At 37.7% G+C, this 121896-nt stretch overlaps 2 protein-coding genes and 2 pseudogenes across 8 annotated transcripts; 1 reads left to right on the plus strand and 3 right to left on the minus strand.

The window, feature by feature from the left end:
• Positions 1-16880: 16880 nt before the first annotated feature.
• LOC116761344 lies at positions 16881-18006 on the minus strand (annotated as a pseudogene).
• Positions 18007-18588: 582 nt separating this feature from the next.
• Positions 18589-21451, minus strand: LOC116761202 (annotated as a pseudogene).
• Positions 21452-47589: 26138 nt separating this feature from the next.
• On the plus strand, positions 47590-62443 carry YARS2 (tyrosyl-tRNA synthetase 2). Its single transcript, XM_032647236.1, has 5 exons — positions 47590-49973; positions 50826-50993; positions 56283-56438; positions 56749-56919; positions 57560-62443. The coding sequence occupies exons 1-5, from the start codon at positions 49192-49194 to the stop codon at positions 57717-57719; spliced, it is 1437 nt and encodes a 478-aa protein (XP_032503127.1). The 5' UTR covers positions 47590-49191; the 3' UTR covers positions 57720-62443.
• DNM1L (dynamin 1 like) lies at positions 58997-121264 on the minus strand. 7 transcript variants are annotated; one of them, XM_032647230.1, is made up of 21 exons: positions 121043-121215; positions 92546-92693; positions 88732-88770; positions 87215-87261; positions 86730-86801; positions 85397-85483; positions 79250-79412; positions 76678-76798; positions 75178-75309; positions 73825-74031; positions 70198-70318; positions 69810-69965; positions 69473-69562; positions 68043-68135; positions 65302-65358; positions 64549-64626; positions 64216-64248; positions 61642-61818; positions 61374-61483; positions 61088-61247; positions 60081-60794 (listed from the first exon to the last, which is right to left on the minus strand). In XM_032647230.1, the coding sequence occupies exons 1-21, from the start codon at positions 121142-121144 to the stop codon at positions 60738-60740; spliced, it is 2250 nt and encodes a 749-aa protein (XP_032503121.1). In that variant the 5' UTR covers positions 121145-121215; the 3' UTR covers positions 60081-60737. The 7 variants fall into 7 exon arrangements, with proteins under 7 accessions (XP_032503123.1, XP_032503122.1, XP_032503125.1 ...); XM_032647232.1 differs by lacking the exon at positions 88732-88770 and having other exon boundaries at positions 58997-60794; positions 121043-121264; XM_032647231.1 differs by lacking the exon at positions 64216-64248 and having other exon boundaries at positions 58997-60794; positions 121043-121207.
• Between the last annotated feature and the right edge of the window lie 632 nt (positions 121265-121896).

Raw genomic sequence — 121896 nt, forward strand, 5'->3', positions numbered from 1 at the left:
AAACCCCAGAAGAAGAATGAAGTGAAATGGAGTTATCAATCTACACAATAAACAGTTCAGGGTAATGATTGTAAAGATGATCAAAGAACTTGGGATAAGAGTGGATGGACAGGGTAAGAAGTTAGAAGATTTTAACAAAGTTAGAAAATATAAAGAAGAACCAAAGAGATGAAGAAAATAATAACTGAAATGTAAAATACACTAGAATGAATCAACAGGAGGTTAGATGATACAAAGGAATGGATCAGTGAGCTGGAAGACAGAGGAGTGGAAATCACTGCACCTGAACAGAAAAAAAAAAAAAGAATAAAAAGAAATGTATGATTTCTTTAAGAGTTTAAGAGACATCTGAGACAACATCAAGAGTAATTAACATTCCCATTATAGGGGTTCCCGAGAAGAATAGAGAGAGAAAGTGTAAGAGAATATTTGAAGACATAGCTGAAAGCTTCCCTAACCTGGGAAAGGATACAGACGTGCAAGTGCACCAAGGAAAGCAAGTCCCAACTAAGTTCAATCCAAAGAGGACCACACCAAGACACATTGTAATTAAAATAAAAATTAAAGGTAAAGAGAAAATATTAAAAGCAGCAAGGGAAAAGCAACACGTTACTAACAAGGGAACTCCACAAAGCTATCAGCTGATGTTTTGGCCGACACTTTGCAGTCCAGAAGAGAGTGGCACAATATATTTAAAGTGATAAAAGGGAAAAACCTACAACAAAGAATACTCTACCTGGCAAGGATTTCATTCAGATTTATGGAAGAGAGAAAGAGTTTTACAGCAAGCAAAAGCTAAAAGAGCTCACTACCACCAAACTAGCTTTTAAAAAGTATTAAGGGATTTCTCTAAGTGAAAAAGAAAAGGCCACAACTAGAAACATGAAAATTACAAAAGAAAACATCTTATCGGTAAAGGCAAATACACAGTAAACATATTAAATAAACCACATATAAATCTAATAGGAAGGTTAAAAGACAAATACAGTGGGCTTCCCTGGTGGCGCAGTAGTTGAGTGTCTGCCTGCTGATGCAGGGGACACGGGTTCGTGCCCCAGTCCAGGAAGATCCCACATGCTGTGGAGCGGCTAGGCCCATGAACCATGGCCGCTGAGCCTGCATGTCTGGAGCCTGTGCTCCGCAACGGGAGAGGCCACAACAATGAGAGGCCTGCGTACTGCAAAAAAAAAAGACAAACAGAGTAAAATCACCTATATCTGCAATAAGTAGTTAAGGGATGCAAAAAACAACTAGATGTAAAATATTATGTTAAGAACAGTAAATGTTGGGGGAGGGGAGTAATACTGTTGTTAAAATGAATTTGAACTTAAGAGATCAGCAGTTTAAAATAATCACATCTGTATAGATTGCTATACATAAACCTCATGATAACTACAAATCAAAAATCTATAATACGTAGCCATGTAAAAAAGTAAAAGCTATTCAAACATAACACTAAAGATAGTCATTAAATAACAAGAGACGAGAACAAAAGAAGAACGAACAAAAATGAATTAAAAAACAATCCCAAACCAATTAACAAAATAGCAATAAGCACATACCTATCAATAATACTTTAAATGTAAATGGACTAATGTTCCAATCAAAAGATAAAGGGTGGCTGAATGGATACAAAAACAAGATCCATCTTTATGCTGCCTACAAGAGACTCACTTCAGATCTAAAGACACATAGACTGAAAGTGAGAGGATGGAAAAGGTATTTCATGCTAATGGAAATGGAAAGAGAGCCAGGTTAGCAATACTTATATCAGACAAAATAGACTTTAAAACAAAGACTGTACCAGGGACAGAGACAAAAGTTACACTACGTAATGATTAAAGGATCAATCCAACAAGAAGATACAACAATCATAAATATATATGCACCCAACATAAAGACACCTAAATACATAAAGCAAATATTAACATACATATAGGGAGAAATTGACAACAATACAGTAATAGTAGGGGACTTTAACACCCCATAAAATCTATGGAATGCAGCAAAACCAGTTTATAGGAATTTTCTACCTCAGGAAAAGGAGAAAATGCTAAAAACAAAACAAACGAACAAACAAAAAACTTACCTTATACCTAAAGGAAATAGAAGAATAACAAACAAACCCAAAAATAGTAGAAGGAAAGAAATCATAAATACTAAAGCAGAAATTAATGAAATGGAAATTTAAAAAACAGTAGGAAAGATCAATAAAACTAAAGCTGGATTTTTGAAAAGTTGATAAAATAAAAATGATAAACCTTTAACCAGACTCACTGAGAAAAAAAGAGTCCAAATAAATAAAATCAGGAATGAAAAAGAAGTTACAACTGACACCACAGAAATAAAAAGGCTCATGAGAGTTTACTACAAACAATTATATGCCTATAAAAGTGACATCCTAGAAGAAATGAACAAATTCCTAGAAATGTACACTCTTCCAAGAGTGAGTCAAGAAGAAATAGAACATATGAACGGACAAACTACCAGTAATATAATTGAATCGCAACTTAAAAAATTCCCAACATACAGAAGTCCAAGACCAGATGGTTTCACAGGTCATTTATACCAAACAGTTAAACAAGAGTTAACACCTATCCATTTCAAACTATCCCAAAAAATTTCAGAGGAAGGAACATGTCCAAACTCATTCTAAAAGGCCAGCATCACACTGACACCAAAACCAGGCAAAGATACCAAGAAAAAAAATTACAAGCCAGTGTCACTGAGGAACACAGATGCAAAGATCCTCAATAAAACATTAGAAAACCAAATTCAACAATTCATTGAAAGTATGATAATGATAATGATCAAGTGGATTTATCACAGTGATGCAAGAATGGTTCAGTATCAGCAAATCATTCAGTGTGATACACCACAGTCACAGATTGAAGAATAAAAATCATACACTCATCACAATAGATACAGAAAAAGCTTTTGACAAAATTCAACACCATTTATGAGAAAAAGCTCTCAACAAAGTGAATATAGAGGGAACATAACTCAATATAATAAAGACCATATATGGTAAGCCCACAGCTAATGTCATAATGATGAAAATCTTAAAGCATTCATCTAAGATCAGGAACAAGACAAGGATACCCTCACTCACTACTTTCATTCAACATAATGTTGGAAGTTCTAACCAGAGCAATCAGACAAGGGAAAGAAATAAAAGACATCCAAATTGGAAGGGAAGAAGTAAAACTGTCACTATTTTAGATGACATGACACTATATAGAAAATCCTAAAGATGCACTAAAAAACCACTACAGTTCATCAATGAATTTGGTAAAATTGCAGGATACAAAATTAATATAGTAATCTGTTGCATTTCTATACACTAACAACAAACTATCAGAAAGAGAAACTGAGAAATCAATCCCATTTATAAGCTGATAAAAAAGAATAAAATACCTAGGAATAAATCTAAGGCAGTAAAAGTCCTGTACTCAGAAAACTATAAGATGCTGAAGAAAGAAATTGAAAATGACACAAGAAATGGAAATATATACTGTGCTCATGGATTGGAATAATTAATATTGTTAAAATGACCATATTACCCAAGGCAATCTACAGACTCAATTCCATTCGCATCAAAATACCAATGGCATTTTCCACAGAACTAGAACAAATAATTCTGAAATTTGTATGAAAACACAAAAGACCCCCAACAGTCAAAACGATCTTGAGAATGAAGAACGAAGCTGGAGGTATCATGCTCCCTGGCTTCAGACTATACTGCAAAGCTACTGTAATCAAAATAGTATGATATTGGCACAAAAACAGACACATTGATCAATGGAACAAAATAGAGAGCCCAGAAAGAACCCACAATTAGATGGGCAATTAACCTACATCAAAGGAGGCAAGGAAATACAATGGAGAAAAGACAGTTTCTTCAATAAATGGGGTTGGGAAAACTGAACAGCTACATGAAAAAGAGTCAAATTGACTACTCTCTAACACCATGCAGAAAAATAAACTCAAAATGGATTAAAGACTTAATGTAAGACCTGAAACCATAATACAATACTCCTAGAAGAAAACATAGGCAGTATATTCTTTGACCTTGACCCTCAGCAATATTTTGGGGGTATGTCTCCTCAGGCAAGGGAAAAAAAATCAAAAATATACAAATGAGACTACATCAAACTAAAATGTCTTTGTACAGTGAAGGAAACTACAAACAAAATGAAAAGGCCACATGCTGAATGGAAGAAGATATTTGCAAACAATATATCCAGTAAGGAGTTATATCCAAAATATACATAGACTCAACATTTTATCTTCATGTTGTTTGTGGAGGGGAATATATTTAATGCTGTGGAGTATGTGAGTCATATGTAGAAGTACAGGTTAAGTAGTGCTGTGGTGGCTATAACGTAGGTAAGATAGTAGCATTGTTTTTTGTTATTTCTTGAATAATCATTCATTTAGGCATGAATCCTGATAGTGGCAGGAGTCCTCCTATTAAGAGTAGGGTGATTATGGTGAGGGTTGTGATGACATGTGTTTTGTTCCATGTGTGTCATAGTGATAGTGTGGTGGTGGCTGAGCTGTGAATAAATAGTATGAATATAGTGAGGTTATTATGATATAAATTACTAGGTTGAAGATGGTTATAGTTGGATTATACAGTAAGATGGTTGTCATTCATCCTATGAGGGCGATTGGTGAGTAGACCATGATTTTTTGGAGTTGTGTTTGAGTTAATCCTCCTCAACCACTGACTAGAATAGAAAGTATGGATAGAGATAGTATTAGACTTAAATTAATTGATGGTGAGATTTGATAGAGGATTGATAGGGGTGCCAAGTTTTCGTCATGTTAATAGGATTAGACCTGCTGTTTTTTTTAATTAGTTATCCATTTCATACATATTAGTGTGTATATATATATTTCTATATATATATCAATCGCAATCTCCCAAATCATCACACCACCATAACCCCCTACCACTTTACCCCCTTGGTGTCCCTACGTTGTTCTCTACATCTGTGTCTCAATTTCTGCCCTGCAAACTGGTTCATCTGTACCATTTTTCTAGGTTCCACATATATGCATTAATTTACGATATTTATTTTTCTCTTTCTGACTTATTTCACTCTATATGACAGACTCTAGATCCATCCACATTTCTAAAAATGGCCCAATTTCATTCCTATTTTATGGCTGAGTAATATTGCACTGTATATATGTGCACATCTTCTTTATCCATTCGTCTGTCGATGGGCATTTAGGTTGCTTCCATGACCTGGCTATTGTAAATAGTGCTGCAATGAACATTCGGGTGCATGTGTCCTTTTGAATTATGGTTTTCTCTGGGTATATGCCCGGTAGTAGATTGCTGGGGCATATGGTAGTTCTATTTTTAGTTTTTTAAGGAACCTCCATACTGTTCTCCATAGTGGCTGTATCAATTTACATTCCCACCAATGGTGCATGAGGGTTCCCTTTTCTCCACACCCTCCCCAGCATTTGTTGTTTGTAGATTTTCTGATGATGCCCATTCTAACTGGTGTGAGGTGATACCTCATTGTAGTTTTGATTTGCATTTCTCTAATAATTAGTGATGTTGAGCAGCTTTTCACGTGCTTCTGGGCCATCTGTATATCTTCTTTGGAGAAATGTCTATTTAGATCTTCTGCCCATTTTTGGATTGGGTTGTTTGTTTTTTTAATATTGAGCTGCATGAGTTGCTTGTTATTTTGGAGATTAATCCTTTGTCAGTTGCTTTGTTTGAAAATATTTTCTCCCATTCTGAGAGTTGTCTTTTCGTCTTGTTTATGGTTTCTTTTGTTGTGCAAAAGCTTTTAAGTTTCACTAGGTCCCATTTGTTTATTTTTGTTTTTAATTCCATCTCTCTAGGAGGTGGGTCAAAACTGATCTTGCTGTGATTTATGTCATAGAGTGTTCTGCTTATGTTTTCCTCTAAGAGTTTTATAGTGTCTGGTCTTAAATTTGGGTCTCTAATCCATTTTGAATTTATTTTTATGTATGGTGTTAGGGAGTGTTCTAATTTCATTCTTTTATATGTAGCTGTCCAGTTTTCCCAGCACCACTTATTTAAGAGACTGTCTTTTCTCCATTGTATATCCTTGCCTCCTTTGTCATAGATTAGTTGACCATAGGTGCGTGGGTTTATCTCTGGGCTGTCTATCCTTTTCCATTGATCTACATTTCTGTTTTTGTGCCAGTACCATATTGTCCTGATTACTGTAGCTTTGTAGTATAGTCTGAAGTCAGGGAGTCTGATTCCATCAGCTGCATTTTTTTCCCCTCAAGACTGCTTTGGCTCTTCGGGGTCTTTTGTGTCTCCATACACATTTTAAGATTTTTTTGTTCTAGTTCAGTAAAAAATGCCATTGATAACTTGATAGGGATTGCATTGAATCTGTAGATTGATTTGGGTAATATAGTCATTTTCACAATATTGATTCTCCCAATCCAAGAACATGGCTTATCTCTCCATCTGTTGGTATCATCTTTAATTTCTTTCATCAATGTCTTATAGTTTTCTGCATACAGGTCTTTTGTCTCTGTAGGTAGGTTTATTCCGAGGTATTTTATTCTTTTTGTTGCATTGGTAAATGTGATTGTTTCCTTAATTTCCCTTTCAGATTTTTCATCATTAGTGTATAGGAATGCAAGGGATTTCTGTGCATTAATTTTGTATCCTGCAACTTTACCAAATTCATTGATTAGCTCTAGTAGTTTTCTGGTGGCATATTTAGGATTCTCTATGTATAGTATCATGTCATCTGCAAACAGTGACAGTTTTACATCTTCTTTTCTGATTTGTATTCCTTTTATTTCTTTTTCTTCTCTCATTGCCATGGTTAGGACTTGCAAAACTATGTTGAATAATAGTGGTGAGACTGAACATCCTTGTCTTGTTTCTGATCTTGGAGGAAATACTTTCAGCTTTTCACCATTGAGAATGATGTTTGCTGTGGGTTTGTCATATATGGCCTTTATGATGTTGAGGTAAATTCCCTCTATGCCCACTTTCTGGAGAGCTTTTACCATAACTGGATGTTGAATTTTGGTTTTTCTTCTTCAATTTGTTAATATGGTGTATCACATTGATTGATTTGTGTATATTGAAGAATTCTTGCATCCCTGGGGTAAATCCCACTTGATCATGGGGTATGATCCTATTAATGTGTTGTTGGATTCTGTTTGCTAATATTTTATTGAGGATTTTTGCATCTATATTCATCAGTGATACTGGTCTGTAATTTTCTGTTTTTGTAGTATCTTTGTCTGGTTTTGGTATAAGGGTGATGGTGGCCTTGTAGAATGAGTTTGGGAGTATTCCTTCCTCTGCAATTTTTTGGAAGAGTTTGAGAAGGATGAGTGTTAGCTCTTCTCTAAATGTTTGCTAGAATTCACCTGTGATGCCATCTGGTCCTGGACTTTTGTTTGTTTGAAGTTTTTTTTTTTCTTTTTTTGTGGTACGTGGGCCTCTCACCATTGTGGCCCCTCCTGCTGTGGAGCACAGGCTCTGGACGCGCAGGCTCAGCGGCCATGGCTCACGGGCCCAGCTGCTCTGTGACATGTGGGATATTCCCGGACCGGGGCACGAACCCGTGTCCTCTGCATCGGCCGGCGGACTCTCAACCACTGCACCAACAGGGAAGCCCCTGTTTGAAGATTTTAAATCACAGTTTCAATTTCATTACTTATGATTGGTCTGTTCATATTTTCTATTTCTTCCTGGTTCAGTCTTGGAAGCTTATACCTTTCTAAGAATTTGTCCATTTCTTCCAGGTTGTCCATTTTATTGGCATAGAGTTGATTGTAGTAGTCTCTTAGGGTGATTTGTATTTCTGCAGTGTCTGTTGTAACTCTCCTTTTTCATTTCTAATTTTATTGATTTAAGTCCTCTCCCTCTGTTTCTTGATGAGTCTGGCTAATTTTTTATCAATTTTGTTTATCTTCTCAAAGAACCTGCTTTTAGTTTTATTGATCTTTACTATTGTTTTCTTTGTTTCTATTTCATTTATATCTGCTCTGATCTTTATGATTTCTTTCCTTCTGCTAACTTTGGGTTTTGTTTGTTCTTCTTTCTCTAGTTCCTTTAGGTATAAGCTTAGATTGTTTATTTGAGATTTTTCTTGTTTCTTGAGGTAGGTTTGTATAGCCATAAACTTCCCTCTTAGAACTACTTTTGCTGCATCCCATAGGTTATGGATCATCATGTTTTGTTGTCATTTGTCTCTAGGTATTTTTTGATTTCCTCTTTGATTTCTTCCGTGATCTCTTGGTTATTTAGTAACGTATTGTTTACCCTCCATGTGTTTGTGTTTTTTACGTTTTTTTCCCCATAATTCATTTCTAATCTCATAGTGTTTTGGTCAGAAAAGATACTTGATATGATTTCAATTTTCTTAAATTTACTGAGGCTTGATTTGTGACCCAAGATGTGATCTATCCTGGAGAAAGTTCTGTGCGCACTTGAGAAGAAAGTGTAATCTGCTGTTTTTGCATGGAATGTCCTACAAAAATCAATTAAAACTATCTGCTCTATTGTGTCATTTAAAGCTTGTGTTTCCTTATTAACTTTCTGTTTGGATGATCTGTCAATCGGTGTAAGTGAGGTGTTAAAGTCCCCCACTATTATTGTGTTGCTGTCGATTTCCTCTTTATAGCTGTTAGCAGTTGCCTTATGTATTGAGGTGCTTCTATGTTTGGTGCACATATATTTATAATTGTTATATCTTCTTCTTCGATTGATCCCTTGATTATTATTATTATGTAGTGTCCTTCCTTGTCTCTTGTAACATTATGTATTTTAAAGTCTATTTTATCTGATGTGAGTATTGCTACTCCAGCTTTCTTTTGATTTCCATTTGTATCGAATATCTTTTTCTATCCCCTCGCTTTCAGTCTGTATGTGTTCCTAGGTCTGAAGTGGGTCTCTTGTAGACAGCATATATATGGGTCTTGTTTTTGTATCCATTCAGCAAGCCTGTGTCTTTTGCTTGGAGCATTTCATCCATTCACGTTTAAGGTATTATCTATATGTATGTTCCTGTTACCATTTTCTTAATTGTTTTGGTTTGTTTTTGTAGGTCCTTTTCTTCTCTTGTGTTTCCCACTTAAGGAAGTTCCTTTAGCATTTGTTGTAGAGCTGGTTTGGTGGCACTGAATTCTCTTAGCTTTTGCTTGTCTGTAATCTTTTGATTTCTCCATCAAATCTGAATGAGATCCCTGTCGGGTAGAGTAATTCTGGTTGTAGGTTCTTCCCTTTCATCCCTTTAAATATGTCATGCCACTCCCTTGTGGCTGTGGAGCTTCTGCTGAGAAATCAGCTGTTAACCTTATGGGAGTTCCCTCATATGTTATTTGTCGTTTTTCCCTTGTTGCTTTCAATAATTTTTGTTTGTCTTTCATTTTTGCCAATTTGATTACTGTGTGTCTTGGCATGTTTCTCCTTGGGTTTATGCTGTATGGGACTCTCTGTGCTTCCTGGACTTGGGTTGCTATTTCTTTTCCCATGTTAGGGAAGTTTTTGACTATAATCTCTTCAAATGTTTTTTCAGGTCCTTTTTCTCTCTCTTCTCCTTCTGGGATCCTTATAATGTGAATGTTGTTGCGTTTAAGGTTGTCCCAGAGGTCTCTTAGGCTGTCTTCATTTCTTTTCATTCCTTTTTCTTTATTCTGTTCTGCAACATTGAATTCCACCATTCTGTCTTCCAGGTCACTTGTCTGTTCTTCTATCTCAGTTATTCTACTATTGATTCCTTCTAGTGTAGGTTTCATTTCAGTTATTGTACTGTTAATCTTTGTTTGTTTGTTGTTTAATTTTTCTAGGTCTTTGTTAAACATTTCTTGCATCTTCTTGATCTTTGCCTCCATTCTTTTTCCGAGGTCCTGGATCATCTTCACTATCATTATTCTGAATACTTCTTCTGGAAGGTTGCCTATCTCCACTTCATTTCATTGTTTTTCTGGGGTTTTATCTTGTTCCTTCATCTGGTACATAGCCCTTTGCCTTTTCATCTTGTCTATCTTCCTGTGAATATGTTTTTTGTTCCACAGGCTTCAGGATTGTAGTTCTTGCTTCTGCTGTCTGCCCTCTGGTGGATGAGACTATCTAAGAGGCTTGACTGGTGGTGGGTAGAGCTGGCTGTTGCTTTGGTGGGCAGAGCTCAGTAAAACTTTGATCCACTTGTCTGCTGATGGGTGGGGATGGGTTCCCTCCCTGTTGGTTGTTTGGCCTGAGGCAACCCAACACTGGAGCCGACCTGGGCTCTTTGGTAGAGCTAATAGCAGACTCTGGGAGGGCTTACGCCAAGGAGTACTTCCCAGAACTTCTGCTGCCAGTGTCCTTGTCCTCATGGTGAGACACAGCCACCACCACTCCTACCTCTGCAGGAGACCCTACAACACTAGCAGGTAGGTCTGGTTCAGTCTCCAATGGGGTCACTGTTCTTTCCCCTGTGTCCTGATGCACACACTACTCTGTGTGTGCCCTCCAAGAGTGGAGTCTCTATTTCCTCAGTCCTGTTGAAGTCCTGAAATCAAATCCTGCTAGCCTTCAAAGTCTGATTCTCTAGGAATTCCTCTTCCCGTTGCCAGACCCCCAGGTTGGGAGCCTGACATGGGGTTCAGAACCTTCACTCCAGTGGGTGGACTTCTCTTGTATAAGTGTTCTCTAGTTTGTGAGTCACCCACCCAGCAGTTATGGGATTTGATTTTACTGTGATTGTGCCCCTCCTACTGTCGCATTGTGGCTTCTCCTTTGTCTTTGGATGGGGGATATCTCTTTTGTTGAGTTCATGTCTTCCTGTTGATGATTGTTCAGCACTTAGTTGTGATTCTAGTGGTCTCACACGAGGGAGTGAGAGCATGCCCTTCTACTCTGCCATCTTGAACCAAAAACAGACCTGCTGTTAATGGTGCCCTGTGTTACTTCGGGCACTCAAAAGTGAAAAGGGGATAGTCCTAGTTTTATGGCTAGGGCTATCATTATTATGGTTGATGCTGTTGGGTTGAATAGTTTTGTGATAGTCCACTGGCCAGAGTGTAATAGGTAATGATGACTGCTATTATAAGTAGTATTATTGTGGTAGCTTGTGTTAGAAAATATTTAGTGGAGGCTTTTATGGCTCGTGGGTTAAAGTTTTTTATTATAATAGGGATGATGGCTATTATATTTATTTCAAATCCAATTCAGGCTAGTAGTCAGTGAGATCTGGTTGTTACGATTATAGTTCCTAAAATGACAGTTGTTAGGATAATGACGGAGATGATGGGGTTTATTAGTACAGGAAGGATGTAAACCAACATTTTCGGGCTATGGGCCCAATAGCCTGTTTAGCTGACCCTACTGCAGAATTTAGTGTACTATGGTAGCATGGAGAATATTGAATTCTTAAGGGTACATTCAATTCCTATAATTCTAGAAACAAGAGGGCTTGAACCTCTATTATTTACTCTATCAAAATAATTATTTTGTCAAACATATTTCTTATGTTTGTGAGGGGATGCTTGCCATTATGATGAGTAGTGATATGTGTCATATGCATAGGGTTAGTGTTAGAGGCAGGAAGCTTTTTCAGAGTAGGTGTATTAATTGCTCATATCAGAATCGAGGGTAGCATGCTCGAATCCATAGGAAAGATATTGTTAGTAATAATGTTTTAATGGTGAAGTTGATTGTGTATAGGTCTGCTGTATAGGGGTTGTGGAATGCTCCTAGAAATAAGATTGTTGTGAACATATTTATTATAATGATGTTGACGTATTCTGCTAGGAAGAACATGGCGAAGGGGCCTGCTGTGTATTCTACATTGAAGCCAGACATGAGTTCAGATTCTCCTTCTGTTAAATCAAAAGGGACTCGATTGTTTTCTGCTAGGGTGGAAATAAATCATATTATGACTAGTGGTCACGATGGGAAGATCAGTCATAGTTGTTCTTGTGTTGTGGTTAGTGTTGATAGGGTGAAGGACCCGTTTATTAAGAGCTCTGATAAGAGGATGATTGCTAGCGTTACTTCGTATGAGATTGTTTGTGCTACTGCTCATAGGGCCCGAATTAGTGCGTATTTTGAGTTGGAGGCCCATCTAGATCATAGGATAGAGTATACGGCTAGACTTGTTATTGCTAGTATGAATAACACTCCTAGGTTTATGTTGATGAGTGGGTATGTCATGGGTAGGGGGATTCATATTGTTAGGGCTAGGGTTAGGGCTAAGATGGGTGTAATGATAAATATGGAGGTGGAGGATGTAGCTGGTCGTAGGGGTTCTTTAGTGAATAGTTTGATTGCGTCAGCAATAGTTTGGAGTAGGCCGTGTGGTCCTACAATGTTTGGCCCTTTTTGGAGTTGTATGTAGACTAGGATTTTTCATTCTATTAATGTTAAGAATGCCATGGCTAGGAGAATAGGAATGATGAGCATTAGAATGTTAATTATAAACATTTGTTAGAAAGAGGATTTGAACTTCTGGGCATAAAGGTTCAAGTTTTACACAATTCCAAGCTCTGTCACCCTAACTAAACCCTGGTCTCGGGTGATTGTTTTGTGCTTGTTTATTAAGTTGAGGTTAGATCATTAATTGTTTTGAAGGTGCTTGTTTAAAGTGGGCCTTATTTCTCTTGTTCTTTCGTACTGGGAGAAATGCATAATAGATAGAAACCAACCTGGATTACTCAGGTCTGAGCTCAGATCACGTAGGACTTTAATCATTGAACAAACGAACTCTTAATAGCAGTTACACGATTGGGATGTCCTGATCCAACATGGAGGTCGTAAACCCTATTGTCGATATGGACTCTAGAGTAGGGTTGTGCTGTTATCCCTAGGGTTACTGTTCCGTTGATCAATTTTTTGGATCAATAAGTGATATTATGCTTTGGCTAGTGGGTCTAGGCTTTAATCACTCGGAGGGTTTTTTTGTGCTCTGAGGTCACCCCAACTGAAATTGTCAACTCATGTGAAATTTTGTTATTCCTTGGTGGTTTAAGATTATGATTTTGGGGGGTTAATTAATTGAAGCTCCATAGGGTCGTCTCGTCTAATTTTGTCATCCCCGCATCTTCATGGGGAGGTCAATTTCACTGATTAAAAGTAAGAGACAGAGCTTCCCTGGTGGCGCAGTGCCCCGGTCCGGGAAGATCCCACATGCCGCGAAGCAGCTGGGCCCGTGAGCCATGGCCGCTGGGCCTGCGCATCCGGAGCCTGTGCTCCGCAACGGGAGAGGCCACAACAGTGAGATGCCCACGTACAGCAAAAAAAAAAAAAAAAAGTAAGAGACAGTAAAACCCACGTGTAGCCATTCATACAAGTCCTTATTTAGAGAACAAATGATTATGCTACCTTTGCAAGGTCAGGATACCATGGCCGTTTAACGGTTGTCACTGGGCAGGCGGTGCCTTTAATACTGGTGATGCTAGAGGTGATGTTTTTGGTAAACAGGCGGGGTTTATATTTGCCGAGTTCCTTTTACTTTTTTTATCTTTCCTTGGGCGCACACCTGTGTTGGATTAACAATGTATTTAATTAATAGTTTAGTGTTGGATTGTATTTACTTGTTAATTATCAGTATATTATTAGTTGCTGATGTAAACTTGTGCAAGAAGAAATATTTCTTGTTACTCATATTAGCAGTATTGCTTCTATAATTTTATAGATTAGTCCAGTAGTATAACTAGGAGTTGATTTACTTAATATTGGAGTTGAGATGTGTTTTGTTGTTGGGCTGGAACACTTTCTTAACTGGTGGCTGCTTTTAGTCCAACTATGGTGTTGTTTTTACTCTCTAGTTAAGGTTGTATCCATTTCTAAAGAGCTGCACCTTTTTAGACTAACATTTAAATATAAGTTGAAGCTTATTATGGGTTTTAGTATTATTTAACGTTGAACTGAATTCTTTTCCTGGTCAACCAACTATCACCAGGGTCGTTAGGCTTGTCACCTCTACTTATAAATCTTCTCACTATTTTGCCACATAGATGAGTTTGTTCTAGTAACTGTTCATAAGTAGCTCATCTGGTTTTGGGTAGTTTAGCTTAAGTTCTCTTTGTTAAGTTGTTGCTAGTTAAGTCATTATGCAAAAGGTACAAGGGATAAGCTTTGCCTTTTAATACTTTTAATGTTTCTTTCATCATTCCCTTATGGTACTTTCTCTATAGCACCATCAATGTCTAAATTTCTATCTTCTATACTTTAGATGTCCAATGAATGTTTTATTTGACTAGCTTGTGTTAGTATGATGGGAAGAGTGTGGGCTAGGCTTAGTTCAAGACATACATAGGTTATGAAATCTTCTAGGTGTAAACCAGGTGCTTTATTTAAGCTATGCCTTGGTTTATCCAAGCACACTTTCCTGTATGCTTACCTTGTTATGACTTATCTCCTCTCATATAATTGTTTAGCTTATGTTAATGAACTGTGGCTTTGTCATAGCACTTGAGGAGGGTGACAGGAAGTGTGTGCATGCTTCATGGCCTTATTCAATTAAGCGCTCTATTCTTAATTTACTACTAAATCCTCCTTTAGTTTTTAGGTTTCATAAAAACTTTCATATAAAGGGTATTCTTGGTGTAGAAAATGTAGCCCATTTCTTCCCACCGCATAGGTTACACCTTGACCTAACATTTTTATGCGTTATAATTGTGCTTACTTTTGCTTCTTTTTAGGATTTGCTGAAGATGGCGGTATATAGACTGGATTAGCAAGGGTTGGTGAGGTTTATCGGGGTTTATCGATTATAGAACAGGCTCCTCTAGAGGGGTGTGAAGCACCGCCAAGTCCTTTGAGTTTTAAGCTGTTGCTAGTAGTACTCTGGCGAATAGTCTAGTTCTTATGATTATTTGGGTTTAGGGCTAAGCATAGTGGGGTATCTAATCCCATTTTGGGTCTTAGCTATCATGTGATCAGGATATGTTAAAGTCACTTTCGTAGTTTATTTTTACTTTAATTATGGCTTTTTACAGCTTAATTAAGGTTTAACTTTATCTTGTATAATTCTTTTTTTTTTTTTTTTTTTTTTTTTTTTTTGCGGTATGTGGGCCTCTCACTGTTGTGGCCTCTCCCGTCGCGGAGCACAGGCTCCGGATGTGCAGGCTCTGGACGCGCAGGCTCAGGGGCCATGACTCATGGGCTCAGCCGCTCTGCGGCATGTGGGATCTTCCCGGACCGGGGCACGAACCCGTGTCCCCTGCATCGGCAGGCGGACTCTCAACCACTGTGCCACCAGGGAAGCCCTATCTTGTATAATTCTTTAACATGCTTTATGCCATAATTCTATTAATTCGGGTCACTCGTATGGCCGCAGTGGCTGGCATGAAATTTACCAACCCTAATTAATATGACTTAGTCAAACTCATTTATGGCTTAATTCTTGTCACTGTTGTCTCCTGTGGGGGTGTGATTGAGCAAGATGCTGTGAGCTGCTGGTGCGGCATGTTTGTTACCTGCTCCTTTTAATCTCAGTGATTTAGAGGGCATTCTCACGGGAGTGCGTATACTTGCATGTGTAATTCTATTAAAAACTAATAGAGGGCTTCCCTGGTGGCACAGTGGTTGAGAGTCCGCCTGCCGATGCAGGGGACGCGGGTTCGTGCCCCGGTCCGGGAAGATCCCACATGCCACGGAGCGGCTGGACCCGTGAGCCATGGCCGCTGAGCCTGCGCGTCCGGATCCTGTGCTCTGCAGCGGGAGAGGCCACAGCAGTGAGAGGCCCACGTACCGAAACAAAAAAAAAAAAAAAAAAAAAAAAACTAATAGAAAGGTTGGGACGAAACCTTTATTTTCATGGGGACAGTGAGCCCATCTAGACATTTTCAGTGTCTTGCTTTAAGAAGTGTTTAAGCTACATTAACTTGTTATATATAGGTGGTATTTGTATGGTTGTGTTGTGTGGTTTATGTCAGATTTAGTATTAAATTTTTGATAAAATGGCTGGCGAATCTATTTGTCTGTCTATATGGGTGGTGAATATCTAAGTAGCTCATTGGTATGACGGGGGGGTTTAAAGGTTAATTTGTTCTGATAGGTAAATATTTTAAATCAGGGGGAGAATGGAGTGCTATGTCCTGCGACCATTGAATTGCACAATGAAGGTTGTTCATGCTAGTAAATAATTTTAATTAAGTCCAGCTACCGTTTGCTTGACTGTGTTAAGAACTTTTAAGGTCATAGCTGAGCCCAAGCATCCCCCCTCCCAAATTAAAAAATACCAAATGCCTGAAGCCATAGTTATGTGTGAGCATGGGCTGATTAGTCATTAGTCCACTGAGATGTCTTATTTAAGGGGAAAGAGTGGGAGATTTTAGGTGAGATGGCCCTGAAGTAAGAACCAGATGTTTGATAAAGTTCACCAATAGAAACCCCCACAAGTTATGGGTCCGGAGCGAGAAGAGGGACATCAACCCACTCGGCAGGGTTGATGGTTTCATGCAGCCTGGTGATCAAGCTTGTGGTCCAATGGACAGGATTATAGGTACATTGGTCGAGACTGATTTAACCTAATGTATTATGTATGACCAATAAATTATATGTACGACGCAATATCAATGATTTAATGTACATGCTTATTAGGCATGTGGTGAATAATGTAATGCACGGTTATACATACAACTTATATATGTACGTATGGAACGCATGTATTTATTGATGTGACAGTGCAGACATGCACAAAATATATGACATGTATGTGATAAAATGCGTTGTTTTAGTACTGACATTGTACTGTAGTTTTATGAATGTCTTATAATATATTTCAGGGAATAGTTTATATAGAATTTCAGCTTTGGGTGCTGGTGGTGAAGTTTAGGGCTTCTTCCTTGAGTCTTAGGGAGGTGTGTCATTCTCCTTTTCTGGTTTACAAGACCAGGATATTGTGTTATACTACAACTCTTCATTTTAGAAATTTGTTTTCAATGATAGTAGTTACCGGTATTAACACTAGGATTAAAAAAAAGTATAAAATAGATGCAAGTTGTCCGATAATGTATGGATGTTCTACCGGTTGTCCTCCGACTCATGTTAGTGTTAGTAAGTCTGCTACTAACATTCAAAATAAGAGTTGGCTGAAAGGTCAGAATATCATGCTTCACTGTTTGTATGTGTGGAGTATTGGAATAAATGACAGTGTTAGGACTGAGAGTAATAGGGCTAAGACTCCAACTAGTTTGTTGAGGATTGATCATAGGATTGTATACGTGAATAGAAAGTACCATTCTGGCTTGATATGAGGTGGTGTATTGAGTGGGTTTCCTGGGGTGTAGTTGTTGGGGTCTCCTAACAAGTCAGGTGAGAATAGGGCTAGTATTAGTGAGGCTAGAATTAGTAGTAGGGCACCTAGGATATCTGCTTGTGTAATAGAGGTGGAATGGGGTTTTGTCTGTGTTGAATGGGATTCCTGTGGGGTTGTTGGATCCTGTTTCATGAAGAAATAGTAGGTGGACGGCTGCTAGCACTGTGATGATGAAAGGGTGAATGAAGTGGAAGGCAAAGAACCGTGTGAGCATTGCTTTATCTACAGAAAAGCCACCTCAAATTCATTTGACAAGGGTGGTGCCAATATATGGGATTGCTGAGAGTAAGTTTGTGATAACTGTTGCGTCTCAGAATATTTGTCCTCAAGGTAGTATGTAACTTATGAATGCGGTAGATATGACTCTAAGTAGTAGGATGATTCTAATGTTTCATGTTTCTTGAAAGGTGTAGGACCCATAGTATAGGCCACGTCCTACGTGAGTGTAGAGGCAGGTAGAGAATATGGAAGCTCCGTTTGCATGTATATATCGAATATTTCAACCATAGTTGACGTCTCGGCAGATGTGTGTTACTGATGAGAAGGCAGTTGTGTCTGGTGTGTAGTGTAACGCTAGGAATAGGCCTGTTAGGATTTGTAGGATCAGGCAGATGCCTAGTAAAGAGCCAAAGTTTCATCATGACGAGATGTTTGACAGGGTTGGGAGGTCAATGAATGTGCTGTTGACGATCTTCATCAGCAGGTGGTTTTTTCGAATGTTGGTCATTGGTGTTCTTATAGTTGAATGACCATGATTATTTTTCATGTCATTGGTCATGGTTGGAGTCCATGTGAGAATAATAATGACATACATTGTATTTATTTTAAGTATTATTTTTGTGATTAGTTCTGTGGGGGTTTCTTCAAAACCTTTGCCTATTTATGGGGGTTTAGGGTTGATTGTGAGTGGTGGTGTTGGGTGTGGGATTGTGTTGAGTTTTGGTGGCTCACTTTTAGGTCTGATAGTGTTTTTGATTTATATAGGGGGAATGTTAGTCGTGTTTGCTTATACAACAGCTATAGCCACTGAGCAGTATCCTGAGGTTTGAGTTTCTAATAAGGTGGTCTTGGGGGCATTTCTTTTAGGGTTAATAGTAGAGTTTTTGACGGTATTTTATATTTTGAAGGATGAGGAGGTGGGAATTGTGTTTAAGTTCAATGGGTTGGGGGACTGAGTTATTTATGATACTGGTGATTCTGGTTTTCTAAGTAAGAAGGCTATAGGGATTGCAGCCTTATATTGTTATGGTACTTAGTGATTGTTACTGTGGTTGGTCATTGTTTATTGGTGTTGTGGTTATTATGGAGATTACTTGGGGTAATTAAATAAGGGTATGCTAAGGGTGAGGGTGATGAGAAATGATGGGAAGTATAGTTTAATAAGGTCTTTGTGGTTTGAGATCAGCGTGGAGGATTTTAGTTGAATGAGGGATGTGGTTTTTAGTAAGATAGTTTCTAATCCGATTAAATATAGAAGAGAGGATGCTAATTTTTGGCTCATTAATAAGTTTAGATAAGGGGGTAGGTGGTGTATAATGGTGGGGGAATATCCTAGGAGAGTCGAGAATTTAAAGGAGTTTGAGGGGTAGGTATATTTTAAGTTTTGTGTGTTGAGGTTAATTTCGCGTGCTAGCACGAAGCCCAGAGTTGTTACTATAAAGGCAGTTAGTTTTAAGTGCAGAGGTATGGTTATTAGGAGGATGGCTGTTGGGGGAATGTTGTTGGAGATGATGAATCCAGCAAAGATACCTCCGATTAGTAGGCGTTTGATAGAGTTAATTAGGAGGGGGTTGTTTTCATTGATAGGAGCTGAGGGGGAAAAGCGGGGTTGTCCCAGTAGTGCGAAGAAGATAATGTGAGTGCTATAAGATGGCTGTGAGGGAGGTGGCAGTTAGAGTTATTAATAGGGCTCAGGCCTTGGTATAAGACGTGTTGGCGGTTTCAACGATCAGGTCTTTAGAATAAAAACCGGTGAGGAAAAGCATTCCTGTCAGTGCTAGGCATCCAATGATAAGGGCTGTTGCAGTAAAAGGTAAGGTCTTGAATAGACCTCCTATTTTTCGAATATCTTGTTTGTTGTTTAAGCTGTGGATAATAGATCCAGAGCACATGAATAGTGTGGCTTTGAAGAAAGCATGTGTGCAAATATGCAAGAAGGTTAGATAGGGCTGGTTGATGCTGATTGTTACCATCATTAGGCCTAATTGGTTTGAGGCAGAGAAGGCAATAATTTTTTTAATATCATTTTGGGTGAGAGTGCATATAGCTGTGAATAGAGTGGTAAGGGCTCCTAAGCATAACGTTATTGTTTGAATAAGTTTATTATTTTCTGTTAGGGGGTAAAATCGGATAAGTAGGAAGACCACTGCTACGACCATTGTGCTTCAGTGGAGTAGGGCTGATACGGTCATGGGACCTTCTATTGCTGAGGGGACTCAGGGGTGAAGTCCAAATTGAGCTGATTTTCCGGCTGCGGCTAATACAAGTCCTGTAAGGGGGAGGTTTAAAGAGTAGGTCGAGTATAAAACTTTGCTGTAGGTCTCATGCGTTTGAGTTAGATAGAAATCATGCTATTGATAACCCGATAACCCGATAACCCAATAACCCTGATGCAGTTATATAAGATTGCTTGGAGGGCAGCTGCGTTTGCATCTGCTCGTCCATATCATCACCCGATGAGTAGGAAAGATATGATTCCGACTCCCTCTCACCCAGTGAAAAGCTGGAAGAGATTGTTGGCAGTAACAAAGATTAGTATGGTAATGAGGAAGAGGAGTAGGTACTTGAAGAATTGATTAATGTAAGGATCTAAATGTATGTATCATATTGAGAATTCAATGATAGATCATGTAATAAACAATGCTACTAGTATATATATTATTGAGAAGTAATCTATTTTGAAGCTGAGCATTAATTTAAGGGTTTGGATGGTGATCCAATGTCAGTTTGAAATGATTATTTCTTGGCCTGTGTGAAGAAATATTATCATTGGGATTAGGCTTGTAATAAAAGCACATGAAACAGTATTTTTTACATATGATGGGTATTTATCACTTTTGTAGAAACTTGTGTTAGTTATTAGAATCAGGATAATTAGTACTCAACATCAAAAAAACAAACAACCTGATTAAAAATGGGAAAAGGACATGAATAGACATTTGTCCAAAGAAAACATACAGATGGCCAATAAACACATGAAAAGATGCTTAACATTGGTAATCATCAGAGCAATGCAAATTAAAACCACAACAAGATATTATTCACACCTGTTAGAATGGCTATCATCAAAAAGAACACAAATAACAAATGTCAAGGATGTGGAGAAAAGGGAACAGCGTACGCTTGGTGGGAATGTAACTTGGTTCAGCCACTGTGGAAAACAGTATGGCAATTCCTAAATAAACTAAAACTAGAACTACCATATATACTGAGTATATGTCTGAAAAAAAAAGAAAACACTAATTCCAAAGGGTACTTGCACCCCAATGTTCATAGCAGCATTATTTACAGTTCCCAAGATATGGAAGCAAACTAAGTGTTCATCAACAGATGAATGGATAAAGAAGACGTGAAATATACATAGAATGGAATACTACTCAGCCACTAAAAAGAATGAAATTTGCAGCAACATGGTTGAACTTGGAGGGTATTATTTCACTGAAATAAGTCAGACAGAGAAAGCCAAATATTGTATGTTATCATTTATATTTGGAATCTAAAAAATAAAACTAACTAGTGAATATAACAACAAAGAAACAGATGTACAGATATAGACAACAATTTTGTGGTTATCAGTGGGGAAGGGTGGGGGGGAAGGGCAAAATGGGGGTAGGGGATTAAGAGGTACAAACTACTATGTATAAAATAAATAAACTACAAGGATATATTGTACAGCACAGGGTTTATAGTCAATATTTTATGATAACCATAAATAGAGTATACTCTTTCAAAATTGTGAATCACTATGTTGTACCCTTGGAATTTATATTATAAGTCAACTATACCTCAATAAAAGATAAGACAATGAACAAACATAACAAAAAAGAAATAGAGTCATAGATAACAGAGAAAACACGGGTGTTTGCCAGAGGGAATGTGGGTAGGGAGAATGAAAGAAATGAGCGAGTGAGATTAAGAGGTACAAACTTCCAGCTCCACAGGAAATGAGTCATGGGTATGAAATGTACAGTGTGGGGAATATTGGCAATAATTATATAATATCTTTGGTGACATTGTAACCAGACTTATTCTGGTGATCACTTTGAAATGTATAGAAATACCAAATCACTATGTTGTGTATCAGGAACTAACATAATGTTGTAGGTCAATTATGCTTCAAAAACAAACAGACAAACATAGAAAAAGAGATCAGATTTGTAGTTACCAGAGGCGGGGGGGGTGGGAGGAGGGGGAATTGGAGGAAGGTGGTCAAAAGGTACAAACTTCCAGATACAAGGCAAATAAGTACTAGGGATATCATTTATAACATGATAAATGTAATTAACATTTCTGTATGTAAAATTAAAAAGTTGTTAAGAGAGTAAATCCTCAGTTCTCATCACAAGAATAAAAAATTTTTTTTCTATTTCTTTAATTTTCTACCTATATGAGATGATGGATGTTCATTAAACTTATTATGATAATCACTTCATGATATATGTAAATCAAATTATTATTCTGTATACCTTAAACTTATACAGTGCTGTATGTCAATTATACTTCAATAAAACTGGAAGAAAAAGAAATCAGGGGACTTCCCTGGTGGCACAGTTGTTAAGAATCTTCCTGCCAGTGTAGGGAACACAGGTTCGAGCCCCGGTCCAGGAAGATCCCACATGCCGCAGAATAACCCCGTGTGCCACAACTACTGAACCTGCACTCTAAAGCCCAAGAGCCACAACTACTGAGCCTGCGTGCTATAACTACTGAAACCCTTGCACCCTAGAGCCTGCACACCTCAACTACTGAGCCCATGTGCCACAACCACTGTAATGTCCATGCACTCTAAGGCTAACGTGCCACAACTACTTAGTCCATGTGGTGCAACTACTAAAGCCCACGCACCTAGAGGCCATGCTCCACAACAAGAGAAGCCACTGCAATGAGAAACCTGTGCTCCACAATGAAGAGAAGCCCCCACTCGCCACAGCTAGAGAAAGCCCATGCACAGCAACGAAGACCCAAGGCAGCCAAAAAAAAAAAAAAAGAACTATCTTGAGGGGAGCTGGTTTTAAAAAAGAAAAAGAAATCAGTATGAGATGTCACCTCATGGCTGTTAGAATGACCATCATCAAAAGACAAGGGATAAGAATTTCTTGTGTGAATGTGGAGAAAAGGGAACATTTGTGCACTGTTGGTGGGAATGTAAATTGGTATAGCTCGTATGGAAAACAGTATGGAGGCTCCTCAAAAAATTAAAAACAGAACTACTGTATGATCCAGCAATTCTACTTCTGGGAATATATCCAAAGAAAATGAAAACATTAGCTCAAAAATATATCTGAACCCCATGTTCATAGCAGCATTATGTACAATAGCCAAGACAGGTAAACAATCTAATGTCTACCAATGGATCAATGGATAAAGAAGTCATGATATATAGATATATACTATATAGATAGATAGATAGATAGATAGATAGATAGATAGATAGATACTATATAGATATATAGTATGAAATATTATTCAGCCATGAAAATGAAGAAGTCCTACCATTTACAACAACATGGACAGATGGTGAAGGCACTATACTGAGTGAAATAAGTCAGACAGAGAAAGACAAATAGTGTATGATCTCACTTGTATGTGGAACCTTTTTATATTTTATATATTCATTATATATATATTTTATATATAAAAAAGAACAAACTCATAGAAAAAAGGAATCAGACTTGTGGTTACCATAGGCAGAGGTTCAAGGGAGAGAAACTGTAGGAAGGTGGTAGAAAGGTATAAACTTCCAGTTATAAGACAAATAGGTACTAGGATGTAATGTACAACATGATGCTTATAGTTAACACTGCTGTGTGATGTATAGGAAAGTTGTTAAGAGTATATCCTGTGAGTTCTCATTACAAAAAGAAAATATTCCCCTTTCTCTTTCTTTTTCTTTCTTTTCTTTTATTGTATCTTTATGAGAAGATGGATATTCACTAAACCTATTGTAGTAATCATATTACAATATATGTAAATCAAACTATCATGCTCTATGCCTAAAACTTATACAGTGATGTATGTCAATTATTTCTCAATAAAACTGGAGAAAATTACAATCATTTAGCTTTGTAAGAAATAGCAAAAAGTAGCCTTAATAATGGTCTTCAGACTTGAAATGTTTTTGCCAAAACAGTAACAATTTTGAATCTCTCTTGGGTACAGAACAAGAAATGTTTTTGAATGCTCAGTGTTAGCAAATACACCTGCTACTTTTCCTTATGACCCTTTGCACAAAATAGTCTGATGTTCTTATCTGTAGTTTTCTTGGTCTGTATATTAACTGATGCTTATTGGCCTTCTCAATGTAAGGATATTCATGAAGAAAAAGTGATTTATAATCTGCTTCCCCCTTATACTACTGTATTATGGAATACAAAAGATAATGATAAGGAATGTTGGTGTGTGAGCTCCATGCTGAAAGCCTGCATTTTGACAGCCAGGAAGAACTTTGTTAAAGGCTATTTCTAGCACTAAAAAGAAAACTCAGGCTGAGACCTCCCATAGAAGACCTTCTCTCTTGACTTATGAGAGGATTGACTGGGCCACACCCCAACAGGGGGCTTGAGAAAACTTTGGTCTTTTTACTCAGGATCATGAAGAGAAAGAGTCCACACAGCTGGCATATTGGAAGAGAAGAAAAAGGAATGCTTCCATTGATGACTTGTATGTCTCTTTACAGGCATACATGTCATCAAGACTGCCCACAGTCCTCATAGATTGGAGGGGAAAAGCAGTCTCTGGTCAAATGTGGCTGCATAAGATAATAAAGTGCATAAAATAATAGAGTCCATAAAATGTGCCAGTCTTTCACCAAAAGTGTAATGCACATTATTGCTTCCGGTCCTGTCAATAAAACCTCAGGAAGTAGAACCTACTCCCACTTTATTACGGGTGAGAAAGCTGAAACTCAAAATGGCTAAGTAACTTAAAGTCACAGCCAGAAAGAATTTAAGCTGAGATTTAAGAACATGATTGTCTTCTTAACCACACTATATGGCTCCCCTGATTCACAGGGACTCTAATCAGAACACTCCGCCAGGAAAGCTGCTAGAGCAGGACACAGGCTACAGGGTCAGCATGCACCAGCTCTCATGGAAAGGAAGCACAAGGTTACCTTGACTTCCAACAGCAAAGCAGAGATTAAAAAGTAAGTATTGAGCTTCCCCTGGCCTGAGGCCCCTGCAAAATTCAAACCCTGTGTAAGCAGGCCAGAGTGAAGAATTAAAGCCCCTAGGACTAGGATCATGGATAAGAAATCAGCATGCAGCAGCCTAAGTTAAGTATTGTGGAATGAAATGTCCAGGCTGACATAAGGCTTAAGCCAACTCTGAAAAAACAGGAATAGAATTGAGTTTAGATCTGTTTGGATCAGCATCACAGACTCTTTACAAATAGGGGGTATCCACAGAAGAGTAACATTGGTCAGGACTGACTCACTACCCCAAGAACAGGGCCTTTCTGTCCTATGCTCTCACTTTAAGTTGCTATATGTGGGTGAATACAGCCAAGTCAGTGTGTTTAGCTATCAAATCAAGGCAAGGTTCTGTGTATTCCCTTTAGAGAAGAAGATTTGGTCTTCTAGGTTCTGTGTATTCCCTTTAGAGAAGAAGATTTGGTCTTCTAGGTTCTGTGTATTCCCTTTAGAGAAGAAGATTTGGTCTTCTGCAGAGCCTTCTTAGTTCTAATGGAGCTGATGTAAACATAAAAGAGATGACATTTATAATAATCTGCACCATTTGGAGTAAAGGTACAAATATTGCAAATTAACATATATATATGCAAACCCAAATGCGAGAGCACCAGTTTTCTTACCCAATAGTTTTTTTTTAACATTTTTATTTGTTTACAATCTTGTGTTAGTTTCTGTTGTAGAACAAAGTGAATCAGCTATACATATACGTATATCCCCTTATCCCCTCCCTATTGCGTCTCCCTCCCACCCTCCCTATCCCACCCCTTTAGGTGGTCACAAAGCCTGAGCTGTTCTCCCTGTGCTATGCAGCTTCTTCCCAAGAGCTATCTTTTTTACATTTGGTAGTGTATATATTTCAATGCTACTCTCTCACTTCGTCCCAGCTTACACTTCCCCTTCCCCGTGTCCTTAAGTCCATTCCCTACGTCTGCACCTTTATTCCCATCATGCCTTAGGTTTGTCAGAACTTTTTTTTTTTTCTGGATTCCATATATATGTGTTAGCATATGGTACTTGTTTTTCTCTTTATGACTTACTTCACTCTGTATGACAGACTCTAGGTCCATCCACCTCACTACAAGTAACTCAATTTCGTTTCTTTTTTATTTTTAACATCTTTATTGGAGTATAATTGCTTTACAATGGTGTGTTATTTTCTGCTGTATAACAAAGTGAATCAATTATACATATACATATGTTCCCATATCTCTTCCTTCTTGCATCTCCCTCCCTCCCACACTCCCTATCCCACCCCTCTAGGTGTCACAAAGCACTGAGCTGATCTCCCTTTGTTATGCGGCTGCTTCCCACTAGCTATCTGTTTTACATTTGGTAGTGTATATATGTCCAGGCCACTATCTCACTTTGTGCCAGCTTACTCTTCCCCCTCCTCGTACCCTCAAGTCCATTCTCTAGTAGGTCTGCATCTTTATTCCCGTCTTGCCCCTAGGTTCTTCTGACCACTGTTTTTTCTTTTTCCTTTTTTTAGATTCCATATATATGTGTTAGCATATGGTATTTGTTTTTCTCTTTCAGACTTACTTCACTCTGTATGACAGTCTCTACGTCCATCCACCTCACTAAAAATAACTCAGTTTCGTTCCTTTTTATGGCTGAGTAATATTCCATTTCATATATGTGCCACATCTTCTTTCCCCATTCATCTGTCAGTGGACACTTAGGTTGCTTCCATGTCCTGACTATTGTAAATAGTGCTGCAATGAATATTGTGGTACATGTCTCTTTTTGAATTATGGTTTTCTCAGGGTATATGCCCAGTAGTGGGATTGCTGGGTCATATGGTAGTTCTATTTTTAGTTTTTTAAGGAACCTCTATACTGTTCTCCATAGTGGCTGTATCAATTTACATTCCCACCAACAGTGCAAGGGGCTTCCCTTTTTGCCACACCCTCTCCAGCATTTATTGTTGTAGAATTTTTGATGATGGCCATTCTGACCAGTGTGAGGTGACAACTCATTGTACTTTTGATTTTCATTTCTCTAATGATTAGTGAGGTTGAGCATCCTTTCACGTGTTTGTTGACAATCTGTATATCTTCTTAGAGAAATGTCTATTTAGGTCTTCTGCCCGTTTTTGGATTGGGGTGTGTGTTTTTTTGATATTGAGCTGCATGAGCTGCTTGTATATTTTGGAGATTAATCCTTTGTCAGTTGCTTTGTTTGCAAATATTTTCTCCCATTCTGAGAGTTGTCTTTTTGTCTTGTTTATGGTTTCCTTTGCTGTGCAAAAGCTTTTAAGTTTCATTAGGTCCCATTTGTTTATTTTTGTTTTTAATTCCATTTCTCTAGGAGGTGTCTCAAAAGGGATCTTGCTGTGATTTATGTCATAAAGCGTTCTGCCTATGTTTTCCTCTAAGAGTTTTATAGTGTTTGGGCTTACATTTACTTTTTTTTTTTTTTTTTTTTGTGGTACGCGGGCTTCTCACTGCTGTGGCCTCTCCTGCTGCGGAGCACAGGCTCCAGACACGCAGGCTCAGCAGCTACGGCTCACGGCCAGCCACTTCACGGCATGTGGGATCTCCCCAGACTGGGGCACAAAACCGCGTCCCCCGCATTGGCAGGCGGACTCTCAACCACTGCGCCACCAGGGATGCCCACATTTAGATCTTTTACCCATTTTGGCTTTATTTTTGTACACAGTGTTAGGGAGTGTTCTAATTTCATTCTTTCACATGTAGCTGTCCAGTTTTCGCAGCACCACTTATTGAAGAGGCTGTCTTTTCTCAATTGTATACTCTTGCTCCCTTTGTCAAAGATAAGGTGACCATATGTGCGTGGGTTTATCTCTGGGCTTTCTATCCTGTTCCATTGATCTATATTTCTGTTTTTGTGCCAGTACCATAGTGTCTTGATTACTGTAGCTTTGTAGTATAGTCTGAAGTCTGGGAGCCTGATTCCTGCAGCTCTGTTTTTCTTTCTCAAGATTGCTTTGGCTATTCGGTGTCTTTTGCGTTTCCATAGAAATTGTGAATTTTCGTTCTAGTTCTGTGGAAAATGCCATTAGTAGTTTGATAGGGATTGCATTGAACATACAGATTGCTTTGGGTAGTATAGTCATTTTCACAATGTTGATTCTTCCAATCCAAGAACATGGTATATCCCTCCATATATTTGTGTCATCTTTAATTTCTTTCATCAGTGTGTTACAGTTTTCTGCATACAGGTCTTTTGTCTCCTTATGTAGGATTATTCCTAAGTATTTTATTCTTTTAGTTTCAGTGGTAAATGGGAGTGTTTCCTTAATTTCTCTTTCAGAATTTTCATCATTAGTGTATAGGAATGCAAGAGATTTCTGTGCATTAATTTTGTATGCTGCTATTTTACCAAATTCATTGATTAGCTCTAGTAGTTTTCTGGTAGCATCTTTAGGATTCTCTATGTATGGTATCAAGTCTTCTGCAAACAATGGCAGTTTTACTTCTTCTTTTCTGATTTGTTCTCCTTTTATTTCTTTTACTTGCCTGATTGCTGTGGCTAAAACTTCCAAAACTATGTTGAATAATAGTGGTGAGAGTGGGCAACCCTGTCTTGTTCCTGATCTTAGAGGAAATAGTTTAAATTTTTCACCATTGAGAATGACATTGGCTGTGGGTTTCTCATATATGGCTTTTAATATGTTGATGTATGTTCCTTCTATGCCTACTTTCTGGAGAGTTTTTATCATAAATGGGTGTTGAATTTTGTCAAAAGCTTTTTCTCATCTATTGAGATTATCATATGGTTTTTGTCCTTCAAGTTGTTAATATGATGTATCACATTAACTAATTTGCATATACTGACGAATCTTTGCATCCCTGGAATAAACCCAACTTGATCATGGTGTATGATACTTTTAATGTGCTATTGGATTCTGTTTGCTAGTATTTTGTTGAGGATTTCTGCATCTATGTTCTTCAGTGTTATTGGCCTGTAGTTTTCTTTTCTTGTGACACCTTTGTCTGGTTTTGGTATCAGGGTGATGGTGGCCTTGTAGAATGAGTTTGGGAGTGTTCCTCCCTCTGCTATATTTTGGAAGAGCTTGAGAAGGATAGGTGTTAGCTCTTCTCTAAATGTTTGATACAATTCGTCTGTGAAGCCATCTGGTCCTGGACTATTGTTTGTTGGAATGTGATTTTTAATCACAGTTTCAGTTTCATTGCTTGTGATTGGTCTGTTTATATTTTCTATTTCTTCCTGGTTCAGTCTCAGAAGGTTGTGCTTTTCTAAGAATTTATCCATTTCTTCCAGGTTGTCTATTTTATTGGCATATAGTTGCTTGTAGTAATCTCTCATGATCCTTTGTATTTCTGCAGTGTCAGTTGTTACTTCTTTTTCATTTCTAATTCTGTTGCTTTGAGTCTTTTCCCATTTTTTCTTGATGAGTCTGGCTAATGGTTTATCAATTTTGTTTATCTTCTCAAAGAACCAGCTTTCAGTTTTATTGATCTTTGCTATTGTTTCCTTCATTTCTTTTTCATTTATTTCTGATCTGATCTTTATGATTTCTTTCCTTCTGCTAACTTTGGGGGGGTTTTTGTTGTTTTTTCTCTAATTGCTTTAGGTGTAAGGTTAGGTTGTTTATTTGAGATTCTTCTTGTTTCTTGAGGTAGGCTTGTATTCCTATAAACTTCCCTCTTAGAACTCCTTTTACTGCATCCCATAGGTTTTGAATCGTCGTGTTTTCATTGTCATTTGTCTCTAGGTATTTTTTGATTTCCTCTTTGAATTCTTCAGTGATCTCTTGGTTATTTAGTAGTGTATTGCTTAGCCTACATGTGTTTCTATTTTTTACAGTTTTTTCCTGTAATTGATATCTAGTCTCATAGAATTGTGGTCAGAAAAGATATTTGATAATGGTTTCAATTTTCTTAAATTAACCAACAGTTGATTTGTGACCCAAGATATGATCTATCTTGGAGAATGTTCCATGAGCACGTGATAAGAAAGTGTATTCTGTTGTTTTTTGATGGAATATTCTATAAATATCAATTAAGTTCATCTTGTCTAATGTGTCATTTAATGCTTGTGTTTCCTTATTTATTTTCATTTTGGATGATCTGTGCATTGGTGAAAGGGGTGTGTTAAAGTTCCCTAGTGTTATTGTGTTACTGTTGATTTCCCCTTTTATGGCTGTTAGCATTTGCCTTATGTATTGAGGTGCTCTTATGTTGGGTGCATAAATATTTACAATTGTCATATCTTTTTCTTGGATTGATCATTATGTAGTGTCCTTCTTTGTCTCTTGTAATAGTCTTTATTTTAAAGTCTATTTTGTCTGATATAAGAATTGCTACTCCAGCTTTCTTTTGATTTCCATTTGCATGGAATATCTTTTTCCATCCCCTCACTTTCAGTCTGTATGAGTCCTTAGGTGTGAAGTGGGTCTCTTGAAGATAGCATATATACGGGTCTTGTTTTTGTATCCATTCAGCCAGTCTATGTCTTTGGGTTGCAGCATTTAATCCATTTATATTTAAGGAAATTATCGATATGTATGCTCTTATTACCATTTTCTTAATTGTTTTGGGTTTGTTATTGTAGGTCTTTTCCTTCTCTTTGTTTCCTGCCTAGAGAAGTTCCTTTAGCATTTGTTTTAAAGCTGGTTTGGTGGTGCTGAATTCTCTTAACTTTTGCTTGTCTGTAAAAGTTTTATTTTCTCCTTCAAATCTGAATGAGATCCTTGCTGGGTGGAGTAATCTTGGTTGTAGGCTTTTCCCTTTCATCACTTTAAATATGTCCTGCCACTCCCTTCTGGGTTGCAGAGTTTCTGCTGAAAGATCTGCTGTTAACCTAATGGGGATTCCCTTGTATGTTATTTTTTGCTTTTCCCTTGCTGCTTTTAATATTTTTTCTTCATTTTTAATTTTTGATAGTTTGATTAATATGTGTCCAGGTGTGTTTCTCCTTGGCTTTATCTTGTATGGGACTCTGTGCTTCCTGGACTTGACTATTTCCTTTCCTATGTTAGGGATGTTTTCAACTATACTCTCTTCAAATATTTTCTCAGTCCCTTTCCTTTTCTCTTCTTCTTCTGGGACCCCTATAATTTGAATGTTGGTGTGTTTAATGTTGTCCCAGAGGTCTCTGAGACTGTCCTCAATTCTTTTTATTCTTTTTACTTTATTCTGCTCTGAGGTAGTTATTTCCACTATTTTATCTTCCAGGTCACTTATTCATTCTTGCCTCAGTTATTCTGCTATTGATTCCTTCTAGAGAATTTTCAGTTTCATTTATTTTGTTGTTCATCATTGTTTGCTCTTTAGTTCTTCAAGGTCCTTGTTAAACATTTCTTGTATTTTCTCCATTCTATTTCCAAGATTTTGGATCATCTTTATTATCATTACTCTGAATTCTTTCTCAGGTAGACTGCCTATTTCCTCTTCATTTGTTTGGTCTGGTGCGTTTTTACCTTGTTCCTTCAACTACTGCATATTTCTCTGTCTTCTCTTTTTGTTTAACTTACTGTGTTTGTGGTCTCCTTTTCGCAGGCTGTAGGTTTGTAGTTCCCATTGTTTTTGGTGTCTGTCCCCAGTGGGTGAGGTTGTTTCAGTGGCTTGTGTATGTTTCCTAGTGGAGGGGACTGTGCCTGTGTTCTGGTGGGTGGGGCTGGATCTTGTCTTTCTGGTGGGCAGGGCCGTGTCCAGTGGTGTGTTTTGGAGTATCTGTGAACTTAGTATGATTTTATGCAGCCTCTCTGCTAATGGAGGGGGGTTGTGTTCCTGTCTTGCTAGTCGTTTGGCATAGGGTGTCCAGCACTGGAGCTTGCTGACCACAGGTTGGAGCTGGGTGTTAGCATTGAGGCGGAGATATCTGGGAGAACTCTCATCATTTGATATTATGTGGGGCTGGGAGGTCTTTGGTGGTCCATTGTCCTGAACTTGGCTGTCCTACCTCAGAGGCTCAGGCTTGACACCAGGCCGGAGCACCAAGACCCTGTCAGCCACACAGCAACAACTACTTTGTCAATATGTCTTCATCCACCAAATGAGCAATGCCAATGTGGGACCCAGGACCATTCACTCAGTGCAAGAATCCCAGGTTCAGGCAGGGGACAGGCAGAGTGCAGGTAATATTTGGATATTGCTTGATATCACTCCTTCATTCACTCAGTCAGTATTTGTTGAGAACAAAGTGTTGGATGCTTTTCTAGGATGTTTACAGACTGTTCTCAGTGGATTTACCTTCTTTGCTGAGCTTCAAAGCTTCCACGATCTTGGCAGCTGGGAAGTGAAAGGCAGAGGGAGGGAATGCAGGGCAGGAGCAACTCCTGGCCCTGTGCCCACAGGGGTGGCTGCCTGAGGGATCCTCTTGCCCAATAGTTGCAACCACCGTCCACTCTTTAGCCTTTGTATATTTTCAGTTCAGAGCTCTGGACATACTGTTGCCATCTTCCCTGCCAATAGGACTTCATTTACACCCTAAATGTTTTCAACTGGAGAGAACACTGAACTATATCTTTGCTCAGTAGGTTGACTTCATTTGAGGCATTAACAGGAATATCTTTTTATCCAAAGAAGCACACCTGGAAGCTTTGCTCTTCATCTGAACAAACAAGTCCTATGAAAATGACTTATTCTTGCTTTTTGGTTTATAAAACCTAACATTACTCTTCTATCTTAAAGTGAATGTATTTTGAAGCCAAAGCCATTGCAGTTAGTATGATGCAAGTTTATAGGCTTAGGGTGAAGTTTAGATGGAAGGCTCACTTCTGTCATCTCACTGTGCCCAGGCCAGGACAAGGAAGCAATAAACCCATAAACTTATTTGTCTAATAGGAGCTGATTTTGAATTTATTATTGAGAAAAATCATAATGCTTTAGTCTTAAAAATTATATATTTCACATTTCCACCACATATACTGCATTATGTGATTTTACAAGGGTTAATTGGAGGTTAATTAAATCAACAAGTGAATATGTGAGTTCCTCCTAACTATAAAGCACAATACCCAGTATTATTAAGGACACATTATTCACTCTCATATTCCTGGCAAAAATTGCCAATACCTATAAAACTTAAAATTACATATCTTTTGATCAGCAATTGAATTCCTAGGAATACATACTACAGATGCATTAGTACATATATCAAATAGCATGTATAAGATGATTCATGCAGCAGGATTTGTACTAGCTAAAGATTAGTGCTATTGATCATCAGTAAGTATTGGTTAAACAAATTAAACAAAAGACAAGACATGGAAGCAACCTAAGTGTCCATCAATAGATGAATGGATAAAGAAAATGTGGTATATATACACAATAGGATATTATTCAGCCATAAGAAAAAGAATGAGGGACTTCCCTGGTGGTCCAGTGGTGAAAACTCCATGCTTCCACTGCAGGGAGCACAGGTTCGATCCCTGGTCAGGTAACTAAGATCCCACATGCCACACGGTGTGGCCAAATAAAATAATAATAATAAAATAAAATAAATAAGTCAAGGGAATGTAATGTTCAGCAAGTGACTATAGTTAATAATACTGTATTGTGGGGACTTCCCTGGTGGTCCAGTGGTAAAGAATCCGCCTTCCAATGCAGGGGATGCAGGTTCAATCCCTGGTCAGGGAACTAGATCCCACATGCCGCAGGGAAACTAAGCCTGAGCACCACAACTACTAAGCTCGTGCACCTCAACAAGAAAGCTCACGTGCCACTAACTGCAGAGCCCATGTGCCCTGGAGCCCATGCACCACAACTAGAGAGAAGCCCACGCACGGAAACAAAATAGATCCCGCATGCCTCAACGAAGATCCCACGTGCCTCAACTAAGACCTGGTGCAGACAAAAAAAAAGAAAATAAATAAATAACATTTAAAAAAGAAAAAAGAAAAACTATCACAAACAATTTTTTTAATAAAAAACAATACTGTATTGCATATTTGAAATATGCTAAGTAAGTAGATCTTTAGTTCTCATCACAAGAAAAAAACTATGGTGATGGATGCTAACTAAACTTATTGTGGTAATCATTTCACAATATACAAATATCAAAACATTATGTGTACACCTGAAACTAATATAAAGTTATATGTCACTTATATTTCAACTAAAACAGAAAATAAATAAAGTTACAGCTTTTCATGAGATTATAAAAAAGAATGAGGGTGCTCTTCCTGTACTGACTAGTAACTTTGCCAAGATATAATGTTGAATAAGAAAGAAAGATGCAGAACAGTCTATATAGCATGTCATTATTAGTGTTATATATGATGTATTTGAAAAGATACAAAAGAAACTTATAGCAATGGTTGTCTTCTGGAAGAAAACTGGACCTATCTAAATGCCTCAAATTTGATCCATAGGCTTTTGATGTTGATCCTAGGATATGACGGCCAAATGGCTGAGGTCATAGGTCTCATTATGTATTAAAGAGTTACCTTTCTCGTTCTCAGAGTTCCTGGTACGTGCCTCTTCCCTTGGGTGGATTCTTGGCTTTTCTCTCAGCATGGTCCCCAAACACCAGTCTTCACTTCCACCCCAAGCAAAGAAACCGAGACTGACTCCTGCCTCCAGGCGAGAGGAAACGTCTGCTTCTCTGAACTTGCTGAAGGAAGCAAAAGAACTGCAAGAAGCAGTTGAACGTATTGATGAAGTACAAAATGAAACAGACAGACTTAACGAACAAGCTAGTGAGGAGATTTTGAAAGTAGAACAGTAATATAACACACTGTACCAACCATTTTTTCAGAAGAGGCCAAAATTGATCGGCAAAATCCCAAACTTGGGGGTAATGACATTTGTTAACCATCCACAAGTGTCTGCACTGCTTGGGAAGGAGGATGAAGTTTAAAATGACACTTTCAAAATAAAATTCTCTCCTAGTGAAAAAATTAAAAATAATAGTTATGTTTCTAGTGAAAAGTAATAGATGTCTTATTTCTATTCATGCCTCTTTAATATTTTTTACATGTGGGAAATCCCAATTTACTTTCCAATGTTCCAGCCAATTGGCAATTTATCCAGTCTTTGAATGGCTTCCAGGTCCTTTCCATCTTGTGCTGAATCCCGGTGGTGTCTAAAAGAAATCATTCCCTTCTTGCTTGCATGTGCATCCTGTCAATTTTTCTGGGAACAATATTTTGTAAAACCAATGTAAGTGCAGGAATTCCTTGGTTGTCCAGTGGTTAGGGCTCCATGCTTTCACTGCCAAGGGCCCGGGTTCAATCCCTGGTCAGGGAACTAAGATTCTGCAAGCGATGGGGCGTGGCCAAAAAAAAAATCAATGTAAATACATGTCTTTAAATGTTAAAATGTGATGGAAAATAGACTGCCTGAGAGAAAATAAGACTGCAAATAAGAAGACATACAGATGGCCAACAAACATATGAAAGGATGCTCAACGTCACTAATCATTAGAGAAATGAAAAACAAAACTACAATGAGGTATCACCTCACACCAGTCAGAATGGCCATCGTCAAAAAAATCTACAAACAATAAATGCTGGAGAGGGTGTGGAGAAAAGCGAACCCTCTTGCACTGTTGGTGGGAATGTAAATTGATACAGCCACTATGGAGAACAGTATGGAAGTTCCTTAAAAAACTAAAAATAGAACTACCATACGACCCAGCAATCCCACTACTGGGCATATACCCTGAAAAAACCATAATTCAAAAAGAGTCATGTACCACAATGTTCACTGCAGTTCTATTCACAATAGCCAGGACATGGAAGCAACCTAAGTGTCCATCGACAGAGGAATGGATAAAGATGTGGCACATATATACAATGGAATATTACTCAGCCATAAAAGGAAATGAAATTGCGTTATTTGTAGTGAGGTGGATGGACCTAGAGTCAGTCATACAGAGTGAAGTAAGTCAAAAAGAGAAGAACAAATAACGTATGCTAATACATATATATGGAATCTAAAAATATATATAAATAAAAAAGGTTATGAAGAACCTAGGAGCAGGACAGGAATAAAGATGCAGGCATAAAGAATGGACTTGAGGACACGGGGAGGGGGAAGGGTAAACTGGGACGAAGTGAAAGAGTGGCATGGACTTATATATACTACCAAATGTAAAATAGATAGCTAGTGGGAAGCAGCCACATAGCACAGGGAGATCAGCTCGGTGCTTTGTGACCACCTAGAGGGGTGGGGTAGGGAGGGTGGGAGGGAAATGCAAGAGGGAGGAGATATGGGGTTATATGTATATGTATAGCTGATTCACTTTGTTATAAAGCAGACACTAACACACCATTGTAAAGCAATTATACTCCAATAAAGATGTTAAAAAAAAAAGTAGACTGCTAATAAGAAGAGTGAGCAAAAGAAAAGTCAAAAAAGAATGTGAAAAATCAAGGATTAAGTTAGTTAAGGCTTGAAGTAAGAAGGATTACATGTATGCCTTAAGAAACTAAAATGCCATTAAAAACTACTATGTGTGGTAAATTTAAAATTGTTTTTTATCCTAAGAAACTTAGTGTCATCCTGGTGGTGATTTGGGATCCAAGACCTGCAGGGAAAAGATCAAAGGGACAAAAATTATAATCTTGACATTTTAGACTCAAAGGAAGAGCCATCTTCAGTGCCTGAGGAGCCACAAAAGAAATTTGGTAGAAGAACAGAGATTATGTTCTAATAATTCCTCTCACATTTTATGATTCAATCAAAAATATTTATAGAAGCACTTCTACTTCCACCAAGATGAAGTAACTGGTAGCAGACTTGTCTTTCCACTGTAAACAACTAGAAAACTAAACAAAAATATGTGAAACAACTGGCTTTAGACCTGAGACAACAGACACTCCAGGACTTTGATCACTGAGAGAAGAGAATAAAATGAAGCGAGCCCTACAATCACCTCAGCTTTCTGCCTGGATACATTTTCCAGTCCACAGCATAGTGAGGGGTGTCCAACCAGAGAACAGCAGTTGTCACCAGGTAAAGAGAGAAAATTATTCAGGAAAGTTGAGAAAATATCATCATCAGTTGAGCAGTGAGAAAATGGAAATGTATAAAAGTTTGTGAATCATTTTGCTTTTATTTAACAAATTATAGCAGAAATTACAAATACATATATACATAGATGTATTGCAATAACAATGTCATTTTTGCTCATGTGAATTCTAACATGCTTTCTGGAATGAGAGGTAAAAGCAAAGGTTATGTGGTTTTCATGCATGTGAATGTCACCCATTATGTATGTTGTGGAAAATTGTTCTAAAAATTATTTTAACGACTACAAAATATATCATCTTACAGATATATAGTAACAGTGATGTCTAAGAACAGGGCTTTGATTAGGTCATGAGGGCCTGTCCTCTGCTTTGAGAGTCCAAAGAAAGTGTGTGAAAGTCAGACACATATTAGTAATATCAATAACAATAACAATAGGAATAACACAACTGTCATTTATCAACTTTTATTATGTACAAAGCACTTATACAAGGTGGCATTTAATCTCCGTGACAACCCTGTGAAGTACATTAGCACCACTATTAATATTTTACAGTAAGGAAACTGAGACTCCTAAAGGTTAAGTGACTTGCCTATGATCTTTGTAGAAGATCTGATCCCAAATCTGATTCCAGAGATTATACTTAGCCATTACACAGACTGCTTATCAAATCATGATAGGATGGCTGCTTAGGGAGCATGAAACTAGAACCAGGAGAGTGAAGTGAGTCAAATGAGAATTGAGATGTCAGTCAATATTCAGTGCAGGAAACAAACAACTCCAGGTATTTAAGACAAGGGATTTAATAAGGAATCATGACTGTTGGAAGGAACAAAGTGGTAGGAGTAAAGGGGCTGCCACTGAAGCTTCTGTGGTTCAGTAATAGGGGGATCAGAAAGCTGGAACCAGCAAACCATAGCTGCTTCTACTACTTCCATAACTGCCTCTCAGCACTAGACACCAGAACACTGAGTCTGGCCCCTACAGTCACCCTTTTCACCTCTTGACACATTTCCATGGCTTGTTTGCCAGCAGAAACAGCATCAGAAAGATGGCTTCAAAGACTAGACAATGCGGAAAGGATAATCTCTTTAATAAATGGTATTGGGAAAACTGGACAGCCACATGCACAAAAACTAAACTGGACCACTATCTTATACCATACACAAAAATCAACTTAAAATGGATTAAAGACTTTTTTATGAATTAAAGCTCTATAAGGACAAGAGTCATCTGTCTTCCCCTCTGTTAAGTTCTCATGAACCTAATACAGGTCTAATACATATCTCTTGAGTGAAAAACTACTTAAAAATCTTATATGTTCTTTGTTGTCAGAAAGATCTGGATTCAAGTACTGATGTCTCTTCATCTGTGAACTAAATACAAATAATGAAATTTCTCTCAAGAGTTTTTGGTGAGAATTAAAAAATGCATGTATAGCACTTACCACAAGGCCTAGTACATAGCATTCAATGTTTGTTGTTATTATTGGTATATCATTATTATTATTCCTGCCCCTTTTATCTAACTCTACATTATGGATCAACTTGCCAGTCATCACCATGGATATATTCCAAGTCAGAAGGCTATATCTCCCTGTCTTCCCTGGACAGTGGCTGAGTGAGCATTACCAAGGCTCTCCTTGTGGATCTTTTACTCTGTGCTTGCAGGGCTGCCCAATCTCTCATCTGAGTAGTACTGTAGACTTATTTATATAGAGATATGCTTTAAATCTTCTATATCTTTAGTTTTATAAGATCAGCTCCTGCTGCCTTATAAGTCAGTCAGTCACTTCAAACACTAAAACATTTTATATGAGGAAAATATGGCTTTAAACTACAGTTCTTTAATAATTGGTGAGCCTGAGCATTGTCTAAAATTATTTTATTGGCCACTGGGCTTTGTGTGTATGTGTGTTGTGATTTCCTTATTCATTTACCTATTAGAGTATCAGCCTTCTTCTCATTAATTACTAAGCACTCTTTACATATCTGAGATATGTTTAATAAGTTAGATGTTTCTTGTATGCATTTTATTTTTATCATTGTATTTTTTAACAAACATAAATTCTTAATCTCTTCATGTATGTTCCCACCATTATTTTTAACCTTAGAGAATTCTTTCCCACCTTAATATGAAATATGTATACTTTTTTTTTGTTCGCACCACGCATGGCATGCAGGATCTTATTTCCCCGACAAAGGATCAAACCCATGCCCCCTGCAGAGGAAGCGCAGAGTCTTAACCACTGGACCTCCAGGGAAGTCCCAAAATAGGTATACTTTTATTTCTGATTTTACTTAATATTTTATAACCATAATTTTAGTGGCTACAAAACATACCAGTAGGGTTTATGCTGTAATATAATTAATATAATTAATCAGTCCTCTATCTTTAGATATTTCATTTTCTCCCAACAGTTCACTATTAAAATAATAACCTGATTCAATCCTTGTGCCCATCCTCCTGTATTCCATATGATCAAGACCAAAATATATAAACATTCCATTATTCTTTAATATTTATTTATTTATTTTATTTATTTATTTGGCCGTGCCGGATCTTAGTTGTGGCACACAGGATCTTCATGGCCATGTGCAGGATCTTCTTTGCAGCATGTGGGACCCTTTTTTAGTTGTGGCATGCAAACTCTTAACTGCAGCCTGTGGGATATAGTTCCCTGACCAGGGATTGAACCCTGGCCCCCTGTTGGGAGCGCAGAGTCTTAGTCACTGGACTGCCAGGGAAGTCCCTCATTATTCTTTATACATGTTGCCATTTCAGTATTGTAGGACTAACCTACTAACCAACTCTGTATGCCCATTCACTCTACCATTTTTTTTTTTTTTGTGGTATGCGGGCCTCTCACTGTTGTGGCCTCTCCCATCGCAGAGCACAGGCTCCGGACGCGCAGGCTCAATGGCCATGGTTCACGGGCCCAGCAGCTCCGTGGCATGTGGGATCTTCCCGGACCCGGGCACGAACCTGTGCCCCCTGCATTGGCAGGCGGATTCTCAACCACTGCCCCACCAGGGAAGCCCCACCGTACTATTTTGACTATTAAAAACTCATATTAATATGGAGAATAAATTCATATCCTAGAATCCTCCAAAAAATATATTAAAAACTCCTAACTAATAAAAAAAATTTGGATTAACTGTTTTCCAGGGTTGAAACTTTAGATAGAAATACCATATAATTTATTGTCAAAACAGCACACTTTTGAGAGTAAAAGGGACATATTAAGAATTAGTCTGAGGTGGCCAAGATGGCAGAGTAGGAAGACCTCCTCCCATGGGCACCCCAAAATTACAACTATTTACAGAGCAAGTATCAATGAGAACAACCTAAAGACTAGCAGGAACAAAATTTCCACACCTAAACACATAAAGAAAGAACCACAACAAGACAGGTAGGAAGCGCAGACACATGGTATAGTTAAGACCCACACCCCCAGGGTAAGTGACTTACAAACGAGAGGATAATCACAAGTGCATACGTTCTCCCTAAGGTGCGAGGGGTTCAGACTCCATATCAGGCTCCCCAACCTGGGGGTTTTGCACCAGGAGGATGAGCCCTCGGGAAAGCTGGCTTTGAAGGCTGGAAGGTGGGGTGGGGGGCGCTACATACAGGAGAGCTGGAGGGCTATAGAAAACAGAGACTCCATTTTTTTTTTAATTTTTATTGGAGTATAGTTGATTTACAATGTTGTGTTTCAGGTGTACAGTAAAGTGAACCAGTTGCACATACACATATATCCACTCTCTCTCTTTTTCCTTTTTTTTAAGATTCTTTTCCCACATAGGCCATTACAGAGTATTGAGTAGAGTTCTCTGTGCTATCAGAGACTCCACTCTTAAAGGCACATGCAAAACCTCACATGAAATTCTCACACACTCAAGACCCAGCACAGAGGGAACAATTTGAAAAAAGATTAGATGATAGTTGATTAGATGATACAAAGGAACAGATCAGCAAACTGGGAGACAGACTTGTGGAACTCATCCAAGCTGATGAGAAAAACTAAAAAAGATTTTTTAAAAAATAAGGACATGGGGCTTCCCTGGTGGTGCAGTGGTTGGGAGTCTGCCTGCCGATGCAGGGGACACGGGTTTGTGCCCTGGTCTGGGAAGATCCCACATGCCATGGAGCGGCTGGGCCCGTGAGCCATGGCCACTAAGCCTGTGCGTCTGGAGCCTGTGCTCCGCAACGGGAGAGGCCACAGCAGTGAGAGGCCCGTGTAACACACACACACAAAAAAATAAGGACAGTTTAAGAGACCTCTGGGACAACATCAAGCATACTAATATTCACATTGTAAGGGTCAGAAGGAGAAGAGAAAAACGGGCAGATAACTTACTTTAAGAAATATTAGCTGAAAACTTACTTAACCTGGGAAAGGAAACAGACATCCAGGTCTAGGAAGTACAGAAAGACTCATTTGCAAAACAATCCCAGTTATAATTGCATTGAAAAGAATAAAATACTTAGGAATAAATCATATAAGACATTGAGAAAAGAAATTGAAGATGACACAAAGAAATGGAAAGAGAGACTGTGCTCATGGATTTGGAATAATTAATACAGTTAAAATGACCCTACTACTCAAGGCAATCTACAGATTCAATGACATCCCTATCAAAATACAAATGGCATTTTTCACAGAACTAGAACAAATAATCCTGAAATTTGTGTGGAAACACAAAAGACCCCCAATAGTCAAAACAATATAGAGAAAGAAGAACAAAGCTGGAGGTATCATGCTTCTTGACTTCAAACTATTCTACAAAGCTACAGTAATCAAAACAGTATGATCCTGGCAAAAAAACAGACACACAGATCAATGGAAAAGAATAGACAGCCCAGAAATGAACCCACACTTAGACTGGCAATTAACCTACATCAAAGGAGGCAAGAAAATACAATGCAGAAAAGACAGCTTCTTCAATAAATGGGGTTGGGAATACTGGACATCTACATGCAAAAGAATCAAATTGACTACTCTCTCCCACCATGCAGAAAAACACACTTAAAGTGGATTAAAGACTTAATGTAAAACCTGAAACCATAAAACTCCTGGAAGAAAACATAGGCTGTAAGCTCCCTGACATTGATCTTGGTGATGATTTTTTGGAAATGTCTCCTCAGGCAAGGGAAACAAAAGCACAAATAAACAAATGGGACTAAATCAAACTAAAAAGCTTTTGCACAGTAAAGGAAACTACCAACAAAATTAAAAGGCTGCCTACTAAATGGGAGAAGATATTTGCAAACCATATATCTGATAAGAGGTTAATATCCAAAATTATACAACTCAACATTAAAAAAAAACTTGATTAAAAAATGGGAAAAGGACATGAATAGACATTTTTTCAAAGAAAACATATAGATGGCCAGTAAACACATGAAAAGATGCTCAACATCACTAATCATCAGGGAAATGCAAAACAAAACCACAGTGAGGTATCACCTCACATCTGTCAGAATGGCTATTATCCAAAAGACAAGAAATAACAAGTGTTGGTGAGGATGTGGAGAAAAAGGAACACTTGTACACTGTTGGTGGGAATGTAAGTTGGTGCAACCACTATGGAAAACAGCATGGAAATTTCTGAAAAAATTGTACTATCACATTATCCAAGAATTCCACTCCTGGGTTTTTTTCCGAATAAAAGGAAAACAGTAATTCAAAAAGATATACCCACCCCTATGTTCATTGCAGCACTATTTACAATAGCCAACATTTGGAAGCAACCTAAGCACACATTGATAGATGAATGGATAAAGAAACTGTGGAATGTGTGTGTTTGTGTGTGTGATGGAATCTTAAAAAAGAATAAAATCTTGCCATTTGCAACAACATGGATGGACCTAGAAGGTATTATGCTAAGTGAAATAAATCAGACAAAGACAAATACCATATGATTTCACTTTTATGTGGAATCTAAAAAAACAAGGGAACAATTATAACAAACAGAAACAGACTCACATAGAAAACAAACAAGTAGTTGGCAGAGGAGAGGGGAGTGGGGGATGAGTGAAATAGGTGAGGGAAATTAAAACGTGCAAAATTCCATTTACAAAATAAATGAGTCACAGGGATGAAATGTACAGTGTGAGGAATATAGTCAATAATGTTGTAATAACTTTGTATGGTAACAGATGGTAATTAGACTTATTGTGGTGATAATTTTGAAATGTTTAGACATATCAAATCACTATGTTGTGCACCAGGAACTAACACAGTGTTGTAGGTCAATTGTACTTCAATAAGAAAGAGAGGGAAAGAGAAAGAATTAGGCTGAGACAAGAGGCCTCTAAACCAGGGCTTATGGTCACCTACTTACAGGATGCATTCTCAAGTGTGTAGTATAAAGTAATAATTAGGAGTTCATAGGGAAGGTGTCTCAATTAGTGTATGTATTTGGTCACAATCTGACACCAACAAAAGTGTCCCTGATTCCCGCTACCTTAAATCTTCCTTAAACTCCATGCTTGGAGAAAAGTTTCATAAAATGCATAATGAAGAGGGGCATGGGTACCTAAGATTTCCTCTGGTTTCAGAAAAAATAGCTCTGAGCATATAGAGGAGTCATTCTCATTTGCCTTCTCTGATAGTGAGACCCTTCCAGTTTGATTTCTCATCCATGGACAGCTCTGAATGAGATCACTGTGGACTAAAACTAAACATTTCTGCAAATATGATCCATGTTTCATTGGTTAATTGTCACTTTCTAAATCTTCATTTTTCAAATGTTATCATAAAACAATTTGACTCTAATTACAGCCATGTAGACATTGACGTAAACTTGCTTCTACTACTTCAGTAAATCAATAGGGGAGGAGATAGATGAACACACTTTTGACGTCCTCTCTTGTGTGGCAGCTTAAATAATGAAGATAAAGTTAAGAAACAATAAACTAGAACTTTGACTAATCTAATAGCAAACAGGCATCTCAGAATTTTAGAGCTGGATGGGATTTTAGAGATAACCTATTCTAGCCCTTTTATCTGTAAAATGAGGACACTAAGGCCTATAGTGTTAAGTGGCTTATCTAAGGAGTACAACTAGTGGAGGCTGAGCTGAGACAACTACCCAGTTCTATGACTCTTAGTCCTTTGTACCACAAATCAGAACCACGTTTTCTTGTTGTTCTGAGGATAAAGGAAGTGATGTTTGACTTTTCTGTTTGAGACAAGTAAATGTAAGGTATTTGTTCTCATTATAGAATAGTTAGAAGATGTTTCCTGACTTGCTTCTTATTCGATAATTGGCCATAGTGCTTACACAGAAGCACATAAAGCCTATACGGAAGACACTAAAAAGAAAAATACAAAAATAGATTGAATCAAAATGGAAATGCTCTACAAAACATAGACTGATTGCTTATTGTATTACTTCTTCTCTCATGGAGACATAAATTCAGTTGGCCATGATGGAAAGACAATGATGAGTTGATTGTCTCATTTGTACACTATGTCAAAGAGACCAGAAAATTACTAAGGTAAATTGAGAAATAGGAAAATTCAAAAATTATCTTGCCTGAAGACATTTTTTTTTGCACTAATCTTTTCAAAATACAATCAAAACTGGTGTCTCCAAGATTCCATCACATTGTCAAACAAATAAGTAGCTCCCGTGGCTTGCCAATAACCCCTGAAGCATGATCCTGTGAAACAAAATGTTGGTGTGGACTGCACCAGCTATCACCAAACTCAGAGCAGAAAAGAAGGTGTTGGGGAAAGAGTTATTTTAGGGAAAAAAATTCAATGCTGCAATACTGAAGGAAGACATAACTGCAGATCGAAAGGGGAAGAACAGTTTGAATTCTTTGGCCCAGGATCCCTTTAACTCTACATCACTCTTCCACAAGGGGTGTCCTTCTCTTGTCATATTCTCCACAATGCTTCTCTCCCATAGCCCCATCCTAACTTGCATGTTCCTGGAACAATAACCTTGGAGACATTCCCTCTCTCTGCTCCAAGGCCTAGGGGTGGAAAAGGACCCTGGGTCAAAAAAAGGAAGTTGGTGAAGAATAGGACCACTCAGCGAAACATAACTTCATAAGCAATTTCATCTCCACTAGGGCTGGGATCTTTCTTTGGTTGAATGTGTCTGAGACATTAGGACAGTGCCTGATTCACTGAATACTTTTAATAAAAATTTGTTAAGTGAATGAACAAACTTCTGAGTCCTTAACAACTAGAATGGTGGAAAATTGCTTCTCCATCATCATTGGGCTTCTTTCTCTCCCCTTCCAGGTTTTCATCAAAATTTGATCATCCTTCATGAGTCCCAGGAAATAATAATCTCCAACCTATTCTGATCACTCTAGCCATCTTTGTTGGTCAAGCCCACGGCAGTTCTCTGAGGCCTCCAGTTAGTGCTGAGGCACTACCCTGTCCCAAATGGAGCAGAGGCATCTTTGGTGAGGCCAGGAACCCCAGGCCTGAGGTACATCAGGACCATCTCCTTGAGGCCAGGCAGCACTGCATAGCTCCTCTTGCAAACAGGGCCAACAACCCAGGCTCTCCTGCCCAGGATGAGGGCCCTCCTTAACAAGGAGAATCCTGTCACTTTCTCCAAGCTTATTTCCTCAAACTTTAGCCTGTCTCTAGGTTTTTGACTTTTGGAAATAAAAGCCACAGAAATTCCAGACTTATTCTGCACTCCTCCCTGACTTCCCCCAGGCACTGACACACCGAACTCTCTGTCAGCTTAAATGGATAGAATAGAAAGGGGAAAATGAAGGATTAAAAAAAAAAAACATAAATATCTCAAAATATTATCCAGCCACATCGGTATGGGATCAGGTACATATACTTAAAGCAACTGTGAACCCTATAGGTTATTCCACAGACTACAAAAGTAGCATAACAAAGAATGAACACCTGTTTGTGTCCTTTAAACTCCAATACAGAAAGAAAATTCACATTTAGTAACAGGTTTTTTGGGGGTTTGTTTTTTGGTCTAATATGCTCCTGCAACCAACAGCTTCAAAGAACTAATCTCTTCTGAAAAACGTTTGGATGTTAAGATGACCACCAACTCAAAAAGCATCAGAGCCACTTCAATAAAAGGATGTAGACTAGGTTTCAAGGCACTTGATCTGCATAAATTTATACTTTTAATCAAATTTAATGGACTTTCTTGTGAGAAGGGTAAGCATTATTGATTTCACATTTTAATATATTTTAGGGACATGAAAACTTGGATAGTGAAAACATCCCATCTAATGCAAAGGAAACTTCCTAGAAGGAATTTGTTTGGAATGAAATGGGAAGGGTTGGCTTACAGGTAAGGGTGGACAGGGTGGGAGGATTCTTTAGGATTTATGGTGTTTCAAGAATATTTGCAACAGTGAAGCCATGAGAGAAGATGAAATTATGAGGCAGACTGATATTAATTATTATACAAAGGCTCAAAACCAGCCTTTAGAAATTATTTTTTTCTTTTCTCAAGTAGTAGGAAATAGAAATATCATGGAAATACTTTATCTGGAAGGAAGGCCATCACTAAATACAATTTCTATTCCTTATTCCTAACCACTTCTTTCTGCATCCTATGTCACCACTTATGTTCCAGAACAAACGTATACTTGCAGTCTCCAGGAGAAAAAAGGAAACACAAGTAAGAACAATATTTTATAGTAATTATAATGATCAGAATTCCTCATCCTCCTTTCTGCTGTCATTTTGCTGTGACCTTTAGATAAGCTCATATTTCAGCCCCAGGCAGATCTCTGCTATAGTCTGAATATGTACCATGTTACAGATAAACACTTCAGAATTAAGTAGGAGTGCCTAACTTTAAACTGTAGGGCATAACTTGTGAGAGGCCAGTTAAAACACTATTAATCTTTACTCTTTTTATACTTTTTAAATGCTATTATATTTATAATTGTTTACATTTTGAAAATCAAACCATATAAAATATAGATCCCTTCAAAATGAATATTTATATGGCATTTTGTTTCAGGAAAGAGTAATTATGAAATACATGTCCCCCTAATTCAAGGTTAGCTAACCTCAAGTTATCACAGTTGAGATAAACCATATTTTCTAAAATACTTTTTAACATTGTTCATTCACTTTTGAAGCCAAAAAACCCAGCAAGAAGCAACTTGTGCCCCTTTACTTACCCCAGGCTCAAATCAAGTTCCAGCGTCATAAAATTTCAGCCATGTATATAATTCCGAAGATTTTAAAGTCCCACCTTCTTCAGCTGCTTCCATTTTTTAGACAAAGCTGCACTCTTCCTATTACACCACGACAAATTATTAAAAGGAAATAACTTGCTGTTATTGAGCCACTGTCAAGTCTCACATAGCACCTGTTCTGATACTACCTGCTGTACCAGAGTTCATTACCGGTTCATGAAATACAACTAAATTTAAGAAGACACCAAGCAGAACTCAAATCTATAAAGACCTTATAATAAATTCTAATGTCAGATAAAATTTTTCTATTTTTCATTGTACACAAAAGTTCTTCTCCATTAAGCACAGGCAATCAAGGAATGGTGAAACAGGTCTATAAGAAGTATGATCTCCTGAAGTGACTAAGTAACTAAACCACAATATGAAGTCATAGTTTCTGGTATAAAATTACTAACATACCTGTAAAGTCACAGATAGTTACTTGTCATATCAACCGGAAACCTCAAGAATGAAAGATACTCCTTTGAAAATGTTCAAATCTTCCTGTGTGTTAGGTACTAAATAGGAAGCACCATCTGCTGTGTGCTCAGGAGAATTTCCTGCTACACATACTGAAATATGTCCCTGATCAAAGTGGTGTGAAACAAGACTGCAGCTAAACTGGTTATGATGGCAAATTTTAAGATATTTTGAATAGCAACATGAGAGTTAGAACATGCCCTGCTTAGTTCCTTCAGGACCAGAAGGAAATGTAAATAGTTTTTAATCTAGCATCTTTTAAACTGAGGCAGGAAGATAATGATAGACATTCAATGAATTACATTCAATGCAGTTTAAAATATCACTTTAATTGACAGAATGAAAATATAAATACAAAACCTTGTTGCAAGAGGCTGTCTTTTACAAATAAACTTTTTTTAAAGAAATGTTTCTTCCTTCAAATGTTCATTTTCTGGAGGAAAATATTGCTGTGTCTTCATTTTCATTATCAGGATTCAGTTTGGCTCTTGCTGATATTAAATTAAATCATTCAGTTTATGTGCTTTGGGGAAAAAAAATTATGGGATTTGGGATACAAATACATAGCCTGATGAATAAGTATCTAAAATTCCTACTGAAGTTACTGTTTGGCAATGAGAAACTCACTTCACTGATAATTACATATACAAAGAAACTAATTTTTTAAAATAATATTTCATTCTGTTAAGTCACTTTATAATGTTAAGAAATGGAAAAGATCCTTTAGGGAACAGTTTGGAGCATGGCCCAGATGCCTGCTTCAGGACCAATGCACTTAATCTCCCAGCCGCTGAGAGTACTGGTTGCCGATGACTCACAGCGGGGCATTCCACATTTAAGGACAGGTCAATAACAGGGTACAAAGGCATGCCCCCTTGCCTCTAATCAGGATGACTCTGAAAGGAAATCCCAGCTCCAGAGCCCCCTATGGGGTTGCCTGAAGCCTCTATTGCAAAAGTGTTCATAGAGCAACCCCTCCCTCTGCCCAACCCTGCTTCCATCACTTCAGTACAGATGTCGTTTCCAAGGACACATCCCAATAATTCTGCACACAAATCTCCCACTCGAGTCTCTTTCCCAGGAAACTCTATCTAAGACAGTTGGCATTGCAAGTGATTCCAGAAATGAGACTTTAAAACGGAGTTTTGGAGTTGGATCCCTGCCAGCCAGCTGCCAGACAGATCCCCATCCCTAGTGCTTGGAGAACTGTTAGCACCTGGCTATTGCTGTGCCAATGTGACTACTAATTTGAATCCACTTATGCCAAAGCTGTGTCCCACTTGGTTACCTGTAATTGAAATAAATTAATAAAACGGGGCTTTCTGCATTTATTGAATTTTATCTCGTTATAGCTTGGACAAGACTGCCACCTCCTGGAGAGGCTAATGAATACTGGGGGCTGAGGTGTTCTCATCCATTTGGAAATCAGTATTACGAAATTGCGTCTCGACGCCAACCCCGTATCTCTCCATGAGGTTAAACCAATTCCTGACCCCTCACAACTTCTGTGAACAATTTTTTGCATAGGACCGAGATTTCAAACAACTTGCGCAAGACAACTTATTTTTACGTGAAAGTTTAAACAAAAGCTAGTATTTTAGAATGCTCAATATGTGCCAGGTGCCTTCTAATTCTCACAACAGCCATCTGAGATAGGAACTATTATCATGAACATAGCCAAGTTACGGATGAGGAAATTAAGTTTTAGTGTACTTACGGTGACCAGACTTTAAGCGGTAACTACACTCAGGTAGTCAGAACTCCAAGGCTGCGGAGCTCCGTACCTAACCGCCCCGCCCTACGTGGGCATGCGCAGAAAAAAAGCACAAGTAAATTCTGTAGGAATTGTAGGCGGCGGGCACTGAGGGGTGTGGTGGGCCTCTAAGATCCCAGCATTCCCTTCGCGCCGCCGCTAACATGGCGGCGCCCATCTTGCGGTGCGTTTCTCGTGGCCAGGGGCTTGGTACCCCAGGCCTGTCAGGAGTCTTACCCCTGGGGCTGCGTGAGGCCCACTCGGGCGCTCAGGGGTTGCTGGCGATGCAGAAGGCTCGGGGTCTGTTCAAGGAGTTCTTCCCTGAGAGGGGTACGAAGACAGAGCTCCCAGAGCTCTTCGACCGTGGCACGGCGGGCAGTTTTCCCCAGACCATCTACTGCGGCTTCGACCCCACGGCCGACTCGCTTCACGTGGGGCATCTGCTGGCGCTGTTGGGCCTGTTTCACTTCCAGCGAGCGGGCCACAACGTGATCGCCCTGGTGGGCGGCGCCACGGCGCGCCTGGGAGACCCAAGCGGCCGTACCAAGGAGCGCGAGGCGCTGGAAGCAGAGCGCGTGCAAAGCAACGCGCGCGCCCTGCGCCAAGGGCTCAAAACCTTGGCGGCTAATCACCAGCAGCTCTTCGCTAATGGGCGGACCTGGGGCAGCTTCACCGTGCTGGACAACTCGGCGTGGTACCAGAAGCAGGACCTCGTGGACTTCCTAGCGGCAGTGGGCGGCCATTTCCGCATGGGCACGCTGCTAAGCCGGCTGAGCGTGCAGACTCGGCTCAAGAGCTCCGAAGGCATGAGTTTGGCCGAGTTTCTGTACCAGGTGCTCCAGGCCTATGATTTCTACTACCTGTTCCAGCATTATAGATGCCGGGTCCAGCTGGGTGGATCTGATCAGCTGGGCAATATCATGTCCGGATACGAGTTCATCCATAAGTAAGCGCCTTTAGACCTGGAGAAATCCTAGACCAAATAATTTACACACGAATAGCCTGTGTTGCATTGTTAGCATTGTGGAATGACGCCCTTCGTTCCTGCCCTTGTTGGTTCTATCTCCATTAAGGGTCCGTAATGGGATTAATTTAATATCACTGGCTAATGAGAACTAAAGGGCTGAAGTAATGGTATTAGGTATGGGACATATTATAGAGCTCTGCAGGAAGTAGACCCTCCTAGTCAGGATTCGGATTGTATGTGTTTGCTGCTTTTAAGAAGCTTTTTCTGTGTTTCTGATTTGAAAGACTGCTTGTCTTCATTTATAACCTGAACGTGACTGGGCCTCTTTGAGTAGTCTCTGCTTTGCTCTGCACCTTCCGTGAAGCTAAGTGTTAGTCATTGGTTGGCATCTCCAAAAAATTTTTTTCAGCACCAAATATTTGGCGAATAATGTAGATTTCAGTGGCACTTTCTTGAGGGAGATGAACTACAGGACTAGCTCATGTGCTACTGATTTTTAAAATCCCTTTAAGACACCTTTTTTAGTGTCTCTACCTGACTCCTTTTTACCCAGTTTTCTCTCCCCTTCCTACCCAACCTTTAAAAATGTCTAGGCCCCAGTTATGCAGCACTTCCCCTTGGCTTGCCCAGAGTCACTGGTTCAGTTGCAGCTCAGAATGACAAATGTCACAATAGAGTGCTGTGAAAGCAGTTAGATGGACAGGAATCCAGGTTTAGGAGGTCAAGGAGGTTTTCTTAGAGCAAGAAACCAGATTGAAATCTGAGAATGATTAGCAGAACCTACCACCACTTGAGCTTAAAGCACATAATAAAGTTCTTCTTTATGCATAGGTTGACTGGAGAAGATGTATTTGGAATCTCTGTTCCTCTAATTACAAGTACAACTGGAGCGAAACTGGGAAAGTCTGCTGGCAATGCTGTGTGGCTAAACAGAGATAAGACATCTCCTTTTGAATTGTACCAATTTTTTGTCAGGCAGCAAGATGATTTGGTAGAAAGGTGAGTTCTTAATTGTGTGCTGAGAAAAATTAAGTTCATTAAAGCTCATGATAAATTTTAGCCATTGAATCTCTCTGTACCCTTCATAGTTTTTTTGTTTTGTTTTAACGTAGATTCTGTTTAAGGCTAGTACATCACAGAACATTGTAGTTAAACACTTTTTGTTGGTTAAAGCAGAAAACCACTGTGGGTGCTAGAAAACTTAGAGCCAAGTTTGTGATCTACATCTAGCAGGTTCTTAGGACATTATTGCTTGCATATTCTAGTTTTTTACTCCTTTCATCTTAAATTTGACTTTTATTTCACCTTTGTCTCTAAAGTTCCTTTTCTTTAACATAAAAGAAGATCCTTTTGAAGGTCCTTTTTAAAAGTGATTTTCTTATTAATTCACAATATCTTAAACTCTTAGAAGAATATAAATTAATGAGAAATATACCACAACAAAGGAGTGAATTTTTCAAAAAAATATCATTTGACATAACTATCATCAAAATAACTTAGGAATAATTCTTAAAAATTTTTAAATGTATAATACTTGCCTGCAGAACATTGAAAACCACTATTGAGCAAAAATAAAGAACGCTACATGAATGGAGAGTTCTCTTGGAGGGTAAACGCTTGAGGATTGCCAGAGGTGACCAAAAGTGAGATTTGGATATGTGCATAACAGTTGGTATATAGGGTAAGAAGGCCCAGGAGGCAAGAATTAAACAAGATGAGGGCCTGGAGCGAGAGTTCAGTCCATTTGGGGGACCACTTGCCTGAAACTAATTTCAGGAGTGTCTCTTTAAGGAGGCCAGTGATGCTCAGTGAGGCCAGCTGCCTGGGGCTATAGCCTAGATAGAAATTCCAAAGAATATTATGTTGGAGAGCCCTTTGTTTAATCTCTGGAGAGGTAAAGTGGGTCAGAGTCAGTAATGTCCGGCGATCTAAAGGGAACGAGAATAAATTCAGTGAGGAAAGAGATTTGGGAGTTGCCCAAAGGAGTCCCGTGTAAGTATTAATGATTGTGAAGGCGTATCTGGAGGCCCCAGGAGAAGGGGGCAGTGGCCAGTGAAATCAGCCTGCCAGTGGGAGCATGGTTGGTCTCCCCAGGGAATATGTCCCCATCTGGATATCCTCCATTGTTTGGTTTGGGAGCAGAGAATAGTCGTCTATCACAACTTTGGCTGCTGCTGAGGAGATGGGAAGTCCCCTCAATTAAGCCCAAACTGTTAAGGCATTAATTCCTTGGTGACCCAAGGTTGTGTAGGCCCATTTTTCAAGCTGGTAGGAAGGGTCTGTGCTGGGCAGTGTGGTGGCTTAGTGAGGGAATCTGCAGTACTGTTGAAAATGGCTTCCAGCATAGAGCAGGTAGTCTGAGCAGAAACATAAGACTTAACAATGATAGGAATTGGGGACTCCTTCCATGTCTGGGCCAAATGGGCTTGTCTTATATGAGAAAATTGTCCCTTAGCCATTGGCCAGACGAAACCGCGAGGCCATTAGCAATAACCCAGGGGTCTGTGAAAATAGTAGTGAACAGCTACAAGTTCTGCCAGTGGGGCTGAGCCGGGACTGCCTTCTTCAATTAGAGAGGTGCCTGAGACCGGAGGAATGCTACAGCCCTCCAGCAAGCTGCAGTGCATACATGGTGGCGCTGCCATTGGTGAAGAATGTGGATTCCCTGTCTGTCTCAGACAGTTGGTCCCAACGGGCTCCCCAAGCAGCCAGAGGAAGAGGAAGGAGTTGATCATGAGGGAAGCTACACCCTCTTATAATTTTTTTTTTGATTTTTCAGATATATAATTATAACTGAATCATAATATAGTTTTCCCTACTTTTTATTTATTTATTTATTTTTGGCTGTGTTGGGTCTTTGTTGCTGTGCATGGGCTTTCTGTAGTTGTGGCGAGCGGGGGATACTCTTCGTTGCGGTGCATGGGCTTCTCATTGTGGTGGCTTCTCTTGTTGTGGAGCATGGGCTCTAGGCGCACGGGCTTCAGTAGTTGTGGCACGTGGGCTCAATAGTTGTGGCTCCCGGGCTCTAGAGCACAGTCTCAGTAGTTGTGGTGCACAGGCTTAGCTGCTCCCTGGCATGTGGGATCTTCCCGGACCAGGGCTCAAACCCGTGTCCCCTGCATTGGCAGGTGGATTCTTAACCACTGCGCCACCAGGGAAGCCCCCTCCTGTGATTTTTAAAGGCTTTAACATCAAGGTTAGCCCTCTCCTGAAGGTACCATTTTCATTTTACCAAAGAGGCATCAGTTGTGGTGTTAAGCTTCTGCCAGAGGCATCTCTAACCCAGGGCGTTAGGGAGTAGTATTGATTGGGGGCCAGTTAGGGCCTCAGTTTCTAAAAGAACCCTGTAGAATCCTTTGGGGTTAGGCACTTAATGCAAAACCCCATAGGAAATCAGGTAGACTTATGTTTGGTCCAGAGACTCCAAGGGGGCATAGTCAGATATGGTCAAGCACTGACTTGGAATGTGGAGCCAGGTGGGACTAAAGGTAGGGCTTGTTGGACTGCCTGCTGGGCAGCTTCCAAAACACATTGTTGTGCCTCGCCCCAGTGGAAGGTGGCAGACTTGCATGTGATTGTGATTGTGGCAAAGAATTAGTGAGCAGTGAGGGCGTTGCCTCCAGAACATGAAAAGGCCTGGTACCTGTTATATCTGAGTACAGTGGTGGTTTAATGAGTAATTTCCTCCATGTATAGGAACACTGTCAGTGCTCTCCAGTGCCTTTTGAATGGTTTTGACAGTCCCAGTAAGATGTAGGAGCACTACCCCGTGATTAGAGGGAGCACTTTGTAAAAAGAATTCTCTGGACTCAGGGTCAAATGGGACTTCTTCAGGGTTAGAATGAAGAGGGGGGTCACTTGAGTGAGTCTGGTCATAGAAGTGAGAAACCCACTGGACCATGCCAGTTTTGCACAGCAGGAGACAGGCCTAATCTCATGTTTTCCATTCATTGTGAGCCTTGGAATGTTGGTACTCAGTGACACTAAGCAACATCCAGGAAGCATCCATAGGAGTTCTGTGTTATCAAGGAGCTGGTGTACCTCCTCAGGGGTCTTACGAGGCATTGGCACAAGATGTTCAGGACATTTATATTTGTCCATTGTTTAGCAACATCATACCAGGTACTGGACCCACGATATCCCATCGAATTTGGGGGACAGAGAGTGACAGCAAGCCTCGACTGTATTTCCCCTTTTGCTCTGCCAATAGTTTCCTGTTACAAGGCTGTTCCATTCATCCAGGTTAGGAAGTGTAATCCCATTATGACCCACCAGTCCCAGGGGGAGGTCTCCCTCCTTCTTACCTGTGAGAATTATTCTTTCCTCTTGCCTTTAGCTCAGAGCCTCAGCTTGAGCAGTGATAATAGCCTTGGGGTCCATTCCACCCTCATTAGCTTTCCTTGGCCTTGAGATGTGGAGGACCTTCAAGTACATTAGTACTCAATCAACGTCCGTATAATTTGTGGTCTGATCATCTCATTAGACCATATGGCCTTGATCACTGATCACACTGCTCTACGGAGATCATTGAATTATGGCAGCAGTGACCTTTGGGGATGGATACCGCTGGCAGCACAGCAGAGGCAATATGATAGACCTCCAGCATGCATTGCTGTCCTCCCAAATGGTGTTGCCCACCTGGGTTAGCCAGTTAGTAAACTAGTCAAAGCTAAAGGGCAATCATGCAGTCCTGCCAACTATGCCATTGCCAGTTGTTGTGTGGGCCTCAGCCTGTTGGTAGTGATACCATGAGCTAGAAATGCCTGGGGGTGCTCACCTCGGTCCGTACTATGTAGGAGCCCTCACAGACATTTCCTGGGCCAGAGCCAACCTTGTGGCTGGACCAGTGCTGTGGTCCTTATGATTGTAAGAGACAGCTCAGCAATAATCATCAGGGAACTTTAAAAAAAGATTTGTTACTTACAGTTTCTGAAGGGCACATGGCACTATAGGGGCCACACAGTGAGCCAAGGATGGGGAAGGAGGGAGCATGGGCCCGGAGCTCTGTCCTTATTGGGGTGCCTAGGATTTCGCAGGTTCACTCTTCACTGGCTAATTTAAAACGTAGAGTGAGAATTAGGGAGTGGGAAAGGTGAAGAGGGGTCACTCAAGCAGTCAGTTATCTCGGCTACCCAGGGCTTTCTGAAAGGGGACTTTCATGAGTGGCGGCAGCCTGGTTCCTTATCTGGTTGGTTTGGTACTAGCTGTGTCATACATTTGGCAGTATGCTTATTCGAGATCGATGTCTTTGAAATGGATACCTTGGCATTAAGCAATCAAAAGCTTAATGTCAAGCACTTACATTACAGGTATAGAACCACTTGGAAAAATATGTGGCTCTGCCTACTCAGGTCAAATACTTATGACTTGTGATCAGCAGTCCCTCCCCCTGGGCACATCCCTAACGGATGAGTGCACATGTGCACACCATCAACCACTGTCCAATAGTAGGAACAACACAAATATCCACACTAGAATAAATACATTACAAAGCATTCATAACATGGAATGTGTACTCAGCAGCTGTACACACAGCAACATGGGTGAATCACCAACATAATGATGTGCCAGAGTAACCAAAAGATATATATTCGGTATGATTCTGTTTATATAAAGTCTAAAAAGAGGCAAAACTAAGTGATGCTGTTTAGGGAGGCATATTGAGATGGTAAAAATATAAAAACAAGGAAGTAATTACCATGAAAAGTCCAAAGAGTGGTTACCTTGGAGGGGTGAGGGGATTTGGGTAGGAGCAGTGTTGTATACCTAGACGGGTGATAGTTACACAGCTTTTTGCTTTATGATTCATTAAACTATGTCTGTTTGTGTATTTCTCTGTGCTTTTCACCAAAGATAAGATTTTAAAAGATGATACATATAAAATATTTGTCAGTTTTTAAATTACAGTTTTTATTTATGAGTACATACACAGAAAACAAAAATATAAAAACATGCTTGGGAAGGATGCCTACAAATTTAGATTAGTGGTTGTCTCTGGGGCAAGAAGGAGAATATATCTGAGGTGGATGGGGCCCTCATCTATATCTATACTATTTTATGACTTTTTTAAAAAGGAAGGATTTGAAACAAAGATGGCAAAATAGTAACATCTTCAGTCAGGGTGGTGTGTGTATTATTGTCATTTTCAGTACATTTCTGTATGTTATATTTCATAATTAAAAATAAGTTCTAAAGTAAGCAGAATGTTCTTTAAAGGGTAAGGGAGCTGGAGATAAAAATTAGGTATGTTATATAAATCTAACGGGGTTTTTTTTTTTTGTCCCAAAGGTACCTGAAGCTCTTCACTTTTCTGCCCCTTCCAGAGATTGACCACATAATGCAGCTGCATGTCAAAGAGCCAGAAAAGCGGGGTCCTCAGAAACGACTTGCTACAGAAGTAACAAAGCTTGTTCATGGACAAGAAGGGCTGGACTCTGCTAAAAGGTGGCCTCTTAGAATAATGAACACTTGATTAATTAGTTAAGAGACTGGAGGACATTTGGAGCCAATGTTTTAGTCATCTTTTACCACTAACAAGGACTGTCAGCGTTAACTGCTTTAAAGTACTAGCCTACATTTACTAGAAAGAAAGATTATCCTGAATTAAGCTTATAAATTATACAAGATCAATGTTGCTGTTTGAAAAACTTTCCATCTGGAACATAATGGGTACTTCATAACTGGTTTTTGGGTGTTAGAACACATGTCTAAGTAAGCACTCAACATGATGTGGCTCTCAAAATGTGTTTTTCAGGTGTACACAAGCCCTTTATCATAGCAGCATAGAGGCACTGGAGGTCATGTCTGATCAAGAGTTAAAAGAACTGTTTAAAGAAGCTTCATTTTCTGAATTAGTTCTTGACCCTGGAACAAGTGTCCTAGATACGTGCCGCAAAGCAAATGCCATTCCAGGTGGTCCCCGAGGGTAAGATTGTTTAACTTTTAGGTTCACAGTTATAATTCACAACCTGTGTTTCTAGAGGTGGTGTTTTTCCTGATAATGGCATCTCATTCCTTGTAGAAGTTAAGTCTGAGAATCAAGTGAAAACTGAGTACTTACTGCTGAAAATACGTTAAATTTTCTGAGTACTTACTGCTGAAAATACGTTAAATTTTCTTTAAAATCTAGTATTACTATACTCTCTCTAATTAGTCTAACCTGGTCAGTTTTTTCTCCAGCATTGGAAAAGGCTTACGTTTAAGTGACCACTATTGTATAAATACACTGGGATCAGTCAGCTTAGGGATGGTCACAGTTTGAGAAGATCACAGGAACAGAGGCCCTAAGTAAACAGATTCACACACCCCTCTCACATTCAGTCTGTATCCTCTTTATTCTGGGGAGTAGTGGGGTTGCCCAACCTATTTAAAATATTAGTTGAATTTCTCCTTTAGAACGTTAAAGGGGAGGCAGAATCTAATAAACATGAAGATAACAATTCAGTGTTAAATGGTTTCAATAGGAGAGCCTTTGAAATTTAAATGAAATAATGATGTATATGTATTATTGGGAGCGGTCAACAGTGATTAGATTTATCTAGTTACTGAACATTTTTATTTTTCAGGTATCGGATGATAACAGAAGGTGGAGTCAGTATAAATCACAGACAAGTAACAAATCCTGAGAGTGTTTTAGTTGTTGGACAACATATTCTTAAGAATGGGCTTTCGTTACTTAAAATAGGAAAAAGGAACTTCTACATTATAAAATGGCTTCAGCTATGATGAAAACTCCTTCCAGTGGTTCAAACTTATCCATCATTCATTCTCAAGATGTACGAATTTACACCTTCACTTATGCAACTCAAAGACAAAGAATGGAGTGTACTCTAGGCCTCACAGTGTGAGTAATTTCATTATTTATATAGGTTGGTTAAGTTTGTGTAATAGTGGGATATTTTATTTCCTGATCCTTAAACATTAAGGACTACCACAGAAAAGCATGATTTCTAGGGTTAATCTCTATTTTAATAATTATGCTTTATGAAAAACTAAATGCTGTCTTTCCTATCCTGTCCTTGCTGTTTTGGAGATGAGGAGGAACAATGAAAAAGAGGTAGTATAAGTAATTGTGGATACTTTTATATCAGGTGTGTATCTCATTAGAGGTTTTTTGTTGTTTAGGAAGCAAATACAGCTCTCCGTAAAAAGGGAGAAAAGTTAGAGGAAGCCATAGCTGGCATTAGAAATTACAGTAGAAATAGTTTCTTTTCAAGGAAAAGAAAAGTCAGTACTTGACTCTTCAGAAAGTTTCTAATTCAGTTTTCCAGTCCCTTGACTGTGTTTCCAAATTAAATTTACTCATAGCCTTGTTTTCTAAAATTCAGTAAAAAAAAGGTAGCAATGTCTTATAAATTTATCAACTTTTAAATTAGTTTTAAGTTTCAACTTATGTCCCCAAGCAGATTGCAGCTTGAGATGAACTGAAAAGTTAAGTAACCAACAAGATAAAATAGAGGCAAAATATATACACTAAATATCTAATCATTTGAGAATATCAAAAGACATTCCAGTAAGGGAAGTTTTCAGGTCAAATTTAAAGGATTTGGAATCAAGACTTAGTTAAATTAAGCTCTACATTCTTTAGGCAAGTTGATTCTCCAGAACTATTTCCAACGTCTGAAATATCGAAGGTAATAGCACCCCTATTTCCCCTGAGCATCAAGTGAAGCACAAACATAAACACAAAATGGTTTGCAATCAGATGTGTTCTAGAAAAATCTTACAGGCAGCAAAGCATGGCTTTAGAGTTCAAATTCTAGCTATTTACTACCTGGATTACTTGGAGCAAGTCATTGTCTTCATATGCAAAAAATGGAGATGTAATAATACCTCAGTCAATTATGAAAATCTAAAAAGAAAGTCATAAAACTTTCATACAGTATAAGCTGTATTCTATGTTCCAAAGTAGATTTATATGTTAAAAAAGCTATAGTTTATCTAAACCTTCTTCTGGGAGTAAAGTTAGGAAGAATTCATTTATTGACAAACTTTAATGTCACTTCATACCAGCAAGTTTATTTACATAGTAAGAACATACAGGTATCCATTATAAATGTCAGAGATCATCTCTGCATTTCAGAACTTTACTCAGTTTAAGTGTCAACAAAAGGTTTTCTCTTTGCATACCTCTTGTCTCTGTTTTTCTCTGTACACGGTGTATAGTACTAGCAAGTGCATTATCATAGCAGGTAATGTTTTCAATTTGAAATTTGCTGGAGAAAGGTGCATTGTAAGTTTTCTTCCCCCCTTACAAATTAAAAAAGCTAGACTAGAATGGAAGTCATCTGATCTATCTGAAATAAGTAAATCATGGATGGCTATAATTTCAAAACTGAGGTTTAATAATGGCAGAGTGATTTTAAAGTATGCTAAGAAACATTCTGGAAGCATGTATTCTATGAAGATGGTACTGCTAAGTATAAGTAGTACCATATCATATCAGACTGAATCTGTTTTTTTATGTTTGAGATCAGTTGCTGAGTCTCTTGTCTCTTAGTACAGTAAATGGGTGCCATTAGCCAAGAGTAACAGACATATTCATATGTTCCTGCCAATAGTCCTTCATAAATGTCGTAACTTAAAAATAGACTTTAATATCTGTAATATGTAATTTATCATTTTAAAACTTATAATGTAATTCATATCAAGAATCACCTGGGGAATTTTGGTAAAATGTGTATATGTTCTAAACCTTACTCCCAACCCCTGAAAGCCTTTAGGAGTATGTGTGTGTGTCAGGATGTTTTTCCTTAAATAATAAAGCCCCACCATTACTTCCTATTCTAATGTACTTTGTTGGTGTGAAGCAAAAGTAACTATTAACAACTAATAGGAAGAAGATACACTTAAAATCACCACAGTATTTGGTTTTAAGTCCCACCTCCAAGTGAATCTTGAAGCATGGTCTGAGGGCTCCAATTTAAAAATGTATCTGAATTATTACTATTATATTTGAAAACCAAGGGGAATTTATTAGAACTTCTGAAAACTAAAAGGAAAGATGGTCTTTACCAAGTCTTACTAGATAATCAAGGCTAGATGTTCTTAATGCAGGAAAACATAACTCATGCTTCCAGGTTTAAGTAAGATCAAAGATAGTGTAATTTTTAACGCACCAGGGGAATGTGGATCCAGAAGTGGAAGGACTGTAGCTACACATTATGCACATCACATCATTGTCAATGTTACAGATCCTCTCGTGTGTTCAGCTTTCTTACAAACACATCAAAGGTTTCAGAGAAGCTCAATAAAACTAAATCAAAGAACAGGTGGAATAGTGACTGACTACTGAGTAACTTGTCAACCCACCTCTTTCAAAGCCAGTTTGGTTTAAATAATAGTGCATGCATTATAGTCGTATGACATGGTGTCTTGGTGCATTCTTCTTGAAGGGCTATGGCAGCAGCTTTAAGACTACTAGCAGATTACACAGGTCATCTTATCCACAGACAAACTGCTTGTACAACTAGAACTATTAACAGTTCTTTTTAAGTTCAGATGAAACTGTCACAAGATAGACGATGTATTTTATATATACTAGGAAATTTTAGAAACAGCCATTTATTATTTGGATTAAATGTGTGATTCGTTCTGCAATACAGAGTATAATTTTCAGTTTATAGCCAGTCTTCACGTGAGCAGATTCACACCATTGCAATACACAGGAGTTCATAAATAAAATTCTACTCAAGTAGGCAGTAACTAGCAAGTCAGTGAAGTCTCAGTATTACATAGTTCTCTTCACCAAAGATGAGTCTCTCGGATTTCAGCAATAATTTGACTGGCTCCTTGTAATGCCTGCATTAAAGAAAATTGTAAAAATTATAAATGCTTAAGTTATAATAACAAGGAATATCAAAGAAAGAATCTGAATTAATGTGGGATAACCTCTCCACTTTATATGTGGTTGATTTATACTAACCAGTGTCTTCTCTGAAATTTGAATCTAATCAAGTACCAACAGAAAAAAAGATTAGCCATCATACAAAGACTATATATATGTATCTCCAAGGATCAGGATGCATTTTAAACAATAAATGTTTATACCTACAACCCAAGTTAAGAAAATTCAAAAAATTCACAGTAATTACCTTCAGCATATCAGCTGCTTCTTTCCTGCGCTGTGCCATGTCCTCGGATTCAGTCAGAAGATCATCCAATAAGGATGATTTATACAGCTGTCCTACTAACTCACTCTGAAGAGTATCTTTTACATGATTAACCAAAAAATGCATTACTGCCTTTGGCACACTGCAAAACAATCAGATAATCCATTTGATTTAGAATAACGTAAATTTTTAAAAATATTTGTATTTTCAAAACAGATTATGAAATCATCTCGCAGTATTCTAGTCTGATTTATATAACAGTACTAACCTGTCTTGAATATTCTTTCTGACAATAAGAAAATAAGATTTGATGAGTCGTTCAATAACTTCACAGTCTCGCTGTTCACGGGCAGATAGTTTTCGTGCAACAGGTACTGGCTAAGTGGGGTGAGGGGGAGAAAAAAGTTACTTTTGTGCCATTTTGAAATGACAACATTTAACATTCAATAAGTTTTTGAGACTTCAGTTCCTTTCGTCCTTTAAAGTGTTTTCCTGGTAATTTGGTTATTTGTCCTCAAGCAAATTCTGCAGCTTACCACATCCAGCAAATTCACAGCATGGCCTTTTTGTGGACTGGCTGGCATAATTGGAATTGGTTTTGATTTTTCCTCAGCTAGTAACTCCTCAGCTTTTGAAGTTTTCAGCATTCCTCTCCAGTTGCCTGTTGTTGGTTCTTGAACACTATCTCCAACCCCACCACCTCCAGATGCAACCTGAAAAAACATATTCCAAAACCTATACCAACCATATCAAACTGCTACTAACTAAACAAAGTTAATTTAATTTCCTTTGACAGCAGTCAAGGAGAATACACATCCAGTAACCACCTGGAGTTTAATCTATTCAGAGAGATGGCAGGGTCAGAAAGAGATGATGGGTAGCACGTATAACTGGAACCCTGAGCTGTCTAAATAAGAGGTTCGGACTTCCCTGGTGGTGCAATGGTTAAGAATCCACCTGCCAATGCAGGGGACACGGGTTCGAGCCCTGGTCCAGGAAGATCCCACATGCCGCGAAGCAACTAAGCCTGTGCGCCACAACTACTGAGCCTGAGCTCTAGAGCCCGCAAGCCACAACTACTGAGACCTCGTGCCACAACTACTGAAGCCCACGATGCCTAGAGCCTGTGCTCCACAACAAAGAGAAGCCACCGCCGTGAGAAGGCCGTGCACTGCAACGAAGAGTAGCCCCCACTCGCTGCAACTAGAGAAAGCCCACACGCAGCAATGAAGACACAACACAGCCCCAAAAAAGTATATTTGTAAAGAAAATAAAGAATGGCAGAAGTAACACTGTGGTTTATAAATAAATAAATAAGAGGTTCTGTTGTAAACTGTTTGCAAGGCCTCAGCCAGTATATTTTAAATTCCTTTTTTATTATTTGCTAACTTCTCAAAATTTTTCCTCTTCTCCAACTCCTCTAACACTAGAGATTGTGTAAAATGTAGAAGCTGCCCTTTAAAATAGGACTGTTCATTAAAAGCACAAGAAAAACCAGAACTGCTATTCACATTATTTCTTCAAAGTAACTTTAAACACTGTTGAACTACGATCTCTCTGAAAGGTCAATGAACTCATTCTCCAAAACTTAAGACTTTATATATTTCTCAAATCAGTTTATGTTCCTAATAGTCAATACCATAGGATAAAAGTAGAAATCCTTTACTTGAGAAAGGATCTACTGAAAAAAAATCTAGTGCTACCATTAATCACAAGTGCTCTTGCACCTTCTTTTTTTAGGATATCTGTTAGTCTTGATTTCTAAAAGAAAAATAACTGTTTAGGATAATGGGGAAAACAGTAATTCATGAACATTTAAGAGATGTTTTTAGATGTTCTTTAAGATTTTACAATCTAAAATGGAGATAAAATGGCATCCAGAGTTATAGATAGAAATAAAAATGGCTTATATAAATTTAACAGAGGAGTGTTACAGCAATTGTTAAAAAATGTTTTGGGTATCATTCTGAATCAAAACACTGGACAAAATTTGTCTCTAAAATGTAGTTAAGATAATGTATATCGGGCTTCCCTGGTGGCGCAGTGGTTGAGAGTCCGCCTGCCGATGCAGGGGACACGGGTTCGTGCCCCGGTCCGGGAAGATCCCACGTACTGCGGAGTGGCTGGGCCCACGAGCCATGGCCCGCTGAGCCTGCGCATCCTGAACCTGTGCTCCGCAACGGGAGAGGCCACAGCAGTGAGAAGGCCCGCGTACCGCAAATAAATAAATAAAAAAATAAAAAAAAAAAAAAAAAAAAAAAAAAAAAGATAATGTATATCAATATACAAGTAGTATATTTATACATTACTTTTAAAATGAGTGTATTTTTAAATGCGTGTTAACTATACGTGAATGATAGATCATATGAAATCTTAAGGAAAGTGAGCAAATTCAGAGTGATACCAGGAGTTAAATAAAAAGCAATGATTTAGATGGTTCTCTTAAGACCTTAGCACAGTGGGCTGAGAGAAGATAAGACATTTATAAGGTTTTATTTGAGGTTCAGAATCTTAAACCTGGACAATAAGTAAGGAAAGGAGCTAAATGGCAAAAAAAAAAAAAAGCTAAAAATAAGAACGGATCTGAATAACTTACAGATTAATTTTTTTAAAGGTTATCAAGAATTGGCAACAGTCTCAAACTCTCACAGTCCCCCTGTTTGTTCTGAATTTGCTTAAGCTGTTGAGGCACATGTTAAACTACTAAATATATTTAGGGTGAAAAGAGCAAACTGAATGAAAGCATAAGAAAGAAGCCCTAGAGGATTCTCCATTAGCACTGCACAGATCTCAGAACCTTTAAAGAGGAAAAGTCCAAAAGTACAGTTTCCATCTCCAGAATTTTAATTCCGTACCAAAATATTAAATTCAACACTATTCTTGAAGGTAAAAGAAAACAGTGGGAAAGGCTGTTGTTACTATTTAACACAATGTTGAAATTAGAATTAATACCATCTTAGAAGTTAGTTAGATAAAAGAAACATTAAAAACATAACACAGACAACAAGAGATAGATGCCATTGTTACAAACAAGTTCTTCAGTGGTTTTGAAGACAGTGTTTTGGTGAGAACCAAAGGTACCAACGTTTTCATTCTGAAGCAAGACTCACATTTTTAGTTTCTCTTCTGCTGTCCTGAATTAACTGTTAAAAGATACGTTAAAACATGCAGTTTAACAAGCAAAATTTAAATACTCATGGCTTGAAAATTTCCTCTTTAAATTCTTTTTCTGTGTGCATCGTCTATATTGCAAGCAAAAGCATGTCAACAATAATTTATTTTATGAAGTATACATTGTTAAATGATTTTAAATTTCTATTAGACTAAAATTTGATCTTAGCACAATATCCCATATTAATATTCTGCTGTTCCGTGTACTGTTTCCAGATGATTATGTTGCACCAAACTAGGCATGCAGGCTTAGATTAAGAATCAGAACAGACCTTGCCATCAGCCTCAGCAGAAGCAGCAGGGGAGGGCTCCTGGGAGGCAGGTGCCAAAGCACTTGGAACTTTAGAAGACTAAAGGCAAAAAATGCAGGGAAAAAAATCAAGGATGCCAAAAATGCATTCAGAAACATTCTATAAATATGAATTTTCCCCTCTGTATAATAACATGAAAAACAAAAGTAATGGGACATAAAATTAATGTTTATTTTGCCTTATTTCCTGTACTATTGTCACCTTTGTTTAAGGCTTTCTTCAGATGAATTCCTAAGAAAAATCCAAATCCAAAAACTTCATTTTGATTTTTGGAAGTTGATAAGATCTTTTCTGGTAAAGAATTCAAGGTAACAGATTTTTACACAAAAATTTTAATATCTGCAACTATTACAGGTAACTAAAACCTGGTATGTACATAATGTCATCTTCCCTCTCCAAAAAAACCTTCTTGTTATAATAAAGTCATTAGTCATTTCAACTAATTTTACAAAGTTGATAAAGTCATTGAATTTCTGTTAAAGCCTTGATACTTAAAATCCACCTTTAAGCATTTATTCCTATGTATTCAAAATATTTTATCTTTAAATTACTCAAAGCCTATTTTTAAACTTGCATACCTTTACTCAAACAATGAAATAGTGCCAATGGAATATTAAAGTGAGAAGAAAAAATTACTCCTAGAACTGAGTAATATTCTGAGGCTTACCAGTCCATCTTTGCATATTGGGAATATGCTTTAAAAACATTTTTTACCTTGTCTCGTGATACAGCTGAAGGTAATTCTCTTGCTAGCCTGTTTCTCCTTTGTTCCTATAAAACACAACCAAGCAGAAGATTCATGATTATCAGAACACAGAGATGTAAGCCTACTTTAAAAAAATGTTCAGCTTAATTGAAAAGTGTGAATAACTTAAAGTATATCCTCTCACTGTTGGGACTCATGCCATAATTATATTTTAAAACAAACAAATCATTTAACCCAATGCTTCTCAATCTTTTTTTCTGCCCCAACACACCTGAGGGATATAATACAACGTCAGTAACATTGGCTTCCTGTACCAGGGGTTCTCAAGCGGACCAACATCATCTCTGCCTTTCCCACCAAGTTAAGAATCACTGATTTAAACTGTTCCCACATCAAAGTGTACATAAGCCTTCAGCATACCATATAGAATTTGAAGTACACAGATCACAGAAAAATTAAGTAAGCAAAACCTTTAAAAATCATTCTAACCTGCACACATTTGTGTTAAATTCACACACAAAACCATAAGAAATATCTATAAGAGTGTTCTGTTTTCTTTATCCTTAACTATCTCCAGGAAATAAATGTAATGTTGAAAACTGACAGTCCTTTCTGTAACCTGGCTAATTTTACAGACTGATCACCTGCCTACTCTTCTAATCTGCTAATATTAGCAATGTAATTCTGATACTGAGCTAAAGCAACTGTAAATTCAAATTAATAGGTACTGAACACCTACTGTATGTCAAGCACCATGATAGGTGCAAGACTATGAAAATATAGAAAGATGTAGGTATTAATAGTGGCTCTCTCAAGAGCCAATAGTGGCTCTTCAGGCAGCATCAAATACAGTAGGAAAGTATTTACATTAAATGAAGTCAAAATGCTCCTGAGCAGAAAGCATTTCATGAACACTCAAACTTGCAAAAAGGTGTAAAATTAACAAAGCTTCACAATGATGTTTCTGGGTAAGAAAATTTTTTAACAGAAATTTTACCCACTTTTCATTTATCCAGTGATTAAAAAATATAGCAGATAATAAAAATATATGGATTTTAACAATCTTCAGAATAAAAAGTTAGCATTTAAATATACATTTTGAAGAAGGACACAAAGCAAAAGGCAGAGGAATCTAGAGACTAGAAATTCTCACCCTAGTCTGTTACCAACCATTTATGACCTTAGCTGGCCCTGGAGACCTGGCTTACTTGCTTTGTTAACTGTATGGGTTACCAACTCTTAACCCCCGGTTTCCTAGTCTATTAACATTACCCTCATAGGGTTGCTATAAAGATTAAATGAGAATATCCGCATAAAGTTCTTTGACACATAGTCTTAAAACCAGAGACATTCATTTGTAAGAAAAATACTGATCTGAAATCATATCATAAATGACCTTGTCAGTATTAGAAAAACTGTTCCAGACACAAATTTTCCATGAAGGCTTCAATGTTACAAGAACTAACTCCTATCTTAAGATAGTGTCTGCATGCTAATTTTTAACATAGTAACTATTACCTAGTCCACTTTCTGAGTGTTTTAAAGTGCCTTACTTATATGCATTTTGGAATTTTTTCTTCTTTTTTCTGGCCGTGCCACACAGCTTACAAGATCTTAGTTCCCCAGCCAGAGACTGAACCTGGGCCATGGCAATTCCCTGGAGTTTTTTCTGACAATAGGAGTCACCTCAACTATGTAGCTAAAAAACAGTTCCCTCTACCTGTTACAGAGAAGATGCCCAGCAAAATAAGCACTAAAGTAACAGCTGTTATCATCTGTGGATCTCAGGTTCCTCATCTGTTTAACCAAAGGGTCCCTTCCAGTTCCCAAATTCCACGTTTACAATATTCTCCCCACCCATATGCATAAGAGGAAATTTGATACAGAAGGGACTCAGGTCTTACTGGACTATGGAATTGCAGAAAATTTTACGATTTGGATCAAAGTGGCAGAGAAAAAACTGCATCCAGATAAATCACTCTATCCCCCAGCCTTTGCTCCAGCTGAGCTATTATGCAACCTACAACGTTAGCCTCAAATGGAAAAAAAAAAAAAAAAAAAGGATCCACGAAATGCAGGAACCACAGTAATGGTGAAACAGTACTGTCTTTCCAAATTTACTATAATTTAGGTAATTCTTGGAATGTTTCCTTCACAGCTTTCAGAGTCAAATGAAAACAATTTTAAACATCCACTTTGGGCTTCCCTGGTGGCGCAGCGGTTGAGAGTCCGCCTGCCGATGCAGGGGACACAGGTTCATGCCCCGGCCCGGGAAGATCCCACATGCCGCGGAGCGGCTGGGCCCGTGAGCCATGGCCGCTGAGCCTGCGCGTCCGGAGCCTGTGCTCCGCAGCGGGAGAGGCCACAGCGGTGAGAGGCCCACGTACCGCAGAAAAACAACAGCAACAACAAAAAAAACCATCCACTTTGTTTTACATACTTCAGTCTAATAAACTGCAACAATAGTTACTGAAATGGAGCCAGGCAGTCCTTCAACACTAAAACAATGAGTCCCAGATCATTTCCGAGTTACAGTTTCACAAGCAGAAAATGAGAACAATGCCACCAGGTGGTTTTGAGAATTAAATTTAAGAAAACAATGTAATGCCCTCAGCATACTTCTTAGCATATAACAGACAATAATATGGTGCATATATGTCTTATAGTTATTCCTTGCCCAGTAAACTTGATATAACTGAGCTAAAACAGATTTTCTCTCAAAAAAAAGACAAATTCGAATTGTATTTACCTCTATATTATTGTTCATTAACCCACAAGCATCAGCAAAGTCTGGATGTTTTGTGTTGATATAAGCCAATTCAATTGCCACTAAGTTATGGACCTAGAAAAAAATAAAATTAGGCTATATACAAAATATGCCAACCTAATTTTACTTAAGGAAACATATAAACTTATTAAACAGATAATTCTAAAAGACAGTACAGGAAACTGATGCCTAAATAAATACTTGATAATTATACTCCAACTGACAGAGTTTATACCAAATAACAACTTGCTCTATCTTCTGAATTATCTATATTTTAGCATTTAAGATTGCATTTCTGACACTGAAGTAGTTAGAAGTATTTGTTAGGGGAAAAAAAGTTATCTACCTGATGCATATCTAACTTCCAAGCAACTTTGTTATTAAAACCTTAGATCATCCACTATTCCATGCCAAAAGTTCAGGTTCAACAATAAGAAAACATTTCATAATCAGATGTAAGTTAAAGATTTTAACTTTATTTGGGTAAAGGATACATTTAACGACCTGAGATAATGACTGATTAGCCTTAATTATGAAGCACCTAGTTTAAATATATGTGGTTCAATTGGGACAATAATCAAAAAGGAAAGTTGAAATTAATTTCTCTAGCGTTGTAGAGAGATTAAACTAACTCCTTCATTTGCACTGTCCTTACAAATCTTAGGTATCAGAACAGCACTAAAAGATCAAGAACCAGTGAAAATTATTTATTTAAATGAAATTCCAATGATTCTGATATCAGTAGGTAGAGTCTGAGATCAGACTAACCATGTTCTTACTCATTTCAATCTGGTGGTTATGCTTGCTAGGGAAACAACTAAGCAGCAGCACTTACATTCTATACTTCCAAGGATGGTTTTGTACTCTTTAAGTAAATGTCCATTGGGGCTCACCATCCGGAGCCAAAGACCCAAATGCACTTTTAGAGACCAGAAAGGAAAAAAAGAAACCAGCCAACAATTAGAGGCATACGGACAATTTCAAATGCTTATTCCATATTTCTGCCAATTTCAGGATTTTTATTTTTAAGGATAGCAACCATGATATTATGGTATTAGGTCATCAAACAAGGAAACTGTACAAATGGCCAAATTACCCTGATGTACATCAGAGTTAAAAAAAAAAAAAAGAGCTTGCTATATGAAGGCTCAGTTTACTGAGGCTAAAGATAAAACTAACTTTCCATTAAATCAGTGCTGCTATATAATAAAGCAAAACTACTCAGGCTAACAATGATTAAAATATGAAGAAAAATGCATTTTATACCAGAATTACTGAAGTTTCCTTTGAAATAAGACAAACTTGCTTCTTTTTCTTTTCAATACACTGGGAATCATTATGCCTAAATTCATAAAGCTGTACAAAATAACTTATTAACAGTGATTACAATGATTTATGAAATAATAGCTCACCATTTCATTTGTAACAGGCAACCGTTTACGAAGAAGACAAGTCACTACTTCAACTATGGCATCATGAAGTTTAGGGAACCGCAACAACTCCTATATGTGGTGGAAGAAACAGTCTGTTTTGTTTAAAGGAAAATTAAATAATCTCTGAAGTACTGAATCAGATTTGGACTGAATCAGATTTGGAAGCTACCTTTAACTATACTATTTCAAATCACTTTTAGATAAGGGAACTACATTTTAACTTTTAGCCCATCTTCTATATTTCCTCCTTCCCCTTGAAACCACCACCTCATGTCTTTTACTACTTAATCTGAAACCTGTTACATTTCTCAATTACCTGTGTACTGTAATTGCTACAGTGCTGAATGATCCTTTGCATTTCTTCATGAACCAGTTCCACACAACGGAGGCTGGGCTCTTCCAGACGTTTGATTTGCCGTTTGACCAGTAACTCAAATGAAACTTCAGGCACAAACAAAGCAGGACGAGGACCCTAAAAAAATAAAACTATGAGCTCTTATTATAGCCACATATAATTTTGGTTCTTCCCTAAGTTTAAAATAAATCACGTTTTTGGTATTTTTCATAAAAAAGCACTTCGTAATTTCAAGAATGAGAGCAAAATAACAAAGTGTACAATTCATTAAAAAAAGATAAGAGTTATACGGATTAAAAAATAATCTTTAACCTCATTTCAAAAAATTCTAAAAGTTAAGCATACTCACAGTTGCATTTCTAATGGCTGTCAAAATGTCAATAGTATTAAGGCCACCTAGTGGGTCAACAGATTCTAAGGTTCGCCCAAAAGTCTCATGGAAAATATAACATATTCTAGCACCACCGCATCTGAAAGGCAATGAAGTATATGACTTCTAGTATTACTAAAAGGGAGGAAGCTACAAGTTAGAAGTCTCTCTGTAAGCTGTAAGACTGTCTCAGATGAACAATCACATTTAGACCATTTCCATGTGTTCTCAACTCCATTATGAACCAGTTTCTCTAATTTTTTTAATGGGGAAAGGAGTCATTTCACAAAAGACATATGCACATGCACACTGAGTAACTGTTCTTTCAGAAAACATCAGTTATCTAAGAACTACTAAACATTTTTCTCTGCCCTAGTTTTCTTCAACTAGACTATGAGCTTCTTAAAGATAAGAAACAATGTCTTATTTCTATTTATTCACAATCTGGAGATCAGCAAACTTTTTCTGTAAAAGGCCAGATAATAAATACTTTAGACTTTTCACAACTCTGTCACAACTCGCCAATTCTGCCATTGAGCACAAAAGCAACTACAGACAGTATGTAAACAAATAAGCACAGCTATGTTCCAATAAAACTTATGCCCACTAAAGTTTGAATTTTATATAATTTTCGCATTACAAAATATTCTTCTTTGAATTTTTTTCAACCATTTAAAAGTGCAAAAGTCATTCTTAGTCAATGGGCTATATATAGTTTGCCTATCCCTGCTTTAAACAAATTAAATCTCTGGGCCTACATACTGGACACCTTGTGTTTCCTATCTTAATGACTAGAAACCCTGGTTATTATCTTTTATTTTTTTCATTCAAGTCTAGTTGAAAATTTACAAATACATTTATATCTCCCCAAATCATCCCAACTTCTCTGTTTTCACCATCACTATTCACTACTTTCTTACAGTGGTCTAGGCAGAAGATACCAGCCTAACATTATGCTAAGTGAAATAAGCCAGACACAAACGGACAAATATTGTATGATTCTCCTTATATGAAATATCTAGAACAAGGAAATTAATAGACAGAAAGTAAGTCAGAGGTTACCATGGGCTGGGGGAAGAGGGGAACACAGAGATATTGTTTATTTGGATACAAAGTTTCTGTTGGGATAATAAAAAATTTTGTAAATAGATACTATTTGATGGTTATACAATACTGTGAATATACTTAGTGCTACGTATTATACTTTAAAATAGTTAAAATTACCAATAACTGGTCTCTCTGCCTCCAACTTTTCCCTTCTCCAAATAGTTTCCATAATGACCAGAATATCTTTCTAAAATGGGTTACTCCTGTGACCAAAAGTGTTTTATTTTTTTATAGTAGGAAGTTCTTCAAATTCTGAAGATACTAGACTTTCCACAGTCTTGTTCTTAGACACCTTTCCTGCCTTACCTCCTGTTACATCCCGTCATTGTATATGCCATTCTCCAAATTTGCCCTGCGTTAATCTTTGCTGTTCCAAAGCCTAAAATACCCTTCTGCTTACTGCCTTCCCATATTCTATTCAGAACCCAACCCAAATGCATTCCTAACTATGGAGCTCTCCCAATATTTGAAAGAAATGAAAGTGGTCTCTCTTCAATGTTCTAATAAGGCTTGATTAGGTAATTACAAAGATATTGCTTAATTAACTACTTATAAAACTGTCCATATATGTTATATGCACTTTTCTGGTTATGTATTATATTTAATAAGAAGTATTTAATTAAAAATTATACTCCTTTTGCCACCTAATCAACCCTTGTGTTACCCTGACCTACCTTACCCACTGAACTCTTTAAATGTTTATCTTAGTAATCTTTATTTCCCTTAATATGCATACATTTAAAACCATTCAGTAATTAGTTTGTTAAATATTCTACAGCATTAACTCACATAGAAGGCTACCTGGGTCACATGAAAGTACATAGAACTTTATATACATACATACAAACACACAGACATGAAGTATGTGTATAATTGGAGAAATCTGAATAAGCTGTGTGGATTGCACCAATGTCCATTTTCTTGCTTTTTATTGTACTACAGATATGCAAGATGTCAATGCTGGGGGAGATGGGGTGAAAGGTGAATGGGACCTCCCTTTACATTTAGTTGCAACTTCCTATAAGTCTATAATTATTTTTCAAAATTAAAAGATTTTTTTAAAGGTGAGAGTTTAGAGAAATGGATATTCTTTTATATTGCTAGTAGTAAAACAATACAATCGGGGCTTCCCTGGTGGTGCAGTGGTTGAGAGTCCGCCTGCCGATGCAGGGGACACGGGTTCATGCTCCAGTCTGGGAAGATCCCACATGCCGCAGAGCGGCTAGGCCCATGAGCCATGGCCGCTGGGCCTGCGCGTCTGGAGCCTGTGCTCCGCAACGGGAGAGGCCACAACAGAGAGAGGCCCGCGTACCGCAAAAAAACACAAAAACAAAACAAAACAACAAAAAACAACAAAAAAAATACAATCGGGCTTCCCCGGTAGTGCAGTCGTTAAGAATCCGCCTGCCAATGCAGGGGACACAGGTTCGAGCCCCAGTCCAGGAAGATCCCACATGCTGCGGAGCAACTAAGCCCATGCACCACAACTACTGAGCCTGCACTTTAGAGCTCGTGAGCCACAACTACTGAAGCCCACGCACCTAGAGCCTGTACTCTGCAACAAGAGAAGCCACAGCAATGAGAAGCCCACACACCGCAATGAAGAGAAGCCCCTGCTCGCCATAACTAGAGAAAGCCTGCACGCAGCAATGAAGACCCAACATAGCCAAAAATAAACAAATAAAATCAATAAATTTATTTTAAAAAATACAATCTACTAATAGTATAGCAATAATAAGAGACTTTGAGGATGTTATATACCCTTTCATCTAGTAATTCCACTTCTAGAAATTTAACCTAAGGGTTTACTTGGATACATGGCCCAAAGATAGTCCATCACATTGTTTATATTTGTGTATAACTGAAAGCAAACTATCAATAGTAGGGGACTGGTTGAACAAATAAGAGTGTATGTCTAAAAAGTAAAATACTATGTAAATCTTAAGACTGAGAGTACAAATATACAATTACTACTAGTTGTTTGTGATATGTTGATTTAAAGAAATGATTCCATAGCATCTGATTTCTAAAGATGTGTATTACAGGCAGTTATATGTTTTATAGAAGCATAGAAAAATGTCTAGATTAATGCCAAAGTAACAGGGACTATTTCTTAATGATGGAATTAAAAGCAATTTTGTCCTTATGTTTTACTCTTTTTACTTATATGCATTTTTGTATTTTTTCATGAACAATTGTGTGTATTAAAGAAACAACAAACATTTTTTTAATTATGAAAATTTTATAAATGCTTATCAATTAAAGTCTTGTTTTAAAGAAAGCCCTGAAACTTTTACCATGCTTTACATAATTTATAAAGCATTTTACATACATATGAGACATTATCATTTCTACAAAATGATATTCCTGTTTTACAGATAATAAATTACAATCAGATAATCTCAGAGTTAAGTTACTGTAACAAAAGATCTTTATCTTTTATCTTTATCTAACCTATCAATCCAGGTAACCAAATCCATAGAGAAATTTCTTACTTACAGCTCTGAAGTTTCAATATATTTCGCAGTTCCTTCAATAGTATTACAATATTCTGTGGCAAATTTGGTAATAAGCTGGAGTAAAGTAGCACTTTTATCATCCACAGGTTCACCATAGCTATTTAGAAGAGACTGATATTGAGCAGCTAAAACATTTATTCTTGTTTTTAACTCTGGCAAGCAATCTCTGATGTGATGCATCAGTAGCCTAACAAAGGTGAGAAAGGAAGAATTTTAAAGTAATTGTGTATTTTGAAGACCCAGGCAGGTCAAATTTTAAAATGCAAATAATAGGGAAACCTGTCAATTTGCCCTGGTAGGAAATAATGCAATCTTAGACTAGAAGGTAAATATGTAGCCTGAAAAAAATGACATGAAGGAAACCGTCTTAGTAAATGCTTTTTAAATGTGCCTTCAACCCATCAAATTGTAGCAACTGCTAGAGAATCAAATATAAATTAAAAAAAAATTTTTATATTATTGCAGTTACCTCAAAGAATGTAAGCTACTCAATCCAATTCTACCTACATTATTTTGGTTTCCGACTTATCTTTTACAATGGATACTCAGCATAGTGAAAATCAATCTTGTTAAGATACATATCCATCAACCTTTAATTTATTTAGGGAATAAGCCAAAAGTAAAAGAAAATAGCTTTTACTTCAGTCATTTATAAATTATTTAGAAAGGCCTTCTAATCCCTCTACCATCAGTGCATACTCAGAATTCAAGTTGTATAGTTTACATTCTTTTTATGAAGAGGAATAGAAGACATCCTAAATTAAGAATAGGTTATGTGAAAATTATAAATCTTAATTCAGTTCCTGAAATACAAAATGGAAATGAAGTCATCTGCCATCTAGTTCTATCATCAAAAGTAAAATGACTGTCAAGAATTTCATGATTAAGTTATTTTAAAATTCACTTGAGCATTCCTAGACTACATGATGATTTAATGCCAACCACCTCAATAAAAATAAATATCTACATTATAAGAACCTACTATACAAGAAACAAAAAGTGAAATTTTACAGACAAGGACACTATAAAAATGTAAGGAACGGGGGCTTCCCTGGTGGCACAGTGGTTGAGAGTCCACCTGCCGATGCAGGGGACACGGGTTCGTGCCCCGGTCTGGGAAGATCCCACATGCCACGGAGCGGCTGGGCTCGTGAGCCATGGCTGCTGAGCCTGCACATGCGGAGCCTGTGCTCTGCAACAGGAGAGGCCACAATAGTGAGAGACCCGCGTACCGCAAAAAAAAAAAAAAATGTAAGGAACGGATAATCAAAGGTCTCAGACACCTATTGGCAACCCAGAAACATCTCATTTTCCAAAAGGTAAAAAATGTTACCTGTTTAAAGTCCTGGCAAGATACTTTGTTCCATTTCTATTGGCCAGAGATGGGTATTTCTTTTGAAGGAAAGCATATTCATCACGGATTGAATCAGTTACACTCTTCTTATTATTAATATCTAGCTGGCTCCTAAGGTTGAAAAATAACAAAACTGTTCAACTAAAGTCAACTGTGGTACTAAGTACTCTGGATAATGAGGATGATGATAATGATGATGATGATGATGGCACCAGGCACTATAATGCCTGACATGAATTGTTAATTCTCACAATCAGTCTATGCAATAGGTATTATCCCATTTTATAGCAAAGTAACTAAGGCCCAGGGAGATTAACTAACTTACCCAAAGTCACATATTAAGTAGTTCAGCCAAGATTCAAACTGTGTGACTTTTAAGTAACCAATGCCTGAATAATTTAGGCCTCATTATTACCATTAACTACAGTCAAAAGCAGTACTCTTAAGTAACAGGGATAAACAGGTGAAAATATACGTGTGTCTTAATCAACTGTATATTTTATCCATGGACAGGCAACTAAATTGAAGAGTAGCCATCTACAAATACAACAAACAGTTTTATACCACCTGCTTGCATGAAAAGAGATAACAGGAATTGTTTTTAAAAAGAGTAAGGGTGAGGGAGAAGGACATGTGATTAGAAGCAGACAACTGTAAAGACATCACTTAGTAACATTTTCATTTTAAAAGGTCTGAGACCAAAGATGTTAGGAGCCATTTAAACCCACATTATATCTAGTTTGTAGATGAACTAGGAGTAGAACCCAGATCTCATGACAATTTCAGTGCTTCCTGTATTATAAAGGCTTTGGACTAAGATCTCCATTTGAATCTGGCTCTGCTTTCACCAGCCATGTGACTTTGGTAAATGTATAACAAGTTTTCTGATTATAAAACAGACCAAAATACGTATCTCACAGGGATGTTGTAAGGGTTCAAAGAGATACCCTTAAAAATTTCTCACAGTAGAGTGTCTAAAACTTAAGTAGACACTCAACTGTAGTTAGTTTCCTTTCCACAATTTTTAATTTCACCTATTTATAATTAGGATACGTTTAATAAAATTTCTGCAAGTCACTTCCTGGCAATTACATAGAATCACTAATGCTAGGGGTTAAATCGATCTATTAAAATACTACCACCTTAAGAACACTTGACTGGTGTAAACTAAATAATACGTTTTTTTATCCAGTGCCTTCCTCATACATAATGTAATAGACAGGGACTTTTTAAGCCTAGCCATTAAATTTTCTTCCATTTTGTGGCACTGCTTACTTTAGAAACACTTTCTATTTAAAAATATCTACAGGAGGCTTTAGTGAAACTCTTCCTTTACAGCAATGAATTCTTTAGCAATACCAAGATTATAGTAAAAGGGGAAAAAGTAGGGACACTATCACATTTCAGACTGATTCAAAAAATTCAGATTTGCTTTGAAATGAGAATGCTGCAATTCTTATCCCATTCTTGATTGCTAACCTGTTAACTATTCCAATTATTCCCAGTTTGACTGGTATAACCCTTCCCATCAATACATCCATGGCATCAGTACCCGCATCCATGAGATCAAGTTTAGTGATTACAGCTAGGGTTCTGCGACCTGGTAAATGCAAAAAAGAAAAGAAATGACCCGTTAAATTAAGCTATTAAGTATTAATAAAGGAAAATCCTAATCTATAATCCCACCTAACATTACCATTACCATCATTTTAGTAATGTTTTTCTAACCTTTGCTTACAAATACTTTTTAAAAACTACTTTTAATCATCATGTTTAATTAAAAAAATTTTTCACATATAATTTTTTATTAGCTCTTCGGGCTAACTTTTTTATTAGCATTTTAAAAATTTGTTTAAAATTCACTCATGCCTAGTGAGTGAATTTTTGCAGAGCACAAATTCACAAATTTTTTTTTTTTTTTTTTTTTTGCTCATTACAATTTATTCTTTCTTTCTGCCCACCCCTTGGCATCTCTTGCCACATAACCAGCCCACCCAACACTGTCTTGGGTTCAGGGCTGCTTCACAGAGGTACACAGTTCCACTGGTTCCAATCACAGGGCATGGGATATGATGCAGACTGTGACTAATTTTCTGTATGACTTTGTTGGCTCTGTATGGTTATATACGGGGAAGCCGAGTTTGTCCAGAGCCTGGGTGTGGACAAACAACATATGGGAAACGAGACCCTGGCCCCGGTACTCAGGCAGGGTGACCCCCAACTGCACTTCCCCTGTCTAGTCCATCAGGGACCAGGACACAGGGGAACCCTCTGGCCCCAGCAGGCAGAAGGTGGGGAAGGCCCGGATACAGCGCTCAATGAATCGCTGGCTCCTCTCATTGCCACCAAAATGCCAGAATTTATTCACCATGCCAGCGTGGACAGGATCCAGGGATGAGAGTTTAAACATCTCTTAGTTAATGGCTTTTTTTCAGTTCTATGAGTTTTGACAAATGCAATGTCACCACTACCTCAAAACAAAACAGTTCCATTGCCCCCCAACCCCCACCAAAATTTCCTTGTACTATCCCATTCCTAGTCTTGTCTTTTCCAGAATGCTATATAAATGGAATCATATATATAGCCTTTTGAGTTTGGCTTCTTTCACTTGGCATAATGCTTGTGAGAGTCATCTATTTTGTTGAACGTATCAATAGTTCATTCCTTGTTATTGCTGAGTAGTATTCCACAGTATGGACACACTATAGTCTAGTTAGTCATTCCCCATTTGAGAAACATCTGTGTTGTTCTCAGTTTTAGGAGATTAAGAATAAAGCTACTATAGATATTTGCATACAGGTTCTTTATATGAACATAGGTTTTCATTTAACATCGGTAAATAACCTAGGAGTGGAATTACAGATTTAACTGTTTAAGAAACTGAGAAACTTTTTCCCAAAGTGGCTATACCATTCCCACCAGCAATGTATGAGAGTTCCAGCTGCTCTGCATAATTTCCAATTTTACATATGGCATTTTTCAATTAAAAGCATTTTTGTATTTTGGTCCAAATCTATAAAATCATCCTTTTTAATGATTCCATATTCTATTATTATCTTATCATTCCTACTGTGGGCCATATATTGATTCTAATTTTTTATAAATAATACTGGATTGGATTATTTCCTTATACTATATTACTAGATTAAGATCACTAGATCAAAAGTACGATTATATTTATGGCTCAAGGGTCAGTTTAAAATAGAATTAATGTATATGAAATGCCTAACAGTTTACTTTATATAATAATAAAATTTAGATAAACATTTTGATATAGTTTATCTTTTAATCTAAAATGAACATTAATTACTCATATAATAAAAGTTTCTTAAAAACTTGAAATAAAAAATTTTGAGAAATGACGCCGTTTATAGGAATTTCAATTAGCAGTCTTAGCATTAACATTTCCTACCAAATTTTTATTTTAAATTTTTATTCAAAGTAGGAAATAAGAAACATGACACTGCCCACAGACCCTCAATACTCAGATGAAAAAAAAATGGCTCCTGTATACAGCAAAGCATACATTTATTAGCAGCAATAATAACTTACAGTCTGGCATCTTATATAAGATGCACACTGCAGCATTAGTCAGGTATCATATACTGACTCACAGCATGAACTATATTTCGAAGAATCCCCTCTGCCTTGAATCTCTGCAGAATGTAGATACCATAATTACCTACTATACTATAATAGTCTACAATGATTATCTACCATGACAGTTATTCTTAGAAATCAGCCATTCAAAAACCTAAATCATTTTATTTATACAAAACAAACTTTTTGCGAAGCCATCTTCTTATTTTAAAATCATTAGGTAATCATTACAAATATGGACATCATGTGAAGTATTTTTGCCTAGCCTGTACAGCAATTTATCCATTTCCACCAAAATTTCTAGTTGATAATATAAGTAAAATAGAAAAGCATTATTTTAAAAATGTGTATTAACAGCTAGAGATATTCTTTTTAAAAATAAAAACTCCTCTCGAGGGTAGATTTACCATGTTAACCAAGTATCTCATTAAAAATTAACATCTGTCCTTACCATCTGGATCTACCTCTCTTGAAATTTTAAGTGCCTCTGATGTTGCCATATCTGTATTAGCAGCAGTGACAGCGAGGATAATGGAATTTGGATTACTGATGAACCGAAGAATGAGCTCTCTGATTTGAAGCTCAATATCCTTAGGTTGATCACCTACAGGCACCTGGACCAAAAAGAGATGATCAAGGAACTAGTAATAAAAATCAACTCAGCTTTTTTTTCCCCTCCATTTAATCCAAAGAATATAGGTATTACTCTACTTACAGATAATTAAAATGAAATTATATACTACAGTATATATGAATTTGGTAATATGTAAAAGTCTCAAAATGTAATCTTGCAAATATCAAAAGTCTACCATGTTAACGATTGGTCAATATTAATTGCCTAGAGACAAATTCATTCATTCACTCAATTAGCAAGTATTTACTGGCAACCTTTATTTCAGGCACTGTTCTACATACCAGATTATATCACAGTAGTGAATAAGAGAAAGACCAAAATTCCTGCCTTCACTGAGCTTTAGTGATGAGAAGCAGATAATAAACGCATATATACATAGTATCTAGGTGGTGGTAGGGCTATGGAAAAAATAAAGGCAAACAGGAAGTTAAGGAATACTTAGTTATAGCTTATACTTTTAGGGACTTCCCTGGTGGTCCAGTGGCTAAGACTCTGCGCTCCCAATGCAGGAGACCCAGATTTGATCCCTGGTCAGGGAACGAGATCCCAAAGGCCGCAACTAGAAGATCCTGCATGCCACAACTAAGACCCGATGCAGCCAAATAAATAAAGAAAAACAAGCTTATACTTTTAAATCATTATTTTAAACGGGATTATGCTTTTAAATTGAGTAATCAGGGGAGACCTCACCCAGATAATGACATTTGAGAGAATGACCACAAACTGAAAGAGATAAGGGAGAGGTACAAGAAGATACCTGGGGGAAGAACATTCCAGTAAAGTGAACAAAATAGCAGAAGGCTGGAGCAGAAGGAGCTAGAAGAGTAATAGAGACAGATCAAGTAGATACTTTAGATCTCTTTAAGAACTTAAGCTTTTACTCTGAGTGAAGTGGGAAGCCAATCTAATTTTCACTTTAATAATATCACTCTGGCTGCTTATTTAATAAATTATGAGGAAGACCTCTTAGGAGACTATGGTGGTAATCCAGCTGAGATGATAGTGGCTAGCTCAGGATGGTAGCTATGCGTTTGTAAGACGTGACAGAGTTCCAGATATACAGGCACACCTTGTTTTATTGCACTTTGCAGATATTGCATTTTTTACAAATTGGAGGTTCGTGCCAACCCTGTGAGAAGGAGGTCTATTGGCACTAATTTTTCCAAGAGCATTTGCTCGCTCTGTGTCTCTATATCACATTTTAATAATTCTTGAAATATTTCAAACCCTCCACCAGCAGAAAGATGACATAGACTCACTGAACATTCAGATGATGGTTAGCATTTTTCAGCAATAAAGTATTTTTAATTAAGGTATGTACATCGCTTTTTTACATAGTGCTATTACACACCTAACAGACCAAAGTACAGTTGACCCTTGAAAAACAGTGTTGGGGCACTGACCCCCTCAGGTAGTCAAAAATATGCTTTTGACTTCCCCAAAATTTAACTACGAATAGCCTCCTGTTGAGTGGAAGCCTTACCAACAACAGGCAATTAACACATATTTTATATGTTATATGTATTATATACTGTATTCTTACAATAAGTAAGCTAAAGAAAATGTTAATAAGAAAATCATAAGGAAGAGAAAATACATTTACAATACTGTACTCTATTTATCGATATTTTACGTCATCCGTTTACAAGATAAATCTTCTGTCAGTACCAACATCAATAGTCTTATAACAAAACACTGTAGATGTTATATGTTATTACTGACACTAGATATCAAAAATGAAAAGATAACGTAAAAAAGAAATTCGTATTTATTTACATATATAACAATTCATGCATTGATAACAAAGAAGCAGCAATACGATTGCTTTATGGTAGCCTAGTGTAATCGATATGATTGCTTCACAGTAGCCTAGCCTATACACTAATGAGTGAATCGTTATGAAATTTTTATAGCATACAGTGTTAAAGTCATATTCATAATACAGTATGGAAACCACTTACCTGTGATGACAGGCTGATACACAGTTTCTCCAATTACAAAAGAAAGGCATACTGCATGGTAATATAATTCTTTGAAAGCAAAGTTATAAAACAGTAAGAAAACACATTATTAATTTTACATTAAATATCATTCACCTTATACCTATATAAAGACAGGCTATCCATTTCAATACAAGTCTTGTACATGATGTTCTACATAATGAGTACTTAGGCAATGATGACAAAAGACACAAAAACATCTCACACAGTTCTTTTTTTATTTTTTTTAAAGGAACTAATTTTTTTTTTTAATTTATTTATTTTTGGCTGCATTGGGTCTTTGTTGCTGCACGCGGGCTTTCTCTAGTTGTGGCGAGCAGGGAGTACTCTGCGTTGCCGTGCGCAGGCTTCTCATTGCGGTTGCTTCTCTTGTTGCGGAGCATGGGCTCTAGGCACACAGGCTTCAGTAGTTGTGGCATGCGGGCTCAGTAGTTGTGGCTTGCAGGCTCTAGAGTGCAGTCTCAGTAGTTGTGGCGCATGGGCTTAGTTGCTCCACGGCATGTGGGATTTTCCCGGACCAGGGCTCGAACCCATGTCCCCTGCATTGGCAGGTGGATTCTTAACTACTGCACCACCAGGGAAGACCTCTCATACAGTTCTTGCCATACAGTTACTAGATTTCACAAGCAGACACACACATATACAACAGAACTCTATGGCATGATGATTATTTGCTATTAATAAGTGGAAGTGGATCATCCTCATTGTTGTTCATGTGAAGTAGATGGAAGAAGAGGTGGATCTGGTCTTGCTGTGTCAGGAGTGGTAGAGGCAGAAAAAACGGAGGAGGCAGAAGGGAAGGCAGGAGAGGCAGGCACACTCAGTGTAGCTTGACAGAAATACATCATAATTTCTGTCTGACTCTTGTTTTTTCACTCTAAAAATGTTTCTATATGGTGCCAATCCTTCTTCCACCAAGTCAAAATCAGTCTTGAATAATTGGAACTCTTTGACAGATCGTGTAATGTCAATTTGTTTTCAGGCACTGCTTCTTTTACATCTTCTTCCTCATCATCTGGCACTGTTTCAAAAGTACTCATTTCCATCAAGTCATCTTCTGTTAACTCCTCCCATGCACTGTCTACTTTAGCTCTTGAATTTCTACAAGATTCATATCTTGAAACCCTTTACCACCCACCCACTTTTTTTTTGGACATGTCCACAGTCTCTTTCATGATTTCCTTGATTGGCTCTGTCGTAAATCCTGAAGTCTTACACAACATCTGGACACAGCTTTCTCCAGCAGGAATTTATTATTTCAGACTTAATGCCTTTCATGGCTTTTTCAATAACAACATCTTCAATAGTGTAATCCTCCCAGACTTTCATGATGTTCTCTCTAACAGGGTTCTCCTCCATAGTATTGACAATCCTTTCCATAGAGTTCCATGTGTAATGAGCCTTAAAGGTCCATATGACTCCCTGATTTAGAGGGTGAATAAGGGACATTGGGTTTGGAGACAAGTAGACCACTTCAACACCTGTGGCCAGGGCCACTGTCTAATACCAAAAGAACTTTAAAAGGCAGTCCCTTACTGGAAAGGTACTTCCTGCTTCAGGGACAAAGCATTGATGGAACCAGTCCAGGAAAAGGGTTCTCTTTGTCCAGGCCTTCTTTTGGGGCAACCAAAAGACTGACAGCTGGTGTTTCTCTTTTGCCTTCAAGGCTTGGGGGTTAGCAGCTTAATAGATAAGGGAAGTCCTGATCATGAACCCAACTGCATTTGCACAAAACAGTAGAGCTGGCCTATCCCTTCCTTCCTTACATCCTGGAGCCTGCTTCTCTTCCTTACTAATAAATATCCTTTGTGGCATTCTTTTTCCAGAATAGGGCACTTTCATCTGCATTAAAAACCTGTTCAGGCAGATATCCTTTCTCCTTAATGATTTTATTAATAGCATCTGAGAACTTGTCTGCTGCCTCCTGTTACCTTGACATTTTTTAAGCCAAACCTCTTTCTGAAATTATCAAACTATCCTTTGTTGGCAATAAATTATACAGCTTTAGATCCTTCACCTTCCTTTTGCTTTAAGTTGTCATATGTTGACTTTGCTTTTTCTCAAATAATGTTATAGTCTATAGGTATGCCTTTCCTACAGCAATCCAGCACACACATAAAAGTTGAAATTTCAATACAAGATATAAAGGCATTGCACATAAAGTGCAAGGTTTTCATGCCTTCTGGCATAGCTGCAGCACTGCCTTCATGAATTTCCTTTTCTTTTTTTTTTACAATGGTTCTTAAGCTGGATTCATTTATCTTGAAATGGTGGGCAACTGCAGACCTCAATCTACAGGGCATATCAAGCAATTCAACTTTTTCTTGTAACATCATGACTTTTCACTGCTTCTTGGGAGCACTTCCAGCATCACTAGTGGCACTTCATATGGGTCTCATGGTGTTAATTCAAGGTTTACGGTATTACACTAAACATGATGAAAAATATGCAAGAACCACAGAGATCACCTTTTACCATGATTTACTGGAGAGATGAACTGCTCAAGCAGAGATGATTAGCATCACACGGCATTTTAACAGGCTATTCACAATACTTGAGCTCAGCACAACAGCAACAGAAGGTGGCTATGAAATTATTACAGTAGTACAGTATGTACTACAGTTCATCTTACGCAGTTATGATTAAACACTGCATCTTTACATTTGTTTACATTTCTTTTTTTTTTTTTTTTTTTGCGGTACGCGGGCCTATCACTGTTGTGGCCTCTCCCTTTGCGGAACACAGGCTCCGGACGCACAGGCTCAGCGGCCATGGCTCACGGGCCCAGCCGCTCCGCGGCATGTGGGATCTTCCCAGACCGGGGCACGAACCCGCGTCCTCTGCATCGGCAGGCGGACTCTCAACCACTGCGCCACCAGGGAAGCCCTGTTTACATTTCTTTCTGCTTCAAACGGCACCATGTACAGTCTGTGTGTGCATAGGTTTTGATAAATTTTAACTTTTTATAATAGATTTGTATGTTAATTTTTATTAATTTTTTCAGTATTTCTAGGCTATGCAGTTGTCTGCAAGTTTTTTCAAATTGTCACAAATCTCCAGAAGATTTTTCCAATATATTTATCGAAAAAAATCCACATATAAGTGGACCCATGCAGTTCAAACCCTTGTTCAAGGGTTGACTGTATGGTGTAAACATAACTTTTATATGCACTGGATAAACAAAAAATTTGTGTGATTTGCTTTATTGCGATATTCACTTTATTGCAATATTCACTTTATTGTTGTGGTCTGGAACCAAACCTGCAATATCTCCAAGGTATGCCTGTATTTTAAAGGTAAGGAGAGCTAGAGGATTTGTTGACAGAGAAAGTAGGGTGTAGGATAAGAAGTATCAAGGATGACTACAAACTTTTTGGCTAAGCAACTGGCAGAACAGAGTTGCCATTTACTAAGATGGAGGAGACTGTAGAAAGATCAAGTCAGGTTGAGGGACAGATCAGGCATTTGGTATTAGACACATCAAGTTTGAAATGCCTATTAGACATCTGAAGTGTGTATGTCAAGTAGACAGTGGATATACAAGATGAATATACAAGTCTGGAGATATTTGAGTGTTGTCAGCATACAGACACTCATATTTAAAGTCATAAGACTGGATGAAATCCTCAAGAGGTTAGGTGTACCCCTTTGACAAGAGGTCCAAAAACTTAGCTTTGGGGCACTCACTGTTTAGACATTGAGAAGACAAGAAACCAGCAAAAGAGACTGAGAAGGAATGACCAGTAAGATCAGAAATAATCCTCTAGAGTGTGGTATCCTGAAAGCAGAGTAAAGAAAGTGTTTCAAGGAGAAAGAAGGGCTCAACTATGTCAAATGCTGCTAATAGATCAAGGTAGTTGCAAAAAAAAAGCTGATTAATCTATATGAGGTTAAGGAAAAACTACATTTGTTCAAGTGAAAACAAACATGATCATACCCACAATGAGTAACAACTATTCTTTACCTTAGTCATTCCTGGCAAATCCACAAGTGTCAGATTGACAACATTGGGTGAAAAAATCTTAAGATGAATTGGTTCAGGGCTTACTCCCTAAAAATAAGTTTTAAAATATCATATTAAAATCACATTAAAATTTCAATGAATAAAAATGCTAACGTAAACCTCATTTTAAGTATTATACATTAGATGCTTTTAAATATTAAATAAACCATGATTTCTAAAACATTTCAACAATCAAAACCCGATGAAACATATAGGAAATAAGGCAGCTAGCCATAGGTTATAATCCCATCCAACCTTATACTATTAATATACACAATTTATTTCCCCTATATTATTTCACATTCTTTTCTCTGGATTCTCAGCAGATAACGTTTCTTAAATATGTTTAATAGACTTAGTGCTAAACAAAAGAATAATGTATCACTATCCAAATTTATGAAGTTCTTGAGTTCAGGGAGTGAGACATAGGTAACAAGTTATCCAAATCAGGGAAGTATGGCGGCGGCAGCAGTAACTAAAAGGTAACCTGCCCAGAGACCAATAATAAATAAAGCTTGGTCAATCACTAAAACAGAGACAAATATCCTGAATAGGCATAAAGAAATTAACATGGCTCCAAAAATGCCTTTTTGTCAGGAAAAACCTCTCCAGCACAGCATCCGGCAGATAAAAGGACTCAATAAGTATTTTTTAATATTAGTACTTAGCTAAGGCCCACTTGTGGGATTAAATGTACCCATACAAGAATGGAGGTAACAACAAAAGAGAAGGGAACAGAAAAGTAATAAGAATAAAGAAAGAAGAGAGAGAACACAGAAGCATTTAAGGGAGTCAGTGATAGTGCCTCGTGTCAAAATTAATCGTATCTTAGACACCTAACTTACTTTAAATTCTCAGAATCTGAGAAGACAATTCAGCTGTTAACATTACTTTTCATTTTCATTGAAAAAAAAACCCCTTAATTTCCCTCTGTTTGCTTTCATAAGTAAATCTAGCCTTACTCAGGTAAGAAAAAGAGCTCTTCAAAATACATGGATCTTGTAAGTTATATATTGCTTCTTAAATTAGAATACAGTCAATCCAGCAGAAAAAGATAACACTGTAGGAAGTATTAAATTAAAAAGTTACATAATGAAGTGATATATACATCTCAAGATCAAGAATAAACACCTAAATGAAATATCTGATAGCATATAAAAACTCTAAGAAACAAAAGGTATTAAATAAAGTTTTTATATATTTGGGAAAATACTCCATTAGTTTCAAAGACCAGAATACTCTCGATGATATATTTACCAATGGGTATAATTTCCAGCTCTAAAGAGATGCCTACCTTATTATTTCCTGAAATCCTTTCTGTTTCATTTTCAATTTCTTGTCGAATTTCATCAAAATCTGTGTAAAGCTAAAAATTATTGAAACAAAAAACACGGTATTCAAAATAAGATTAAAAGTTCTTAAGCAGGGATTGATAAATTTCAAGGATGTCTATGGATCTGCTTCAGAGAATTAGTAAACAAACTCTAATATACACATATATTTTTTCTGAGCCAAAGAGTCATAGTTTATATCAGTTTTTCAACGCTGCCTGAGCCCACAACAGTTAAGAGTCTCAGAGAGAACAGGGCTCAACTTAAATGTTTTCCAAATAAACTACTATGGTTAGAAATGTTAAGATAAGATTTATTTTATAAGGAACAGCTGCTTCAAGATAACAATGCTACATTGCCAATCATAAGAAACTAAATTATCAACTACTTGTACCCCAAAAAAATGTTTTCAACATGTTACTTCTTCACCATATTCTTCTACAATTACCTTATTTTTGGTGTGAAGAAATTTACCCCATTCTTCTGCTTCAACCCCTGGAAAAAGAAAAACTCCATTTATTGGAAACTATGGAAATTACTTTTTATCTCTATTTAGGAATTCAAAAAGGCAGTACAATATTATTTTTTCCTATTTTGCCATTAACTACAAGTTAACTTATATTTTAAGATCTGCTAAATTATACTCTCACATTTTAAGAATTGTACCAGGTATTTCAGAAACGACTAATTTCAGAGTTGCTCACAGGTCTTCCCACTAGTTGAAATCTAGATTTTAACAAATAAAACTGTTTACCTCTCCTCATATTATAATAAAATATGTATACTTTATTTTTAAATATCTTACACATAAAAAGCAGTTTATCTGATGAAAATACTCAAGCTAATGGCTAAAAGAAGAAAACTTATGAGTCATACTGAATAATAGTGCAAAAAGCATATATAATAGATTTACATGTAACTCATAAAAATTTGCAATATGTGAATGAAACAGCTAACTTTTCATTCTGTTTTGTCGTTTTTATTTTAATTTGATTTCTTGTTGGTAACCCATAAAGTCACAATTTGTCGTTACTTTAAAGAGCTCTCTCAGTAGTGTGAAGCTACTCCATAATTTATATGCGTTTTCAACGTTATTTTTCCCCCCCAGGAACAAGATTATGTTCTCCCTTGGAATTGAAGGTAGGTAAGAAATGAAATGGCACGGGGTGTGGGGAACCTGGCATATGCCCTGTATGGAGTTGCTACTCGCCAGTAGTTTCCAAAAATAGGTCTGTTCCTCTTGCACTTGCTGAAAAAAGGAAAAATTATTCACTGCAGGTACTGTTTTGAGTGGTCTGAGACTTGGAGACCAAATTTTGTTCTGATTTTCCCAGAGAAGCTAGAAATGCTTAATTGTAGAAAGGTAAACTAACTTTGCCTCCCCGAAGCACAGCTATTCTGTTTTTGCCAAAAACAGAGTTTCAAACATCTTAATGATTAAGTTTATGAGTAACACATACCAGCCACCTGAGATCAAAATAAAAATGACTGTAAGATATTCAAATAAATATTTACTGAGGAAAAGGTGGATCAATTTCTTTGGTGGGATAAAGGTAAAGAAACTGGATCCTTTTTGCAAGTAAAATGCTCACCTACTTGAAGCTTAGTACCTTCTTCCAAGAAGTCTCATTGGAGGACTGGAGTAATCTAGATGAATAGAACTCAGAGGCAGGTACTATATACCAAAGGGGTGTTTTTAATTTACCTTATCATATAGAAGAGGCCTGGCTTCACAAGCATGTTTTTAAAAATAAAAATAAAATAAATTACATTCACCACCAAAAAAAGCCTGCATTCTGATGCAATGCCAAAAGGTAACAAGAACCACTAACACCTGCAATCAATCAATGTGGATAGGCAAATAAAAATGGAAGAAAAAAAATGCACACAGCCTGTAAGAGTACAAAAGCACACATGCAGGCACAATAGGAAAAGAAGGGCCAAAAACAAATGGATAAAGGAAACCTTTAGAAAGGTGTCTTGAGTTTTTCCATGTAGCAGGGTCTGTAGTTAAAGAGAAACAGCACAGAATGATAAGTTTAGTGCTTATCCCTAATATTTCAAACCTTTCTAAAAAATCAAGTGTGCAAAAAACCTGAACACATTTCAAATGCCATTTCAAATGCATTCAATTATTCCAAATTTACAACTATAAAATTTCCATTACAATTAGTTATAATTAGAGGGATTATATAATATTTTAAATGACACAAATGAAGTATATAGTGTGCCATAATTTATTTTTTATTTTCCATTACACCTAATTATATCACCTCTGGTTTCTAATTCTAACAAAATGGATTAAAATTAATTTACTATTCAAAAATTTGTCTTAGACATCTGATAACTATGGGTAAAGATAAATTACCTAGTGGAAAAAAATCTACAAAACATATCAAACACAATCTTTCAAAACCTTTAAAGTAAATATGAAAGTATTTACCAATTGAGCTTTCTAAGGGATTATTTTCTTTGAAATATATATTGAATTAACAGAACACCACAGAAACAGTTTTGGTCTTTAGTCAGCATGCTACTTTTGGATTTAGTCTACAAGGAGATCTGAGGAAAACTTGATTTATTTCTTATGAATATATGAAAGGTAATCATAGAGTTCAAAGTTCAAACTAAATCACCATCTCACTTGAAAACAGTTTTTGTTTTTAATAAGATTTTATCAGAAAATTCTTTTACATTGGCAGAAGTGGGGGGCAAGATGAGAAATACTATAAATCTATATATTGACACCTCAATTATCCTATGTAGTTGGCAGAATGAGGGATCTCATGTTATATAAATTTTCCTGATAATTGAATTATACATAGTAATACTTAAATAGTTTAGCCAGTTTTGATGGACCTATATTTAAAATGGATTATACTGCTCCATGTCGTGTTAGAATCCACTGCTCTTAAACTTACGCCTTTGTTATATAATAGAGCCCTTTGAGGCTACAAATCCCTATACAAAATGGTTAGAGACTGATTTTTTCTTTTTTTGAAGTTCTCCTGTCTTTATGTTTTCCTCCCCTTTCTCCTGTATGGTTGCCAGGCTGTCAGGTAGTTCATACTCTTCTGGCTGTCTCCTGCTTCACTGTTCCTAATTTCCTCTAGGGTAGAATGATTTGTGGTAAGGTAGAACTGTTTATCCTAAGGATAAATGGGCTCTGATGAGAAGTTAAAGAACTATTCTAGTTATTAATAAGATATATGACATTTAGTACTCAAAATTTACAAAATCTATTTTGTGTTCTGGGTGGCTGAGTTGTCATTTGAAGTGAGATTTTATGTTTTTTAATATAAAAAATAAGCACTAAGCTTGGGGAAAGAAAATATATATATATATATAGGTAAAGATATGCAGATTTACTGACCAACCACCAAGAAGAGACATCAACAAAACAGAGTGGACATACAAACAAAGAGATACCAAGGAACTGACACTTCTATAGGTGAAATGTACACCCCTTCCAGAAACACTGCCCACATCTGCAAATAGTTTCTGAGAGACAGGATATCATCTGCCCTTTTCAAGGTGACTGAAGAAAATGAAGAGTTAAAAGCAACAGACTTAACACCATACAGTTTCTTGAAGTCTTAGTTTAAGGTATTTGGTAAAACTGATGATGTTAGTTAGTGAGAATGAAATTTTTAAAGAGTTATTCTATACATTTGAAGCTGGACCATAAATTAGTCCAAAATGATTAAATTCAAGGTTCAGAATTTCAATAATAAAGAAATATTACAGAAAAGCAAAGCGATGAATAATATACCAAGAAGATACCTAATATAATTAAAAGACTCCTACATATCCTCTGGCAGTCTATCCAAAAATATTTATCATTATATCATTATATGTTAACATCTACAACTTCATTAACTTGCTTTAGCGATTAACTTTCTGTAGTCATTGTAGATGCTCATGACAGGTCTTTTTTTTCCCCTTTAAAAAAAAAAATCAAACGATCACAACAATGCTCCTATAATAAGTAAAGGAAAAGATCAGATACAGAAATTAAAGTAACTCCAATTGCATCAAATTATCATCCCATCTTAGATTAGAATATAAGAAACAGAATGAAACTTCACTGAAAACAGATCTCTGCAGAATGAGAAACAAATATGGTACTCTGCTGCAAATGCAATTTAATACTTAGAACATTTTATAGACTTTTATAAATAAGACAAAATGTGAACCAAACACTGAAGATTAAACATATTACTCTCATCAAATATTCCAAACCTCACTAATGTAAAAGTATGATTAATAGAGGATACATATTTAATAGACAATTTAAAACATGCTAATAAAGATAGTGTGTCTTAGGGCTTCCCTGGTGGCACAGTGGTTGAGAGCCCGCCTGCCGATGAAGGGGACGCGGGTTCGTGCCCCGGTCCAGGAAGATCCCACATGCTGCGGAGCAGCTGGGCCCGTGAGCCGTGGCCATTGAGCCTGCGCGTCCAGAGCCTGTGCTCCGCAACGGGAGAGGCCACAACAGTGAGAGGCTCACATACCGCAAAAAAAAAAAAAAAAAAGATAGTGTGTCTTAAAATATTTTCAGTTTAACCAAAGAAGAACTGCTATAAAGGATGGTGCATATTTTCTTATCATGATACTCCACGTTTACTATTTGGGTGAGGGAGGAATCTAAAAAGTATGTGCTATATAGGTAAGCCTTAGCAAGAGAAGGATAGTAAAAAAAATAATAATAATTAGAGACCTCCCTGGCAGTCTGGTGGTTAAGACACCATGCTTCCACTACAGGAAGTGTAGGTTCAATCCCCGGTCGGGGAACTAAGATACCTCATGCTACGTGGAGTGGCAAAAATAATAATAATTTTTTTAGAAAAACTCTTTCTAAAAATAATATTCATCTTAGGGCTTCCCTGGTGGCGCAGTGGTTTAGAGTCCGCTTGCCAATGCAGGGGACACGGGTTTGTGCCCCGGTCTGGGAAGATCCCACATGCCGTGGAGCGGCCAGGCCCGTGAGCCATGGCCGCTGAGCCTGCGCGTCCAGAGCGTGTGCTCCGCAACGGGATAGGCCACAACAGTGAGAGGCCCGCATACTGCAAAATAAATAAATAAATAAATAAATAAATAAATAATAATATTCATCTTAGATTTGAAGGGCCAAAGATTCAAAATTAGCAGACACATGGCAAGACCAGAAAAGGGAAGGTAAGATAACATTGTCAGGCTGAAAAGCTAAATCATTTTAATTTTATTTAAAAGTAAATATTTAAACTAGAATCTAAAATATTTAAATTCTAGGGACTTCCCTGGTGGTCCAGTGGTTAAGACTCTGCGCTTCCACTACAGGGGGCACAGGTTCGATCCCTGGTCGGAAAACTAAGATCCCACGTGCCGCCTGGCATGGGGAAAAAAAGAAAATATTTCAATTCTAAAACAAAGTGAAAAAGCAAAAACATTGTTTTAAACACAAGGAAAAAAAGTTTAAAACACTCCAAAAGACACAAAATCTTTTAAAAATAACTGATTCTCGTTTACCAAGTAGCTCACTAGATCCTCCACTAAATAGCATTAACAACAGTTTACTAAACTGAATTACCAGAAAGGTTCTCTTTCAAACAAGTTGACTCACGGTCCTCAAAAACAACAAAAATTACTCTTTTTTAACGAGAAAAGATGCATACCACTTTTCTTCACAAGACTCCTGATTTTGCTACAGCCACTAATTTCTAATTAGCTCATATCTTTTGAAGATTGGACCAAAAATGAAGAATTTTTAAATAATTTATATTCCAATTCTAAAATTTACCATTTTCTTCTCCTGTTGTTTTTCGTTTATCTTCGGGTGAAACATGGACTAGCTGCAGAATGAGAGGTCTCCGGGTGACAATACCAGTGCCTCTGGGAAGCAGGTCCCTCCCCACTAGGCTTTCTAGCACTGAGCTCTTTCCACTGCTCTGAAAACGGAATACACAAGAGCAAAATGAGTTTCTTAACAGATTTTTTTGTAACTCAGTAAGACTATGCTATATAATTACTTTAAAAAAATTATTGCCAAGTCTTTTAAAATGAAAGTTTAAAATGAAGTTTATTTTCTATTATATGATCTTTATTTCTTTAAAATAAAAAAGTACAAAAAGAGAAAATATATACCCTAGTGCAAAATCAATTAGTTATGTGGTAACAATATCTATGATTATTTCATGGGATATATAAAAATTTATAACTCAAAACAAAAGAGAGAGACAATATGAAAGCCCCAATTCCCCATAATTTTCCTACCTTTTCTGATACTCTCAACCATATAATATTAGGTATTTTCAAAACCTATATAATATTGGTATACATAAAATTATGCCCAGAATATGTAGATACTTTACTTTAAATGGGATAGTAGTACTATGTGTATTTTTCTCTAACCCACTTTTATTTTTAATATAACAATCAGGGATATCATTCCATATCAATATATTTACTTCTGTGCTTAATAGTTAAATAGTATTCTGTATGTAAAACCAAACCCCAACTGATGGACATTTAAATGGTCCTTGCCACTATTAACAATGCTGCAATAAACATACTTTGTACATATAACCTTACTCACTTATCCTATTACCTCATTAGATTTACTTAGTTCATTAAATGAAATTGCTGTGATTAAAGAGCATACAGATTTTATGCATTCAGATACTAGCAGACTGCACACTACAAGATGGGGGGCACCAAGCTATGCTTTATGTTCAATCTGCTGCATCCCCATCAGCATTGGGCATTACCACTTTTTTGAGTCTTTGCTACTTTTTTTTGATAGATAAACACTGACAGTTCATTTAAATTTGCATTTCTTTATTATTCAGCCTAGTATCACTTTGTTTAAGGGCCTTTTGTATTTCTCCTTCAGTGATTTGCTTGTTCAAATGCTGGTATATTATGTGTCTTATTAGTTTATAAAGATCTTTATCCATATAAGTATTTATTTTTTGTTGTTTTGAATATTTTCCCCAAACTTTTTATTTTGAAAATTTCAAAGCCACAAGAGTTGCAAGAATATTAACAGTGAATACCCATATACTGTAACAAAAGTACCATATACCTTAACTAATTATTAGTATTTTGACACATTTGCTTTATGTCTCTTCTTACACACACACATCTTTTCTTTTGCTGTCCCTTTTGAGAGCGGGTTAATATGTCATGACAGTTCATCCCTAAGTATAGTGGCATATCTCTAAGAATAAGGGCATTCTACTATACAACCACACTACAATGATCACAGTGAGGAAATTTAACATAGACACAATACTAATAAACAGTATATAATCAAATAATATATAAACTTGTCTCTATTATGCATTTTTATATTATACATAAATGTTTACACATTTTCTATTTTTTCAACTTTGTAATTCATATTTTTCTGTAACAGAATGTTTTCCTTACTGTATTTTTTCTTAGTCAAAACTAGTACATCTTCTAATTTCATACTTCTACAAAAGCAAACACCCTAAACTCATCTACTGTATCAGAAAGGGTCTACAGGAAACAGATGGCCCATTCAAGTTAGAATAATTTAAGGAAAGTTTATTTACAAGTGGACTATTTACAAAGTTTTGGAAGAGGGGGATCACAAGGGATAGTGCAATAATGTGGGCTGGTAATGACAGAGCAGCTCTTATCACTCACAAGCTCCAAAAGATGGATGAGAACTTTTAGAGAGCCAGCCAAAGGCACCTACACATAGGAAGTAAGCCAGGGGAATAAATACCCAGACTTTAGTCTCCTCCTTTCTCTAAGTCCTGCCAAGGCTCCCCATTTCCAAACCCAATAGGCAGAGGGCATTCCTATTGTCCAGAAAGGTCCCCTATGATGGAGAAAAGTAATGTTGAGTGGATAAGGAGTGTCAAATTTAAGATTATGTGGCACATCCGGTTTTGCTAGGTTTTGGAGTCCAGGTCTGCCACTCTCATAAGTAAAACGGGTGCTTCCCCCATTTCTTTTCTGTACTCTAAAATAATTTAAACAACACGCAAGGGGGACCTTCAAGATGGCAGAGGAGTAAGACATGGAGATCAGCTTCCTCCCCACAGATACATCAAAAACACATCTACAGGGGCTCCCCTGGTGGTGCAGTGGTTGAGAGTCTGCCTGCCGATGCAGGGGACACGGGTTCATGCCCCGGTCTGGGAGGATCCCACATGCCGCGGAGCGGCTGGGCCCATGAGCCGTGGCCGCTGGGCCTGTGCGTCCAGAGCCTGTGCTCCGCAACGGGAGAGGCCACAGCAGTGAGAGGCCCGCGTACTGCATTAAAAATAAATAAATAAATACATCTACATGTGGAACAACTCCTATAGAACACCTACTGAACACTGGCAGAGGACCTCAGACTTCCCAAAAGGCAAGAAAATCTCCACGTACCTGGCCATGTGGCTGACAGGGTCTTGGTGCTCCAGCCTGGTGTCAGGCCTGAGCCTCTGAAGTGGGAGACCGAGTTCAGGACACTGGACCAACAGAGACCACCCAGCCCTGTGCAATATCAATCTGTGAGAGCTCTCACAGAGATCTCTGTCTCAACGCAAAGACCCAGCTCCACGCAAAGGCCAGCAAGCTCCAGTGCTGGACGCCCCATGACAAACAACTACCAAGACAAGAACACAACCCCACCCATTGGCACAGAGGCTGCCTAATATCATACTAAGTTCACAGACACCCCAAAACACACCACCAGACATGGCCCTGCCCACCAGAAAGACAAGATCCAGCCCCACCCACCAGAACACAGGCACCAGTCCCCTCCACCAGGAAGCCTAAACAAGCCACTAAACCAACCTCACCCAAAGAAGGCAGACACCAAAAACAATGGGAACTATGAACCTGCAGCCTGTGATAAGGAGACCACAAACACAGTAAGCTAAGCAAAATGAGGAGACAAAGAAACACAGAGCGGATTAAGGAGCAAGGTAAAAACCCAGCAGACCAAACAAAGGAAGAGGAAATAGGCACTATATCTTAAAAAGAATTCAGAGAATAATGGTAAAGACATCCAAAATCTTGGAAATAGAATGGAAAAAATAAAAGAAACTTTTAACAAGGACCTAGAAGAACTAAAGAGCAAACAAACAATGATGAACAACACAATAAATGGAACTGAAAATTCTCTAGAAGGAAGCAATAGCAGAATAACTGAGGCAGAAGAACAGATAAGTGACCAGGAAAATAAAATAATGGAAATAACCACCGCAGAGCAGAATAAAGAAAAAAGAATGAAAAGAATCGAGGACAGTCTCAGCGACCTCTGGGACAACATTAAATGCACCAACATTCAAATTATAGGGGTCCCAGAAGAAGAAGAGAAAAAGAAAGGGTCTGAGAAAATATTTGAAGAGATTTTAATTGAAAACTTCCCTAACATGGGAAAGGAAATAGTCAATCCAGTTTAGGAGGCACAGAGAGTCCCATACAGGATAAATCCCAGTAGAAACACACCAAGACACATATTAATCAAACTATCAAAAATTAGGTACAAAGAAAAAATGTTAAAAGCAGCAAGGGAAAAGCAAAAAATAACATACAAGGGAATTCCCATAAGGTTAACAGCTGATCTTTCAGCAGATACTCTGCAAGCCAGAAGGGAGTGGCAGGACATATTTAAAGTGATGAAAGGGAAAAACCTACAACCAAGATTACTCTAAAAAAAATAAAAAAAATAAAAAAAAAAATAAATAAATAAAAAAAAAAAAAGATTACTCTACACAGCAAGGATCTCATTCAGATTCCACGGAGAAATTAAAAACCTTACAGACAAGCAAAATTTAAGAGAAATCAGCACCACCAAACCAGCTTTACAACAAATGCTAAAGGAACTTCTCTAGGCAGGAAACACAAGAAAAGGAAAAGACCTACAATTACAAACCCAAAACAATTAAGAAAATGGTAATAGGAACATACATATCGATACTTACCTTTAATGTAAATGGATTAAAGGCTCCAACCCAAAGACATAGACTGGCTGAATAGATACAAACACAAGACCTGTATATATGCTGTCTACAAGAGACCCACTTCAGACCTAGGGACATATACAGACTGAAAGTGAGGGGATGGAAAAAGATATTCCATGCAAATGGAAATGAAAAGAAAGCTGGAGTTGCAATTCTCATATCAGACAAAATGCACTTTAAAATAAAGACTATTACAAGACACAAAGAAGGACACTACATAATGATCAAGGGATCAATCCAAGAAGAAGACATAACAATTGTAAATATTTATGCACCCAACATAGGAGCACCTCGATACATAAGGCAAACACTAACAGCCACAAAACGGGAAATAGACAGTAACACAATCATAGTAGGGGACTTTAACACCCCACTTTCACCAATGGACAGATCAACCAAAATGAAAACAAATAAGGAAACACAAGCTTTAAATTACACATTAAACAAGATGGACTTAATTGATATTTATAGGACATTCCATCCAAAAACAACAGAATACACTTTGTTCTCAAGTGCTCATGGAACAGTCTCCAGACTAGATCATATGTTGGGTCACAAATCAAGCCTTGGTAAATTTAAGAAAAATGAAATTGTATCAAGTGTCTTTTCCAACAACGCTATGAGACTAGATATCAATTACAGGAAAAAAACTTTAAAAAAAACCAAACACATGGAGGCTAAACAATACACTACTTAATAACCAAGAGAGCACTGAAGAAATAAAAGAGGAAATCAAAAAATACCTAGAAACAAATGACAACGAAAACATGATGACCCAAAACCTATGGGATGCAGCAAAAGCAGTTCTAAGAGGGAAATTTATAGCAATACAATCCTTCCTCAAGAAACAAGAAAAATCTCAAATAAACCACCTAATCTTACACCTAAAGCAATTAGAGAAAAAACAAAAAAAACCCAAAGTTAGCAGAAGGAAAGAAATCATAAAGATTAGATCAGATATAAATGAATAAGAGATGAAGGAAATAATAGCAAAGATCAATAAAACTAAAAGCTGGTTCTTTGAGAAGATAAACTAAATTGATCAACCATTAGCCAGACTCATCAAGAAGAAAAGGGAGAAGACTCAAATCAACAGAATTAGAAATGAAAATGGAGAAGAAACAACAGACACTACAGAAATACAAAGGATCATGAGAGATTACTACAAGCAACTATATGCCAATAAAATGGACAACCTGGAAGAAATGGACAAATTCTTAGAAAAGCACAACCTTCCAAGACTGAACCAGGAAGAAATAGAAAATATAAACAGACCAATCACAAGCACTGAAATTGAAACTGTGATTAAAAATCTTCCAACAAACAAAAGCCCAGGACCTGATGGCTTCACAGGTGAATTCTATCAAACATTTCGAGAAGAACTAACATCTATCCTTCTCAAACTCTTCCAAAAAATTGCAGAGGAAGGAACACTCCCAAACTCATTCTACGAGGCCACCATCACCCTGATACCAAAACCAAAGATGTCACAATAAAAGAACAGTACAGGCCAATATCACTGATGAACATGGAGGCAAACATCCTCAACAAAACACTAGCAAACAGAATCCAACAGCACATTTAAAGAATCACACACCATGATCAAATGGGGTTTACCCCAGGAATGCAAGGATTCTTCAATATATGCAAATCAATCAATGCAATACACCATATTAACAAATTGAAGGATAAAAACCATATGATAACCTCAATAGATGCAGAAAAAGCTTTCAAAAAAATTCAACACTCATTTATGATAAAAACTCTCCAGAAAGTAGTCATAGAGGGAACCTACCTCAATATAATAAAGGCCATATATGACAAACCCACAGCCAACATCATCCTCAATGGTGAAAAACTGAAACTATTTCCTATAAGATCAGGAACAAGACACAGTTGCCCACTCTCACCACTATTATTCAACATACTTTTGGAAGTTTTAGCCACAGCAATCAGAGAAGAAAATGAAATAAAAGGAATCCAAAATTGAGTTATTTGTAGTGAGGTAGATGGACTCAGAGTGAAGTAAGTCAGAAGGAGAAAAACAAGTACCATATGCTAACACATATATATATGGAGTCTAGAAAAAAAAAGTGGTTCTGAATAACCTAGGGTCAGAGCAGGAATAAAGACACAGACATAGAGAATGGACTTGAGGGCACAGGGAGGGGGAAGGGTAAGCTGGATCGAAGTGAGAGAGTGGCACTGACGTAGCTAGTGGGAAGCAGCCACATAGCACAGGGAGATCAGCTCCGTGATTTGTAACCTCCTAAAGGGGTGGGATAGGGAGGGTGGGAGGGAGACGCAAGAGGGAGGAGATATGGGGTATATGTATATGTATAGCTGATTCACTTATAAAGCAGAAACTAACACACCATTGTAAAGCAATTATACTCCAATAAAGATGTTAAAAAATAAAAATAAAAAAGAGACCTGTTAAAAAAAAAAAAAAAAAAAAGAGACCTGTACCACAATGTTCATTACAACACTATTTACAATAGCCAGGACATGGAAGCAACCTAAGTGTCCATTGACAGATGAAGGGATAAAGAAGATGTGGCCCATATATACAATGGAATATTACTCAGCCATAAAAAGAAACGAAATTGCGTTATTTGTAGTGAGGTGGATGGACCTAGAGTCTGTCATACAGAGTGAAGTAAGTCAGAAAGAGAAAAATACTGTATGCTAACACACATATATGGAATCTTAAAAAAAAGGGTTCTAATGAACCTGGGGCAAGACAGGAATAAAGATGCAGACGTAGAGAATGGACTTGAGGACACAGGGATGGGGAGGGGTAAGCTAGGTGCTTTGTGACCACCTAGAGGGGTGGGATAGGGAGAGTGGGAGGGAGACGCAAGAGGGCAGAGATATGGGGATATATGTATACATATAGCTGGTTCACTGTTATACAGCAGAAACTAACACACCATTGTAAAGCAATTATACTCCAATAAAGATGTTAAAAAAAAAACACGGAAATTTCCTGTTCTTTATGTGTTTGATTAAAAATCTATCCAGAAAAGTCAAGTAATTCTCATGGATTTTCAAATTTATAAGCATAACTACTTATAATATTCTTAGAAATTGTTCACTTTTCTTATTTCTAGTATTTTATCTTTTTTCCCCCATTAAAAAAAATATTTTTTTTTAATTGGGGTATAGTTGCTTTACAATGTTGTGCTAGCTCCTGCTGCACAGCAAAGTGAACCAGCCACATGTATACACATGTCCCCTCCTCTTTGGATTTCCTTCCCATTTAGGTCACCACAGAGCACTGAGTAGAGTTCCCCATGCTGTACAGCAGGTCCTCATTAGTTATTTTATACCTAGGCATATATATATGTCAATCCCAATCTCCCAAGTCATCCCACCCACCCACCCCTTTTCCCCCTGGTGTCCACACGTTTGTTCTCTACATCTATGTCTCTATTTTGGCTTTGCAAATAGGTTCATCTTCACCATTTTTATAGATTCCACATATATGCATTAATATATATTTGTTTTTCTCTCTCTGGCTTACTTCAATCTATATGACAGTCTCTTGGTCCTCTAATATTTTATCTTTATGTTCTTTTTTCTGACCAGATTTCCCAATTGACTATTATATTGATTTTATTGGTCAAATCTGTATTTTATTGATTTCATTTTGTAATTATTTATTTTTAGTACTGTTAATTTCTTCTTGCTGGATTTGTTTTCTGGGGAAGAGGGTTATTTGGCCCATCCACCCTACACACACACATACATCTCTCAGTATGAGTCATCTCTATCTTCTTTCTTCTATACTGAGAATCTTGGTTCTCAAGGACACAGTTTGTGGCCAAATTAAAAGAAAACACTCATTTGCTTTTTATTTCACATTACACACAGTCTCCAAATCATAATACCAATACTACCACCACCAATATGATTACTGAAAATAGTTTTTTAAATATTTTGCACATGATTCCTCTATTCTCCTTCTCATCTGTTTACAGACTGTACTTCCTCCTTTTTTTAACCCCACTAAGTCTTGGTTCTACAAGTATATGTATAGTACTGTCAGTCCTTATATTAATGTCTCTCTAGTCATTTTGATTCTCTTCCTGAAGATTCCTCAGGAAGAGCCAATGGGAACAATATTCTTCAGTTCTAGCACACTGATAACAGTTTGTGACTTTTGTACTTGAAAAACAGTTTGGTTATATGTAAAATATTGGGCTCATGCTTTCTTGAGTATCTTAAATATGGAATTCCATAATAAATTGTGTCTTTTCTCATAAATTCTCTCATAATAAGAACAGATCTTCTCTCATAAATTTTTACTGTTGAAAAATATAATAAACTGATTTTCCTTCCCTGATTTTGCTTAGAAGTCTGAAGAATTTTTATTTTTCCTTTAAAGTTCAATAATTTTACTAGACTGTGTCTTAGTGTTGGTCTTGCTGTGTCAATGTTCTCAGGCATGTGCTGAGCTCTTTCAAAATGGAGTTCCAAGTCTGTTTTTAATTCAGTTAAATTGTAAGTTTTCGTATCTGTTCTGCTCCCTTGCCATCATTTTTTTCTTCTTTGGGGATTCCTATTATACATATGTTGGATCTTCCTTGCCTGTTTTCAATATGTCAATTTCTATCAAATTCTTTTTACAGCTCCTTTTTATCCCATCTTTAAAAATGTCTTCCTCCTTTTCAACATCTTTCTCTTTCAAAGGTATTATCTGTTATGTTTATATGCCCTGGTGTTTTCCTTCTAATTTGTCATTTCTAAAATAAATTTTCTTTCAATTCTAATATTTCACAAAGTTCTACCACCTAGCATTTAAAAAATGTTTTTCTTATGCAAACTTTTTTTTTGAAATGCCTTATTCTCATTATAATGTCTTTTGACTTGCCTTTTGTCTTCATATCTAATGGTTTTCATCTGTTTTGTGGACGTCTTTCTGGTGTGCTTTCATTGTCTATAGGAATGCTATTTAGAGTCCCATTTTTCTTCAGATACTTTGTAAACTTTTGACAACAATCATTTCATATTGTTGATATTTAAATGAAGTTCATTTTCCTGAAGTTTCAGAAGGAGTTTTGGCCTAGAATAGCTATTCTAACTTCACTCTAAAACTCCCTCTTGTTTTTGTACAGTGTTTGGAAATAAAGTTCTTTGTTTTCTGAGATATCTTGATTCTGTTCCTCTCCACCACTTTTATCTGGACCTTCTCTTTTCTTTGTATTCTTCAGGGGATGTTTAATTGTAATGTCAGTTCCTTCTCATGTGCAGATTGGTCCTGGAAGGTAGCTTTGGTTGGTTTTAGAAGTTTCAAGGTCCTCCAGTCCCTTAAGGGTTTACAAAAGACCTCTTTCACTCACCCATTATCAGTGTGTGCAAAACCCCTCCCAGTTTCAGCTGGCATTTGTAAACTGGCCCTCCAGGCTTTCCAGTGATTGCCTTTTGGCTATTTTTCAATTCTCACATTCATTTAAAGTTCCACTGCTTCCTTCTTCCTTCATAGACAATAATACACAGGTCTTGGAGCTGTTAGTGGTCTATCCCCAAACTACTGGTGTTTGAGTGTTTGTAGAGAGAAATATGCTCAACTAATTTTCTTCTAAATGTTGTTCATGGATTTTGAGTTTTCCTATTTTATTTGTTCTGTTTTTATGGGAAAGTCATACAAGGATTAGGAAACGATTCTACCACTGCTGTCATCTTCCCAGAATCCCCAACAAAGAAATTTAACCCACTTTGAAATACTCAGACTAATGTTTAGTTTTATGTAAGTTTTTAAATATTATTCAGTCATAAAAAGGAATAAAGTACTGATACATGCTATAATATGGATGAACCACAGAAACATTATACTATGTGAAAGAAGTCAGTCACAAAATACCACATATTATTTGATCCTGTTTACATGAAATGTCCAGAAGAAGCAAGAAAGTAGATTAAGTGGCTGCCTAACATTGGGGGCAGAGGAGAGTAGGGAGTGACTGCTAATGGATACAAGCTTTCCTTCTGGGATGATACAATATATAATTAGATTATGGTGATGGTTGCACAACTCTATGGACATGCTAAAAACCAGTTAACTATACATTTCACAAATTCCAGAACAATTATAAACAACTGTTAAAAATCATGACTTTATACATCAGAGAACATAAGAATATTTTCATGACTTTGAGATAGAAAGTACAAACTAGAGAAGAAAAGATTGTTAATTCACCTACTGCAAAATTGAAATTTATTTTACTCATACAAAATAATTGGGGGAAAATATTTTTTTTAAATTAATTTATTTATTTTTTGGCTGCGTTGGGTCTTCCTTGCTGTGCACGGGCTTTCTCTCTAGTTGCAGTGAGCAGGGGCTACTCTTTGTTGTGGTGCATGGGCTTCTCATTGCAGTGGCTTCTCTAGAGCACAGGCTCTAGAGTGTGCAGGCTTCAGTAGATGTGGCACGTTGGCTCAGTAGTTGTGGCTCGTGGGCTCTAGAGTGCAGGCTCAGTAATTGTGGTGCACGGGCTTAGTTGCTCTGCGGCATGTGGGATCTTCCCAGACCAGGGTTCGAACCCGTGTCGCCTGCATTGGCAGGTGGATTCCCAACCACTGCACCACCAGGGAAGCCCCAATAATTGGGGGAAAATATTTCTGACTCATGTAACTGACAAAGAATTAGCAACCAAAATGTAAAAGTGACTCCTACAAACCATTAAGAAAAAGATGAATACTATAATAGAAAATCATGTGCAGAGACATGAACAGAAACTCACAACAGAACCACAAAGAGCCAAGAAATAACTTGCTCCAACTTATTAGTAATCAGGGAACTGCAATAAAAAGGACAATGAAATACCATAAATTTAAAATGTGACAATACAAAGTATAGGTATAAACAAATAAACAAACTCCACTCTGTACATGGGAATGTAAATGGTTACAAACATTCTGAGGAGCAAGTAGGAATATCAAGTAAAAATGAAAATATATATATCCTACAGTCTAGTAATTCCACTACTTGATACTTTAGAGAAATTCTCAAACGTGTACAATGAAGCATTCTTAGGAATGTTTCCAGCACTGTTGTTTACTACAACTGCTATAGCAAACAAGGGCAAACACTCAAATATTCAAGGAGAGGAGAAATTTTGATATATTTATATACTCGATTACAGCAGTATAAGTGAGCAAACTAGGAATATATATGTGTATGTATGGGTAAATCTCACATGTATGATTGTGTAAAAATAACACTGAAGAGGAATATATACTATTTGACATCACTTACTTCAGGTAAGTGTAAAACATGTAAAACAATATATATTACTTACGTTATCTACATATGTACTATATGTAAAATGAAATGCATAGGCGTGATAAACACTAAATTCAGGAAATTGGTTATGTCTCTGTGGGAAGAAGGAAAATTCATCTAGATAGTTAATATTTTTTTTCTTAAACTGGGAAGTAGATACAATGGTGTCCTAATATTATCCTTTGTACCTTTTCGATGTTTTCAATATTTCAAAATAATTTTTAATGCCTCAAATGTGGTACGGGATTTCATATTGATGAGGTAATTAAAGAAGCTCCATTTCCACCACCCTCCCATACCCTAAGCAGACACCTGGTATAGCCACACACAGCTTGGATATAGGTTACGGACTAGTCCCTTTGTCCACCCTGGCCTTCTGTACAAGTGATTTATACTAGCTTAGGTGTCCAACTCTGCTAGAAAGTTCCAAGTACTATATTCAAGCTACAACAGAGATCTGGAAGCAATTCAGGTAATATTTCAATTTTATTTCACAATACCTTGGATGGGAAATGAAGGAATTTTTTAAAAAAAATTTTTCTGTTCTCTCTTGTTCAGTATGTTTCACTGCATTCAAATAATGGTTATAGTATAGATGAATACAGAATTCTATAATCACAATGAATCCCTCTGAGAACTCTAAATTTTAAATATTTCTCCATGGCATCTAACATTTACTGTTGCAGATTGAAAGTCTGATGCCAGTCTGATTCTCTTTCCCTTTTAGGAAATCTTTTTTTCCTCCTTCCTTCTATTTTGACACTTGGAGAATTCTGGGGTTTTGTATAAGTTTGGATTTCAGAAATTTACCCAGGGTATGTCAATCCTTTCAATATTTGTGCCCAGCAATTGAAATCTGAAGATGTGGGGGACTTTGGCTCACTGTCTGATTATTCTTTGTCCATCCAAGTGTTCTTTCTCAATCAACTATGAAAAGGATTTTGGCTCTCTTAGCTCTCACCATCAAGTCTCTCATCTCTAATAAATTTCATAACATATGGTTTTGATTTGTCTTTTAATAGAATTCCTCAAGTTGTTTTTCTATTTCATAAATTAGGTTTTCAACAATGTTAGTGTGACTGTTGTTCTCCATCACTCCCACCCACTATGCCGTTTTGTTCTTTCTTCTTAAATATGACAATACAAAGTATAGGTATAAACAAAAAATACTTTTTAAATTTCTCTCCTAAATCCTGTATTAACCTCATTTTGTTACTGTGATTATCTACCTTAGTCTCCTTTATGGCTACTAATTTTCAGTTAGTTGTACATTTTTATGTATCTACATATAGATTTTTTTGAAGACGGGTTATTGTGGACTGAACTGCATCTCCCCAAAACTCATATGTTGAAGCTCTAACCCCCTTAGAAGGTGTACCTCATACCCCAATATGTGACCATATTTGGAGACAACCTTCAAATAGGTGATTAAGTTAAAACAAGGTGATTAGGGTGGGCCCTAATCCAATCTGACTGGTGTCCTTACTAAAAAAGAAAATTTGGGGACAACAGAGAGACATTAGGGATGTGACACACAGATGAAAGAGCATGTGAGGACACAGAGAGAAGGCAGCCATCTGCAAGCCAAGGAGAGAGGCCTCAAAAGAAACCAAACCTTCCTACATCTTGATATTGGACTTCTAGTCTCCAGAACTGTAAGAAAATAAATTTCTGTTGCTTCTGTGCACATGTTGTTTATGTGCCACCCAGTCTTGTGTGGTATTTTGTTATGGCAGCCCTAGCAAACTAACGAACATGGGTTACAAACTCAACTGCCCCCACAAACAAAGCAGATAACCTGAATGGGTAAATCAACTCAATTGATTTGGGTAATGGGTAAATGGGTAAATCAAATCAATTTTGACTTCAGTCAAAATGACATCAGATTGTATTCTTCTGACATTCTGTTTGCGTATTAAAAATATAAGATCTCACATCTCACAAAATAAAAGACTGTCTCTCAGGAATAGTAAAAATATAAGAATATTTCCCAGGTAGTCTTTAACTTTCCCCTTTTTATAGAAACATGAAAACATGTTAACATTTCATTGCTGTCTTCAAACTATAAAAAAGAGCAACACATACATTATGATAAGGAAGGAAGGCTAACTAAATACAGCCTGACCCATCTAAAGCAGACATTTTTCAAATCCATTGTAAATGTGGGTGTAGTGTTATCAGATTTTCTGATTTTTTTAAAGGAAAAACCAGAAACCTGGCCCTTTCCATTAAATCCACCAATTTTTAAACACTGGCAACTCTTTCTTTTTTTTTTTAAACATATTGTGTGTATCAGTTCCAGTTCAAGATGGCAACATAGGAGGATCCTGAACTCACCTCCTACCATGGACACACAGAATTTACAGCTAGAAATGGAACAATTCCCTCTGAAAGAAACTAAAAAATTAGCTGAGCAACTCCTACATATCAGGCAAATGACAAAAACCCATATCAAAACAGGCTGGAGAGGCTAAGACACAATCTCACCATAAACCTCACCCCACATGTAGTGACCCACAATTACGAGGGAACTCACAACATCTGCAAGACTTGGAGAGGTGGCTGTTTATGCTAATGCATACAAACCAACACAGAGAGTCAAGGAAAATAAAGAAACAGAGGAATCTATTCCAAACAAAAGAACAAGGTAAAACTTCAGGAAAAAACCTTAATGAAATGGAGATAATATATCTGATAAAGTTCAAATTAACAGTCATAAAAATGCTAAACAAGCTCAAAAAAATGAGTGAACAAAGAGAGACTTTCAACAGAAAGAAAATACAAGAAAGTACCAAACAGAGGTTCAACAGCAGACTACATGAAGCAAAGGATCAATGAACTTGAAGAGAGGGCACTGGAACTCATCTACTCAGCAGTGAAAAGACAGTTCAAGGGACTTATAGGACAACATCAAGTGGACCAACATTCACATTATAGGAGTTTCAGAAGAAGAAAAAGAGAAAGGGGCAGAAAACTTATTTGAAGAAATAACAGCTAAAAATGTCCCTAACCCAGGGAAAATAACATTCAGATACAGGAAGTTCAGAGAGTTCCAAAAAAGATGAACCCAAAGAGACCCACACCATTTATAATTAAAATGTCAAAAGTTAAAGACAAGGAGAGAACTTTAAAAGCAACAGCAGAAAAACAACTTGTTATGTATAAGGAAAATCCCCCCTAAAATCATCAGCAGATTTTTGGATAGAAACATTGCAGTCCAGAAGGGAATGAGTGGCATGACATATTCAAAGTGCTGAAAGAAAAAAAACTGCCAACCAAGAAATCTCTACCCAGAAAAGTTGTCCTTCACTATGGAAGGAGACATAAGAGTTTTCCAGACAAGCAAAAGCTGAAGGAGTTCATCACCACTAGACTGGCCTTACAGGAAATGTTAAAGGGATTCCTTTAAGCTGAAATGAAAGAGAGCTAATTAGTAACAGGGAAACATTAAACTATAAATTTCACTAGTAAAGATAAATATGTAGGGCTTCCCTGGTGGCACAGTGGTTAAGAATCTGCCTGCCAATGCAAGGGACATGGGTTTGAGCCCTGGTCTGGGAAGATTCCACATGCCGTGGAGAAACTGGGCCCGTGAGCCACAATTACTGAGCCTGCACATCTGGAGCCTGTGCTCCTCAAAAAGAGAGGCTGCAATAGTAAGAGGCCTGCGCACCGCAACGAAGAGTGGCCCCTGCTTGCCGCAACTAGAGAAAGCCCTCGCATAAAAACAAAGACCCAACAAAGCCAAAAGTAAATAAATAAATAAATACATAAATAAGGTAAATATGTAGTAAAATTCAGAATAATATAACATAAAGATGGTAGGTTAATCACTTATAAATCTAGTATGAAGAGTAAAAGACAAAAGTAGTCAAAATAATTATAACTGCAGTACTTGTTAATAGATACATAAGATTAGAAAGATGTAAAAAAAAAAGATTAGAAAGATGTAAGTTATAACATCAAAAACATAAAATGTGCAAGGTAGGGGAGTAAAATGTAGAGCTTTAGAACGCACTGTACTGATGTTATCAACTTAAAATAGACTCTTATAAATAAAGGCTGGTTTAAGTAAGCCTCATGGTAACCACCAACCAAAAACCTATAGTAGAAATGTAAAAGATAAAGAAAAGGAATCTAAAAATACCACTACAGAAAATCACAAAGAAAAAGAATGAGAAGAAAAAAACAAAGGAATTTACAAAACAGCCAGAAAAAAATTAACAAAGTGGCAATAAGCATTTACATACCTATCAAAAATTACTTCAACTGTAAATGGGCTAAATTCTCCAAATAAAAGATACAGAGTACCCTGAAAGGATTAAAAAAAAAAAATACAAGAGCCATCTCTACACAGCCTACAAGAGACTCACTTCAGATGTAAGGAAACACACACACTGAAAGTGAAAGGATGGAAAAAAATATTCCCATTCAAATGGAAACCAAAGAAACCTGGGGTGGCCATACTTACATCAGACAAAATAGACTTTAAAACAAAGACTCCATTAAGAGAAAAAAAGGAATTATATAATGATAAAGGGGTCAATCTAACAAGAGGATATAACATTTGCAAGTATTTGTGCATGCAATATAGGAGCACAAAATATATAAAGTAAATATTAATAGGCATGTAAGGAGAAGTACACAGCAATACAATAAGAGTAGGGGACTTCATAGATCATACAGATAGAAAATCAATCAACATTGGCCTTAAATGACATGTTAGACCAGACGGACTATACATATACAGAACATTCCACCCAAAAGCAACAGAGTACTCATTCTTCTCAAGCACAAATGGAACATTCTTCAGGATACATCACATGTTAGGCCACAGGACAAGGCTTAATAAATTTAAGAAGACTGAAATCGTATAAAGCACCTTTTCCAACCATCATGGTATGAAATTAGAAATCAATCATAAGAAGAAAACTGGAAAATTCACGGTACTAAACAATATGCTACTGAACAACCAATGGATGAAAGAAGAAGTCAAAACAGAAATCAAAAAATATCTTGAGACAAATAAAAATAGAAAAACCACATACCAGAACTTATGGAATGCAGCAAAAGTAGTTTTTAGAGGGAAGTTCACAGCAATAAATGTCTACATGTAGAAACAAGAAAGATCTCAAATAAAGAAACTAACTTTAGGTCTTCCCTGGTGGCACAGTGGTTGGGAGTCTGCCTGCCGATGCAGGGGACACAGGTTCGTGCCCCAGTCCAGGAGGATCCCGCGTGCCGCGGACTGGCTGGGCCCATGAGTCATGGCCGCTGAGCCTGCGCGTCTGAAGCCTGTGCTCTGCAGCGGGAGAGGCCACAGCAGTGAGAGGCCAGCATACCACAAAAAAAAAAAAAAAGAAAAAGAAACTAACTTTACACCTCCAGGAACTATTAAAAAACAAACAAAGCAAGCCCAAAGTTAGTAGTAAAGGAAGGATATATCAAAGATCAGATCAGATAATAATGAGATAGAGACTTAAAAAAAAAAAAACAATTAGAAAAGATCACTGAAACTAAGAGCTGGTTCTTTTTTTTTTTCCGGTATGCGGGCCTCTCACTGTTGTGGCCTCTCCCGTTGCTCCAGACGCGCAGGCTCAGCGGCCATGGCTCACGGGCCCAGCCCCTCTGCGGCACGTGGGATCCTCCCAGACCGGGGCACAAACTCATGTCCCCTGCATCGGCAGGCGGACTCTCAACCACTGCACCACAAGGGAAGCCCAAGAGCTGGTTCTTTAAAATGATAAAATGGACATACATTTAGCTAGACTCACCAAGGAAAACAGAGGACTCAAATAAATAAAATAAGAAATGAAAGAGAGGTCACAACGGATACCACAAAAATACAAAAGATCATGAGAAACTGGCATGAAAAACTATACACCAAAAAGTTGGACAAAATAGACAAATTCCTATCATACAACCTACCAAGGCTGATTCATGAAGAAAAAGAAAATCTAAACATACCAATTACTAGCAAGGAGACTGAATCAGTAATTAAAACCACCCAACAAACAAAAGTCTAGGAGCAGACAACTTCACCAGTGAATCCAAACACTCAAAGAAGAATCAACACCACTCCTTCCCAAACTCTTCCAAAAAAGAAAAGGAGGGAACAATTCCAAACTCATTTTACAAAGCCAGCATTACCCTGATACCAAAACCAGACAAGGACACTACAAGAAAAGAAAATTACAGGCCGATATCCCTCATGAACATAGATGCAAAAATTCTCAACAAAATTATAGCAAACTGAATTCAACAATACATTAAAAGGATCACACACCATGATCGAGTGGGATTTATTCCAGGGATGCAAGGATAACTCAACATCTGCAAATGAATGTCATACACCACATTAACAAAATGAAGGGGACTTCCCTGGCGGCGCAGTGGTTAAGAATCCACCTGCCAATGCAGGGGACACGGGTTCGATCCCTTGTCCGGGAAGATACCACATGCCGCGGAGCAACTAAGCCTGTGCACCACAACTACTGAGCCTGTGCTCTAGAGCCCATGAGCCACAACTACTGAGCCCACATGCCACAACAACTGAAGCCCGTGTGCCTAGAGACTGTGCTCGTCAACAAGAAAAGCCACTGCAATGAGAAGCCCAGGTACCTCAATGAGCCTGCGCGTCCGGAGCCTATGCTCCACAATGGGAGAGGCCACAACAGTGAGAGGCCCGCGTACCACAAAAAAAAAAAAAAAAAAAAAAAGATTGTTAAAATGTCCATATTAACCAAAGCAATCTACAAATTCAGTACAATGCCTATCAAAATGCCAATGGCATTTTTCAAAGAAACAGAGCAAATAATCCTAAAATTTGTATGGAACCACATAAATATATAAATAAATAGCCAAAGCAATCGTGAGAACGAAGAACAAAGCTAGAGGCATCATGCTTCCTGATTTCAAACTGTTAAAAAGCTATAATAATCTGGGAGTTCCCTGGTGGCCTAGTGGTTAGGATTCTGGGCTTTCACTGCCATGGCCCAGGTTCAATCCCTGGTCAGGGAATTGAGATCCCACAAGCCACGTGGCGTGGCCAAGAAAAAAAAGCTAATAGTATGGCAATGGCATAAAAACAGACACATAAACCAATGGAATAGAGAGCTCAGAAATAAACCTACGCATATATGGACAATTAATTTACAACAAAGGGGTCAAGAATATAAAATGGGGAAAGGACAGTCTCTTCAATAAATGGTGTTGGGAAACTGGACAGCCCACATGCAAAAGCATGACCTAGACCACTATCTTACACTATACCAAAAAAAAAAAAAAAAAAGTCAGCTGAAAATGCGTTAAAAACTTGAATATAAGCCCCGAAAATATAAAACTCCTAGAAGAAAAAAACATACGTTGTAAGCTCCTTGACATTGGTTTGGGTGATGATTTTTTGGATTTGACACCAAATCAAAGCCAACTAAAGTAAAAATAAACAAGGGGGAGTACATCAAACTAAAAAGCTTCTGCACTGCAAAGAAAACCATCAACAAAGTGAAAAAGCAACCCATGGAGTGGGAAAAAATATTTTCAAACCACTTATCCAATAAGGGGCTAACATACAAAATATACAAAGAACTCAGACAACTCAAGAGCAAAAAACAAAAAACAACACACATACAAATAACCTGATTTAAAAATGAACTTAAGGGAATTCCCTGGTAGTCCAGTGGTTAGAACTCCCGGCTTTCACTGCCGAGGGCCCAGGTTTGATCCCTGGTCGGGGAATTTAAGTTCCCACAAGCTACACAGCCTAAATAAATAAATAAATAAAAATTAAAATAAAAATGAACTTAGGACCCAAGTAGCCATTTTTCCAAAGAAGACATACAAATGGCCAACAGGTGCATGAAAAGATGCTCAACATCACTAATCACCCGGGAGATGCAAATCAAGGCCACAATGAGATATCACCTCACACCTGTTATAATGGCTATTACTAAAAAGACAAGAAATAAGTGTTGAGGATGTGGAGGAAAGGAAACCCTCATACACTTTTGGTGGGAATGTATATTGGTGCAGCCACTATAAAAAACAGTATGGAGGTTCCTCTAAAAATTAAAAATAGAGCTACCATATAATCCAGCAATTCCACCTCTGGGTATTTATTTGAAGGATACAAAAACACTAAATTGAAAAGATATATGCATCCCTATGTTCGTTCCAGCATTATTTCAAAAAGCCAAGAAATGGAAATAACCTAAAAGTCCACTAGTGGATGAATAAAGTAAATGTGTGTACATCACACACACACACACACACACACACACACACACACACACACAGAGGAATATCATTCAGCCATAAAAAAAGAAGGAAATACTGCTATTTACAACAACATAAATGGACCTTGCTAAGTAAAATAAGTCAGACAGAGAAAAGCAAATACCACATGATCTCATTTATATGTGGAATCTAAAACAAAAACAAAACAAACAGCAAAAAAACCAAACTCATAAATACAGAGAACAGACTGGTGGTTGCCAGAGGTGGGGGGTGGGTGAAATGGGTAAAAGTGGCCAAAAGGTACAATCTTCCAGTTATAAAGTAAGTCCTAGGGATGTAATGTATAGCATAGTGACTGTAGATAATAATACTGTGGTGTATATTTTAAAGTTACTAAGAGAGTAAATCTTAATAGTTCTCATCATAAGAAAAAGAACTTTGGGACTTCCCTGGTGGTCCAGTGGTAAAGAATCCACCTTCCAACGCAGGGGATGCGGGTTTGATCCCTGGTCAGGGAACTAAGATCCCACATTCCACAGGTCAACTAAGCCCACACGCCACAACTACCGAGCTCACATGTCTCAACTAGAGAGCCTGTGTGCCACAAACTACAGAGCTCACACACTGTGGAACCCACGCACCACAACTATACAGCCCTCGTGCCCTGGAGCCTGTGCACCACAACTAGAGAGAGAAAACCTGCACGCCACAACTAGAGAGAAGCCCACGCACTGCAACAAAAAAAATATTAAATAAAAGAATTGTAACTATGTGTGGTGATGGACTACTAGACTTATTGGTACTCTAGACTTATTGGCATTCTAGACTTATTGTGGTGATTGTTTCCCAATGTTTAGACTTGTCAAATCGCTACGTTATACAACTGAAACTAATGTCAATTATATCACAAGTTTTTAAAAATTTTATGTGTCAACACACATAGACCAAACAAAACATGTCTGTGCACTCCCAATTTTCACCTCAGTATTCTAAATGGCCATAGGTTTCTTCAACAATTGTTTAGATCAGTGCTTGTTTCTCCCTGGTGACTTAAACATTCCATGTCTGCACTCTTTCCAGGAAGGTGAGTGGCTACAGCAGTTCCAAAGTGGCAAAAGTCACAGCTGGCATGCTCTGAAAATAGGGCTCTCTTGGCACTGCAATGTCTTCTGTTTTTTTCATCTCTACATACTCCCCAAATCAATTCAATATCCTGTATATTTAGGGGCTAAAAATTTGTGTGTATGCTTTCAGTGTCATCTTTTAGTTTCTTCCAAATTGCACTGTACTGAGATTTATAGTGTTTTGAATTTATATTTTGAGATGGAGCCTTAATGTTTTGTCATATTTTTAGCTCTTTGTGATACCTAACATCAACTGGGAGCAGGGAGTTGTATTCTTTCGATGCAATTGAAAATGGGATCATTGTAAATATTCATGGATGCCACATTAACCAAGGCTGATTCAGTTTTTCACTTCTAAATTTTTACTTTTCATTGTATAAAGCAGACCTCTCAATTATTTATTTGATATTAATATAACAGATAAATATGTACATTTCCTAATTTTTTAACTTTTAATTTTGAAGTAGTTTTAGATTTACGGTTTCTTTAATATTTGTCTTTTTTAAAATTTATTTAATTTATTTATTTTAGGCTGCTTTGGGTCTTTTCTGCTGCACATGGGTTTTCTCTAGTTGCAGCGAGCAGGGGCTACTCTTCGTTGTGGTGTGTGGGCTTCTCACTGTGGTGGCTTCTCTTGTTGGGGAGCACAGGCTCTAGGCACATGGGCTCAGTAGTTGTGGCATGCGGGCTCTAGAGCGCAGGCTCAGTAGTTGTGGTGCACAGGCTTAGCTGCTCCGCGGCATGTGGGATCTTCCCAGACCAGGGATCGAACCCATGTCCCCTGTATATTAAGGGGCTAAAAATTTGTGTGTATTGGCAGGCAGATTCTTAACCACTGTGCCACCAGGAAGTCCCTGTCTTATTTATTTTAAATAAAATATTTCTGAGTATCCTTAGAAATATTAACTTAATGGTATCTTAAATAAATAAACTAACAAGTTTTTACTGCAGAGCTCAAACACTCCACCTATTGGCAAAATATAAATCTAAAATTTAAACCACTTCAATTATCCAGGATCGAAACTTGCTAAAATGCTAGAGACCTAACAGTCCTTAGGGAGGAATTTTTTTCTTGGTTATAAAATACAGGCCCAGTTCTATCTGGAACATAAATTAAAAGAGTGAGATCTGGATAACTGAAAAGCAAACGTAATATCCATAAAAATTCCCACTTTTTCCATAAAAGCAGGAAAACATGGGGAAAGTGACATGAATCTACATATTAAAGAACTTAACTCCACAATGCAGGATAAACACAAAGAGATCCACATGGAGACAAATAATAATCAAACTGTTAAAAGACAAACACAAACACTGAAAGCAGCAAGGGAGAAGTAGAGAATCAATTCAAATACAACAGATCCTCAATAAGACCAATAATAACACAATAGATTTCTCACCAGAAATCTTGGAAGCCAGAGGCAATAGCATGACTTATTTAAAGATCGGAAAGGAAAAAACCTATCAACCAAGATTTCTAGATCTGATTTAATATTTAGATGGCAATACTCCCCAAAGCAATGTACAGATTCAATACAATCCCTACCAAAATCCCAACAACCTCATTTGCAGAAATGGAAATACCAATTAAAACTGCTATGGAATGAATGGCAGGGGACTCCTAACTGCAAAAACAATCTTGAAAAAAAAGAACAAAGTGGGGAGACTCATACTTTCTGGTTTCAAAATATACTACAAAGCTACAATAATCAAAACTATGTGTGGTACTGGCATAATAACAGACCTATAGACCAATGGAAAGTAACTGAGAGTCCAGAAATAAACCTATACATCTATAGTCAACTGATTTTCAACAATAGAGCCAAGACCATTCAATGGGGGAAAGAATAGTCTCCAACAAATAGTCCTGGATCAACTGCACAGGCACATGGAAAAGAATGAAGGTGAACCCCTACTTCACACCAAAGACAAAAATTTACTCAAAATGGATCAAAACCCTAAATGTAAGAGCTGAAACTAGAAGAAAACACAAAATAATAATAAATTTTCATGACCTTGGATTTGATAATGTGTTAGATATGATACTAAAATCACAAGCAACAAAAGAAAAAAAGATAAATTGGACTTTATCAAAATTTAAAACTTTTGTGCATCAAAGGACATGATCATGAAAGTAAAAAGACAACCTACAGAATGGAAGAAAATATGTGCAAATCATATACTGATAATGGTCTGGTATCCAAAATATATAAAAAACTCTTACAACTCAACAATTAGAAGACAAATAACCCCAACAAGCACCTAAAAAGGTATTCACATCATTAGTCATTAGGAAAATACAAATCAAAATCATAATGAGATACCACTTCACACTCTCATCAGTATAGCTATAATAAAAGACACAATGACAAGTTTTGACAAGGATATAAAGAACTGGAGCCCTAGTATGTTGCTGGGGGAATGTAAAATGGTACAGCCACTGTGAAAAAGTTTGGTGGTTCCTCAAAAAGTTAAACATAGAATTACCATATGACCCAGCATTTTACTTGTAGGTATATACCCGAAAGAACTGAAAAGAGGTATTCAAATACTTGTACACAAATATTCACAGCAGCACTACTCACAACAACCAAAATATAGAAACAATCCAAATATCCATCAATAGATGAATGATAAAACATGGTATGTATATACAATAGAATATTAGTCAGCAATTAAAAGGAAGTACTGATACATGCTACAATATGAATGAACCATGTTATACTAAGTGAAAGAAGTCAAACATAAATGGCCACATACTGTATGATTCTGTTTCTGTAAAATATCCAGAATAGGTAAATCTATAAAGAAGGAAAGAAGATTGGTGGTTGCCAGGGACTGGGGGGGGAAAGGAGAATTACAAAGTGACTGCTTAATGGATACAGAGTTTTCTTTTGGGGTGATGAAAATGTTTTGGACCTAGAAAGAGGTGGTGGTTGCACAACATTATGAATGTACTAAATGCCACGGAATTGTACCCTTTAAAATGACTAATTTTTATGTTATATAAGTTTCACTTCAATGCTTTAAAAAAAATTTTTTTTTAAGTAAGAAGCACATGATCTACACAGAGAAAACTAGTAAAAAAGAAAAGGAAAGGGAAAAGCATAAGTTTACTTAAGAGTACTCACAAGAAAACACTGAAGGAATGAAACTAAGATCAATATTTGGCACCAAATTACTAAACTTAATGAAGCCATCACCTCTACAAACACAAGACAAATGTAGGCATATCAGGCAGGAGAGAGCAAGATTTCAGAAGGAGCTAATAAAATGTAGATAACAGTGCTGCAGAATGCAGGAGGAGGGGGTGGGGGGGGCTTTTTTTAAAATAAAGAATTCCAGAATGATTTAGCACTTTCTAAAAAAGACAATAACAAGAGTTGGTGAGGGTGTATAGAAACTGAAACCGTCATATACCAGATAAAGGTTTGTAAAATGGTGCAGCCACTGTGGAAAAGTGTGCAGTTCTTTAAAAAGTTAAATAAGAGTTACCAAATGAACCAGCAATTCTACTCCTAGGTACAGATGACCCCTGAACAGCACAGGTGGTTAGAGGCACTGACTCCAGGGTGGTCAAAAATCTGCATATAATTATACAGTTGGCCCTCTGGAGCCACAGTTCCACATCCACAGATTCAACCAACCACAGATCATGTAGTAGTGCAGTATTCATTGAAAACAATCTTCATATAAGTGGGTAGTACTGTAGTATCTGCACGTAAAAAAAAATCTGCATGTAAGTGGACCTGCGCAGTTCAAACCTATGTTGCTCAAGTGTCAACTATACATATCCAAGAGAATTGAAAACATATGTTCACACAAAAACTTGTTAACGAATGTACATGACAGCATCATTCAATATAGCTAAAAAGTGGAAATAACCCAAATGTCCATCAACTAATGAATGGATAAACAAACTGTGGCATATCTATACAAGGGAATATTATTCATCCATAAAAAGTAATGAAGTATTAATACATGCTACAACATGGATGATCCTAAAAAACAGAGCAAAAGTAGCCAGACACAAAAGGCCACATATTGTATGATTCCATTTATATGAAATGTCCAGAATAGGCAAATCCATAGAGACAGAAATCAGTGGTTGCCAGGCGAGAGGAGCGCTGGCAGGGGGGGCGTAAAATGGGGAGTGACTTCTAATGGATACAGAGTTTCTTTCTGGGGTAATGAAAACGCTCTGGAATTAGATAGTGGCAATGGTTGCATAACCTTGTGAATATACTAAAAACCACTGAATTGAACACTTTATAATGTTAGGGTTTATGTTATATTAATTATATTTTAATTTTTTAAATGTTAAATTTGAACAGTTGGTTTGCAGATTGGTCATTTAAAATCCAAGATTCCTTTTCCTTCTGTATTTGTCTGAATTACTGAAAGTAGAGTGCTGAAATTACCAAAATAAAAGGCAAAGTGAAAAGCACAGGGCTTCCCTGGTGGCACAGTGGTTAAGAATCTGCCTGCCAATGCAGGGGACACAGGTTCAAGCCCTAGTCTGGGAAGATCCCACATGCCATGGAGCAACTAAGCCCGTGCGCCACAACTACTGAGGCTGAGCTCTAGAGCCCGCAAGCCACAACTACTGAGCCCGCACGCCTAGAGCCTGTGCTCTGCAACAAGAGAAGCCACTGCAATGAGAAGCCCAAGCACCACAACGAAGAGTAGCCCCCACTTACCTCAAATAGAGAAAAGCCCGCGCACAGCAACAAAGACCCAGTGCAGCCAAAAATAAAATAAATAAAATAAACAAATTAAAAAAAAAAAAGCACAATACTAGCAGCACTGAGCCAGAGTCTCAGGTTAATGTCATCTGTATTGAGATTCCTATATTAGGTTGTGGTTTGGATTACATACCTGGAGGGCTCCCCCTTCCAATTCTCAACTTAAGAAACAGTGATTAAATTTCCCAAGTTGAGTCACAAATGTCATTGAAATCTTATCTCCTTCTCCACCTGCAAAGTACACCAAGGTCAAAAAGTATCAACCTTCTCTCTCCCCATTTTCTGTTCTTTCCACACAGAGGATCTCGGCTAGAGAAAAAGGAAAGCAATTTATTCAGCTAAATCATAAAAACTGTGAATGGTCGACAGCTGTAAACATCTCTCTCCTCAACTACTCCAACTCTCTGGGCCCCAAAACAGTATTATTCGGGCAATTTAAGAAATCAAAGTTTAAAATATTTAGGGGTCAGCAAAGGTTGCCTGGAAGTTGATACTTTGGAGCAAGAATGCCACCAAAACCAACCTACTACTTAACAGCAGTATGCCCTTAGACTCCCCTGCTTTTTCCAGTTTCATGCGCTATAAAATCAAAGACTCACTAATATACTATATACATCTATGAACCATCTGCATCAGAATCGGCTATGGTGCCTGGAGCACCCCAGACTTATAAAATCAAAATCTTTGCGGATGGGGTCCAGGAAACTTATTTTCAAAGTAATTCTTATATACACCCAAGTTTGAGAATCACTGTTATAAAAAGTTCCCAAAAATGCGACCTGTAGCCATTTAAAGTACAGGTAAAGTGTAAGACAGAGACATGATCACTGCCACTGAGAAATTTACCAGTTGAACTATGTACAGAACATTTACTACATCTGGAACTCACTCACTGTACACTACTCCATTAAATATGAATGTGAGGTGCTGTATATATACATGTTACACAACATTAACTAGCCTAGATGACAAAGTAGTGGTGTACTTGTATTCAAATCAAGAAGAGGTTTTTTCCCAACATATTGAGGAAACTATGGGAGAAAAGACATTGCTTCTATTCTTATTTATTTCTTCTGTACCTGAATAATAAAGGACTGAATTTCAGCTAATAAGGACACGAATGGAGATAACCCTCATTAAATCAAGTCTAAAAACTGAATATTTCCCTTCAGAGTAATTCCAAACATCAACATGCAAAAGTGGCATATAATTATCACTACTAGGATGGTTTTTGCTGGCATATGTTAATGGCTTTCACAATGGTGAAATCTTTACTTTTCTACCCTGTCACCTCCCCAATTTTGCGAACAGGTGTACTCACTGAAATAAATTCAATTTCATGTAAGAAAAAACCTTCTTGATTTTAAACTATTTATACTGACACACTATAGCTCTGATTCTTTTACTGCTTCATGCTTAAAAAGCATTAAGACTCTCTTAAAAGTATATGGAAAGTTTCTGGTCTACAGCTAGGAAACACTTCCAAATTACTACCCAAGAAGATTTAATTTATATCATCTCCTCTAATTTTATTTACAAAAACAGATCGGTTTTGATGATAAAAGCCCCAGGGTTTTAAAAATACTATCTAGTAACTCGTTCAAAGTATTTATGGAGCATCTCCTACATACCCCAGACTGTTCCAAGAGCTAGGAATAGGAACACAGCAGTAAACAAAATATACTCAAAAAATATATTTCTCATAATTTATTATGTTGATGATCCAGAGTCTCTAGTCATTACAAATATTAAGGGAGGATTGGGCAGAAGCTATACCAATCCCATGGCCAACAAAGGAAATGTGTTTCTGAAATAATTTCTATTGCTTTAACTATTGAAAAGTCCCTCCCGCCCACCTTAGGATATCTATGGTTTCCAAGGTTTCCAGTGTCTGTACATACTCTATTATATTTTTAACATTAAGTTCCCTCTCAAAACAGTTACACCCTACACATCAATTTTGTAGCAAGATGTAGCGATGAACCTCGTGGAAAGTGAGGAAACCGTCCCCTTTCCAACAGAAAACATCATTAAAAAAGGAAAGCACCTAAAAGCAATATACTAAGTAATCTCTAAAATGCGTTTCTCTGAACTCTAATAAAAAAAAGGCCTATGGTTGATTACTCTTCAACCAAGAAAAGCAGCAGGCAGAAAAAATGAAACTTATACTTCTCTGTCACTTCTAGAAATAACATTTATTTCTTCAATATTTCCGCATATAAAAATGTGTTATCTATAAGAAATGCCAACATGAAAGGATCAGAGACCCTTGATGCCCAATTTAGATGGACGACAAAAACCACAGCCTACGCAGAAAAACTGGATACCCCTCCTAACACCCACAAACTCCAAGTACAAGTTGGTTTGGTTTTTTTTTGTTTTTTTTTAACTGCTTCGGCGTTCTCGAAACCTGGATTACACTGCAGGAAAACACTCAGGTGCACAAAGTAGCGGCCTTCTCGGCCCCGACTCCGCAGTTCCAAAACTGACTCCGCAGCCCCTGAGTAAGGCAACGAGGTAAATAAAACACCCCGCCGCCCTGAAACCAATCAAGAAGGGGCTACCCGCCCCGCGAGCCCAGTGCGGCCCCAAGTGCCCCGCGCGTCCCCCAGGCGCCCTTGGAAGCAGCGGCCCGCGGTCGAAGCCGCGCCCGGTCCCGACGGACTCCAGTTAGGCCCGCCCGCCCGTCCGTCCCGCCCCCGGGACCCGCCGGACCGCCGCGCCGGCTCCGCCCCTCGCCTCCGGGCCGGGCCCTGGACTCCCAGCCCCAGTGGAACGCAGCCCCGGGCGCCCAGGCGCAACAGCGCCCTCCTTCCACAGGCCGCGACGGCCAGTCTGGAAGCAAGCGCTGCCGCAGTCCCGTCCAGGCCCGCGCCCCGGGCTCTGGCCTGGACGGAAGCCACCCTCGTCTCTCACCTGCGTTCCCACCACCACGATCTGAGGCAACTGGATGATGTCGGCGCCCACCGTGTTGAATACGTCCTGGAGCTTGTTGATTACAGGAATTAGCGCCTCCATAACTCGGAAAATACCGAACCCCCGCCCGGCCGGCCGCGGCAATGAATGGGGCCGCGGCCCAGAGCCCGCCTCCTTCCTCCTCTCCTCCGCCCTCTCCTCGGGAGCCAGCACCCATTGGACTCCGCCCCCCCCGCTACCTGCCCCCTCCCGACAGGCCATGCGCCAAGAGGGAGGTGTGGGGAAACAAAGTCTGCCGGGAGTTGTAGTTCTGACGCGGAGGACCTCTGGGACCTACAGCTTCCAGAAGACTGCGCGGCGCGGGCGAGTGGTCTATGAGGAGAGAGGGGTTCTTGGGGCGAGGATGCTTCCTTGGCTCCTGTCAAAAGATTAGGGAGCGAAGCCCAGAGAGTCGGAAGGAAGAGATACATTTATGCCTATCCTCGAGGCAAAACCAGTGTGAAAATTCCGGATAGGAATATGTGTTAAGTATAACGGAGTCTCTTGGTATCCAGGACGTCATTTCCTGATAAGGACACTTTCTCAAGTAGGGTGGGTTAGAAAGGCTTAAAGAAGAGCTCCATAGCCTCAGACACCCTAGGCACGTACGAAAGGTCTGTAGGCTGATACTAAAAGATGTGAGGTGCTGTTTTGCAACAATGCAAAACCAGCTCAGGTTAGAACACGAGGGTTCTCCAGGATATTTGTTTAAAATGTGTTTAGAAAGAATCTGAAAGTGTCAGAGTTTTAGAGGGGAAGGGCTGGGCCCTCATTCTCTATATTCTATATAAGTCTTTATTCACTGTGGCCTGATT

Source organism: Phocoena sinus, chromosome 10, assembly GCF_008692025.1.
Source record: "Phocoena sinus isolate mPhoSin1 chromosome 10, mPhoSin1.pri, whole genome shotgun sequence".
NCBI lineage: Eukaryota > Metazoa > Chordata > Mammalia > Artiodactyla > Phocoenidae > Phocoena > Phocoena sinus.

Coding starts and splice junctions, on each gene's coding strand:
- YARS2 (XM_032647236.1), top strand. CDS start 49,192: ATGGCGGCGCCCATCTTGCGGTGCGTTTCTCGTGGCCAGGGGCTTGGT. Junction 49,974..50,825: donor GGATACGAGTTCATCCATAA/GTAAGCGCCTTT, acceptor CTTTATGCATAG/GTTGACTGGAGAAGATGTAT. Junction 50,994..56,282: donor CAAGATGATTTGGTAGAAAG/GTGAGTTCTTAA, acceptor TTTGTCCCAAAG/GTACCTGAAGCTCTTCACTT.
- DNM1L (XM_032647230.1), bottom strand. CDS start 121,144: ATGGAGGCGCTAATTCCTGTAATCAACAAGCTCCAGGACGTATTCAAC. Junction 69,563..69,809: donor GTAGCAATTACAGTACACAG/GTAATTGAGAAA, acceptor CACCACATATAG/GAGTTGTTGCGGTTCCCTAA. Junction 61,819..64,215: donor GCAGAAGAGAAACTAAAAAT/GTGAGTCTTGCT, acceptor ATGTTTTTTCAG/GTTGCATCTGGAGGTGGTGG.